The sequence below is a fragment of the Bufo gargarizans genome, chromosome 2 (assembly GCF_014858855.1).
Source record: "Bufo gargarizans isolate SCDJY-AF-19 chromosome 2, ASM1485885v1, whole genome shotgun sequence".
NCBI lineage: Eukaryota > Metazoa > Chordata > Amphibia > Anura > Bufonidae > Bufo > Bufo gargarizans.
The window spans coordinates 460888591-461032769 of record NC_058081.1 but is presented as its reverse complement, the minus strand read 5'-3'; the positions used below and the strand labels follow the sequence as shown (position 1 = coordinate 461032769).

The 144179-nt window shown below is 45.5% G+C and overlaps 3 protein-coding genes across 4 annotated transcripts; 1 reads left to right on the top strand and 2 right to left on the bottom strand.

The window, feature by feature from the left end:
• Positions 1-30071: 30071 nt before the first annotated feature.
• Positions 30072-59978, bottom strand: IK (IK cytokine). Of its 2 annotated transcripts, XM_044281040.1 has the most exons (20): positions 59875-59978; positions 57002-57065; positions 55986-56078; positions 55577-55636; positions 55282-55449; positions 54070-54184; positions 53908-53978; positions 49348-49394; positions 49078-49241; positions 48758-48866; positions 47847-47886; positions 47433-47670; positions 46023-46041; positions 44464-44539; positions 43012-43092; positions 42061-42118; positions 35325-35413; positions 34958-35066; positions 34106-34140; positions 30072-30471 (listed from the first exon to the last, which is right to left on the bottom strand). In XM_044281040.1, the coding sequence occupies exons 1-20, from the start codon at positions 59888-59890 to the stop codon at positions 30444-30446; spliced, it is 1680 nt and encodes a 559-aa protein (XP_044136975.1). In that variant the 5' UTR covers positions 59891-59978; the 3' UTR covers positions 30072-30443. The 2 variants fall into 2 exon arrangements, with proteins under 2 accessions (XP_044136975.1, XP_044136976.1); XM_044281041.1 differs by lacking the exon at positions 59875-59978 and having other exon boundaries at positions 55282-55451; positions 55578-55636; positions 57002-57051.
• A 93-nt stretch (positions 59979-60071) lies between these two features.
• NDUFA2 (NADH:ubiquinone oxidoreductase subunit A2) lies at positions 60072-75811 on the top strand. The gene is made up of 3 exons (XM_044281039.1): positions 60072-60229; positions 63318-63424; positions 75561-75811. Exons 1-3 carry the CDS (start codon positions 60126-60128, stop codon positions 75650-75652), a joined length of 303 nt encoding a protein of 100 aa, XP_044136974.1. The 5' UTR covers positions 60072-60125; the 3' UTR covers positions 75653-75811.
• On the bottom strand, positions 75733-135282 carry TMCO6 (transmembrane and coiled-coil domains 6). Its single transcript, XM_044281038.1, is given in 15 exon segments — positions 75733-75868; positions 88914-89021; positions 98951-99118; positions 104070-104164; positions 104436-104616; positions 106036-106068; positions 106070-106148; positions 107669-107785; positions 111793-111878; positions 111961-112065; positions 117065-117248; positions 119373-119482; positions 129384-129499; positions 131783-131924; positions 135187-135282. Coding segments are annotated over 14 exon segments (1500 nt in total). The 5' UTR covers positions 131865-131924; positions 135187-135282; the 3' UTR covers positions 75733-75832.
• Positions 135283-144179: the final 8897 nt, after the last annotated feature.

Here is a 144179-nt window from a genome sequence, read left to right as displayed (position 1 = left end):
CGTGATGTGATCGGGCGGGTGCAAGAGCTGCACCCGCCCGATCCACAGCACGGGTCCGGCTGTTACCCCTTGGTGCATCCGCTGACATCGCTGTATGCCTTTATGCTGACAGGGAGCCGATGGTTGCCATGGCAGCCCCGATGCCTGAGGGCTGGGTCTCCTAGGCAATTGTCAGCGTCTTACTATGTAACGCGCTGACAGTTCAATTCAGTACAAGACAGAATGTATTGTACTGAATTGAAACAGGGATCAAACCCTGAAAAGGTGAAGTCCCACAGTGGGACAAATATAAAAAGTAAAAAAAAAAAGTGAAAAAAATAAAGTTTCAAGTAAAAAAAAAAAAGGCCCCCTCACCATAAAATGTTTTTTTTTCTAAATAAATAAAAAAAATAGACATATTAGGCATCGCTACATCCGTAACGATGTGCTATATAAAATTATCAGATAATCTAACAACTCAGGTGAACGCTTTAAAAAAAAAAAAGAGCAAAAAATGCAATTTTTTTGTCACCATACATCATAAAAAGTGTAATTGCAAGCAACCAAAAAGACATACAGTACAGACCAAAAGTTTGGACACACCTTCTCATTTAAAGAGTTTTTTTTATTTTCATAACTATGAAAATTGTAGATTCACACTGAAGGCATCTAAACTATGAATTAACACATGTGGAATTATATACATAACAAAAAAGTGTGAAACAATTGAAAATATGTAATATTCTAGGTTCTTCAAAGAAGCCACTTTTTGCTTTAATTACTGCTTTGCACACTCTTGGCATTCTCTTGATGAGCTTCAAGAGGTAGTCACCTGAAATGGTCTTCCAACAGTCTTGAAGGAGTTCCTAGAGATGCTTAGCACTTGTTGGCCCTTTTGCCTTCACTCTGCGGTCCAGCTCACCGCAAACCATCTCGATTGGGTTCAGGTCCGGTGACTGTGGAGGCCAGGTCATCTGGCGCAGCACCCCATCACTCTCCTTCATGGTCAAATAGCCCTTACACAGCCTGGAGGTGTGTTTGGGGTCATTGTCCTGTTGAAAAATAAATGATGATCCAACTAAACGCAAACCAGATGGAATAGCATGCCGCTGCAAGATGCTGTGGTAGCCATGCTGGTTCGGTATGCCTTCAATTTTGAATAAATCCCCAACAGTGTCACCAGCAAAGCACCCCCACACCATCACACCTCCTCCTCCATGCTTCACGGTGGGAACCAGGCATGTAGAGTCCATCCGTTAACCTTTTCTGCGTCGCACAAAGACACAGTGGTTGGAACCAAAGATCTCAAATTTGGACTCATCAGACCAAGGCACAGATTTCCACTGGTCTAATGTCCATTCCTTGTGTTCTTTAGCCCAAACAAGTCTCTTCTGCTTGTTGCCTGTTCTTAGCAGTGGTTTCCTAGCAGATATTCTACCATGAAGGCCTGATTCACACAGTCTCCTCTTAACAGTTGTTCTAGAGATGTGTCTGCTGCTAGAACTCTGTGTGGCATTGACCTGGTCTCTAATCTGAGCTGCTGTTAACCTGCGATTTCTGAGGCTGGTGACTCGGATGAACTTATCCTCCGCAACAGAGGTGACTCTTGGTCTTCCTTTCCTGGGGAGGTCCACATGTGAGCCAGTTTCATTGTAGCGCTTGATGGTTTTTGTGACTGCACTTGGGGACACTTTCAAAGTTTTCCCAATTTTTCGGACTGACTGACCTTCAATTCTTAAAGTATTGATGGCCACTCGTTTTTCTTTACTTAGCTGCTTTTTTCTTGCAATAATACAAATTCTAACAGTCTATTCAGTAGAACTATCAGCTGTGTATCCACCTGACTTCTACACAACGCAACTGATGGTCCCAACCCTATTTATAAGGCAAGAAATCCCACTTATTAAACCCGACAGGGCACACCTGTGAAGTGAAAACCGTTTCAGGTGACTACCTCTTGAAGCTCATCAAGAGAATGCCAAGAGTGTGCAAAGCAGTAATCAAAGCAAAAGGTGGCTACTTTGAAGAACCTAGAATATGACACATTTTCAGTTGTTTCACACTTTTTTGTTATGTATATAATTCCACATGTGTTAATTCATAGTTTTGATGCCTTCAGTGTGAATCTACAATTTTCATAGTCATGAAAATAAAGAAAACTCTTTGAATGAGAAGGTGTGTCCAAACTTTTGGTCTGTACTGTATGTACCCCAAAATAGTACCAATCAAACCGTCATCTCTTCCCTCAAAAAATGAGGGATGAATATATCTGTGACATACAGTGTACTTTTTCAATAGATGGTGTCCACTTCTGACAGTGACATTACCAGTGCCACATCTGCAGTGTAACGTGTGCGCTTAAAGATGTATCTGTGACATACAGTGTACTTTTTCAATAGACGGTGTCTGTTGCAGACAGTGACATTAGCTGCGCCACATCTCCAGTGTAAAGTGTGCGCATCCCAAAAATGTCTGTGACATCCAGTGTACTTTTTCCGTAGACTGTGTCTGCTGCGGACAGTGACATTAGCTGTGCCACATCTGTGTAAAGTTTGCGCATCCAAATAATATCTGTGGCATCCAGTGTACTTTTTCAATAGACGGTGTCCGCTTCTGCCAGTGACATTACCAGTGCCACATCTGCAGTGTAACATATGCACTTAAAAAATGTATCTGTGACATACAGTGTACTTTTTTTAATAGATGGTGTCCGCTTCTGACAGTGTCATTACCAGTGCCACATCTCCAGTGTAACATGTGCGCATACATTTTTTATCTGTGACATACAGTGTACTTTTTCCGTAGTCGCTGCAGACAATGATATTACTGTTGGTACCTCTCCTGTATAATGTTTCCTTATCCCAAATACCCTACCTGTAATTCCCTGTAATTTTTTATTAGCCGCTAGTGACAGCATTGACATTATCTGCGGGATATCTCCTGTGTGACGTTTCCACATCCCAAATACCTTTTTAACTTTGTTTGCGCATACACTTCCAAATTCTACGCTACTGTACATGTGACATACTTTCAAGCATATATAACATTTAATATGAAGAAGGCGAGCAGTAAGGAACAGGGAAGTGGCCGTGATGCTGATGGTGCACGCAGAGGCCGTGGCCCTGGGCGAGTTAAAACTGTGCCTGCTGCCAGAGCACAAGAAAAACAATCATCCATGATCCCTAGCTTCATGTCCTAGTTTGCAGGGTGGCGCAGGACACCACTCTTGAAGTCAGACCAGTGGGACCAGGTGGTCGGTTGGATTGCAGCAGATAATGCTTCCAGTCGGTTAAGCACCACCCTGTATTCCACCAAGTCCAGTCTCAGTAGCCAAGAGTCTGCTCAACACAATCCTCCGCCTGATCCTTCTTCCTCCCACTATGGAGAGTCTGGGCAAACAAGTGATCCCACACTCGGATATTCAGAGGACCTCTTTCCATCGCCATTTTCTTGATTTTGCCCTCTCGCCAAGCACACTTGAAGAGGGACAAATCTTGTGCCCTGATTCCCAAACTCTTGAGCATCCACAGTCACAAGAAGATGACGGCGGGGAATGGTAATTACTGTTTAATGAGGTGGATAATGATGAGACACAATTGCCATTAAGTCACCGGCAATTACTGTCTCAAGAGGTTGATGAAGAGGATGAGACACAGTTGTCAATCACTGAGGTTGTGGTTAGGTCAACAAGTCAGGAGGATGAGCAGAGTGAGGAGGTGGTGGACGGAGTCACTGACCCAACCTGCGAGGGTGCCAAAATGAGCATGAACACTAGCAACCTCACCGACATAATCCGCAACATGGCATCCAAGCACCATAATAAGTGGGATAAACCCCTGGGTCCACAATCTGTGTCTGCGGGTCACACCACTGCCTCCTCTTCCCCTGTGTTATGTGCTGGCCAATCCCCTGTCGAAAGTGCAGGCCCGGATGCCTCCCGCCCTGCACTTGGACTTTTGCAAGCACCATCAGCGTCCACCTCCGTGTCACAGCGCAGCATCCAAATGTCCTTACCCCAGGCCTTTGAACACGAGTGCAAATACCCAGCCACCCACCCACCCACAGGCCATAGCACTAAATGTGCAGCTTTCCAAATTACTTGCCCTGGAAATGTTGCCATTTAGGCTTGTGGACACTGAGGCCTTCTACAGCCTGATGTCGGCAGCTGTCCCGCGTTACGCAGTCCTGGGAAGGTCCACTTAACCACGAACACATGGACAAGTCCATTTGGCCAGGGAACGCTACATTTCCCAGACGGCACACTGGGTGAACGTTGTGGATGCTTGGAGCGAGTCGTACCCTGGGATGGCACAGGTGCTACCAACAACAAGGATTGCGGGCCCTACGTCAATTAGGGTTTCTGCCAGCACCTACGTTAGTGGCTCCAAACCCCACTTCTCCTCCACTTACACCTCAGAATTTTCCGTGTGCAGCACCAGTCAGCCATCAGTCGGTAGCTGGAAGCAGTGTAGCACTGCAGTGGGGAAGCGGCAACAGGCTGTGCTGAAGCTGATATGCTTAGGGGACAAACAGCACACCACCGCAGAGCTGTGGCAAAGGATAAGAGACCAGACTGAGCTGTGGCTCTCGCCACTCAACCTAGAACCAGGCATGGTTGTGTCTGATAATGGCCGTAACTTGGTGGCGGCTTTGGAGCTCGGCAAGCTCACACACATCCCATGCTTAGCCCATGTCTTAAACGTAGTGGTTCAGCGGTTTCTCAAAACCTACCCCAATTTGCATGAGCTACTGGTGAAACTGGAGCTTCAGCCGGTATGTCAACGCCGCAGCAGCACTTGAAATTGCCAGCTCACCGGCTGTTGTGCGACGTGAGCACACGCTAGAACTCAACGTTCCACATGTTGGCCAGGCTTTGTGAGCAGCAGAGGGCAGTAGTGGAATTCCAGCTGCAACATGGTCGTCGCCTTTCTAGTCAGCTTCCGCTATTCACAAGCGAGGAGTGGGCATGGATGTCTGACCTCTGTGAGGTTTTAAGAAACTTTGAGGAATCAACACAGATGATGAGCGGCGATAACGCTATTATCACCGTAAACCATTCCACTTCTGTCTACTCAAACGCTCGCTGCTAAGGATGACGCTTTGCATGTGGTAATAGGGGAAGACATTACACAGGGTGATAGCCAGACCACCCTCAGTTTGTCTTCTCAGCACGAAGTAGACGATGAAGAGAAGGAGCGGGAGATGGTTGCCTCTCCTACAGAGGGTAGTACCCATTGAAGTTTAATTCCATCTGTTCTGTGTCCATCTGTTCTGCGTGGGTGGGCAGAAGAGGAGAAAGAGGATGAGGAGATTGAGAGTCATCCTTCTGATGACGACAGCGAAGTCTTGCCTGTTGGTACTCTGGCACACATGGCTGAAAGAAAACTTCTCATCTCTCATTCCTCTGGTGGAGAGGACGAGCAAAATGGTGCAATACCAGAAGGTCCTTGTTGAAAAATTGCTCCCCAAATTTTTATCTGACAACGCTGACAGCAGAGTCCGTAGTTCCTTGGGCAACCAAGGAGGGGAGACAAGGGAAACACACAGCAGTTCCAACAGAGGCAGGGCAACACTCTCCAAAGCCTGGGACAGCTTCATGACACCCCGCCGGCACCCTCACCCTGATGCGCGGCCTACTGTCACAAGGAGGGAAAATTTTTGGAAGATGGTGAAGGAGTACATAGCAGATCCCTCAGTGCCTTACAACTACTGGGTGTCCAAGCTGGACACGTGGCATGAACTGGCACTCTACACCTTGGAAGTGCTGGCCTACCCTGCTGCCAGCATTTTGTCTGAGTGGGTATTTAGTGCTGCTAGTGGCATTATAACAGATAAGCGTATGCCTGTCAACTGAAAATGCTGACAGGTTGACTCATATAAAAATGAACAAGGCCTGAATTGACCCTGACTTCTCGACTCCACCAGAGGAAAGCTGATGAACATAAAGGCACTTCAAATGTGTTTAAAATGTACCGAATACACTGTATTCCTATGCACCCCTTCCACCATAAAAAAGAGTATATGGTTGAATCTTCCTTTTCTCATCCTCCTCCTCTTCCATCATATCAACATGCTTATTTGTCGTATATGATGCCCTCGCATATATGCCCTCACATATAATGTTTTACAGGGTCAGCTCACCTGTAGGCCCTCACATATAATGTTTTATAGGGTCAGCTCACCTACAATCTTTTAGAGGGTCAGCTCACCTGCAGTCCATCGCATATAATTTTTTAGAGGGTCAGCTCACCAGCAGGCCCTCATCTACAATCTTTTAAAGGGTCAGCTCACCAGCAGGCCCTCACCTAGAAGCTTTTACAGGGCCAGCTCACCAACAAGCCCTCGCATATAATGTTTTACAGGTTCAGCTCACATGCATGCCCTCACCTACAACCTTTTAGAGGGTCAGCTCACCAGCAGGCCTTTACCTATAATCTTTTACAGGGTCAGCTCACCTGCAGGCCCTCGCATGTAATGTTTTACAGGGTTCGCTAAAATCTTTAAAAAAAGTTAATTTTTTTTTTTTACATAATATTCAAGTATACATACTGTGAAGAGATTCATAACTTCATGTGAATTCATAATATGTATTTAATTAATCAAAATTACATTAAAAAAAAAATGATGTCCAAAACCAATTGTGTCATTATAATATCAGGTGTACTGATTAAAAACATAATGGAGGGGGCCAAGAACTAACCAGCATGGATCCAATATAGAATCCCGTTTCTTTAACAACGCAAGTCGGCGCATTGCTTCCGCATTACATAAAGAAACATGTGATCGCATCGAAGTAGGAACACACACAGGCCACGAGTGTCCATAGATAGGGCGTTCACATGATAACAGATAACACGTTCGCACCTGAAATTGAACGCAAGCTGAGCCATAAACGCATCCTGTCTATGCGGTCACATGATAGCAACCATATAAATGAGAAGAATACCTCCTAAAATGGTGGCATGGCTTCAAGAATATTATATATACCCCAGTTTATATTGCAAAGTGAAAAGCTGTAATTATATAAAAATTGCATGTGCAAATTATCATTACATAGTTGTCAAGAAGTCATATAAAATATAAATGTATATATAGATATATACATGTGGCAATAATGCTCCATTCCCAAAACCAGATTACCACACGGATGAGTATAACGCCAGTCACACCCAACCATGTGGAGAGGCAGGGGCGTAGCGTGGGGGGGGGGGGCCAGGGGGGCCGTTGCCCCGGGCGCCAAACTGCAGGGCGGCGCTCCGGCGCCGGCTGCTAAAGTTTATATAGAGAATTTTTTCAGGACGCGGCTCTCTCTGCCGGAGTGCCGGGCCCTGCGCAACGGTCAGAGTCTGAGGCATAGAGCTGTTTAGTGCGCCCGCCCGGCCCTGATGATTTATTTGTGCGGTCGCGGTGGGCGCACTACTGGGTTAGTTAACAGTAACTAGTAACCACTTATTTACATACATGGTCGGCGTCGCCGTCGGGATAGGCAATCATTAGGCTGGCCTGGCTCACTCCGGCTCCGCCCACTTTCCAGGCGGGAAACACAGTGCAGAGCGCGGGAGCCAGAGCCAGCAGAAGATTGCCAGGAGCCGGCGCCGCGGCAGAAGACAAAGACTGAGTCCGGTAGACCTATATGTCTCTTACCAGTTATGTTATGCAAAGGTGATTTCATTTAAGGGGCTTCTCTACTTTGGAAATCATTATTTGTTAGAATGGTCCCCTGAAGATAAATGGATCACAAGTTTGGACTCCCCACAATCAGATGTAATCAGTAAAGAGAACCTAGAAGTGAGTGTTCAAATCCCTTGCAGTGTCATCACAGAAGAAATTAAATATTGCAGGATTGTCACTGAAATCAGTGGACTGTCTGTGTAAGGTACAAACCTGTTGAGTCCTCCAGAGCTAAGAGATGAGGGTCCTGAAAAGAGTACGCTTCTCTCCTAATGGATTTTCTAAATCAAACAAACCTTTTAACTGAGCCCTACTAAGGCAGTATGTGAAAAGTATCAGTAAATGGTGAATTGGTGATTTCAATAATATGGAATCACTAAGGAAATCTAATATTAATCTTATTTCTATAGAATATTATAGTAGTCATGTGTCTGATGTGGGCTGAGTAACAATGTCCTGATTTCCCCCTCCCACATATTACTGATATAATTGAGAAAAATATGCCAGATGGGGTGACAAGTCACGTTCTCTCAAGTTGATAAGTGAAAAGTAATAAGGGTTCATAAGTTCATGCTCGAAAAGCGTGAATGATTGGAAAGATAGATACGGGGGGAGGGGGACTGGGAACTTAAAGTGGCCCTGGAAAAAAACTAAAGGTGGCCCCATTTTGTAGTTGGGTCCAAATTGATGGAAGGCAGGGCCTAACAATACCATATATTGTAGCACATTATACCAACCCAACAGAGCCAAATTCCACCAGCCATCACAAAATACTGCCCAGCAGCACAAAATACATCCCCAACCACTTGCTGGCCGTGAAGAGGGCTTAGTTGGCACACTGGGCATCGGCCCACCGGGAAATTTCCCTGTAAGGTCTATAGCCAATGAACCCCTGGCTGGAAATCCACAGTAGCAAAATCTGCACTAAATTGTATTTTGTTGCAGAATTTATAGCATAAATGATATGGGTTCTCAGGGGCGTAGCTAAAGGCTCATGAGTTCAGCTTGGGCCCCCTTCCCTCAGTGCTTTTTGTCCAGGGGCTTGGAAGCACATAGCCTTTGTGCTGCCTGAGGCAAAAATTTAAATGCCACCCCCCATGCCAATTTCTTGGGGAACATGATTACTAGTATGGGCATTATTTGAGCATTATTACTTCTGAGGCACAGTGGGGACATGTTGGGGGCCCTGTAGGAGCACTATTACTACCATGTGTGCTCTAGCAGAGAATTATTCCTATTGGTGGGACTTTTGGAAGCACTATTATTGTGGGGGCACCTTGGCATCAGCTTACCACAATTATTTTTGGAGGACGTTATGTTTACACTATTAGTGTCAGGGCCACTATTTGCTGGGCGCAGTTATTTTTGGGCATTGTGTGCCAATAATTATTGAAGGGGGTATTATCTGTGTGGTACTAGTATTATCAGGGGACTTATCTGTTTCTGCAGTATAATATTGGGGAGCACAGCGGCACAGTATTGTGGGTGGTAGGATGATTTGTCCAGAAAATGGAAGGATGATGGAAAAGTAGCAAACTAAGATTTTTTTTTGTCAAACTGCAGAGACAAGAAATGGCTGAAAAATGATGGTCAGGTCTGAAGGTCTGAAAGGAGAAGATGAAGAAAGAGAACGTCTACATCAAAGAGATGTCATTGGGTGTAAGGGGTATGGGGTGCTGTATTACACTGGATGTAAGAGGTATGGGGCGCTGTATTACCCTGTATGCTCTGTAGTGATGGGAGGGTGGGTTTAGAATTTGGCCCACCCTGCTGCATTCTGCCCCAGGCTTCAGGTCACACTGTGCATGTTCTGAAATCTGGGGCCTCACACCCATCTACTACATTATCTGTACTCAGAGAGTTATCACCGTGTTATCTGTGGTGTTACATAGGGGGATATCTACTACATTATCTGTAAAAAGGGGCATGGCCACAGGTTGGGGGGGGCACAATACTTGGCTTGCCCCGGGTGCTGGCAACCCACGCTATGACACTGGGTAGATGCAGTGGCGGCTGGGCCTGAGCCCAGTTTGGCACATGTCCTTCCACCACCGAGGATTGCAGGGAGCTTCAGTTTGCCTCCTGTTGCTTCCTCCTCCTACTCCGCTTCCTCATCCTCTACCGGCTCCTCATCCGGTCAGCGTAACACCTTCACCACCAACTTCAGCACAGCCAGGGGTAAACGACAGCAGGCAGTTCAAAAACGTATCTGTTTGGGGGACAAACCCCACACCGCGCAGGAGCTGTGGATGGGCCTTGAACAACAGACCGATGAGTGGTTAGTGCCAGTGAGCCTCGAATCCCGGCCTGGTGGTGTGTGATAATGGGCGAAATCTCGTAGCAGCTCTGGGACTAGTCGGTTTGACGCACTTCCTTTGCCTGGCGCATGTGCTGAATTTGGTGGTGCAGAGATTCCTTAAAAATTCCCCCGATATGTCAGAGCTGCTGCACAAAGAGTGGTCCGTCTGTGCGCGCTTTCGGCGTTCTCACCCTGCTGCTGCTCGCCTGTCAGCGCTGCAGCAAAACTTCGGCCTTCCCTCTCACCGCCTCATATGCGACGTGCCCACAAGGTGGAACTCCACCTTGCACATGCTGGCCGGATTGTGCGAGCAGCAGCAGGCGATAGTGGAGTTTCAGCAGCAGCACGCACGGGTGATTCTCTCTGCGGAACAGCACCACTTCACCACCAATGACTGGGCCTCCGTGCGAGACCTGTGTTCCTTGTTGCGCTGTTTCGAGTACTCCACCAACATGGCCAGTGTCGATGATGCTGTTCTCAGCGTAACTGTCCCACTTCCATGCCTCCTTGAAAAAACGCTGCTGGCGATGATGCAAGAGGATGGCACAGGAGGAGGAAGAGGGATCATTTCATAGGGTTTCCGGCCAGTCATTCCCAAGTGGCTCAGAGGGTGGGTTCCTGCACCTACAAACGCCAGGTACACAATTGTCCAGCCAGGGCACAGTTCTGGAGGATGACGAGGAGAAGGAGGAGATGGAGGAGGAGGAACTATGTTCACAGCAGGGTGGCACCCAGACCAGCTCATGGCCATCACTGGTGCATGGCTGGGGGGATACAGAGGACACAGATGATACACCTCCCACAGAGGACAGCTTTTCATTGCCTCTGGGCAGCCTGGCAAACATGAGCGATTACATGCTGCAGTGTCTCCGCAATGACCGCCGCGTTGCCCACATTCTAATTTGTGCTGATTACTCGGTGGCCACGCTGCTGGATCCCCGTTACAAGGACAACGTACCGTCCTTAATTCTGTCACTGGAGCGTAATCGTAAGATGCGCGAGTACAAGCGCACGCTGGTAGACGTGCTGCTGGTGGCGTTCCCATCTGACAGTGGGGGCACAGCAAAGGCAGAGGAAGAGGTCGCCAACGCAGCTGGGGCACCACCAGCACCTCAGAAGGCAGGGTTAGCATGGCCAAAATGTGGGAAAAGCTTTGTCAGCACGCCACAACAACCAGCACCACCAGCTGATATGGAACGTCTTAGCAGGAGGCAGCATTTCACCAACATGGTGGAGCAGTATGTTTGCACATGCCTACACGTACTGAATGACGGGTATGCCCCCTTCAACTTCTGGGTCTCCAAATTGGGCACATGACCTGAGCTTGCCCTTTACGCCTTGGAGGTGCTGGCCTGCCCTGCAGCCAGTGTATTATCTGAACATGTGTTTAGCATGGCAGGGGGCGTTATCACAGAAAAGCGCAGCCGCCTGTCCACAGCCAATCTTGTCAAGCTCATGTTTATTAAAATGAACCAGGCATGGATCCCACAGGACTTGTCCATACCTTGTGCAGAATAGACATGTATGCCGGCCTTAACCAGCCATTGTTATACTGCATCTCAATTGCTCATTCTTGTATTTTGATTATTTCACACTCTTTTGGAGTGTACCCTAATTTAAAAAAATTAAAACCAAACATTAGTGTTGACTACCTCCTCCTCCACCGCCGCTTCCACCTACACCGCTACGTCCACCGCCTCCTCAAACTCCTACCCCATATAGAACTCCACCTCATAAATAATTTATTTTTATTTTTTTATTTATTTTATTTGGTCATTTCACTACTTGTCAGTTACATTTGCTGGTAAAATTCACCAATTTTTGGGTGTAATGTACCACTGCTATACCTTGTAGACAGGTTATAAAAAAAAAAAATTGGTCTGTTATATTTTCGGGTGAGATTCACCAATTTTTGGGTGTGATGTACCACTGCTATACCTATTAGACCAGTAAAAAAAAATAATAATAACTGTCAGTTACAGTTTCTGGTGAAATTCACCAATTTTTGGGTGTTATGTACCACTGCTATACCTATTAGACTGGTAAAAAAATATATATAATTTGTCAGTTACATTGTCGGTTGAAATTCAACAATTTTTGGGTGTGATGTACCACTGCTATACCTAGTAGACAGGTAAAAAAAAAATTGTCAGTTACATTTTCGGGTGAAATGTAATTTTTCTGTTTACATTCTTGGGTTGACATTTTACAATTTTGGAAGTGAATAAACTCCTGCTCTGCATAGGTGACAGGGAATAACATTTCAGAAATTCTTCATTAATTGATGCACGCCACCTCCTTTCATTCAATGCTTAAACTTTAACAAGTTGTACCACATTTGCGTTTCAATAACTTTTCCCACATTTGCGCTTCAGTAATTTTTCCCACATTTGTGCTTCAGTAATTTGTCACACATTTGTGCCTCAATAACTTTTCCCACATTTGCGCTTCAGTAATTTGTCCCACATTTGCACCTCAATAGCTTCTCCCACATTTCTGCTTCCCATTGCAGCCATTGAACTCACTTGGATGAGGTCTCCCTTTCTCAAGCTCCCTCTCCGGCGTGGAACCCTGATTCGCCGATAACCATGATCAAAATGGTAGGATCAGAAAAGAACATTGGAAGTTGATAGAGAAGATATCCAAATGGATGGTGGATGTCACTTGGCCACCTCTACATAGGTGACAGGAACATAAATTTAAAAAAAGAATTCAAATTTTGCCGGATAGAAACCCCCTGCTCTGCATAGTTGACAGGGAATACAATTTAAGAAATTATTCATTAATTTACTTCAATAGGGTTCGGGGTCAAGTTCGAGTCCTGAACTTTTTTGTGAAGTTCGGCTGAACCCGTCGAACCTGAACATCCAGGTGTCCACTCAACTCTAGTAATAACTTTAAAACGCTTTTACTTATCCAAGCCATTCTGAAATTGTTTTCTTGTCACGTATTGTACTTTATGAAAAGTGGTAAAATTAAGTCAAAAAAAGTATGTATATTTTAAAAAAAATCAAAATTTACCCAATTTTTTTTAAAAATTAGCTAATTTAAAGATTTCAATTTCTCTACTTTTATAATAGATAGTAATACCTCCCAAAATAGTTAATATTTTACAATTTTAAAATTTCACTTTTTGGGCAGATTTTCCATTTGAATCTATATTTTCCAGTTACAAAGCAATGGTTAACAGACAAACAAAACTCAATATTTATGGCCCTGATTCTGTAGTTTGCTGGACTGTTTTTTTTACACCATGTCCCATTTGAAGCCCCCCTGATGCACCCCTAGAGTAGAAACTCCAAAAAAGTTACACCATTTTGGAAACTACGGTATAGGGTGGCAGTTTTTTGGTAATATTTTATGGTACATATGATTTTTGGTTGCTCTATATTACACTTTTTGTGAGGCAAGGTAACAAGAAATAGCTGTTTTGGCACCTTTTTATTTTTTGTCATTTACAACATTCATCTGACAGGTTAGATCATGTGGTATTTTTATAGAGCAGGTTGTCACAGATGCGACAATACCAAATATGACAATTTTTTGGGTTGTTTGTTTCAGTTTTACATAACAAAGCATTTGAAAAAAAATGATTCTTTAGTGTCTCCACATTCTGAAAGCCATAGTTTTATTAAATTTTTGGGCGACTGTCTTGTTTAGGGGCTAATTTTGTTTCGGGATGAGATGACGGTTTGATTGGCACTATTTTGGGGTGCGTATGACTTTTTGACCGCTTGCTATTACACTTTTTGTGATGTAAGGTGACAAAAAATGGCTTTTTTTTACACCTTTTTTTTTTTACGGCATTCACCTGAGGGGTTAGGTCATGTGATATTTTTATAGAGCGCAGGTTATTACGGACGCGGCGATACCTAATATGTCTTTTTTTATGTAAGTTTTACACAAGGATTTCATTTTTGAAACAAAACAAATCATGTTTTAGTGTCTCCATAGTTTTTTCAGTTTTTGGGTGATTATCTTGGGTAGGGTATGATTTTTGCGGGATGAGATGATGGTTGATTGGCACTATTTTGGGGTGCGTATAACTTTTTGATCGCTTGCTATTACACTTTTTCTGATGTAAGGTGACGAAAAATTGCTTTTTTTTGCATTTTTTATTTAAATGTTTTTACAGTGTTCATCTGAGGGGTTAGGTCATCTGATATTTTTATAGAGCCGGTCGTTACGGACGTGGCAATACCTAATATGTATACTTTTTTTTATTTATGTTTTACACAATAATATCATTTTTTAAACAAAAAAAAATCATGTTATAGTTTCTCCATATTCTGACAGCCATAGTTTTTTCAGTTTTTGGGCGATTATCTTAGGTAGGGTACTATTTTTGCGGGATCAGATGATGGTTTGATTGGCACTATTTTGGGGTGCATATGACTTTTTAATCACTTGCTATTACACTCTTTGTGAATGGCTTTTTTTTACAGTTTTTCTTTTTCTTTTTTACGGTGTTCACCTGAGGTCATGTGATATTTTTATAGAGCAGGTGCTTGCGGACTCAGCGATACCTAATATGTATACTTTTTTAATTTACTTAAGTTTTACACAATAACAGATTATTTTTTTTTATGATGCTTTAGTGTCTCCATATTCTGAGCTATATTTTTTTTATTTTTTGGGCGATTGTCTCAGGTAGGGGCTCATTTTTTGTGGGATGAGGTAGCGGTTAGATTTGTACTATTTTGGCGGGCATACGCCTTTTTGATCGCTTGTAGTTGTACTTTTAGTGATGTAAGGTGAAAAAAAAATGGTTTATTTAGCACAGTTTTTATTTTTTACGGTGTTCATCTGAGCGGTTAGGTCATGTTATATGTTTATAGAGCCGGTCGATACAGACGTAGTGATACCTAATATGTTAAATTTTTCTTTTTTTCCCTATTTTTCACCAATTTTTTTAACTTTATTTGGGGAAAATGCCATTTTTTTTACTTGAAACTTTTAATTTTTTTTGGGGGGGAACTATTTTTTTAAAACTTTTTTTCACTTTATTTTTTGTCCCACTTTGGTAATTCAACTTTTGGGGGTCTGATCCCCTTTACAATGCATTCCAATACTTCTGTATTGGAATGCATTGGCTGTATGAGTAACACAGTGTGTATTGCTCATACAGCTTCCTGCCTGTGAGATCCAGGGGGCTGGATCTCACAGGCTCTTCACCGGAAGGCAGCCTCGATGCCTATAGAAGGCATCGCACTGCCTTCCATGCCATCGGGTCCCCGTCACAGCAGCACAGGGACCCGATGGCAGCGCCAGAATGACCCGTAAACGCTGCAAACCGCAGGTCTGAATTGACCTGAGGTTTGCAGTGATCGCCGATACGGGGGGCATTGTCACAGGGTGCCTGTTTTTAGCAGGCACTCTGTTCCTATCACGCGGCAGGGATCGGAATTAAACAGGACGTACAGGTACGCCCTGTGTCCTTAAGGACTCAGATATCAGGCCCTATGTCTGCAAGAGGTTAATCTTGTGCTGTCTTGTATCTCGATCACAAATCACCATGTCCGTGTTTAGGCCTAGTAATACGCTACCGCGGGTTGGTTTCTTACCCTATATAGTCATGTTAGCGGACCTGGCTTATATCAAACAATGAACTGGTGGCAGTCTTTCTGGGCTTTGAACGCATTGTTTTACTGGGGCAGTGAAAAGGCTCTCTCAGCTTGTTGCCTCTCTGTGCCCGTGTGGACAGGAGGAATCTGTGAAAACTGTACCAAGGTTGACCTTACCAGCTCCCCCAGGAGGGTGTAACGTTACACCTTGGTAACCAGCGACCATACCATATCTTGTGAGCTTGATGCAGTTGACGTCTGACATCAGTCGGGGTATGGTATTCCCATACTCCCAGACACTAAAGACTACCAGCAGAAGCTTTTGCCGCTGGAGTCTTAAGATCAGCTCAACACTAGACAGTCTGAGTGCAAATACAATAAGGTGTGTGTGTGCATCAGGTTGCAGTCTGTGTCAGTCATCAGCAGTTGCAATGACGGGCAGTATCACAAGGAGCAAAGCTAAGGAGATGGCTGATGCTATGAATGGTGGCGGGGAGGACGCAGTTCAGATGAGGAGCCCAGAGGAGGTGGAAGGCAACTTTATTCACGGCGAGGGGGAGCACAGCCAAAGCTCCCCAAGGAGCCAGTTGCCGGTGGTGAGGCCTGCGGTGGGCCGCACTCCACCTGCCCATCCCCCCAGCCAGGGAGGCTCGGCTGGTCTCCTAAAGGCTGCCCTAGACCGTCTCCAGGCTAGAGACCAGGCTTCCTACAAGATCCTGCAGAGCGTCGCGAGCAAAAAGAGGCTGCAAAGCGTTGCGAGCGAGCAGAGGCTGCAGAACATTGTGAGCAAGCTGCAGAACAACGCGAGCAGGCCGAGCGTGAGCATCAGCTGCGAGTGCTCCAGCTCGAACTCCAACTCCAGCAGCCCTCCTCAGCCCGATGTGAGTCTCCAGAGATCCGCATTCCAAAACTGCACTGGACACTTTCTTGTTGGCATTTGAGACGGCCTGCCATCAGTACCAGCTGCGAGAGGACCAGTGAGTCAGATTCCTAATGACATGTCTCAGGGGAAGAGCCCTTGAAATCTTAGGGTACCTGCCCAGTGAGACCATCCTGAGCTATGAGGACATCAAGCAGGCTCTGGTCCGGCAGTACAACTTGACCCCTGAGACATACCGTAAAAAGCTCAGGAGTTTGCAGCGGGGTTCTACCTGATCACATGTGGGCCCTGCTGAGAGCGGTCGACCAATGGACCACGGGATTGGAGCTCACCACCTTCGAGCAGCTGAAGGAGCTCAATGCCAGAGAGTAGTTCTTGTGGTATTTACCTCCAGCAGTACCTCCGTGACCGGAAGCCAAAGGGGCCTCTTCAACAGCAGCCCTGGCCGAGGAGTACACCAACAACCGGACTTCAGAGGCCCGAAAACCTGTCTGCTGGAGAGGGGGTAAGACACATTCTGCTCCTAGGACCAAGTGGCCCCGGCTTCACTTTCCACGTCGGTGGGGGAACACCGACTTTGCCACCTCTGTAAACAGCCAGGACTCTTCAAGGCCATGTGCCCCAGCGCCTGAGGGACCCGTCCCAAACATCGACCCAGAAACCGTCTACTGTGTTGTGTGTGGGTGGGGGTGGTGGGAGGTCCCTTGACAATTTTCAACCGGTCACCGTGGGTCAGGCCGTGGCCATGGGACATAAAGACTCCGGTGCTGAGATGACTCTGGTACGGCCTGAACTGGTGGCACCCTGTGATTTATTGCCCGGGAGATCCCTTACTGTCTCCGGGATTGGAGGTCGAAGAGCAAGGGAGGTGGGGGTATCCTCAAATGTCCCTGCCAGTGTTTTGCTGGGGATGGACCTGGGGTGGCTTGTGTCTAAGTACGTGGCCGCTGACACCCCGAGGTCCGATCCCCTAGAATGTGATGTCATGTCCACCCCTGTTGATACTGTTAATGTACCTAACATGCCTGTTGATGGGGATGTGGGGGATGTAATGTATGCCTCTCCCCTCAGTGGGGAGGGGGTCATTCACGCCAGCTGTGCTGAGGCCCCAGGGTGTGGCCAGCAAGCATGCTGGAACCTGTTGTCCTCAGATGTGGTGACTGAGGGAACAAGCAGGGGGGAGACAGCTGCGGAGGAGGAGGATTCAATGAGGTCAGGGCTGTCCCAGGAGAAGTAGGGCTCCCAGGTAAAGCCTCAGTGCAGGCTTCCTCCACAATTGGGATGTCCGAGGGCCAGGTTAGTCCGTCTGGACTGGCAACTTGGTTGGAAGCCGAGGGGAAGCAGGCACTACCAACGGTGGCCGCGGCCATAGCTGCTGTCACGCGCAGTGGGAGTGCTGGGGTCCTAGGGGCCCCTCAGGGGTCTGATGGCTTTCCCCCTTCTGACCAAGTGGCTGCTGAGTCAGATGGAGGCTAGGAGACAGGTCCCGGGGACTTGACAGAGGATGTGGCAGTCTCGTCTATTCTGGCCACGTCTAGTCAGGAGTTTCAGGCAGTGTTAGTGGCTGACCACTCTCAAGGAACAGGCCCCCCTCGGACTCAGACCTCTAGCGGATGGTCTTGGAGCAAGGACTGCTGTACCAGGTCACGGTCTAGCAGGGATCAACGAAGGCGTGGCCTAGGGACCGACAGCTAGTGGTACCCTATCAGTTCAGGACGGAGTTGTTGCGGGTCGCGCATGAGATTCCAATGGCTGGACACCTAGGGGTTCGCTAAAACAAAGGCCAGATTAGCCCAGCATTTCTACTGGCCAAAGATGGGGGCCAATGTGGTTGCCTATTGCTGTTCATGTGACACCTGCCAGCAGGTGGGGAGGCGCCCCACTGGTAATGCTGCCCATAATTGAAGAGCCTTTCAGGAGGGTGGCTGTGGATCTGATTGGACAACTGTCCATTCCCAGCAGCTCCGGGAAACACTTCATATTAACGGTAATAGACTACGCCACTCGGTACCCGGAGGCAGTAGCCTTGTCGTCCATACGGGCCGACAAGGTGGCCACCGCCTTGCTGGAGATTTTTTCCAGAGTGGGCTTTCTCCAGGAAATGCTCACCGACTGGGGAAGTCCCTCTGTAGGCAAACCCAGGTGCAACATCTGGTGACCAGCCTGTACTACCCACAGACCAATGGCCTGTGCGAACGGTTTAATGGCACCTTAAAGCAGATGCTTAAGATGTTGGTTGACTCCTCGGGCGTGACTGGGAGCAGTACCTCCCACATCTGCTGTTTGCCTACCGGGAGGTCCCACAGGCCTCCACTGGGTTCTCCCCCTTCGTGCTCCTGTACGGGCGATGTGTGCGGGGGCCCCTGGCTCTGGTGAAAGAGGCCTGGGAGGGAGATGTTGCCACCCCGGGAGTGTCGGTCATCGAGTATGTCATGCGCTTCCGAAACAAGGTGCAGGCCTTGTCGCGGTTGGTGCATGAAAGTATGGGGCAGGCCCAGACCGACCAGAAGTGGGGGTACGACCAGATGGCTTGTGAGTGAACCCACCAGGTGGGTCAGCAAGCGTGAATATTGGTTCTCGTACCTCAGTATAAGCTTCAGGCAGCCTGGGAGGGCCCGTACCTTGCGCACTAGCGGCTCAATGCCAGGATGTATCTGGTCACCCTGGACCTCGCCTGGAGAAGGCAGAAGGCCTTCCCCGTGAACCTGATGCAGGCACATCATAAGCAGGAGGCAGGTGCCCTCTCGGAATGCCGCCCCTTCCGGGAACTGTTTACCAAAACGCTCGGAAGGACGGCATCAACCGAGATGCCGTTGGGCATGGAGTATGCCCTGCCACTTCTAAGTGGATGGTCAAGCTGCTTGAGGGACTTGAAGGGTACGCGGCCACATACCTGGAGGTCATTGCCGTGTTCGTTCCTACAAGGGAGGTACCCCAAGAGTATCTGGCGCAGATGCCCGGGCAGATCTGCCAGGCAGGCTTGATCCTTAAGCCAGGAAAGTGCCAGTTGGGCATACTCGAGTGGCCCCGGGCAGGCGGGGAAGTTTTGTAACCGGAGCCCGGGAGAGTGGATGCCAGCGCATCCTGGCTCACCCCCCAGGACAAGCACCAGTGGATGTCCTTCCTGGGCACCGCTGGGTACTATAGTGGGTTCGCGCCCCACTATAGTAGCCTGGCGAGGCCCCTGACGGACCGCACCAGAAAAAAGCTGCCCTCCGCAGTCGATTGGACAAACGACTGCGAGGCGGCCTTCCAGGTGCTGAAGGATGCCCTTTCCAGCTTCCCGATACTACAAACAGCTGACTTCACGCGGCCATTTATAGTACTGACTGATGCCAGTAATTGGGCCTCAGTGTCATGCTCCGTCAGGGTGATTCCATTGGTCAGGAATGAATGGGAGGTGGGTACGCAGGAGCCTTGCGCTCCAGCCGTACCACTTTTCCATTCGCCACCAGAGAGGGTGTGGATGGGTGCACGGGGAAACACAGGAATGTGCTGCCCCTAGCGCCCTCTAAAAGGGGGAGGTGTGAGGAATATGGATTAATATTTACTGTCAGCCATGTCCCCACACCAGCCATCAGCTGAAAGGTAGCAGAGGTAGTGAGCTCCACAGGGGGGCCCTGCTTCAAAGCCAGCAGATGGCAGAGGACCTCTAGCAGTCCACCAGTGTTTACAACTTTTCGTGCCATGTGTTTAGAGGGACCTGCAACCAGCTGACATCACATTCTTCCCATGTGACCACAGCTAAAAACTCATCATAACCTAAAGGACTCCTATAACTGGTAAACTGACTTTTGTTCTACTTAACCCTGTTTGTACCACGCCATGTGTATTTGTAACCTCAGACCACTGTATATATTTATGTGTATATTGTGTTATATCTAATGAGCCCTTAAGGCAATCAAATATATAATTTAATCTTGTGCTCTCTTGTATCTCGATCACAAATCCCCACGTCCGTGTTTAGGCCTAATAATACGCTACCGCAGGTTGGTTTCTTACCCTATATAATAACATTAGCGGACCGGGCTTATATCAAACAAGGAACTGGTGGCAGTCTTTCTTGACTGAGAACACGCTGTTTCACTGGGGCAGTGAAAAGGCTCTCTCAGCTTGTTGCCTCTCTGTCCCCGTGTGGACAGGAGGAATCTGTGAAAACTGTTCCAAGACTGACCTTACCTGCTCCCCCAGTAGGGTGTAACGTCACGCCTTGGTAACCAGCGACCATACTGTATCTCGTGAGCTCGACGTAGTTGACGTCCGATGTCAGTCGGAGTACGGTATTTGTCACAAGGTACATAGGACCCAACACAACAATCATTGGCCTGAAGGGTGCTATTTATCTGACTTTAAATATGTGAAAGCTTTAAGGATTTGTCTTTAATACTTTTTGTTTTTTACCTTTTGGGTGTTGGGATAATAGAAGTATTAGTGGTGACGGCTGTGTAGCACTAATAGTAGTGGCAGTAGGGGTAAATGGAAGTGGCAGTAGGTAGATTAGCATCAGGGAATAGCAGCTATATGGTACAGAACATGATTCTAGGCTGGCAGACAGCAGCATGATGGCAGAAGAAGCAACCATTTGGTATGGAACATGATGGAAGGCAGGCAAACATCAGAAATTATCTATTTATCAGCTTCAGCTGATCCTTAGTGATTCATGCATTGTTCATTGATGTTTTGTAAATTGGTGGAGGACAACTTTGTCTGTTTTGGTGTAACAAAGCCATCTGCCATGCAAAAAAAAACTGAGATTACACTTAAGGCTGGACAAAACCATACAGCAAACGCATACTGGTTACAGTCTGGCTGCCTACGTACAGCACATTGAAAAATGTCTCCATCTTGTTGATGATACTAAACCAGATGCTGTGGCTTCTGGTAGTGGAGACAGTGGAAAGTGGGTGACTGCAGGGGACGGATAGGGTGCACAGACACATGGTAGTTAGATGCCTGCTCAATGAAAGCTGCATACAGCGAAACCTGGTAATGTAGCAATTTGGCCTACCTTCTGATTCCCTGTTTTTATTTCATAGCAATGTTATAAAAGCATGGCAATACAGTAATCACACACTGCTTCATATAAACAATACTGTTGTCAGTACGTAAGCAAGCATGTATACAGCTTGCCTTTCTCACCAGTGTGAACAAGGACCCAGTTTTTTCCAAGTTCACACCCCCACCCCACTGAGAAAACTGGTCATGATAATCAGCCTTGTGCTACTGTACAAGCAACTCCTCATCCACCATTCTTATCCTTCACTTCTTCCTCAGTGGGACTCTCTATGTGTGGGTCCCCAAAAGCTACAGGGTGACTAGCGTAATCTGTTCTTCCGCTATTCCTTGTTTCATCAGTGTGAGCATCTGCTATAAGATAACTATCAAAGGGATGACATTGAAGAAGCCACCAGATATGTCAGAAGGGACAACTGGGGCATAAACAAAGTCTCTGGAATATCACAGATCAAGATGTGTAATGGAAGATGATTCTGTTGCAGCAAGTGCAGGAGGGCATTCCTTGCCACATAAGAATGGCTGAAATGCAAAAACAGTGACCTGGACATGGCCAGCACACCCTGCAAGCCACTGTGCTTTTTCAAACAGCATTGCACTACATTAATCACATGCACCATGCAGGGAGCATGTGTTATTTCCCCCAAATGCAGCATGACTACAATGGTTCCTGCCTTTGTCACTGACCACCTTGCTCTGTTGGAGTTGGAATGGAGACCGCCAACAGGATGTTTGGTCCTTTATTCACTTTAGCAACTAATCGGCTGTGTGGATACTCTTGTCCAGGATGATCTGTTCTATCACGGCATGGCAACACTTCACTTTACAAATATAATAGGAAGGGGGAGGAGTAGTGGGAGCAATGCTCTGCCCTAAGCACCTGGTGTGCGAAGCAGACTAACACAATTGTGGAGGTGCCAATATGACCTGGCCTTGTGGCAGCGGTGCTGATAACGCAAAAGACATTAACCCAGCGGCCCATGAAAGACATATATCGTCCCTGCCCATAACAACTGCTCACTAATAGTTTTCTCATAGCCACACCTTCTGTTATAGACGTCTCGCAATGGAACAGGACAAGTAAGAGGAAGCGCTGCGGACAGTGGAGCAAGATGATAGGTATGGAAGGAAAAAATCGGATATAGTGGATAAATTTATTAGAGGAGGGGAAGGAGGAGGAATAACCGCAAGGAGATATGGGATTTTGATGGAGGGAAAGAAAAAAAAGGATTATAATGCCCGCCGTAAGAAAATGGGAGAAAGAACTAGAACCTTTTACGGAAGAGAAATGGAGAGATGCCCTTAGAAATTATGCGAGGGTCTCTGACAGGGGTTCACACAAGATCTCACAATTCTTCATACTGCATAGATTACATCGATCTCCATGGATGTTGAAAAGAATGGGTGTGAGGGAGTCAGAGAAGTGTTTAAAGGGAACCTGTCACCTGGATATTGGGTATAGAGCTTTGGACATGGGTTGCTAGATCGCCGCAAGCACATCGGCAATATCCAGCCCCCATAGCTCTGTGTGCTTTTATTGTGTAAAAAAAAACGACTTGATACATATGCAAATTAACCTGAGATGAGTCCTGTATGTTAGATGAGTCAGGGACAGGACTCATCTCAGGTAATTTGCATATGTATCAAATCGGTTTTTTTACACAATAAAAGCACACAGAGCTATGGGGACTGGGTATTGCGGATGTGCTAGCGGCCATCTAGCAACCCATGTCTTCAGCTCTATACCTAATATCCCGGTGACAGGTTCCCTTTAAAATGTTGGGAGGAGAAAGCCGATTTAATACATTGCTTTTGGAGATGCCCCAAACTTTTTAGATATTGGACAGAAATAGTAGAAATCATATTTTTGCGTCTGAAAGTTCAGCTGCCCAATGACCCGGTAATCTGTATTTTAGGGGCAACTGAACATTTGAAGTTAGATTTAAAAAAAATACGATTGGTTTTGAATAAAGTATTATTTCAAGCCAGACTTCTTATACTTAGGAAATGGATAACGGCAGATCCACCGACAGTGGGACAGTGGAAAAAAGCAATAGATAATTTAATTATAGAAGAACGTGCGATGGAGAGTTATACAAAAAAAAAAAAAAAAAATCACAAAATCTTGATGAAGTATGGAAAAATTGGCTATTCTAGGGCTGGATGTGTGGAGGAAGCGTTTGAGCAGAGAAGCTTGGAGATGCAACCTGGCTGTTACGAAAAAAGACAGAGGACAGACTTGTTTTGATTCAGAAAGCCGTCCAGTTCTGTCTTCCCACAGCATGTGGTCATGCCACCTCATGCGTTTCAATACAGCCCCAGAACCCATGTTTGGGTTTAAGGCTTCATTAACATGTCCGCAATTCTGTTCCACATTTTGCGGACCCATTCATTTCTATGGGGCCGCACGATGTGCGGCCCGGATTCGGAAATGCAGACCCGCACTTTCGGGTCTGCAATTCCAATCCCCCCAAAAATAGAACATGTCCTATTCTTGTCCGCAATTGAGGACAAGATTAGGCATTTTCTATTAAGTGCTGGCGATGTGCGGTCCGCAAAATGCAGAACGCATATTGCCGGTGTCTGTGTTTTGCGGATCCACAAAACACACAGGGATATTTGAACGCACCCTAAAAGACCACATCTTATTTTATTCCTGAAGATCTTGCACACTGTTGTGGTTTTGTGTGCCAACCTTGTGAAGGGAGGGGGAAATCCACTATACAAGTTGCCTGCATAGAGCCTGTGCCTGTTTTGAGTTTGCTCCCACTTTATCAGTGACATCACCAGTTCCCCAACTACAACGGGAGTACATCTGAGAAATTTTGGCTGTACGTTGCTTCTGTGGCCACCACCTTCCTCCTCAGTCCAGCGAATCCAGCTCCTGTCCAACACACAATCATTGCCATAATCCTCACCCTCCCACTCTCTTTTATCAGACTGTGTTATATCATTGTGGAGTTGTCAGCACCCCCCTCCTGATTCCCTGCTCTGTATTTGTCCCAAGTGCCACTGCAACTACCCACATTCCGACACTTAGATGAAAAGGCCCAGGTCTTCATTTTGCCTTTTTCCAGACATATTTTTATGAGACATTTCAATGAGAAGTCCTGGGTTTGCTACACAGATTATTAAATGGTACTAGCAAGTTTGCAAGTGTTTTTTTTTTTTTTTACTTAAAGACAGAGGCACAATGAAATGTCTCACTAATATTGACAATTTACAGTGGTAGTAATGAAAATTTTGCAGTAGATGTCTTTGAACTACATGGCCTGATGCAGTAGTTCAACATTTTAAATTTACTGCATAAAAGTGTGTTTAATAACAGGTATAACATAAATTGCATTATTGCAATATGGCTTTTGCTTAACTACCCATTATCTGGCAGCCATATGCAAAGTGTTCAATAACAAAGGAATAAAAATGCTGTTATTTAACAAAGCACCAATAAACCCAATTACAAAATTGAAACTGTTTTTTTAAGAAAAAAAAAAAAATGCTCAATTGGGCAGTGTTGTATGCGGTTGGGTGCTGGCAATAAGTTTATGAACAGCATTAAGGCCCCTTTCACACGGGCGAGTTTTCCGTGCGGGTGCGATCCGTGCGGTGAACGTATGGCACCCGCACTAAATCCTGACCCATTCATTTCTATGGGGCTGTACACATGAGCGTTGTTTTTAACGCATCACTTGTGCGTTCAGTTGAAATCGCAGCATGCTCTATATTGTCCGATTTCGACGTGACGCAGGCCCCATAGAAATGAATGGGGTGTGTGAAAATCGGATGGCATCCGCAAGCAAGTACGGATGCCATGCGATTTGCACGCACGGTTGCTAGGAGACGATCGGGATGGAGACCCAATCATTATTATTTTCCCTTATAACATGGTTATAAGGGAAAATAATAGCATTCTGAATACAGAATGCATAGCAAACCAGCGCTAGAGGGGTTAAAAAAATATTAAAAATAATTTAACTCACCTTAGTCCACTTGATCGCGAAGCTGGCATCTCCTTGTGTCTCCTCTGCGCTGAGCGGCTGAACAGGACCTGGGCTGAGCTGCTCCATTAAATATCGCTTAAGGACCTTCGATGACGTCACTCCAGTCATCACATGGTCTTTTACCATGGTGAATCACCATGGTAAAAGATCATGTGACGTACCATTTGATGACCAGAGTGACGTCATCGAAGGTCCTTAACCTGTATTTAATGGAGCAGCTCACCCCAGGTCCTGTTCAGCCGCTCAGCGCAGAGGAGACACAAGGAGATGCCATCTTAGCGATGAAGTGGACTAAGGTGAGTTAAAAATTTTATTATTTTTTTTAACCCCTCTAGCGCTGGTTTACTATGCATTCTGTATTCAGAATGCTATTATTTTCCCTTATAACCATGTTATAAGGGAAAATAATACAATCTTCAGAACATCAATCCCAAGCCCGAACTTCTATGAAGAAGTTCAGGTACCAAACATGCGCGATTTTTCTCACGCGAGTGCAACGCATGACAATGTTTTGCACTTGCGCGGGAAAATCACGCATTTTCCCGCAACGCACCCGGCTCTTATCCGGGCAAAAAAACTGACGCCCGTGTGAAAGAGGCCTAACTGTTTTTCAAATACAGAAATATTTCTGTTCATATACTGGAGAAAAAAATAAAATAAAAATCGAATAGTTTCTTCAAGGGTTTTGTAATGCAGAACTAGTTGCCAGCAGCTGTACGAAACGCACCCCTTCACACCTTCAAAGCTTTCCCTAATCAAATTCCCTAAATAATAATAAAAAAAAATACAAAATCTACCCAATTATTAGTGTCCTTAGTAAAGCTAGATCACAGGCTTGGGTCTGCAATGCTTTTTGTCAGACTGCCATAAAACAATCCTTTCAGATTACAGGCTGAATACAGAATGGTGTTCCTTTGACGTTCTCAGCAAAGGACCTTCCTGTTTAGCTGATTAGGCTGTCTGTCAGCCTCTGAGCCAATCAGGAGCAAGCACTCCCCCACTTCCTTCCAGCATCATGTGATCCTCCATCTTCCTCCTCCCTTCATTCGAAACAAATAACCAAACTTTAGATTCATTTGGCAAATTAATTTGCGAAATTCATAAGGAATTCAATTCACATAGAATTAATGTGCTCATCTCCAGTATGCACCCCAAAATAGTACATATGAAATAACTAGACCATCCTGAGAAGAAAAAAAAAACAAAACAAAAAAAAAAACACACAACTCACAACTACAGTGACATAATAATAATAAAAATGTTGGTATGTGCAGATACAAAATACAACCAGTTTTTAATAAAGCGATTTTATGATGCAAAATATAACCAATTTTAAATACAGCGATTTTATGATGCCTTCTGACCTGTAAAAATGGTGGCTGCCATTTTGAGCAACTTCTCTGAAACAAATTACAAAGTTTTTGATTCGCTGAAAGTTTTGGGGGACATTTGTAACAAATTTGATTTATTTAGAATAAATTTGCTTATCTCTACTCCTAAACTATTACTTCATTTCAATAAAACATAAGATTCTACATACTAACCAGATATGGATGTGTTGCAATTTTTGTGATGTAAGGTGACCAAAAAAATAGCTTTTTGGCACTTTTTATTTTATGGTGTTCACTTGAGGGGTTAGGTCATGTGGTATATATTTTTTTTTTTCAATATCTCTTTATTGAAATAAGAAATCACTTGTACAGCAATAAGTAACGAAACAGTGCATCATACAAGAAATGCATCAAAGCATAATGTACAGACAATATTGAAAGTGTGATTTCTCAATTGACAATTTTATGCCCCGATTCCCTCCCTCCCTCCCTCGACCCATAACCCCCCCCCCCCCCCCCCTCAACACCAATCCAGAACCTTCGGACTTGAAGTGGCTTCGGCCCATTAGACGCTCCCCCCTCCTCTAGTGGTACACCCACCCAAGCGCCAAATCATAAAGCCAGTCGCCCTAACCTGCCTGCTAGCTGAGCCTCCAGATACCAACCAGTGAGTTTGAATGGGGCTATGAGTTCCTGGATTTCAAGATCAGACAATTGTTTATCTATGAACCTCCTCCATTTTTTAATAAACCTCTCAAACAAACGTTCCTTATCTTGTTCTACTTCCAGCGTTTCCAAATAGAGAACATTTTTCATCGTCCCTTTGACCTCCTCCCACACTGGTGCTTCCTTTCCTAACCAATGCCGTAAGAGAGATTTTACACGGCTTAGCGACCAACGACCCCATTTCCTCATCCTGATTTTTAGGTATATAGTGGAATATACATTGCTGCGGTGAGAAACCCACCACATCACCCCAAATGGCTTCTATAGATTCAACGGCCTGCTTCCATAATGGTTGCACTTTTGGACATTCCCATATGGCATGCAATAAACCTGCTTTCGGGAGGCCACACTTGGGACATTCACGTAGGTAACGTGCAGGGGCATCATGATAGGATAGATTGAAGGTGTACTTCGCTCTATGCATGAGTCTTAGTTGGGTCTCTCTCCACTGTTCATTGTACGTCGCCCGTCTAACCAATTCCATTCCCCCCCTCAGCTTTTTTCTTATATTTGGGTCAGACAATTCTCTTTCCCAGGGTTTGTAAGCCCCTTATGTGGTATTTTTATAGAGCAGGTTGTTACGGATGCAGCAATACCTAAAATGCCTACTTTTTTTTCCACTTTAGCACAAAAAGGGCCGTTTCACACGAGCGAGTCCATTGCAGAATCACACTGTGTGTGAGTGTGGTCCTCTGCTCTGGACTTGCAGGAGCACACAGCATTATCATGATTTATAATGCTATGTGTCTCTCCATGGCCTTTTCCACAGAATCATAGTGACATAAAGCTGTCAGTATGAGTCTGTAGAAATAAGGTCAAGCAAAGGGACATAGCATTATAAATCATGATAATGCCGTGCGCTCCTGAAAGTCCAGAGCAGAGGATCACACTCACACACAGAGTGCGATTCCTGCAATGGACTCGCTCGTGTGAAACAGCCCTAATAGTTTTGAAGCAGTTTTGTCTCCATTGTCTGAGAGTGACAATCGATCATCTTAGGTAAAGTCTAATTTTTTGCGGGATGAGGTGACAGTTTGATTGGTACTATTTTGGGGGGCATGTGCCTTTTTGATCTCTTGGTGTTGCAATTTTTGTGATGTAAGGTGACAAAAATGGCTTTTTTTTTTATACAGTTTATTTTTTATGGTGTTCATCTGAGGGGTTAGGTCATGTGGTTGTTACAGACACGGAGATACCTAATATGTATACTTTAATTTATTTCACTTTAACAATAATACCATATTTGAAACTAATTCTGTTTTAGTGTCTCCATGTTCTGAGAGCTATAGTTTTTTTTTTTTTTTTTTTTTTTTTTTAGCGATTTTCTTATGTAGGGGCTAATTTTTTACGGGATGAGGTGACCATTTTATTGGTATCATTTTGTGGGACATAGACCTTTTTGATCGCTTGGCATTGCACTTTTTGTGATGCAAGGTGACAAAAATGGCTTTTTTTGACACCGTTTTTATTTTTTTTATGGTGTTTATCGGACGGGGTGGATCAGGTCATGTTTATAGTGCCGGATGCGGCGATACCCAATGTGTGCGTTTTTTTATTTTTTTTTCAATCAGGGGAAAAGAGGCTTTTTATTTATTTTTTTACTTGAAACTTTTTATTTTTTATTTTATTTTTTTACTTTATTTCTGACTTTAACTTTTGGGGGTGTGATGCCCTCTACAATGCATCTGTATTGTAATGCATTGCCTGTTTGTGTAATACACAGAGTAATACACTGACAGTTTGCCTAGGAGACCCAGCCTGAGGCTGGATCTCCTGGGCACCCGTAGAAGGCAGGTCTCGATGCATTGCAAGGCATTAGGCAGCCTCTGCACGGTATCGGGCTGCCTTCTCATCTATCGGGTCCCCGCCACAGCAGCGTGGGGACCAGATGGACTCCCTCACCCGCAGCAAACCCCCTTCTACGTCGCAAAGCCGATGCATACAGCAGGGGTCCGGTGAACAGGAACAGCCGGTCCCCTGCAGCTGATCAGCGGGCCATAATATTACAGCGCTGGGCAGCAAGTGACGTCCCGCTGCGCCATACTATTACGCCGCTGGTCGGGAAGGGGTTAATAGACTGTTCACATCTTGTTTTTACTGTGAGTTTAACATATACCTTAGATGTACATGGGGGGGGAATAAATAAATACAAACGTATGAAATTTTGTGTTTTTCCTTTTTAAATGTAAATGTTGGATGCATTATTTTTTGTTAAATCATTTTTGTGAAACTTTTTAAATAAAGATTTAAAAGCATGAACAAAAAAAAAAAAAAAAGATCTGTTTAATGTAATGTCTTACGTTTCCATATGCAGAGTCAAAGGTATGGACTTTTGAGCTACATTTGCTCGATTATAGTCTATAGGTACATTGCACAATACGTTTCAATACGTTCTTATTGTTCACAAACATACGCTTGGCGTATAGTAAAAACAAGATGTGAACAGCCCCTTAACTTTGAATAAGCCTAGAATGGGACTGCAGTAATCCACAACTTTGTTTAGTAAATTAGATTTATTTACAGTAGCTTTAAAGGGTTTGTCCTTTTTGAACATAAATATCCGATAGCTGGGACCCACTCCTATCTCAACAACGGGGTCCAGCCTGTGAATGCAGAGGACACCACTCCTCCAGTCACTGCAATGGGAGTTACGAAAATAGCTGAGCCAGACATGACTATTTTAGGCAGTCCTATAGCAGTGAAAAGCAAAAGCTGTACATGACCGGAGCGGGTCCTATTGATGTGGACTGCGGCTTTCATGCATTTATGGCATATCGTTTGCCATAAATGTCTGGTTTGGACACTTTAAACAGTGATATATCTATCTATATCTTGATACACAGTACATAAAATTCTTTGTCCCACAAGATACATCACATGTAAGTTTGTAGTCAAATTGTAAAGACATCAACTTTAATCTGTCTCAATAAAGAAAAATGCCACATCTGAAAACGAAGATCAGTTACATCCACATCATCTTTAATATTTAGGTCTTTTCACTTCAACCCTGAAAATTAAAGACATAACATTCAGTTAGTTTGAAAAGTTAAAATAAGACAGAAAGAAGTTTTCTTCAAACAAACTATATTAGAGAGTACATTGACAGAGAAATAAAAATATATTTACTGGACTAAGATGAACTGGACTGAAATAGAGATACTTCCTGGTGTCTACCGGTTCAGTATAGTCAGTATGTTAATATTAAGCTGTATGGTTGCAGGTCTGGCTCTACAGGGAACATGGCATGCACCCTACCCAGTGCAACTAGGCAGTATTTCCATTTGCCTTCCAAGGACAGTGATAGAAATGTAAGGCAAATTTATTAGGACCATGCACCAGAAATTTAAATCTACTTAGACTATAATTTCTGTAGTGGGGTGATGCATGGAGTCATGGGGATTGCTCAGCTTCTACCCTTCTCTATAGCTGTGTTGCTGCCACACAGAGAACATTCCCATGCTTGCCAGCGTCAGGACCCTGAGATCCATCATGTCCTGACACTGGCGTGTTAGTCGCTAGCAGGGAAGATATTTCACAGTATTTATGAATTAAAACTTTAACATATCTTACTGGCTGGCCATTGTGACCTGACACTACCGGCATTAATTAACGCTGGGTGTGTCAGGTCCCAATACACCTGGCCAATGGTTCAGGAGTGCTTGCTTTAGTATTGATAACAGGAAGAAACCGAGAAGGGTGCTGGCGGCCCAGTATGCATTGGCCCACTGAGAATATTCCCTGAAGGGTCTACTGCCAGTCTGCCCCCGATTATTACCTATCCTTTGTAGTAATACTCCTTTAGGATAGGACCAGTACAGGTAATTCGACCACATACCTCAAGATACAAAGTTTTTAAGGGTGAATTTGTCATATGTATATTATAATTTAGAGAAATTCTGTCAGCATAGAAATCTTTTTTAAACTACAGTGAATAGCATTAGGGAAGCTTTATAGAAAACTACATTTTATTTTATTCCTCACCATTGTCCCCCTACTGAGCACCCACATATAGGTATGAGCATACCTGAGTTTCACGTTCGGGTTCTGGCTGAATTTCAGTAATGAATTCCGTTATCACGGAATATAACAGAATTACCGTATTTTTCGCCCCATAAGACGCACTTTTTCCCCCCATAAATGAGGGGGAAATGCCCCTGCGTTTTATGGGGCGAATGCTTCCATTTTACATCGCAGTCTGCGACGCTGCAGCATCGCAGACTGCGATGTATGAGCCGGGAGAGAGGAGGGGCTGGAGTCCGGAACTGGGGGCAGTCACTGTACTCTTACATCGGGCCCCGTCAAGCGTCTGCTCCGCCCACTTTATGAATGGAGCAGGCACGCAACGTCAGTGAGTGACGTTACTGCTGCCATCCGCTCTGCCTGCTATGGAAGCTTGTTCGTAAGTGCTGAGGGGATACAGGGGAACATGGGAGAGCGCAGCGTTAGTTAAACTTAATAACAGGATAAGGAATCATGTTTATAAATAATTCGGTGAGCAGAGGGCCGATGCATCTTGTGGTACACTGTTATGAGGGGGATCTGTGTATGACATAGCAGTGCCATCCACGATCCTCCCGCCCCACAACAGTGCCATCCACGATCCCCCCCGCCCCACAACAGTGCCATCCACGATCCCCCCGCCCCACAACAGTGCCATGGAAAGACCACCATTAATTCAAAACCCACCAAAAGCACACCTTTAGGGTTAAATTTTTTTTTTTCTTATTTTCCTCCTCAAAAACCTTGCGTCTTATAGGGCGAAAAATACGGTATATGATAGAATGCAAATCGGAAGCCTTTAAGAGGCATTCTGTCATAATAGAAGTCTATCGGCAGCATAATGGAGCCGTCTGGTTTTGTTTAGGAGTCCTGTCCTGCATAACAGAAACAAGACTGATCCTTTATGCTAGCCATAGACTTCTATTATGATGGAATGCAAAACGAAAGGCCTCTTAAAGCCTTCTGTTTTGCATTCTGTCATAGAATAACGTGATAATGGAATTCAGCCAGAACCCAAACAACTCAGGTTCACTCACCCCTACCCACAAACCTACAGTAATATAATTGAGAGGACTGCACACACATAAAGGGGAAGACTTAGAGGAGTAATCTGAATGCATTACAGTGCATGGGGGCGAGTACTAAAGGGCATGCGTCAGCAGATTTGTAGCTATGAAACTGGTTGACCTGTAGCATGTGGGCTTGGCAACAGAAGACTAGGGATGAGCGAACTTGTGTTTTCAAGTCCGGTGTACAAGGTTCTGGTTATGTAAGAATTCAGTTATGGATTCCGCTACCACAGACCATAAGTTGCGGTCAGTGGTAGCGGAATCCTTAACGGAATTCCCAGATATCCCAAAACTTGCATGGCAAACTTGATAAACATAAGTTCACTCAACACTACTGAAGACGTGTGTGTGGGTCCCATGTTCATATGTGCCTGCATTGCTGAGAAAAATTATGTTTTCATATATGCAAATTAGTCTCTAGGAGCAATCAGGGCATTGCCGTTACACCTAAAGGCTTTGCTTTCTGCAACTGTCACTCCCTCTCCACTTTGATTGACAGGGCAAGAGGCATGATCACATTTACACCGCCTAAGCAAAACAATAGTTGATCTTAGGGAGACCAGCTACAAAAAACACTGGAGCCTCATTTAAGAGTCTCAACACAGCAATCGAAAGTGCAAAGCTCCCTGGGGAGCAGTAATATGCGAAAAACCATAAAGCCCCAATTAAGGGTCTACAACACAGTAAAAGCTAGATATCCCTCCAGGGAAGGAAAACCAAGCAAAGGGTAGTCCCCATCATAGAGATCACCTGATCCACTATACTAAGTGGCCCTTATGTTAAGATCCAGCTCTTTTACAAGCCTTAGGGATATGACAGGGGAAGACCTAAGCCAGTTATGCATACACAGTCAGCTGTTTCAGGGTGTTGCCCCTCAGTGTGAAATAGGATTCTGGCTAACCAGGAGCAATGCCTTGGAGACTACTCAAACAAAACAATAACTGATCTTAGGGAGACCAGCTACAAAAACCACTGTGAAGTCTCATTTAAAACTCTCAACACAGCAATCCAAAGTGCAAAGCTCCTTGGGAAACAATAATATGCAAAATAACCGTGGAGCCCCAGTTATGGGTCTTCAACACAGTGAAAACCAGATATCCCTCAAAAGGAAGCAAAAGGGGTGTCCCCATTATAGAGATCACCAGATCCACTAGCTAGATCTTGTCCCCTATGTCAAGATCCAGCTAAGGTGCGGCAGCTGCAGAGAGGTGAGCATATAGGTGTAATGGTAATGCCCCTTTGCTCCTGGAGGCTCATTTGCATATCTTAGAAGATATTTTTCTCAGCACTGCAGGCACATATGAAGATGGGACCATCACAGATGGCTTCAGCTGCCAAGCGCACATGTAACAGGTCAGACAGTTTCATAGGGACACATCTGCTGACAGATAAACGTTACAGATTCCGATTAAGCTTCCCCAATGCCATTCGCTGTACACTGTAGTTTAAAATGTATTTCTGTGCTGACAGATTCCCTTTAATACAAGCAAACAAGTAAAATGTACTGATAACCAGGGATATTTGATAATGTGGCCAGCTATATGACAATATCCCCCAGTTGCAGACACTTACCCATCAGCCTCCAGCTTTTTACGTTTTTCAATGATCTAGACAAAGTACAGAGTCATTAGAATTCAAAGACACATTAAATAGATGGCGTACCTAAAACTCAAAAACATGCAAATAAAACTTTTTCCAAGAAGAAACTAAATCTGACTCTCTGATGCCACCAGATGTAAGATGGCCATCCAATTAGAGAAACATTGCATGGCCTATAAGACTCCTTACACCTTTCTAGGTCAGTGGTGGCGAACCTATGGCACGGGTGCCAAAGATGGCATTCAGAGCCCTCTCTGTGGCCACCTGCACCCTGGAAAAAGTCTAAGAGGTACCAATATGCCTTAGACTTTTCCTGCCATTCATCAGCGCAGAGGGCACTATGAACAGCACAGGCAGCACACTGAATGCAGGCAGGCTATGATAGCTAAATGGTGAAGTACATGGAAGATATACTATATTGGTCTGTAGTAGTCAGGTTATCATAAATTGCAATGTTGGCACTTTGCGATAAATAAGTCTGTTTTGGGTTGCAGTTTGGGCACTCTGTCTCTAAAAGGTTCGCCATCACTGTTGTAGGTGAATCCTAAAACTCAGGGCATGAAGCTATAGTATTCTATGGAGGAGATGTACAGAAAATCTGCAAAGGAAAACCAAAGCGGTTTCCATTACCAGCTGATTGTATCTCTGGTTCCATTAAAATAATCTGCCTTAGATATATGAAAGCTATATCATCATGGTTTCCACCAGTTTTCCTTTGCAGTAGAATTTCTGTACAGCTGGAGTAGATGGATAAAGGTATAGATGTTAGGCACAGTACAGTGTGGTAGAGGTAGATAGTACCATAGAAATAAATCATATTCTTACCGCACTGATCTTTTTCCACTGTCTGTCCAATTCTGCTTTTTCATTTGTCTCCTTGAAGCGTCTTGTTTTACGTCCCTCTGACATTTTGATACCATATTGAAATGCAGCCCTAAATAAACAGAAAATTAAACATTCAGGATACTGAAAGCATTACCCCTTACCCCTCTAATGCAGAAGGAAACCTGTACACTGCCTCTACCCTGCCAGAAAAGACAAGGAAGACTCTTGAGGTATTTTAAACTGGAACAAAATTTAGCCAACAGAAGGTTACATCAGGGGGGTGCCCCTGCATAAGCTCAAAATATCCTAACTGGGCATAGAAGATATGGAGGTGTACAATAATACATTCCCTAAGAGAACTACTCACTTGGGTAGAGCCTCTTTATTGTTCATATAGTCACTGTATTCTTCTTGAGTATCAAAGTCCCACCGTCCCAAAGGTCCTTTTTTATTGCCCTGCAAAAGCAGAAAGAAAAAAAAAAAAGCGGAGTTAAAAAGGACCTTTAATGCGTTTGTAGTAAGCGAGATAAATACAGTCCTGATCAAAAGTTTAAGACCACTTGAAAAATGGAAAAAAATCATTTAGCATGGCTGGATCTTAACAAGATGAGCTTCAACATGCAAAAAGAAGAAATGGGAGTGAGAAAACTTTTGAGCACTCAATTTTATGAAAACAACGAATAAACTGAAACAGGTTGTTTTCAGCTGATCAAAAGTTTAGGACCACACCTGCAAAAAATAAATAAATACCCCCCACCCACAGAAATCCAACTTCCAAACACAAACTCAGTAATGAGTAGCTCCACCGTTATCGTTTATCACTTCAAAAATTTGTTTCGGCATGCTTGATGCAAGCGTTTCCATGAGGCGAGTGGGAACATTTCTCCAAGTGGTGAAGACGGCCGCACCAAGGCCATCTACTGTCTGGTACTGTTGTCCATTTTTGTAAACTTCCCTTCCCATCCATCCCCAAAGGTTCTCAATTGGATTTAGATCAGGGGAACATGCAGGATGGGCCAAAACAGTGATGTTATTCTCCTGGAAGAAGTCCCTTGTCCTGCGGGCATTGTGTACTGTAGCGTTGTCCTGTTGAAAAACCCAGTCGTTACCACACAGACGAGGGCCCTCAGTCATGAGGAATGTTCTCTGCAACATTTGGACATAGCCAGCGGCCGTTTGACGGCCCCTGCACTTTCTGAAGCTGCATTGTTCCACTGAAGGAAAAAGCACCCCAGACCATTATGGCGCCCCCTCCACTGTGGCGCGTAGAAAACATTTCTCAAGTAGGATCTGCTTGTCAAGCCAGTAACGTTGGAAACCATCAAGGTTAAATTTTTTCTCAGAGAATAAAACTTTCTTCCACCTTTGAATGTCCCATGTTTGGTGCTCTCTTGCAAAGTCCAAAAGAGCAGTTCTGTGGCGTTCAAGGAGACGAGGTCTTTGAAGACGTTTTTTGTTTTTGAAGCCCTTCAGTCTCAGATGCCGTCTGATGGTTATGGGGCTGCAGTCAGCACCAGTAAGGGCCTTAATTTGGGTCGAGGATCATCCAGTGTCTTGACGGACAGCCAATTGGATCCTCCGGCTCAGTGCCGATAAAAAAAATTTGGGGCCTTCCACTTGACTTTTTTGTTCCATAACCCTCAGGATCATTTAAGAAATTCCAAAATGACTGTCTTACTGCGTCCCACCTCAGCAGCGATGGCGCGCTGCGAGAGACCCTGCTTAGGCTGCTTTCACACTAGCGTTCGCTGGTCCGCTCGTGAGCTCCGTTTGAAGGAGCTCACGAGCGGACCCGAACGCAGCCGTCCAGCCCTGATGCAGTCTGAATGGAGGCGGATCCGCTCAGACTGCATCAGTCTGGCGGCGTTCAGCCTCCGCTCCGCACGGACAGGCGGACAGCTGAACGCTGCTTGCAGCGTTCGGGTGTCCGCCTGGCCGTGCGGATCCGTCCAGACTTTCAATGTAAGTCAATGGGGACGGATCCGTTTGAAGATGCCACAATGTGGCTCAATCTTCAAGCGGATCCGTCCCCCATTGACTTTACATTGAAAGTCTGGATGGATTCGTACTAGGCTATTTTCACACTTAGCTGTTCTATGCTAAAAATAATGCAGACGGATCCGTTCTGAACGGAGCCTCCGTCTGCATTATTATGAGCGGATCCGTTCAGAACGCTAGTGTGAAAGTAGCCTTATGCAGTTCAACAACCCGACCACGTTCAAAAAGGGAGAGTTTTTTTGCCTTTGCCATCACAATTTGTGACTACCTGACAGAAAATGACAATGAATCCACATCTTTGCACAGATTTGGCCTTTTAAAAGGCATGTGGTCCTAAACTTTCAGTTTGATCGTTGTTGTCATTAAATTGAATGCTCAAAAAATGTTTTGTCTCACTCCCATTTCTTCTTGTTGCATGTTGAAGCTCTACTTGGAACCTTGTTAAGATCCAGCCATGCTAAATATGATTTTTTGCCATTTTTCAAGTGATCTTAAACTTTTGATCAGGACTGTATCAGTACCTGCTGTGCTGCCACCCTGCCTGTTTTTTTTAAAATAGCACTCCTGCGCCCCATTATGACCCCCCGCAAATTTTGCGCTCTGTATGCCAATACTGAGCATCGGACCAATGGGGAGGAGACTGAGTCTCTCTGTGGGCGTCTCCTTCTCCCCTGGCTGTAGCTTTGTCCAATCGCAGCGCAGAGTCACAGTCGGGGAGTTTTTTTTCTCCCTGGCTGTGACGCTCTGCGCTGCGATTGGACAGTGCTACAGCCAGGGAAAAGGAGACGCCCACAGATAAAGACTGTCTCTTCCCCCATTGGTCCGATGCGCAGTATTAGCATACAGAGCGTGAAATTTTCTCAGATCATCAAGGATGTTTTCTTGTAAATTATAACATCCATGCATGCTGCGCCAGAATTATGGCATAAAATGCACAAATGCCGTTTTTATTTGCGGCAAACAAATCAACAGTTTTCTACAGAATTGTAACCATAAAGAATGCATCACACCAGAAAGGAGTTCTAAATGTCAAAGTGGGTGGGGCTATCAAATTGGCGCATATAACGCCTCATTCATCACCCTCTTATCGTTATAAATGGCTCAAATTGTTGCGGACAGTTAAGCCAGCTTATGTGGTGGTGTTTTGTGTAAAAAGTCGCATTTAAGTCAAAGATGCAACTTTTTGTCAAAAAGTCGCATTTATGAAAATGCGTTCGTGAGTAATAGGTATTAAAACAGGATGCATTTATTTTATTTAATATAAATGAGCTAAACAGGATTTAATCACAAAATTGACATTCAACAAAAACAAAAATCAATCACAAAAATGTCCCAAGTTAAAGACAAAAGTCGCAATTTACCCCCTGGAAATGTTGTAAATATGCTTCAAAAGTCACAAGTATGGTTGTGGGGAGGGGTGGCTAAAATGGCACATCAGTAAAAAAATAAATAAAAATAAGTCGCATTTTAGTGCCAATGGGTTAAAATGTCGCAAATCAAGAAAAATGGGCAGATAACTTTATATTTGAAAAAGTAATATTTTACAAGTGGCGTGCACCTTTTGATATACGAGGTGAAACAATTCAGCACTTTTGATTAGTAATGTATTTTTTTGGCGCAAATTACTCTATTATTGATAAACATTCCCCAGAGTGTTTCAATTCTTTGCCCTTTCCAGGTTTGTTCCTATGCTGACCTATTCCTTCACTCAAAAACAGGTACCAAGTCTAAGTAATGCCTAGATTGCAGAAAACTACAGATCAGTGCGGCTGCTGCTGGTGTACTTAGATCAGTGAGCATCGCCTAGCTTGACCACCACTGTATCCACTTGTCAGAGCAGGACTAGACATCTCAGTGTACATAAGTGCTCCTTTTCACCGACAGCAGTTTACAGTTGCCAGCCCGAATGGGAGGGTAACAAACTGGTAAGACTCCGCGCGATGGGGACGTGCATGTATGCGTCCTGGATATCTACGGCCGAAAGGAATTCCCCCTGCTCCAGAGAAGCAATTACGGAACAAAGGGATTCCATCCGAAACCGCTGGAGACGGAGGAACTTGTTCAGTAGTTTGAGGTCCAGGATTGGGCGCACAGAGCTTGGGCACTCGAGATTGTATCCTCGGGATACATGATAGAGTTCCTGTCTCTTCCCCCAGACAGGTTTTTTTTAATCCCGTCCTCCAAGGAACCCAAATTTTTTGTCACCTTACATCACAAAAAGTACAACAGCAAGCGATTAAAAAGGCGTTTGCCCACCAAAATAGTACCAATCTAACGGTCACCTCATCCCGCAAAAAATGAGCCCCTACCTGGAGACAATCGGACACAAAAAAAAAAAAAATGGCTCAGACTATGGACACTAAAACCTAATTGTTTTTGTTTTAAAAAAGCTGTTATTGTGTAAAACTTACATAAATAAAAAGTATACATATTAGCTTTCGCCGCGTCCGTATCGACTGGCTCTATAAAAATATCACATGACCTAGCCCCTCAGATGAAAACCGTAAAAAATAAAAACTGTTTATTTAGCACAATTTTTTGTCACCTTACGTCACAAAAAGTGCAATAGCAAGCGATCAAAAAGTCATATGCACCCCCAAATGTGCCAATCAAACCTTCAAATCATCATGCAAAAAATGAGACCCTACCTAATATAATCGCCCAAAAACTGAAAAAAATATGGCTCTCAGAATATGGAGACACTAAAACATGATTTTTTTTTGTTTCAAAAATGAAATCAGTGTAAAACTTACATAAATAAATAAAAAAAAATATACATATTAAGTATCGCCCGCATCCGTGACAACCTGGTCTATAAAGTTACCACATGATCTAACCTGTCAGATGAATGCTGTAAATAACAAAAAATAAAAAAACTGTGCCAAAACAGCTATTTCTTGTTACCTTGCCTCACAAAAAGTGTAATATAGAGCAACCAAAAAAATCATATGTACACTAAAGTAGTACCAACAAAACTGCCACCCTATCCCGTAGTTTCTAAAACGGTTGGAGTTTCTACTCTAGGGGTGCATCAGGGGGTGTTCAAATGGGACATGGTGTCAAAAAAACAGTTCAGAAAAATCCGACTTCCAAAAACCGTATGGCATTCCTTTCCTTCTGCGCCCTGCCGTGTGCCCGTATAGCAGTTTACGACCACATATGGGGTGTTTCTGTAAACTACAGAATCAGAGCCATAAATATTGAGTTTTGTTTGGCCGTTAACCCTTGCTTTGTAACTGGGGGAAAAAAAGTTATTAAAATGGAAAATCTGCCCAAAAAGTTAAATTTTGAAATTGTATCCCAATTTTCCATTAATTCCTGTGGAACACCTAAAGGGTTAACAGTTTGTAAAATCAGTTTTGAATACCTAGAGGGGTGTAGTTTCTAGAATGGGGTCATTTTAGGGTGGTTTCTATTATGTAAGCCTCACAAAGTGACTTCAGTTCTAAACCGGTCCTTGAAAATTTTCGAAATATTTCAAGATTTGCTTCTAAGGGCTCTTTCACACCTGCATTCTTTTCTTCCGGCATAGAGTTCCGTCGTCGGGGCTCTATGCCGGAAGAATCCTGATCAGGATTATCCCCATGCATTCTGAATGGAGTGAAATCCATTCAGGATGCATCAGGATGTCTTCAGTTCCGGAACGGAACGTTTTTTGGCCGGAGAAAATACCGCAGCATGCTGCGCTTTTTGCTCCGGCCAAAAATCCTGAAGACTTGCCGCAAGGCCGGATCCGGAATGAATACCCATTGAAAGGCATTAATCCGGATCCGGCCTTAAGCTAAACGTCGTTTCGGCGCATTGCCGGATGCGACGTTTAGCTTTTTTAGAGTGGTTACCATGGCTGCCGGGACACTAAAGTCCTGGCAGCCATGGTAAAGTGTAGCGGGGAGCGGTATACTTACCGTCCGTGCGGCTCCCGGGGCGCTCCAGGGTGACGCCAGGGCGCCCCAAGCGCATGGATCACGTGATCGCATGGCACGTCATCCATGCGCATGGGGCGCTCTGACGTCACTCTGGAGCGCCCCGGGAGCTGCGCGGACTGCAAGTATACCGCTCCCCCGCTCCTACTATGGCAACCAGGACTTTAATAGCGTCATGGGTGCCATAGTAACACTGAAAGCATTTTGAAGACGGATCCGTCTTCAAAATGCTTTTTCAGTACACTTGCGTTTTTTCCAGATCCGGTGTGTAATTCCGGCAAGTGGAGTACACGCCGGATCCGGACAACGCAAGTGTGAAAGAGGCCTAAACTTCAAAAGCCTTGTAACAACCCCAAAAATGAAAATGTCATTTCCAAAATGATCCAAACATGAAGTAGACATATGGGGAATGTAAAGTAATAACTATTTTTGTAGGCATTACTATGTATTATAGAAGTAGAGAAATTGAAACATGGAAATTTGCGATTTTTTCCAAAAGTTTGGTAAATTTGGTTTTAGTTTTTTTAATAAATAAAAAAGATTTTTTGGGACTTCATTTTACCAGTGTCATGAAGTACAATATGTGACGAAAAAGCAATCTCAGAATGGCCTGGATAAGTCAAAGCGTTTTAAAGTTATCACCACAAAGTGACCCCGGTCAGATTTGCAAAAAAAAGGGGCCTGGTCCTTAACCCTTTCATGACCAAGGGTCACTGATGCCCCAGTGTCCAGGTCGCATCGGAGGCAGGGCTCACAGGAGGGGGTGGGGGGAGTTTGAGGCGCACAGATCGGGTGGCAAAGATCGGGGGCACAGATCGGGGGGCTTCATTACACATTACCCGATTTCAGGCTCTGATCTGCAGAGTACAGATCAGAGCCTGAAACCGGCATTTTAACACTGCCGTGATCCGATTGGTTAGTCTGCACAGACTAACCAATCGGATCGATTGCCGGCAAGGCACCACTCATATTGGTCCCTTGCCGGCATTACTAGACTGTATGCTGTCCCTGACAGCAGCAGGGCAGGGGAAGAAGCTTTAAAGAACTGCCTGATGTCTAAACACGTGGTAGCTGCAAGGGGTATGTGCAGCTATCACGTATATAGACTGATTGCAGTCGGGAAGGGGTTAAGGTGAAAATGAGCCCGGTCCTTAAGGAGTTAAGAAGCGGACCGAGACTTACCTGGTCCATTTTACTGTAATCCACTTCTTCATCACTGTCAACTGCCATATCATCCATACTTTAAATAAAGGAATGGAGGAACAGATTGTCGTTAAATGCAATTCATAGGTAGCCTGAAAATTTTAACATGTAATGCAAGAAAATGCCAAATTTTTATAGGAAATTAAGAACAGATATTCCAGGGTTGATCAGTCATATATAAAATATAGAATCACATCTAGCAACATGACGACAGTCTAATACATCAAGGAATGTACATGCACATTGTTAAATAAGAAAATGCGGTCACTGGTCAGGATGACACCTTTTGTTACCCTGGCTCTGCAGGGTCCCTGAACAGGAGCAAATACTAGGTTTAATCTTGCCACTGTTTGCAAATTAGCCTCAGTTTTATATGCCATATTTCCAGACAACCCTGTTAAAAGAGCCTATATGCCCAGTAAAGATTACAACATAGAAAATTATCTTACAGACGGAGAAGTAAACTTCCCCAGATCATCATTACCCAAAAATAAGACCAAATCATATCTTGGATACTTGACAATGCGATTATTCAACAAGATCTGAGTAGGCCTCCAGCTTTACATGGAATTAGAACATACTAGAGGGAAGAGTTATCAAAACTGGTGCAAAGCAAAACTAGCTTCATTCCCATAGCAAACAGAGTCCACCTTTCCTTTTCCAAAAGGAGCTCTGAAAAATTATAATTTCCCTTTAAACCAGTTTTGATAAGTCTCCCTCATTGCATAAATTTGCAGCAACAGATATTATTTTGCTTAGAAGACATCTATAGCTATAAAATACAAAATCCAGCTCCTTGGCTTATGCTGGCTGAATATAAAAATGTACTAATTAGTTGAATATAAAATTTAGCGTTTCATGCACAATAGTTAGTAGTCTACAATAAGTAAATACTGTGCAATCAGATGCACAGCACCAGGTACAACTTACGTTCCAGGGTAACATTCAGCATAACTGTTCCACATCCCAAAAAAATCTCCCAACTGCTTCTTGTCTTCATGTTTCTTCATTGTTTGCAGTGGTTAAGAAACGTAAAGTAAGACAAGGACAACTGCACTTAAAAACAGTAAGGCCCCTTTCACACAAGCAAGTTTTCTGCGCGGATGCAATGCGTGACGTGAACGCATAGCACCCGCACTGAATCCTGACCCATTCATTTCAATGGGTCTGTGTAATGAGCGTTTTCTTTCACCCATCAGTTCTGCGTTGCGTGAAAAACGCAGCATGTTCTATATTCAGCGTTTTTCACGCAGCCCTGGCCTCATAGAAGTGAAAGGGGCTTCAGTGAAAAATGCATCGCATCCGGAAGTGCGGGTGCGATGCATTTTTCACTGATGGTTTCTAGAAGATGTTGTTTGTAAACCTTCAGGTTTTTTTATCACGCGCGTGAAAAACGCATCAAAACGAATTGCACTCACGTGGAAAACACGGAACAACTGAACGCAATAACAGACAAAACTGACTGAACTTGCTTGCAAAATGGTGCGAGTTTTACTGAACGCACCCCGAGCCAATCCGTATCGTTCGTGTGAAAGTAACTAAAAAGGCACTTAACCACAAGCTGACTGCCCGTTGACTATAAACGTCTGGGTGACTGGCACACATCTCTGCAGATGTTTCTAAACGTCCTTGCAGAGATTACAGCAGCACACTAATCGTCAGTGACAGCATAGGTCCCCATAGAGAAGCCAGAGATGGATTTTCACTGTCCTAGAATTTCCCATCGCACAAAGAGCAGTGTATACACATCAGGCAGCAGCAATGCTTCCTGCTCTGGTCCCAGCGTTCATGCCTGCCATATAAGGAGTTTCAAATGAAGCCACTGCATGTAACAGCCACGAGTGGGAGGACTACAACGTTGTTCCTCTTCATAACTAATAAAACAAAACCTGTAAAACCCACTTTAAGAAGAGTAACTAAACCTTTGTTATTTTTAATATGACGTCCCTAATAAAACTATTTGTAATACACTATTAATCAATTTTCTATTTTTATGACACATACTTCCCAAAAGCGCACCATTTCCTGGTGCGCTTAAAACTCAGTTCTTTGTACACTGACAACAGCTCAGTGGTGTACGGGGTACACATTTTATCAATGGGGCCGCAGCAGTGCTGTGAGTACAGGCAGAAGTGCCATATTGCTGCTCCTGCCCGTGTTTCTCTCTCCCCCCCCCCCCCCCCCCCTTCCCCGGAGGATTACTAACTCTTGGCATAGCACATGGCTACCCTGTACCTATGTACTATGCCCGGATTAGCTAAGCGGAGCGGGCTCCTGCCTGCTCCGCTAATCCTGGCATAGTACGTGCAAGAACTACTAGTTTTGATAGATATTCATAATGCGTTTGCATAGAAAAAGCTAAATACAGACAAAAAAGGATATTCTATTCCCTCCCAACCAGGAGCTCCAGCGAAGTTATCATTGATGGACTTAAGAAGATCCTTGGTTGATCCAGGTCCTAGTAAAGATAGATAAAAGTTTCCATTATTATGATTTCACAGAAAAAAAAAAAAAAAAGAATTAGAAAGGTTCACTTTTATATATCTCCTCACACGACACTAAAGACTAGCAGCTTGGCAGGAGCTTTGTACAATTGTCCAAGTCAGACCCCTGCTTATTACAGTCTTAGGATAGGCCAGCAAAGCATTTCTCCAGAAAACCCCTGTGAAAGGGGTTCTAAACATAGAAAACAAAATCCTCCTTAAAGGGAGTCTTTCACCTAAAATGACCATTATACACCACAAACATGATGATATCCATTACATTCCCCATATTATAATCTTACCTTTGATATTGCTGTCCGTCGCCTATTCGCTCTTAAAAACACTTTTATTCCATATGCTAATCAGGTTCTGAAGGTGCCCAGGGGCGGCGTTTATGCGGCCGGTGCCCAGGCTCCACGGCGCTGTTCAAATCAAACCCCTCCCCTTTCACCCCTCTGGCCCGCCCTCGGTTCTTCAGATACCATCCTCCAAGTCAATGACAAATCCGGCGCCTGCGTACTCCATTACTCACTAGGGCAGAGGCAGCAGAGCTTTTAATGCGCATGCGCCAGCCCGTACATCCCGATCTAGCCGGCGGAAGTAAACTGCCAAAATATCGGGATGTACGGGCCGGCGCATGCGCATTAAACGCTCTGCTGCCTCTGCCCTAGTGAGTAATGGAGTGCGCAGGCGCAGGATTTGTCATTGACTTGGAGGATGGTATCTGAAGAACCGAGGGCGGGCCAGAGGGGTGAAAGGGGAGGGGTTTGATTTGAACAGCGCCGTGGAGCCTGGGCACCGGCCGCATAAACGCCGCCCCTGGGCACCTTCAGAACCTGATTAGCATATGGAATAAAAGTGTTTTTAAGAGCGAATAGGTGACGGACAGCAATATCAAAGGTAAGATTATAATATGGGGAATGTAATGGATATCATCATGTTTGTGGTGTATAATGGTCATTTTAGGTGAAAGACTCCCTTTAAAATGTCATTTTATCCTTTTTTTTGCTGCCTTCATTGCAGTAAAAACTGAGAAATAAAACTAAAAAAGAAAATGCAGAAGACCCGCCAAACAGGTCATGTCAGTCTCCTACAGACAAAAGGATAACTAACTAGCCTAGTGTCTTTGGTAGAGATATAGTAGGAATTATAACCACAGAGCTGTGATGAAAACAGGAAGTAATCCATGTACACATCCTGCCAGGACGGAAAGATGCCTAGAATAGGGGAAGGCAAGTGCTGACAAACAGGCATATGGGGTACTCTGGGCAGATAAACTGTTTCATTATGAAATTGGAGAACTCCTTTAAAAAGAACGTGTTGCTCCCTGCAGTGAAAAGCATAGGCATTTCCAACCTCATTTTATCCTTACCATAGCTGGAGTGGTTTCCTGCACAGCAATCTTTAAATTCTGCTCTTTACCACTTACTTACAAATAGTGCATTATATAAAACTCACCCTTTTCAGTTTCTTGAGGCTGAAAGAAAAAGCAAAACACTCATGTTAAAAGATGTAACTATATTTTTCCCCCAAATATACCACTGGAAAGTGTACTAGCCTTAAAAGGGGTTTTCCAGGCTCCTGATATTTATGACCTATCCTCAGGATAGAACATCTATATCTAATCAGGGGGATCTTACATCCCCACAGATCAACTGCTCCCTACAACCTCTGGCGCTGGAACTAGCATTTTGAATGAAACCTGAAGCACAGGCCCGTTCAAGGTGTAGTGACAGTGAATGAGTTACAGTCACTTCAATAGGAAGAGCTGCAGTAACAGAATGGTTACTACATTTTCAATGAAGCTATGCTTCCTGCTCCTTTATTGTGCTCATTGGTGGGGGTCCCAAGAATATGCTGTCAGTGTTCAAAGAATCCCTTTAACGGCATTTTAATACTTCTATCATTGACACACCCATATACTCAACAGTGCAAAAGCAGGCAGATTGTCATGCCATTCTGCCTTGTGCTACATCCCAAGAACTCATAGTTTAGCTGTAATGTCTAACCCTATAGGCTAGGGGTGGCCAACCCATGGTTCTTGAGCCGCATGCGGCCCTTTGCTTCTTCAAGTGCGGCTCTAGCTGTGGAGCAGGGAAGCAGTTAGGCCGGCTCACTCTCCACCCCATGCTCAGATGTCTTCTCCTGATCGGGCACAGTTGTTACTTTGCAGCTCCAGCTCACTCTCCACTACGTCCTGATACACACCGTGTGAGAACGTAGTACATGAAGACACGCACTATGACCCGATGTTGTGCTCATCAGGTCACAGTGGAGAGCGTGTCAGACCTGCAGGTGCTCGAGCAGGACCCCAGTGCCTGATCAGGAGAAGGAAGAGATATTTTTTCAATTATAGAACTGAGCGGGGGGATCAGATCTGAGCGGGGGGGGGGGGTCTTGTTTGAGAATGTGTTGGTCAGCTCAGAGTTGGGGGGGAGGGGGGGGATCTGAGCATCTGACACTGGGAGTCCGATTTGTGTTGTCTGAGCAGAGCATTGGGGGGTCTTATGAGGTTTGGGGATCTTATTTTAGGTCAGATGAGGATTGGGGATATGCTTTAGGAGTCTGATCTGAGGTCTGATGAAAAATATTTTTTTTTCTTTTCTCCGCTAATGAAAAATATGAAAAAAATATTTTTTATCATACCTCAGATCAGATGAAAAATATTCTTTTTTCTCTGTTAAAACCTAGGTGCATCTTGTAGGGTGAAAAATACGGTGACTGTAAATGTATAGCTTGTGGCTACATTTTTTTGTCTCTTTGTGTCTAAGGTTGGCAACCCCTGCTATAGGCAGTCCTGTATCCAGTTATTTAATAATCCATCAAAAGGGAGGTGGGCATAGACAAGTATAACGCATGTTTTTTTACCTCATCGTCAGCCTTTGGCTTCTCAAAGTAGCTGTGCCTCCTCTTCTCTTCTTCCTTGTCTCTTTCTCTATCCCGAACCCTCTCTCTCTCCTTCTCTCGTTCTCGTTCATGATCCCGGTCTCTGTCTCTTAGACGGTCTCGGTCCCTATCCCGCTCCTTCTCCCTGTGCTTCTCTCTCTCTTTCTCACGAGGAGGTTTAGTTGCAGTTGGAACGTAGTCTCCAATATCATCGAAAATGCTTTAATAAATAAAGATAAACGTATTCATATGTGCGCAATGTCGTTCATTTCCGGAGATAAATCATCTCAGAAAACAGATCCTCATGTCCAACATTTGAATATGTATTTATATGACAGGAGCAAATCAGAGCACAGAAAAAATAAAATAAAAAAATGATAATATAAAAGGTTTTACTTCATATCCGCCTCTGGAGGCTTCTTTTCATCCAACTTTCCTATAAAGAAATGAAAGCATTCAATAGTCATGGTTGAATGTGCAGACTGAAAGACCAAGATAATCTTAGGCTTCTTTCACCCATCTAGTTTCCCTAGTGGATGTGATGCGTGTTGTGAATGCATAGCACCCAGACTGAACCCCGACCTATTCATTTCAATGGGTCTGCATTTTTCACACATCATCTCTGATGGAAGATATCTGGATTCAATGCATGTTTTTTCACCGATGGTTACTAGGAGATGTAGATTGTTATTCTCCAGTTAATATTCACGTGCGTGAGAAAACACCTGAAAGCTGATTGAATCCATGTAGAAAAAAAAAAAAAAACCTGAACGCAGTTACAGGCAAAACTAATTGAACTTGCGTGTAAAACCATCCTTTTTTCCCCCCTAAACAGATCCTTACATAAGCCATATCGCTTGAGTGAAGGAGGCCTTACATACCATGGATTTGATCACAGGTAAGATCGTGCACGTGTTATTTTCCAGTGTTGTGAACACGCACAAAGGGGGTTATTTACCACAAGCTGTGACTTTTCCCCGCTCACGCCAGATTTTAAAAAGGGGCCGTGGCGTGTAAATGCTGACAGGCCCGTCTCATTCAGCATTTTCTAAGCCTGTTTTTGGTGTAGAAAAAAAAAAAAAAAAAAGCAGGGTCTGCCCAAGTTATGTGTGTTCCCCTATCTGAATAATCTGTTACGGATAGGGGATAATTTGTTCTAACTGGAACAGCCCTTTTAAGGGCCTTTAACTCTTTCAAGAAACTAAATCAAACCTGCTAATGCATTATGTTTTTATGACTACCAGCCAGGTAGATTATCAGGACAGATGTCAAGTTATGCAGCACATAAGAAGTACGCCAATAACTACCTTTGTCTTTTTTCTTCAGCTTCTTGTTACGAGTTCCTTGCCTCAGGTAGGACAAGATTTGAGTCAACTTGCTAATTACGATGTCATTTGTTGTAAGTGTTGTTTGAGCCTGAAAAGTAAAGGATTATGTAAACCTGAAGCAAAGTGGATCAATTCCAACAAGATGATTGAGGTTATATGGCATTAAGGTATGGCATCCATGATAGTAATCTACCATTCAGGATTAAAATTGTGCCCAAGAGGATTCCTCTCTTTCTACAGAACAGAAGGTGTGGGATAGATTTAGAAATACAGGTGTGATGAATTTTACTACCATTTACCTCCATGGTTGGACAGTCGGCTTTGCTTCGAATAAGTGTGGTTGGAATGTCTGTATCTGCATACTCGTCATCTAAGTCTACCACATAGGCCATCCGTCCAGGCAGAAAGAGTTCATTGCGCTCATATGCTTTGCTCTTAAAAAGCATACGGTACACATTCCGACCTAATAAAAAGGAAACCACTTTGCATGAGATTCAGAAATTTATATTTTTTTATTTTTAAATAAATTCTCTTGCAGAACAAGCACAAAATGTGAAGTATGGACTTACCAAGTCTAGTCTTGAATTCAATCTTATTTTCTGGATCTTCGTCTTTTCTGTAGATAAATAAAACATACGTAAAATGTCACATACACAACAGTGCATCCGATTCTATGGATTACAAATACTGGTCATGGTGACCAGAACTTCTTTCAAATCCTATGTTCTTTTAGTATTTGGGTGCCAACAATAATTAGGGATGAGCGAATTCGAAACATCCAAAGTCGATTTGCATAAAACTTAATTTCAATACTGTACGGAGCAAGCGCTCCGCACAGTATTAGAAGGTATTGGCTCCTATGAGCCGAAGTTATTACTTCGGGTAATTACTTCATAAATTGATTTCTACTGTAAAAAAACTAGATTTTTGTACTTACCGTAAAATCTGTTTCTCTTCAATTCATTGGGGGACACAGGCTTTGACCATGGGTATAGCTGTTGCCGCCAGGAGGCGGACACTAAGCACACAGAGTGTAAGCTCCTCCCTCTCCAGCTATACCGTTTCTACAGGGACTAAGCCAAATCAGTTTAGTTTTGACCATGGGACGTTACAGAGCAGTCCATGAGCGTGGGCTTAACTTCAACCCCCCTGCCAATCAGAGAACCGCTGTCTGCAAAACTGTACGCCCCAAAGAAGCGTCAGAAGATGCAAAGGTGTGCACCCTGTAAAACTTGAAAAAAGTATGCAAAGACGACTTGCACACCTGAAGGGCCGAAGCCCCGTGATGCACCGCCCAAGAGGCCCCCACTGCCCGAGCCGAATGAGCAGTTAACCGGAAGGGCGGAACCCGGTTCTTAACACGGTATGCATCCACAATAGCCAAATGAATCCATCAGGAAATGGAAGTCTTTGACGCAGCCAGCCCTCGTCTCGGCCCCTCTGGAATCACGAACAGGGAACCCGTCCGACTGAAAGATGCTGTCTGGGACAGATAAACCTGCACGGCTCATAATAAATCCAGGGTATGGAGCAACTGCTGGGGCCACAAGAATGACGGGCAGTCCCTCGGACCTAATCATCCCTCGGAATGAGGGGAAGAGGCGGGAACACGTAAGGAAACATGAACCGAATCCACAGGATAACCAGCACGTCACATGCCAGGGCCATGGACCGCGCAACAAAGTCCTCGACCTTGTTGAAGCGTGAGGCCATGAGATCCACATCCGGCTGACCCCACCTCTCGCAGATGGCCCGAAAGACCTGCCGGTGAAGAGCCCACTCGCCAGGATCGAGACGCTACCCGGCTGAGGAACTCTGCGATCCAGTTGTCAACGCCGGGTATGTGAACTGAGAATCGGCGCAGTCTCCACCATGACTGCCGGGCTCTAGGTGCCGTCCTGGTAATTGATGTACGCCATCACCGTGGAGTTGTCAGACTGCATCCGCACCAGACAACCCCTGAGATGGTCGGCCCAATGTCGCAGAGAGTAGAATCGCCCTCAACTCCAGAACATTGATTGGAAGGGAGCGCTCCTCACGTGACCATACCCCTTGAACAGAGATTAACCAACACCCCCCTCCTTGAGGCTTGCATCCGTTGTTAACACCTTCCAATGGAAAGGGAAGAACGAGCGACCCGACGTCAACATCGGAGAGACCATCCACCATCTGAGGGCCCGGTGCACTGGGGCAAGGAGACGCATTCACCAGGATGTCGTCTAAGTAAGGGATCGCCACAATCTCCCTAGCATGGAGCAGGGCCATGACTGCCGCCAGAACCTTTGTAAAGACCCTGGGAGCTGTGGCCAGGTTGAACAGGAGGGCTACAAACTGGTAGTGAAATGGACCCACTGTGAACCGGAGAAACCTCTGATGACCGACGCACATGGGCATGTGAAGACAAGCGTCCTTGATGTCTATCGAGAACAGGTACTCCCCCGGTTCCATGGACACCGTGACTGACCTCAGTGACTCAATCCGGAATCTGTAGACGCGAAGGAAAAACGGTTGAGCGCCTTGAGGTCCAGAACGGGACGGACTTTCCCCCTTTTTTTTGGGCACCACTAAGAGATTGGGGTAAAACCCCTGAAAACGGTCTTGCGCAGGAAGCAGAACAATCACACCTTACTGCAGCAGCGTGCGAATTGACAGGAAAAAAAAAGAATCTGCAGCTGCAGGAGTGGCCGGAGGAGATGACCGAGAAGAGAAAAAAAAAAAAAAAAAAAAAAAAAAAACACGGGACGGAGGGGAGGACTTCAAATTCTGCTTGCAGATCTCTACAATGACCTCCCTCACCCATGCATCTGAGGCGTGAGCCAGCCAAACATGTCGAAGCCGGCCGCCCACCCGAACGGAGGGCATCGGAAGCCGCCTGTCATGCAGCAGAGTTCTTAGGGTTAAAGGACTTAGAGCCCTGTTGACGGCAACGCCAGGAAGGGCGCGGCTTGAAGGAAGGTTTGCGCTTACGATCCATGGCAGACTTGTCAGACGCCCTCTTGGTGCTGAAAAAACACCGAAAGGGACGGAAAAAAACCCTAGATTTTTGTGAACTCATCTGTAAAATCTCTCTCTCGCTTGATTCATTGGGGGACACAGGACCGTGGGTATAGCTTGCTGCTGCCACTAGGAGGCGACACTAGGCTGAAAACTGTTATGCTCTCTCCAGGCTGGAGGGGGTATAGCCTGCAATGGAGGAGCTATCAGTTTGTGCTCCCAGCAGTAGGAGAGACAAGAATAAACTGAAATCCAACAGAAACTGCACACTGCCATAGGACTGAACCAAACACAAGGTCCAAACTGGCAAAACATAGACCCCACTTGCCGTACAATTTTTTTTGGGTTGGTGCTGTGTCCCCTAATGAATCAAGCGAAAGATTTTACAGGAGAGTTTCTCACTCATATCATTGGGGGACACAGGACCGTTGGACGTCCTAAAGCAGTCCCCAGGGATGGAACCAAAATTCTCCCAAACAATCTCCTTTATGGAAGTCACTGTACTGCGGCCTGCAGGACTCTGCGGCCGAGAGAAGCATCCACCGAGGTCAAAGAATGCACTCTGTAAAATTTTGTGAAGGTGTGTAGATGGGCACGCGCCCCATGATCCCTAGAGTCGGACCGGTCATAGGACTGCCTTGACGACAAACGCCCCAATATATCCACAATAGCTTTGTTGGTATTGGAGACATCCTACACCACCCTAGACAGGGAACACGTCCATTCCGGTTCTTCCATAGCTTGGGCAGCGGAAAGCAAAGGGTCCGGGGCAGAGTCACTTGATGGTGGCGCAGCACACGCAAAGCAGAGGAAGTCTGACTGAGGGGATGGAAATTGTGCGCGACACGACGCACAAGCAAAATGACACACCAAAGGGACCGCCTGTTTTGACTGGGCTCAGACATAGTGACAATCCTGGTGCAGAGGAAGGTTAGGCCTTGTAAGAAGGGACTAACAGCACTTACCCAGCCTGTGTCCCTCCAAGCAGGAAACCAGTCCGTCAGCGTCCCGCCAGGTGCTTTAAATCCCAGAAGTTGGCGGAGCCTACTCTCCCTCTGCTCAGCAGCCGGCGGGGCGAACAAGCCACACCGCCAAAATTACGCCAGCTCTGAGCGCCCCCTCCCCCCACCCCTCTCCTCAGAAGCCGGGGCCTCAATTAACAATGGCCCCGGCTGCCCCAGACGCGACGACCATGAAGTCGCGCTCAGGAGGAAACTCAGCCCCACTCCTCTCCCAGGTGCTTTCAGTAGGACGCCTCCATGAAAACGGACGACCCCAATAGTAGGCCCCAAATGAAACCGGGGCCTCAATTACCAATGGCCCCGATGGCCCTGTGGAAGTGGCGATATCCTCAACACAGAGGCAGGTCGGCCACACAACAAAAGCAGCCCCGAGCCTTGCACCAGGTGCCATTTAACATTTGAAGGGCTCTTCTTACTGCCCATGGTACAGGGCGACCACATGGGGACCATAACACATGGGGAGGAGCGGGAACTGGAAGGGAAGGCACTGTGGGCAGTCTGCTACTCACCTGTCCGAAGTCTTCTACCCCCCTGGCTCCAGCCGGATCACCATCTTCGGTGTGCGGCCCCTTGGTGAGGGACGCTACACCGGAAACAGAGGGGACTTTTGCAGAAAAAAAAAAAAGACAAAAATTAGTAAAGCTAGCAGACCTGCAACGCAGGCAGGTCTGCCTCCTACAGACCCCAAGCTAAAACTGATTTAACTTAGTCCCTGTAGGAAAGGTATAGCTGAAGAGGCAGGAGCTTACACTTTGAGTGCTTAGTGTATGCCTCCTAGCTGCAACAGCTATATCCATGGTCAAAAGTCTGTGTCCCCCAGTAATACGGATGAGAAAAAAAACCATTTCCTAGACTCAGGTTCAGTTCCAAGGCCAATACATTCTAATACTGTACAGAATGCTCGATATTTCATCCGAAGTCGATTCGCTCATCCCTAATATATGCGGTCAGTGTGAATACGGGGCTCTGCGCAGCCGGATGCATTGAAAACAGCTGGCTTCCTTTTGAGAAGCTGTGTCAATTTTGTACTGTAGTTTAAAAATTAGGTATAACTTCTCTACTCATCTATCAGAAAGGAAACATTATTTTATACAAAAAGTTAATCATACTCACTTGGTTTCCTTCTGGGGCTTTTCAATGATATCCTCCTCTTCCTTCTCTTTGTTGGCAATTTCAGCACGGACCTAACAATACAGAATAGCAATACCCATAAGCTTTTCTACTACCTAAACAATCTCCAGTAAAGAGACTGGTTTATAAACCAGATTTGTATACCTTTTGCAACAGAGCAAAATCCAGACCTTTCACCAAGTGAGTGTGCTCCATGTCACCACCCAAGAACTTGGATTCCTGGATCAACTGACGCCTTTTCTCTGCTGCGGACTTGTCACTGCAAAATAAATAATGTGCAAAGAACCTGTTAACCTCATATCATTTTTTAGGGCATGTCTGCGTGGGGGAGAAGTTTTTGTTAATCCATACAACAGTCGTAGCTTGACCTGTCCATCTAAACACTGTCATATGAAAACAGAATCTTAAGGGTATGTATTTTCTTAGGCATGTACTATTGACTTCAGTAGGAATCCACACTGTAGTTCATGCTGCAGATTTTTGTTTGGCATAGCCAACTACCCTTTCCCTCAAGGACCTCCCTTTGGAGAAAGCAGAGGGGGGGGGGCTAGTTGCACCAAACTGCCATAATTGTGCCAATTTCCACAAAATTTTAGACATATCCTAGATGCAGACACATTAGAAGATCTGAACCAGTATTTTTTGGGAACCCACCACTACATGCTTTTACATTGCTCATCAACGTACGATCTGTGGGGTACTGACCAGCAAAACAAACAAGCAGTGTGTCATTGGGTGCTGCAGTTCAGCCATTCAAGTCTAGTTTCACACTAGAACTTAATATCCGGCAGGCTTTCTGCATTGCTGGAAACTTTAATGTCCCTGCCAGAACAAGCTGCCGGATGCCAAGTACTAGCGGGAAACTAGCCTTACTCCTGTGGCCGTGTTTGGTACTGAAGTTAAGACCCACCATCAATCGTGCATTGAAAATGCTTCAAAACGCCATTTAGGAAAATTGCAACTCATTTTAAAGGGGTTTTCCTGGGAGCTCAATATTGATGATCTATTCTCAGGATATCAAATCAGAGGAGACTCCCAGCACCCCCACTGATCAGCTGTTTGAAGAGACAATGGGCCTGGTGAGGACCGCAACCAAATTAAAGTGAGTGGGCCTGGGCTGGAATACCAAGCACAGCCGCTATACAACGATGCTATGCTTGATAAGCTGTGAGGACGTAGCCTAGTCAAACAACTGATCAGCAGGAGTGCCGGGAGTTGGACACCCGCTGATCTAATGAGGAAAGGTCATCAATATCAAACTCCCTGAGTTTAGACCATAAGTATGACAGAAACAAACAAAAAAATAATAATTATCCTTCTATATATATTTTTTAATTCTAAAAGATTAAAACTTACGCCTCTGCTGTAGGTCCGACTGCTCGGTAATTTGCTGTCGTGCTAATGAGTTCAGTTTCTTCGTAGTCCTTGTTGACCCCATCTCGTCGCTCTTTGGCTCTGTCTCTATATTTCTCTGCAAGTTCTCTCTCGCGTTCAATTTCTTGCTGTCGTAATTTTGCATAGTAGCTGTATTAAGAAAAGAAAGGGTAACATTTTCAGACAGAATAAAAAGTGTATAAGGAAAACATCTGCTTTGATTGTGAAACGTTCTCTGTTATCACTCGGGTTTTTAACAATGTAGCCATCTGTTTACCTTTTTTTCTTCCTTCGTCTGGCAGCTGGATCTTCATCCTCATTATACTCGCGTGGCATCCTAGAAGGTACAAAGTTCAATTGGGACAGTGTTTGAAAATAGTATTTCACTCCCATTTATAACAAGCCTTGATTCACATCTGCATTCCGGTACTCTGTTCAGGCAGAGGAACAGACAGCTGGAGTTTCCATATGAGGCATCGCCAGACATCGCCATGGCCTTCAGGATTCTCAGTCACTATAATGGGATCCGTTGTGTTTCTGTCATGAATGTCTGTTTTCTGCTGGAAAAACACCACCCCTCCGACAGATCTCATTACAGTGAGCAGGGATCCGGCAGGCCATAGCGGTTTACGGCTTGCTAAAATGTAGAAGTGGACATAGCCCTAGGAACTCCTTTATGTACTTACTCATGATGACGGGATTTTGTAGGTGGTGCGGAAGAAGGCGTTGAACGAGGGGTCATAAGAAGTTTACGGAAGTCTTCATTTGTCAGCTTTGACCTATAAATAATGATAGATCAGATGCATATAGTTACCACATCATTTCATTAGAGCTGCTTATACATAGGTGCCCATTTACAAGGGCCAAGGTTTGAGTCAATTATTGGGAACAAATGCCTGGACAAACAGTAACCGGCCTGTGTAAAGCTGTCGCTGATCACACAACCGTTGATGGTCAGCAGCATATCGTCGCATATAAACACATGATTGCTGCTGACAAAATGCAAAGCGAATGGGGCGAGTGGTGGAAGCGCTTGCTACCAAATCTGCCTGTGCAAAGATGCCACAAGAACGCTCGTTCATCAGGTGAAAGGATTATGCATGCAGTGCATTAAATCATTTCTGAGCAGTTGATTGTGCTGTGCAAACAGGGATCTGCTGCTCAGAAACAATTATTCTCTAGGTGGACAAGCAATCGCAGGAGCTGTCGCTTATCCTCATACCTGCACTGATAAGCAGGACATCATCAAGAAGGAACGACCCCTTCTCGATAATTGCCTGCTCAGTCGGAACAGTCTAAACGTACTCTTAGACCACACAGTCATAAAACTGGCGCAGACTGTAAAAGAAAAAGACTGACAATAAGTGATTAAACAGAGCCTGTGATTCTGCGCATACAGCTCTTGGGCAGACTCCATGATCACAGAGACTACAACCAACATTTATAACCTATGCATAGGACAGGCGGTAAATGAATGACTGCTGGGGGTAGCAGTGGACAGACCCCTATCAATCATGAGAACGGGCTCCCTCGATTTCCCCATGTGAACAGAGAGGCAGAGCACCAGTTTCCAGGACTGTTGCTCAGAGAGGCTCAAACATGTGCGCTGCTGTTCCATTCGCATAGGGTTGTACAACTTTTGCATACAATGAAATTCCAGCGACATTTAATCAAAGTGCAGCATTGAAATGTTACTACTTACTGGAATGAATGCAGATCTTCCACCTCATGGCCATCTGGGGCCAGGGGATTGGAAAACAACTCACCTGAGAGAAAGAAACAACAGTATTATTATGACGTAAACTCTTTTAGGGCGACGTGTCCTGCCCTATACAACTTAGGGTGCATGCTCGTCTTGCTATGCGGACAAGTAAAGATATGAGGAACTTTGCCACTGAGCTAAGAGCTGGCATACAGTTCTCTCAGCTGAGCAGGAGCCCGCTCTGCTCAGCTAATCCTGGCATAGTACATGGGTACAGGGTACCCATATGCTATACCAAGAGTTAGTAATAGCCCAGGGGGCACGGGCAGCAATATGCACTCCTGCCCGTACTCACAGCGCTGCTGCGGCCCCATTGATAAAATGTCTACTTCGTACACGGCTGAGCTGTCAGTGGTGTACGGAGAACTGAGTTTTAAGCGCACAGTGAATGGTGCGATTTAGGGAGGTAAAAGTGTAGTAAAAAATTTATTAATAAAGTATATTAGAAACAGTTTTATTATGGCATTAGGGACAACATATTAAAAGTTTATATAAAGGTTTAGTTCCTCTAACAGTTTTTCTAGCTGTGTGGATCAGTACCTTTCACTTTGTGCTGTGGTCTAATAACCCTCCTCTAGTTTACTGAGAGGTCATAAACAGTTATTTGAGCCACATTATCTGTAAGATACAAACTGAGCTATAATGAGGGTTTATGTCATAGAGCGGAGATAAGGAGTCCATCGGGGAGCTGGCTGATGGGGCAAAGAAATCATTCAGATCCTGCTATTAGAGCATCTCAGCTCTGTACAGAAAAAAGGACTCCATATTTTTAATAAAGACCAATAGAAAAAATGATTTTTCTTAAATCTCAAAATGAGCATAATGCAATAATAGAAAAAAAAAACTGTCCCCAAAGGTGTCCATAGCCTTTATGTATCAAAGAACAGAGATTAAGAGACACACACTGTAGACTTTATTTCCTAAGAACTACACCATAGTGGTAGCCAGTAGCAGTGTTTCAGTCCAATGGTCCTTCCTCAGGCCTGGCTATGATGAAAGAAGTATAGGAACGCACCGCCACGCAAAGGGAGCCGCAAAATCCAAGCCACAGCCGCCACGCAAAGGGAGCCGCAAAATCCAAGCCACAGCCGCCACGCAAAGGGAGCCGCAAAATCCAAGCCACAGCCGCCACGCAAAGGGAGCCGCAAAATCCAAGCCACAGCCGCCACGCAAAGGGAGCCGCAAAATCCAAGCCACAGCCGCCACGCAAAGGGAGCCGCAAAATCCAAGCCACAGCCGCCACGCAAAGGGAGCCGCAAAATCCAAGCCACAGCCGCCACGCAAAGGGAGCCGCAAAATCCAAGCCACAGCCGCCACGCAAAGGGAGCCGCAAAATCCAAGCCACAGCCGCCACGCAAAGGGAGCCGCAAAATCCAAGCCACAGCCGCCACGCAAAGGGAGCCGCAAAATCCAAGCCACAGCCGCCACGCAAAGGGAGCCGCAAAATCCAAGCCACAGCCGCCACGCAAAGGGAGCCGCAAAATCCAAGCCACAGCCGCCACGCAAAGGGAGCCGCAAAATCCAAGCCACAGCCGCCACGCAAAGGGAGCCGCAAAATCCAAGCCACAGCCGCCACGCAAAGGGAGCCGCAAAATCCAAGCCACAGCCGCCACGCAAAGGGAGCCGCAAAATCCAAGCCACAGCCGCCACGCAAAGGGAGCCGCAAAATCCAAGCCACAGCCGCCACGCAAAGGGAGCCGCAAAATCCAAGCCACAGCCGCCACGCAAAGGGAGCCGCAAAATCCAAGCCACAGCCGCCACGCAAAGGGAGCCGCAAAATCCAAGCCACAGCCGCCACGCAAAGGGAGCCGCAAAATCCAAGCCACAGCCGCCACGCAAAGGGAGCCGCAAAATCCAAGCCACAGCCGCCACGCAAAGGGAGCCGCAAAATCCAAGCCACAGCCGCCACGCAAAGGGAGCCGCAAAATCCAAGCCACAGCCGCCACGCAAAGGGAGCCGCAAAATCCAAGCCACAGCCGCCACGCAAAGGGAGCCGCAAAATCCAAGCCACAGCCGCCACGCAAAGGGAGCCGCAAAATCCAAGCCACAGCCGCCACGCAAAGGGAGCCGCAAAATCCAAGCCACAGCCGCCACGCAAAGGGAGCCGCAAAATCCAAGCCACAGCCGCCACGCAAGGGAGCCGCAAAATCCAAGCCACAGCCGCCACGCAAGGGAGCCGCAAAATCCAAGCCACAGCCGCCACGCAAGGGAGCCGCAAAATCCAAGCCACAGCCGCCACGCAAGGGAGCCGCAAAATCCAAGCCACAGCCGCCACGCAAGGGAGCCGCAAAATCCAAGCCACAGCCGCCACGCAAGGGAGCCGCAAATCCAAGCCACAGCCGCCACGCAAGGGAGCCGCAAAATCCAAGCCACAGCCGCCACGCAAGGGAGCCGCAAAATCCAAGCCACAGCCGCCACGCAAGGGAGCCGCAAAATCCAAGCCACAGCCGCCACGCAAGGGAGCCGCAAAACAAGCCACAGTCACCATGCAAGGGAGCCGCAATCCAAGCCACAGCCGCCACACACAGGAGCTGCAATCAAAGCCAGAGGCGCCATACAAGGAACCACAGCCGCCATGTTTGGATTCACAGTAGTCAGTGAACAGCAGTGTGAGGACGCTACTACTAACTACTGTATGTAGATGGGCCTGTGGTGCTGCTGCACACGACTAGTAATATTGCACGGACCGGGGTCCTGCCGTGACTACACACATAAGGCCGTGTAATGTGTGGAGGAGCGCTCTCTGCCGGTGCACCTGCGGTAACTACACACCAGTCCCGTACATAGAAGACATGATAATATTTACGACTTACTGTCTCTTTCGGGCATCTTCACGGCTAAGATACACCAACCATAAACAGGAAGCACCTCGGATGACCCAGAAGTCCCAGTGCACTAGCTAGATCCGGTCGCCAGCACGTGATCTAATAGTGTAATTTTATTGGATGAGACGTTGTCAGATGACGCTAGAGGCCGGTGGACGCTGATTGGCTAGGAGAGCTGTCACTTATTAGCCTTGGATATCTGTGATTGGCTGCAGGGGTTTGCGTAAATTTAGGCAAATATGGCGGCCACCATAGTGAGAAACATCGGGTCTAAGCTAAGCAGGAATGTGCGAGAGATCAGGATTCACCTGTGTCCGAGGTCGGCGGGCAGCCAGGGGGTCAGGTGAGGTGAAGACTGAGGGGAGACATGACTGCGGGTCGGAACCTGAAAAGTCTGACCACAGGGGTCACCTTCCTGGCAATGTCACTAGCTGGGACTTGTAGTTTTTACATGCTTGCTGCTTTCCAGGGGAATTACCACTCCTCAAGACTGTACATTGTCTACAGACTACCAGGGAGTCTATATTAACCCATTCACCTCCTCAGCAAGGTCACCCAGTAGAGATGAGCGAATTTCAGATTTTGAAATTCGTTCACACTTTGGCTACTTTCCCACTAGCGTTTTTGATCCGGTAGGGTTCAGCAAAAACGCTTCCGTTACTGATAATACAACCGTCTGCATCCGTTATGAACAGATCCGGTTGTATTATCTGTAACATACCCAAGACGGATCTATCATGAACTCCATTGAAAGTCAGTGGGGGACAGATCCGTTTTCTATTGTGTCAGAGAAAACGGATCCATCCCTATTGAGGGTCCATTCACACGTCCGTTTTGGTGTTCCACATCCGTTCCGATTAAAAACGGAACGTTATGCGGATCCATTCATTTTCAATGGAATCCGCAAATAATCGGACAGCACTCATGGTGCTCTCCGATTCCGTGATTCCGTTCCGTGGGTTCCGTTTATTCGGATCCAGGAAAAAAATATACACTGTCCTACTATTTGTCCGATTTTGCGTTCTGTCATGCTATTCTAGTCAATGGATCCGTCAAAAATGCGGAAGACATGCTAAAAGAACCCTCATGTCATCCAGATTTTCGGATCCGCAAAAAACAGGAACGTTTATCTGGAAAGGTAAAAATACTGACGTGTGAATGGACCCTGACTTGCATTGTGCATCATGACTGATCCGTCTTGCTCCACATGTCAGGACGGAAAGCAAACCGCAGCACGCTGCGGTTTGCTCTCCGGTATGAGAACGAAATGCATTTTGGAGCATTCCGTTCGGTTCAGTTACGCTTTGTCCCCATTGACAATGAATAGTGACAAAACGGAAGCGTTTTTTTTTCTCCGGGTATTAAGACCCTATGACTGATCTCAATACCGGAAAATAATAACGCTAGTGTGAAAGTAGCCTTATTTGGCAGCTGTTGGAATAAAATTGAACATTTGATGCATTTCTGGTGCAAAATGTTGCATTAGGTTTAAAGAGGTATTCCGAAATTTTGATATTGATGACCTGTAATCAGGATTGGTCATCCGTATCTGATCTGCAGGGGTGCAACACCTGGGACCCCTGCCAATCAGCTATTTGAGGAGAGCACAGCTCTGCGGTGAAGTCTGTGGCCTCTTCCTAGGCCAGTGTAGCATGTTCATTGGTCACATGGCCTAGGTGCCGCTCAGTCCCATTGAAGTGAATGGGGCTGAGCTGCAAGAAAGATGCTGTGCTCATGGAAGCGCCACAGCCGCCTCAAACTGATGATCAGAGGGGGTGCTGGGTGTCAGAACCCCAAGTGATCTGATATTAATGATCTGTCCTGAGGATAGGCCATCAATATCTAATTCTTGGGAAAACAATTTTAAAGCCTATTTATGAAGCAAATATGTCAAAAAGAATAATCTACTGCGCCCTGATCACCAGTTTTAACAACTCAACCAGGTGGTGTTCGGCTGGAAAGAGGTGTGGCTTAAAATGCAATAACGTGCACCAATATTTTGCCACAAAGTAAGCCATGGTGGATCCTACATGGGTGATACCTGTTGTTGTAATCCTGTATGTGATGATAAGGGGATGCTGAAAAGTGATTTGAACAGAACAAGAAGTGACAGCTAAAATTAGGCTTAAAGAGGACCTTTCACTAGTATACAAACTAACAACTAACTCTATCTGTGGGCAGAGCGGCGCCCAGGGGTCCCCCTGCACTTACTAGTATGCCTGGGTGCCGCTCCGTTCGCCCGGTATAGGCTCCGGTGTCTCAGCTCCGTCTGTTGTATTGGACTGATTTTTTGTAGGAGGCGTGTCCCTTGCTGCAGTGCTGGCCAATCGCAGCACACAGCTCATAGACTGGCTATGAGCTGTGCGCTGCTGATTGGCCAGTGCTGCAGCAAGGGACACGCCTCCTACAAAAAAATCAGTCCAGTACAACAGACGGAGCTGAGACACCGGAGCCTATACTGGGCGAACGGAGCGGCACCCAGGCATACTACTAAGTGCAGGGGGACCCCTGGGCGCCGCTCTGCCCACAGAGAGTTAGATTTTAGTTTGTATACGAATGAAAGGTCCTCTTTAAAGGGGTTGTCCGGGTTCAGAGCTGAACCCGGACATACCCTTATTTTCACCCCGGCAGCCCCCCTGAGCCTAGCATCGGAGCATCTCATGCTCCGATGCGCTTCCGTGCCCTGCGCTAAACTGCGCAGGGCACGGGCTCTTTTGTTTTCAATAACACACTGCCGGGCGGTAACTTCCGCCCGGCAGTGTGTGTTCGGTGATGTCACCGGCTCCGAGGGGCGGGCTTTAGCTCTGCCCTAGCAGTTTTACTGGCTAGGGCAGAACTAAATCCCGCCCATCAGTGATGGTGACGTCACCGGGGTTCCTGTCAGCCCCATGGAGAGCCCCGGTACGTCACCGGAACTCCTAAAAATGCTTTTGCCCTGTGCAATTTAGCGCAGGGCAAAGGAGAGTACTTTGTTTTTAGGGTGTGCCATCTGAATTGTCTTTTTTTTTTTTTTTCCGGACCCGTTGACTTTGCGCATCCGTATGTTCGTTCTGCAAAGAGTTAGAATATGTCCTATGCTTGACAGAAAAATGCAGACCATGGACCACTTGACATCAAAATGAGTCCACAAAAAATGTGGATGCAACAAGGATGGTATCTGTATTTCGCAAATCTATAAAATACATGTGGTCATGTGCATGAGGCCTAATAGATGCATATGCGTAAATGTTAACATGGTACATGGGGCCTATTAACATTTTTGCCCAGGGAGCCCCATTTTGGTGAAATTCTTCCTGCCCCTGTAATTGGTGAGATTCTGAGTTGCTGTGGAGCTTTGTTTGTTCTGTTCTGTTTCCAAGAACTAGTATCTCTTGTATATAACAGTAGTAAACATTTAGGTGTGATGAGCTGGAATTGTTATCTTTCCTTAGAGATTTCATTGAGCAGAACTACGTCGCACTCAAAAAGGCAAATCCAGAATTTCCTATACTGATCAGAGAATGTTCTGAAGTTCAACCCAAACTGTGGGCAAGATATGGTGAGTATATGTAAAGTAAAATGTGTCCAACATGGAGATTATGGTGGAAACGCTGGTAAAACACTGACCATGTGCCCCACCTGTACTTGAAAACATGGAGATGCTACATGGGCCTTTCTGGCCAAGGTCTGTTGCTTAAGGCTGAGTTCACATGGGTGAGATTTCCGCGCAGGTGCAATGCGGGAGGTGAACGCATTGCACCCGCACTGAATCTGGACCCAGGGCTGCCATCAGAAATTTTGGGGCCCCTTACACAGCTCAAGGCCTGGGCCCCCCCTCCTACCCCGCCCCTTTAGAATCTGTCCTGACTCCACCTCCCCTCCACCCCCAATTTCATAATTTTTTTACAACTACAAAGACAGTAAAAAGTGATAATCAGTGATTTCAGTAAGGAATTCATTTTTGACCAAATAATATGAAGCCTGCTACCACGACAAGGTAGACTCTTTTAAGCAGGACCCTACACTAACTACACTACCTGTTCTAATCTGCCCTAGCAATCTTCCCCTAGCACATTTAAGAAAAAAACACCTTTAAAAGCACAAGGTTTACTGTTAGTGTTATGGGGGGATCTGTGGATGACTTACTGTTATGGGGGGAATCTGTGGATGACTTACTGTTATGGGGGGAATCTGTGGATGACACACTGTTATGGGGGGAATCTGTGGATGACACACTGTTATGGGGGGAATCTGTGGATGACACACTGTTATGGGGGGAATCTGTGGATGACACACTGTTATGGGGGGAATCTGTGGATGACACTCAGCCACTCTCAAACCCAACTGGTCAAACTTGTTAAATGGATCCCAAACATAATATGCACAATAACACCCCCACCCCCTCTAACACTTAATTAACCCCTTCATGGCCTAAACATTTTTTTCAAAGCTGAACACAAAGCTAAATAGGGCTGGGTGGGCTGGCAAGGGAGGGGTTAATAACAATGATGGAGTATCCTGGCCCTGTGGGATAATCCAGAAAACTGCTTTGCATTTTACCCCTGAGCAAAGACCACACAACAAGTTGGACATGCAGTACTTTTAGTCCGGCGGCCTTTCGCCATGCACTGCCGTGCTGGGCCGGAGCTCCACCCCTGTCCCCATTATAGTCAATGGGGACGGAGCGGTGGTCCGGTGAAATAACGGCAGGACGGATCCGACAGGGTGAACAGCCTGTCGGATCCGTCCTGCCGCTAGTTTGAAAGTAGCCTTACAATCTCATGGCTTCTGAGCAACAGTCATCTGTCACTTCTCTTATCTCTCTGCTCCTGTCCCTTCTCTTATCGCTGCTGCAGCCTGGTCATCAGCCTCAGTGTAAACTGTTCTAGTGACTCACGGCTCTTTTAACTCAAAGAATCGAATGAGTCTCTAACTAAGTCCGATCTTTAGATTATTTTAAAGGGTTTCTACCACATCGTTTTGACAAATTTAGCTGTCAGACACTAGTGATCCGCTAGTATCTGCTCTACCAAACAATGCTATTATAATAGCTTTTTGTGCAGCCGTTTCCATAAAAAACGAACTTTTATTGATATGCTAACGAGCCTCTAGGTCTTTTCAGCACCTAGAGGCTCGGTCTACCTTCACAAAATGCCGTCCAGCGCGTCCCTCCAGCACGCCCATCTCCTCTTGAATGCGATCCTACCTCTGAGTCAGCGGACGAATTCTCGCGCCTGCGCCGTGCGCGTCTGTCTTCGGCGCAGTGAATGTCTGACCGCTGCCTGCACAGACATCTCGGTCATCGGCGCAGGCGCAGTGAATGTCTGACCGCTCCCTGCACAGACATCTCCACTGCGCCTGCGCCGATGACCGAGAGGTCTGTGCAGGCAGCGGTCAGACATTCACTGCGCCTGCGCCGAAGACAGATGCACCGAAGACAGAGGTAGGATCACATTCCAGAGGAGATGGGCAGGCTGGAGGGATGCGCTGGGCGGCATTTTGTGAAGGTAGACTGAGCCTCTAGGTGCTGAAAAGACGCCCCCATAGCACCTAGAGGCTCATTAGCATATCAATAAATGTTTGTTTTTTATGGAAACGGCTGCACAAAAAGCTATTATAATTGCATTGTTTGGTAGAGCAGACACTAGCGGATCGCTAGTGTCTGACAGCTAAGGCTACTTTCACACTTGCGGCAGTGTGATCTGGCGGGCAGTTCCGTCGTCGGAACTGGCCGCCGGATCCGCCGATCTGCGCATGCCGGAACAACGGATCCGGCATTCCGGTATTCTGAATGCCGGATCCGGCGCTAATACATTCCTATGGGAAAAAATGCTGGATCCGGCGTTCAGGCATGTCTTCAGTTTTTTTTCGCCGGAGAGAAAACCGTAGCATGCTGCGGTTTTATCTTTTGCCTGATCAGTCAAAACGACTGAACTGAAGACATCCTGATGCAAACTGAACGGATTGCTCTCCATTCAGAATGCATGGGGATAAAACTGATCAGTTCTTTTCCGGTATAGAGCCCCTGTGACGGAACTCTATGCCGGAAAAGAAAAACGCTAGTGTGAAAGTAGCCTAATTTTGTCAAAACGATGTGGTAGAAACCCTTTAACCTGTGACTCATCCGATTCTTTCTTAGACTCCCTGTACAGTGTGTGACTCAGACTCAGAGCTGCTAGTGCTTGCCTTGCCTCAGCTCTGATTGGTTGGTGGGCGGGGAGGGGAGGGGCGGGGCTGGCAGAAGCAGCTTCCACTCTAGGATCAGATTACACTCCTCCCGAGCCCCTCCCCTCCCTGCTGCCAGCGGCTCTGCTATTGTGTGCTGTGTGACTCATTGACTCAGACTGAGCGGCTTCACACGGATCGGTTCAGTGAACTGAATCAATTCAAATGAATGATTTGTTCATGAACTGGACATCACTAGCAAGGAATGATCAATTGCCCCCCTCTAGCGATGCAATAAAGTAATAAAGTTCAACTCAAGTCACTGACAAATGAGAGGGGAACTGGCCGGGCCCCCCCCCCCCCAGGGTCTGGGCCCCTTACTGGGGTATCGGCTGTACCCCCCTGATGGCGGCCCTGTCTGGACCCATTCATTTCTATGGGGCTGTGCACATGAGCTGTGATTTTCACGCATCTCTATATTGTGGGTTTATAACGCAACACAGTCCCCATAGAAGTGAATGGGGCTGAGTGAAAATCGCAAGCAAGTGCGGATGCGGTGCGATTTTCACGCATGGTTGCTAGGTGACAGTATATTCACTGTATTATTTTCCCTTATAACATGGTTATAAGGGAAAATAATAGCATTCTGAATACAGAATGCTTAGTAGGTGATCAATTGAGGGTTAAAAAAAAACTCACCTTCTCCTCTTGATCGCATAGTTCCCGGTCTCTTCTGATGAGCTGTCGGTTAAAGGACCTTTTGGTGACGTCAGATCACATGGTCCATCACCATGGATCTGCACAGACGGCTCTGTTCAGATAATACAATCGTCTGCATCCGTTCAGAATGGATCAGTTTGTATTATCTTTAACATAGCCAAGACGGATCCGTCTTGACCACCATTGAAAGTCAATGGAGGACGGATTCGTTTTCTATTGTGCTAGATTGTGTCATAGAAAACTGATCCGTTCTGACACACAATGATGTAAGTCAATTGGGACGGATCCGTTTCATCAGACGGACACCAAAACGCTGCAAGCAGCGTTTTGATGTCCGCCTTCAAAGTGGAATATTGACGGAACGGGAGCGGATCCTTTTCCATTCAAAATGCATTAGGGCAAAACTGAGCCATTTTGGACTGCTTGTGAGAGCCCTGAACGGATCTCACAAACGGAAAGCCAAAACAAAGTGTGAAAGTAGCCTTAAACAGATTACCTCCAGGGGTCCTGGTTGTCGGACCCCTACTGGTTAGATATTGATTAGGTCATCAGTAGAAAGAATCCTGGAAAACCCTTTTAACTCTTTTGGACGCTGCCTAGTAAGCAACGTAACTGGCTCCCTGATTTATTGAATGACACAAAGACAAACCACTGGCCTGCCCTGGAGACTCCCTTAGGCTTCCTGCACACATTGCGGATCATATGCGGATTTTTTGTGCATAAAAACTGCAGCATAATACACTACCAAATCTCATGTACAACTGCATATTTGTTACATGCAGAAATTGACATGCCTTGTGAATTTTGAAATCAGCAGCATGTCAATTGTGCAGATTTCATCCTTTTCAATGTAAATGGTAGATTGCAGCAAATCTGCAAGTGACATTGAGAAATCAACACAAAAATCTGCAAAGAAATTCTGTTTGGGAACCCGCACCTGTGTGTAGGTAGCCTTAGGGCTCATGAACATTCCATGTCCATTCCGGGTTGTTGTTGTTGTTGTGTTTTTTTTTTTTTTTTTTTGGCCCATACACTTCAATGGTTCCGCAAAAAGAATAGAAATGAGTCTGTGTCCACATGGCCATTCTGCAAAAAAATAGAACATGTTCTATGATTGTCCACATTACAGACAAGGATAGGGCTGGTCAAGCATACATGCTGCCACTTAATTAATCTATCTGGGGCTACTGGAGATGGGCGAATACCACGCTCGGCTATAACTGAAATAAAGGGCAGGTGTCGCGTCGATAAGTGCTATATAAATGCTATGGACAGCAGTCTTGTAATTTCCACTACTGGTTTTGGCTTCCAGATACTGATGTAAAATACTGACTGTATGAAAGTAGCCTAAGAGGTAGCTTGCTAAAGATAAAGGCTAAGTTCACATCAGTAGAAATGGTTTCTTGTTGTTCTGTTCCATTAACCCATTAAATACCGGACCCACTTTCATTTTTTTACCCTCAACCATGACAGCACCATGAGAGAGAGGCTCCGCCCCCACAGACAGGAAACCTGAAGCATAAAAAGGTGGAAACTTTCTTCCCACCTCAGTATGGTTTCCTGTCTCTGGAGGGAAGCCTAAAGTTCTATAGGTGGCTTTTTCCCCGGGTATCGCTGGGTTACCTGCGGTCTTCTATAATATATGGTGGCATATTCTTGCACCGAGGGACCTGCAGAAGCGTGTTGGCCGTTACAGAGGGCTTTCAAGCGCTGTGGGATATGGCTTCTTGGTGGCGTAGTGGCGCACCTTAGGCAACGAGGAGTAAGGCCTAGGGGAGTAGCAGACTCTTCCGCTTTCTGTTAAACCATTCAGGCACCCGGAAGACGTCGGTGGAACGCGAAGGTGCTGGAAGTCTGGAGCACGCGGGGATGACGTCATGGGAGGCGCTTAAAAGGCGCGTAATCCAAAGTGTAGTTCATGCGAATAGCATGTGTATAGTCTCCTGGCGGTTGTTCTCTTTATAACTCTGATTAGGAGTACTATATCCCGCAGCTAACTACCATGGAAGAAGACAAAAATAATAAGGAAGATCCTGCTTTCACACCAGCTTTGGTACCTGAAGGGGGGTGAGCAGCCCCTGGCCATTATTTTATATAATTCTTATGTTAATGGCACATATGTATATGTATATTACAGGGGAAACCTAAAAAAGCTGTGTCTAAGAGAAAAAAATAAGGAATGTGCCAGATGCAGATGCCCTCTGCCTTCTGAATACTTGAAAAAATTATGTCAGGTCTGCATTGACAAAACGATAGCAGAGGAATCGCCTTCTTTTTAGGCCCCCTGCACACAAACGTGTGCACCCCATGGTCGTGCTGCAGGCCGCAATGCATGAACACAGTCCGTGGGGCAGACGCAGAGGATCGCAGACCCATTCACTTTAATGGGTCCGCGATCCAGCCGTTCCGCAAAAAGATAGAACATTTCCTATCTTTTTGTGGAACGGAAGTACTCCATAGTGCTTCTGTAGTAGGGTTCCGTTCCATGCTTCCATTCTGCATCTCTGGATTTGCAGACCGATTCAAGTGAATGGGTCCGCATCAGTGATGCGGAATGCCCTCAGAACGGCACCCGTGTATTGCGGATCTGCAATACAGCAACGGGAAGCAGACTCTCGTGTGCAGGGGGCCTTATAAGAACCTCCAGTCATTGGTCAGATCTGAGGTCAGCTCTGCTAGGTCCACTAGTAAATCGGGGATTCAAAAAGAGCAGAAATCTAGAAGAATTCAGCATCTAAATTTGGTGAGTTCCTCTGAGAGGTCGATCTTAAGAATAGGATTTTCATTCTTTTGAGGATCCATGTTCTGACATATCGTCTGGAGAAGAGGGGGAAGATACAAGAAGGCCCTTTTCTCCAGTGGAAGATATTAATCCTTCATTAAAAGCAGTAAGATCGACCATGGGCATTGAAGATTCTAAAGAACCAAAGTCCATGCAAGATTTGATGTTTGGGGGACTTAACCCTATACATAAAAACGTTTAGTTTTTAATTAAAGGAGAGTGGGATAAGCCTAGTAGAAGAGTTTATATTGCTAATAATTTTAAGAGAAAGTATCCATTCTTAGAAGCAGATTGTGCTCCCTGGAACAAGGCGCATAAGGTAGATGTCACGATTTCTAAAGTTACCAAAAGATCTTGTCTCCCCTTTGAGGATGCAGGTTCCCTTAAATATCCATTAGACAGGAAAGCAGATGGATTTCTAAAAGGTGCATGGGAGGCATCTACATCCTCGTTTAGACCCTCTATTGCGTCCACTTGTACTGCCCGTTCATTAATTGTTTGGCTCTCCGAGTTAGAGGATCAGTTAAAGAACAAATGTCCTAGGGAGGAAATATTGGCAGGTCTTCCCACCATTAAGAAAGCAGCAGATTTTATTAGCAGATTCTATTAGGCTTGCGGCTAGATCTTCTGGCCTCGCTAATTCCGCCAGAAGGGCTTTGTGGCTGAAGGGTTGGAGCGGAGACTTGCTTTCCAAGAAAAAATTGTGTGCAGTCCCTTGTGAGGGAGAGTATTTGTTTTGTGCTGCTCTAGACCAGCTGTTAGATGAGGCAGCTGATAAGAAATTTCCTGTCCAAACCTTTTCCGGTAGGTGTTACAGCTTTATAGGTAGAATTGACTGTTCCTTTCAGGGTAACAAGGAAGGAGATAGAGGTGACAAGGAGTTTAGATACTGATCACAAAGGAGAAGCGGAAGAGGGTTTTTCTGTGGCAGATCCTTCAGTGATGAGAAAAAAATCAGGTGATTAACAATGATGCCAGGTTGCCTGTGGGAGGAAGACTAGCAAAGTTTCTTCCTGCATGGCAGCGAATTTACAACAGTTCCTGGATTTTAGACACCATTGGTCTAGGTTTAAAGCTGGAGTTTTATTCAAACTCCTCCAAACAGGTTTGTAGTCACAAAGACTACTGGAAAGACAAACTGACGGTACCTTCAGAACTATTATAAATTTTAAAAAAAGCTAAATGGGTTCTTTGTCTTAAAGTTCAAGATGGAGACCGTAAGAGCCGCAATAAATTTGCTCTACCCCAATTGCTTCATGGTGGTTCTGGATTTAAAAGATGCCTACTTTCATGTCCCTATACATCAAGATTATCAGAGGTTCCTCCGGGTCGCTGTAGAGCTTGGAGGGGGTCAGACTCCTACAGTTCCAAGCCCTTCCCTTTTGGTCTGTCCATGGCACCAAGAGTGTTCACGAAGATCATCTAAGATGGCAGCTTATATCAGGGAAAAGGACATTGTTTTCATCCCCTATCTGGACGACTTTTTGATAGTCGGAGGAGTCCTGCAGGAAGGCAGTACAGGATGTATCTCGGACTCTGGAAAATATGGGATGGCTCCTGAACAAAGATAAATCAAGACCAGAACCTTCTCAGAGTCAACTTTTTCTAGGATTGCTACTGGATTCAAAGGTACAGAGGTGTTTCTTAACGGAATAAAAGATCACGAAATTAAGAGAAAAAAATATAAGATCTAGCCAGGAACCCAAGAATATCCTTGAAAAAGGTATGCCTATTCTGGGAAGTTTGACATCTATGTATTCAAGCTGTTGTATGGGCCCAGTTCCACTCAAGAGGCCTACAATGGGTTCTATTGTCAGCTTGGGAGTCTTGCCTAGTTATACCACACCAGACCTTAGAGGAATTAAGGTGGTGGTTGCTAAGGGACAATCTAACCCAAGGGGGGCTGCCTGGGTAAGGAAGAATCTTTTATGCTTGACTACAGATGCATGTCCTTGGGGTTGGGGAGCTCATATCCTAGGACACTCAATCCAAGGCTAATAGCAAGATGGGCAGAGGTCAGCCTCTTCAAATATAAAGGAACTTATGGCCGTAAAATTAGCTATGTTAGAAGTTCTTCCATTAATATCAGACATCTCAGAATCATGTCTGACAACAGCACTGTAGTTTACTATTTAAACAAACAAGGGGGTACAAGGAGCAAGGCCTTAAAGTTGATGACAAGTGAGCTTCTTCAGTGGGCAGAAAGTAATTGTAGTTCCATCTCAGCAGTTCACATCAGGGGCACAGAGAATATTCAGGAGGATTTTTTGAGTAGTCATGTTATGTCTGACAATTGGGGGGTTCCTTCAGTAGATCTGTTTGCTACCAGTCAGAACAGGAAAGGTAAGGAATTATTTTCTTTATCTCGAGAGGGATTCCCCCTGTGGTCTGGATGCTTTCCTTCACAGTTGGAATTGTCCCCTGGGGTATGCCTTCCCTCCTTTTCCTTTGATTCCCAGGGTGTTACAGAAGATCAGGGAAGATCATGCTCGGGTGATTTTAATAGCTCCCTTCTGGCCCAGGAGAACACTTGGTTTACCTGCCTGAGAAAGATGTCGGTGTCAGACCCTTGGGTCCTTCCAGAGAACCTAGACCTTCTGGCTTGGGGACCAATTTTTCATCCACAGATAAAGGGCCTACATTTGACGGCATGGAATTTGACAGGTTCCTGCTAGCCAAGAGGGTTTTTTCATCAAAGAAAGTAACAATTTCCATTTATGCCAGAGTCTGGAAGAAATTTCTGACTTCTGCTGATATTGATTTTAGGGAAATCCCTTCCAAAGTCCTGATTTTCCAGGTGTTAGAATTCTTAACACCTTAAAGGTCCAGGTTTCGTCTCTCTCTGCTTTGTTTAATGATAATGTGGCGTCAGATCGATGGATTTTTAGGTTCTTTAGATCAGTCTCCCATTCTTCTCTTAATCTTTCGCCCAGGGCTGTGCCTTGGGATTTGAATTTGGTTCTAAACGCCTTAATAAAGCATCCCTTTGAGACTATATGGAGGAGGTTTCCATAAAATATGTATCATTCAAACTTGTCCTTTTAGTAGCTCTAACTTCGGCCCACAGGATTGGTGAACTCCAGAGTATTTCCAACAATCCTCCCTATACTACTATACTGGAAGACGGGGTAGTCATTCAACCTGATCCAGCATTCCTTCCCAAGGTGGCCTCCAAGTTTCACAGATCTCAGGTAACAGTCACAATCTACAGAAGAGGAAATGGCTTATCATTCTCGTGATGTTAGAAGGTCTTTAATACATTATTTGTCCAATACTAAATACTGGAGGTTTTCCTCGTTGTTCTTTAGGGCAAAAGAAAAGGACATGCAGCATCTAAGGGCTCTTTCACACTTGCGTTGTCCGGATCTGTTGTGTACTCCATTTGCCGGAATTACACGCCGGATCCGGAAAAACGCAAGTGAACTGAAAGCATTTGAAGACGGATCCGTCTTCAAAATGCGTTCAGTGTTACTATGGCAGCCAGGACGCTATTAAAGACCTGGTTGCCATAGTAGTAGTGGGGAGCGGGGGAGCAGTATACTTACCGTCCTACGGCTCCCGGGGCGCTCCAGAATGACGTCAGAGCGCCCCATGTGCATGGATGACGTGCCATGTGATCACGTCATCCATGCGCGTGGTGCGCCCTGACGTCACTCTGGAGCGCCCCGGGAGCCGCACGGACGGTAAGTATACTGCTCCCCCGCTCCCCACTACACTGTACCATGGCTGCCAGGACTTTAGCGTCCCGGCAGCCATGGTAACCATTCAGAATAAGCTAAACGTCGGATCCGGCAATGCGCCGAAACGACGTTTAGCTTAAGGCCGGATTAATGCCTTTCAATGGGCATTAATTCCGGATCCGGCCTTGCGGCAAGTGTTCAGGATTTTTGGCCGGAGCAAAAAGCGCAGCATGCTGCGGTATTTTCTCCGGCCAAAAAACGTTCCGGTCCGGAACTGAAGACATCCTGATGCATCCTGAACGGATTTCTCTCCATTCAGAATGCATTAGGATAAAACTGATCAGGATTCTTCCGGCATAGAGCCCCGGCGACGGAACTCTATGCCGGAAGAAAAGAACGCAAGTGTGAAAGAGCTCTTAGAATACCTTGGCCAGATGGATTACTTCAGCAATATCATTGGCTTACTCTCTCAGGAAAGTCTCCTCCAGAGGGCCTTAGAACTCATTCTACTAGAGCCATCTCTACTTCTTCGGCTGAGAGGACTGCTGTATCTATAGAGGATATCTGTAAGGCGGCTGTTTGGCCTTCAACTACCTTCTTCAGACACTACCGCTTACAGTTAGACTCTTCTTCAGGTCTTTCCTTGGCTTCTAAGGTGCTTTCAGCTGTCAACCCACCCTGATTGTTTGCTTGGTTCTCGCTCTCGTGGTGCTGTCGTGGGTGAGGGGGAAAAAAAAATTAAGATTACTCTTACCGATAATTTTATTTTCCTGAACCTATGACAGCTCCCTTATTTCCCTTCCCTACTAGATTGGTGGTTGGTGCACGTATGTGGTGTTGCAAAATAAAAAATTAAATGATAATAATTACGGGCAGAGTTTCCGCTCATCTTTGGAAAAAAACATACTGAGGTGGGAGAGCCTCCGCCTCTTTATGCTTAGTTTCCTGTCTGTGGGAGTGGAGCCTCTCTCCCCTGGTGCTGTCGTAGGTTCAGGCAAATCCAATTACCGGTAAAAGTAATCTTCATTTTTCCTCCCAACATTCCAATAGCCATATTTTTTTTGTTTGTTTGTTTTCTGTTCATATAGCCATATGAGGGGTTATTTTTTGCAGGATAAGTTGTATTATTTAATGGCACTATTTAATTTACCATGTCATGTATTGAAAAATTAATTTCCGACAAGATTTCCTGGGTTTTAAGTATGGCTTCACTGTGTGCAAAAAATGACATGACATCCTTATTCAACGGCTCAATCGGATTACAGCAATACCAAGTTGGTATTGTTTTTTTTGTTTTACTACTTTAATTTTACTAATTTACTACTGTAATTTTTATTTTTTTTATTGGTACCATTTTTGGGGTGCATACAACTTTGTGATCACTGTGGCACAAGGGGAGCAGAGACTGACACAAGGGGGAGTGAAGCTGATGGCACTGGGGTAGTGGAGAGCTGAAGGCACTGGGGTAGTGGAGAGCTGAAGGCACTGGGGTAGTGGAGAGCTGAAGGCACTGGGGTAGTGGAGAGCTGAAGGCACTGGGGTAGTGGAGAGCTGAAGGCACTGGGGTAGTGGAGAGCTGAAGGCACTGGGGTTGGGGGGGAGTGAAGCTGATGGCACATGGGGGGAGCTGATGCAATTGGGCTGATTGCACAGGGGCGGGCAAAGGGTGTTGGGGACTGATGGCAGGGGGTCTGAGTTTTTGTTTTAAATTAAAACAGTAGTCTTATTTTTCTTCTTATTAGAGTACTCGATTAATCATAAAAATAATCGGTAGAATACTCGATTGCTAAAATAATAGTTTGCTGCAGCCCTAGTGTTGATACCGGTTATGTTTATTTTATATGTAAAATTGGAAAGTGGGGGTGATTTGAAATGTAAATTTTTTTATTTTACATAATAAACCTTAGGGGGCTAGAACCTTGGATCTTTAGATCCCTTGCCCCATACACCATAATGGAGAGCCATTATGGTGAATGGGATTCTGGGAAGATTACCATGACAGGCCTGGGAACCTTCAGCAGACCCCAGGCTATCATGGTAACTGATCGGAGCCCCGCAATGTCACTGTTTGGGTTCAGATTGGAAGGTCTGCTCTTCCATGGCACATATTTTTCATATGTGCCTTCATTTGTCCAGGAGACCACCATATTTGGCCCTTGAACACATATCTGAGTCTATTATGCAAATGCTGTGGTTTGTTTTGTGAAGACCAATTTTGTCCTTTGCGTTTTTTTCTGTTCAAAAATGGACCTAAATGAGAGTAAATGAAAAGCAAATAATCAGGTCAATTCAATTAATGTTGATAAGGTTTGAGTTCTGATTCTTTATCCTATACTATCTCCTTTTAGACTTTGGGAAAGAAGTGAGCATCCCACTACAGAATCAGTCTGCTGACCAAGTGGCCAAAGCCTTGGAGTCTGTTGTGAACAGCAAGCTGTGACACAACCAGTCTGTAGTGAAGCAGAAGATGAAATCCTCACCTATGGGACTGTGCTCAATCTAAGAACAGAAATCCATCCATGCATGTGAAAATCACTTTATTACAAAAATATGAACAATTATTCTTTATGTGGGCTGAATAAAAACTACTGTACAGAGATTCTTCTTCTCCACCTGCTCCTTATTTCATGGATGAAGTCCCCGGTCCATCCTCTATCTAGAAGTAGATTAAAAAAAAAGTTATATTTACTATACATTGTAAAATGAAATATTACAATATTTCTGTTACGGAGGAGAGCAAGGCAAGATGGCAGATCCCTGACCTTAAAGTGGAATAGCTGTTTGATCTGTAGGGTCTGAAAGTTGGGAGTCCTGTACTCAGCTGTTCAAATGAATGGGTGACCGGCTATATCAGACTATAACTATGCAGGACTTTTCTTAAAAAATAAAAATGTCAGTATACAACCTTATAACAAATTGTCACACACTCACCTTTCTAATCCCCTGACTAGGCCTCCTATAACATGCGACTATGGCAGCCACGTACAGGCCGCCGCAGTGGTGATATTAATATGGACAGTACTTTATTGCTGCGACCTAGTAAATAAAGACTAGCAGTGGATTTGAAAGCGGAGGGTTTAACTGTTGTCTAGTCATATGCAGCTTGGCCCTCATACACACTGAGGTCCACAGAGCCATAATCAGTTTTTATCTATCAGTAACTGAGACGCATCCATATTTGTTTTCAATTACCCCCCATGAAAGCACCTGTGAGAGGGTTTCCGGACAGGAAATTGGAACTTCCCAGATCTTTAAAAGGGTACTCCATTCCTCAATTTATTCCTGTTTCCTGTTCATAGGACAGAGGGATGGGTCTGTTAGGGGGCTGCAGGGCCTCTAGGGTTTTTTTGAAACCTACCTAGTGGAGGTCCCTGACCGCATAAGACTCCACTAGGAGCTGCTGTGGAAGTCCGTTTTTCCCTTACATCCAGGACAGGAAACGGAAACTTTCGTGGAGAGCTCTTAAGGAGGGGCTCTTCCCCTATACCACCAGTTCCTGTTTCCTGTCCTATCGATAGGACTTTTTTCTTTTGTGGAAAGCTAGATTTAGGCTGCAGGAGCCCCTGAGACAGATCATGATAGGGGTTACCTGGTGCGGAGTAAGTCTCCATTAGGAGCCGCCTGCAAAGTCTGAGGCCTTTTCCTTCTCGGTCCTGGATGCTTTAGCGGACTGATGTTCCTGGGCAGTCCCAGCATAACAGCAAGGTGATGCTGACATGGCGGATCCTCCTGGTGGTGTTCAGGAGGTCTGGGGCCTTTCTCTGCCTGCCCCCCTGACTGGGCAGCTTACAGAGGCGGGGGGTGGGGGAATTAGTTTGTCCTGTTTGCTCTGCTCGCAAACCAGAAGTTGCGCGGCACAACTTCTGGTATTTGGAACGCACGTCGAAAGAGGGCCCTAGGAAAGCTACCACAAAAACCAGAGGGAAAGAGTGTGCTGTATGCAAGAAAAAACTCCCCCCTTCCTGGTCTCTAGTTATTATGTCAGCATTGTGTGAACAAGGTGGTAGAAGAGGAATCTCCATCTCTACTTCAGAGCATTAAAGGGATTCTGTCACCATTTTACCCCCTACAGTAAAACAGCTACTTGTAGGTCTCCCTGAGCTGTATTAAATGATGCCCTTATTAACTAATAGTCTTGATTTTAGTGATATGCTAATGACTTACATAAGGTGCCCAAGGGGATGTCCTTTCCTAACTTTGTGCCCAGCCGCACCCCTCGGTCCGGTGCCCAGCGCCGCCTATAATATAATATATTCAAGAGCCGGCAAGCTGACGTAAAGAAGTATTGGAGATTTTGACAAAACTAGGATGCCAGAAACTGGGGAAAGTCAAAACTGACCCCTTCCCAAAGTTGTGTATTTTCTTGTTGTATCCTTCCTCAGCACAAGATATCCCAATTAAGAGAAGATGGGCTGTCCCTGGTAGCCTCAAAAGATCGAACCATCAGACAGGGAATGTCAGTATTAGGCAAAATTACCTCCATGTTACCCATTGTCAGTTGGGCCCTGTTTCACTCCAGAATACTTCAATGGCAGATTCTAAAAGAGTGGCAGGGATCACTATCCCCATTGGATGCCCCACTTCCTCCCAACCCTTAAGGTGATGCATCATTAACCTGGTGTCTGGAACCTTCAAATCTGTCTCGGGGCCTCTCTTGGGATCTACAGGAGCAGATAACCATAACCACAGATGCCAGTCTGACCAGGTGGGGGGGCCTATTGTCTGTGGGGAGTTCGACAGGGAATATGGAGCTCAATGGAGAATATGAGAGAGCTCAGAGCAGTTCTATTTGCCTTAAAAGATTTCCTACCCATAATACAAGGAAAGGGAATAAAGATCTTCTCAGACAGCGCCACGGTGGTATCCTACCTAAACGGGCAAGGAGGGACCAGATCAAAAATATTATGTCCTTAGCCGCAGACATTTTTTACCTGATTATTGCTTATGTTTCTTTCATCAAAGCAGTAGACTTAAGGGGAACAGAAAACAAGGCGGCAGACTATCTAATCAGAAACCTTCTAGATCAGGGAGAATGGTGTTCAAACCAAGAAGTCTTCAGCCAGATAATTCAGCTATGGGGCCATCCTCAAGTAGACCCCTTTGCAAACAGGCAGAACACAAAATGCAACCTATTTCCCCTTAATCCGGAAGATTCTCCGGCAGGGATAGATGCCTTCTCCCTTCCGTGGCCAAATCAACTTCTGTATGCCTTTCCTCCTTTAAGACGTCTTCCGAGAGTATTGCAGGAACAGAGAAGATGGTTCACCTGGTTGAGAAAGCTTTCTCTAACAGATCCCTGGATTCTTCCAGACATGCAGGATCTGTTGTTTCAGGGTCCTATCTTCCATCTGGAAGCAAGAAACCTTCATCTAACAGCCTGGTATTTGGAGGGGAAATCCTAGAATGCAGGTATCTATCTAAGGAAGTTGTATCTACCCTATTATCCTGTAGGAAAAAAGTAACCTCTACTATTTACCTCAGAATATGGAAGACATTCTTAAACTTTTCTAAAATCCCGGTAGATCCCTTGAGTTCTCCTCCTATGTCTGAAATTCTAGATTACAAAAGGGTCTCTGTAAGAACCTAAGACCTAGCACTCTTAAGGTACAAGTTTCTTCCCTTAGTGCTTTTATTGATTTCCCTATTGCTATCCATCCATGGATTAGGAGATTCTTTAAAGCCATTAGTAGGATTAAACCTGTGATCAGATCATCAGTTCCCCCATGGGATCTTAATCTAGTTTTGTCTAGAATGATGGAGCCGCCTTTCGAACCACTACAGGATTTATCTATTAAAACTTTGTCTTTTAAAACCGTGTTTCTGGTGGCGATTACCTCTGCCAGGCACGTGGGTAAGATTTCTGCCTTTTCAGCCTCTCCTCCTTAGGCCTCGTGCACACGACCGTTGTGTGTTTTGCAGTCTGCAAAACATGGATGGCGTCAGTGTGCGTTCCGCAATTTGCAGAACGGTACAGACCGCCTTTAATATAACTGCCTATTCTTGTCCGTAAAGCGCAGACAAGAATAGGACATGTTGTTATATTTTTTTTGTGAACCACTGGACAGAGTGCGCATTAAACCAGATCCTTCTTTTCTACCTAAAGTGGTCTTCCATCCTTGTGTCAGACGTTAAAAGCTGCCTGTCTGAATACTTGAAAGTCACTAGGTCAATGGAGAAAATCCTCTAGACTTTTTATACAATTTGGAGGAAGAAACAGAGGTTATAAAATGTCTTCTAGAACACTATCTAGATGGATAGTGGGGGCTATCACCTTAGCCTATTCCTCAGCGGAGGAAACTCCCCCTTTTGGGATTTGGTGCTATACATAACAAAAAAGTGTGAAACAGAAAATATGTCATACTAGTTTCTTCAAAGTAGCCACCTTTTGCTTTGATTACTGCTTTGCACACTCTTGGCATTCTCTTGATGAGCTTCAAGAGGTAGTCACCTGAAATGGTCTTCCAACAGTCTTAAAGGAGTTCCCAGAGATGCTTAGCACTTGTTGGCCCCTTTGCCTTCACTCTGCGGTCCAGCTCACCCCAAACCATCTCGATTGGGTTCAGGCCCGGTGACTGTGGAGGCCAGGTCATCTGGCGCAGGCTGCAGCACCCCATCACTCTCCATGGTCAAATAGCCCTTACACATCCTGGAGGTGTGTTTGGGGTCATTGTCCTGTTGAAAAATAAATGGTCCAACTAAACGCAAACCGGATGGAATAGCATGCCGCTGCAAGATGCTGTGGTAGCCATGCTGGTTCAGTATGCCTTCAATTTTTAATAAATCCCCAACGGTGCAAAGCACCATCATACCTCCTCCTCCATGCTTCACGGTGGGAACCAGGGATGTAGAATCCATCCGTTTACCTTTTCTGCATCGCACAAAGACACAGTGGTTGGACCCAGAGATCTCAAATTTGGACTCCTCAGACCAAAGCACAGATTTCCACTGGTCTAATGTCCATTCCTTGTGTTCTTTAGCCCAAACAAGTCTCTTCTGTTTGTTGCCTGTCCTTAGCAGTGGTTTCCTAATAGATATTCTACCATGAAGGCCTGATTCACACAGTCTCCTCTTAACAGTTGTTCTAGAGATGTGTCTGCTACTAGAATTCTGCGTGGCATTGACCTGGTCTCTAATCTGAGCTGCTGTTAACCTGCGAATCTACAATTTTCATAGTCCTGAAAATAAAGAAAACTCTTTGAATGAGAAGGTGTGTCCAAACTTTTGGTCTGTACTGTAGCTGTGTACAAAATTAAGCAATCACATTCAAAATCATGTTAAATAGGAGTCGGCATACACCTGCCATCATTTAAAGTGCCTCTGATTAACCCCAAATAAAGTAGCTCTAGTTGGTCTTTCCTAAAAATAAAATCTTAGTCGCATCCCATAGCAAAAGCCATGGTCCACAGAGAGCTTCCAAAACATCAGAGGGATCTCATTGTTAAAAGGTATCAGTCAGGAAAAGGGTACAAAAAGAATTTCCAAGGCATTAGATATACCATGGAACACAGTCATCATCAAGTGGAGAAAATATGGCACAACCATGACATTACCAAGAACTGGACATCCCTCCAAAATTGATAAAAAGACGAGAAAAAAACTGGTCTGGGAGGCTACTAAGAGGCCAGGCCTACAGCAACACTGAAGAAGCTGCAGGAATATCTGGCAAGTACTGGCTGTGTGGTACATGTGACAACAATCTCCTGTATTCTTCATATGTCTGGGCTATGGGGTACAGTGGCAAGACGAAAGCCTTTTCTTAGGAAGAAAAACATCCAAGCCAGGCTACATTTTGCAAAAACACATCTGAAGTCTCCCAAAAGCATGTGGGAAAAGGTGTTCTGGTCTGATGAAACTAAGGTTGAACCTTTTGGCCATAATTCCAAAAGATATGTTTGGCGCAAAAACAACACTGCACTTAACTAAAAGAACACCATACCCACAGTGAAGCATGGTGGTGGCAGCATCATGCCAAGGGGCTGTTTTTCTTCAGCTGGAACTGGGGCCTTAGTTAAGCTAGAGGGAATTATGAACAGTTCCAAATACCAGTCAATATTGGCACAAAACCTTCAGGTTTCTGCTAGGAAGCTGAACATGAAGAGGAACCTCATCTTTCAGCATGACGTCAGCCCAAAGAATCCATCCAAATCAACAAAGGAATGGCTTCACCAGAAGAAGATTTAAAGTTTTGGAATGGCCCAGCTAGAGCCCAGACCTGAATCAGATTGAAAATCTGTGGGGTGATCAGGAGATGCCCTAGCAATCTGACAGATTTGGAGTGTTTTTGCAAAGAAGAGTGGGCAAATCTTGCCAAGTCAAAATGTGCCCTGCTGATAGACCCAAAAAGACTGAGTGCTATAATAAAATCAAAATGTGCTTCAACAAAGTATTAGTTTGAGGGTGTGCACACTTCTGCAACCATATTATTTTATTTTTATATTTTTCTTCCCTCTAACTAAAAGATTTCAGTTTGTTTTTCAATTGAGTTGTACAGTTTACAGGTCACATTAAAGGTGGAAAAAGTTCTGAAATGATTTATCTTTGTCTCATTTTTTACATCACAGAAACCTGACATTTTAACAGGGGTGTGTAGACTTTGTATATCCCGTGTGTGTGTGTGTGTGTGTGTGTGTGTATATGTGTGTATATATATATATATATATAGCAAAGAAAATCCGCAGCACTCCTTGAAGTATAATATAATTTATAATTTTATTCACACATGTCAAAATTAGACAAAGTTTCGGTTCTCTCACAGAACCTTTCTCAAGTCAGGTGAACATAAAGTGCATATGTGCAAGTATAAGTACATCATCACATTGTTACCAATTAATTCATCAACCAATACAAAACCAGTACACTCCCATATTTAAGGCATGTTACAATTCATTCATTAACTCCATGTGTACAGATAAAGACGGATCACAGTGCTTCCTCATCATTACAATATCGATCATGATTATTCATCACCATACTGAGTGAATAAAAGTGCATAAGATAAAGTGCGGTGTAAATCCTACATACTAAAATACCTTGATGTGGCTTCATGCGGTGGAACAGAAGGAGATGGCGTCTAAACTTCTATGGAGGCACGCCACTACTCCGCGTCTCTTCCTCCTCAATGCGCATGTGTCAATTCCTTCCCCACTAACGACACAGTACATAACTCCTATGCGTCATCCGTAGGCGGAGACCCAGCGTCATGACGTCAGATCCACTCCGTCAGTGGCTACCACGCGCCAGTATGCTGCGGCAGTAATCCAAACCCTGTCACAGGTCTATTCTGCCATTTTTCATTAGGGCACTCATTTGGGCAATATCTTGCGCCTTTTTCTCCTATTCCCTCTTCCCACTTGCCAACCAGCAAAGGTAAACGCCTGAACCATACTTTCAAAGAGTACAATTGTACAAAATACATCGCATTATGACATGAATCAATCCATGTAACATCCATTGGGTCCACCCCATACAGCATGCTAGATACAATGCTAGAGTGCACCACCTTATCCCTAATGTTGCCTTCTCTTTTGTATGCCATCATAGGCGGATTTTTAAAAGCAGCTATACTGGGATGCCCACTTGTCTAATTTTGACATGTGTGAATAAAATTACACATTTTTTATACTTCAAGGAGTGCTGCAGATTTTCTTTGCTGTTTCCATCCTAAATCGAGGGACCACCGCGGGCACCTTACAGCTACAGCTGCATGTCAAGAGAGTGCTGCCTGACTTTTTTCTATGGATCTATCTATATATATATATATATTTGTGGGAGGAGCTAAGCGAGGAACAGAATAGGCATGCCTACGGACTGTCCTAACCTAACTGGCTGGAGTGTGCCCGGCGCCAGTGACGAGGTAAGGCCTGAATAAGTGGGCCACCTAGGAGGAGAGTAAAAGAAAAGGGGACGGGAGGGAGGGGCAACAAACGGGCGCCCTCCTGCTTGTAGGAGGGGGTCTAAATAGGGTGAGTATGCTCCTCCCACAATTACAGGCTGCAAGCAGCCTTCAACATTTGTGGGAGGAGCTAAGCGAGGAACAGAATAGGCATGCCTACGGACTGTCCTAACCTAACTGGCTGGAGTGTGCCCGGCGCCAATGACGAGGTAAGGCCTGAATAAGTGGGCAAAAGAGAACTGGCACGTTGCAGGGAGTGAAGCATTGATTGAAGCCTTGTGTGAACTAATGCCAAAGAACAAAAGGCTCTGGAGATCTCAGCCCGTGGATTCGGAATGTACCTTGTGAAGCAGGACGACCGCCAACGACCCATCTTGCGGATGACGTGCGCCAGTACCTGGTGACTAGATGCTGCAGACGAGGCCCCTATGCGAAAGGAGTGCCCAGATATCGTGCTAGGGTTGAAACCCAACCCTGCGGCCAGGGTGCGGATGTTGGAGATGAACAGGGTCGAAGACAGGGGCTTACCGTTGATCGGGAGCAACGGGTCGTCTAGAGCGGGAGATTGGAGGGAGGCCAGGAGCACCTTGATAGGACACCAACAGGTGGCCGTAGGGAAATTCCACCTCTGTGGGAGGACCGGTCTGATTGGTCTTGGAGGATGGGATGGACAGGATGAAGTGGTCGGAGTGCCAGGCGAGATGTCGCCTGAGCAGGGTTGTTCGGGAGATGGCGCTGCAGGTGAACTCATGAACCCGAGGTACGTGGCCGCTTTGGTAATGATGCTTGCTGGTTGCCCAAAAGGAAGACCGTCTAGGGCTATGGATAACTTGTGGAAAAGCTCACCTGACACCGGCTGCCTGCGCACCTGGACCGCCACGCTAACTTACTGAATGCCCCTGAGAGTGGCTTTGATGGCCTGATTTGAAAAGATGGATCTGGCAGAAGGGTCGCTGAGCATCCGGTGGTGTTGGATACCGGCCAAATACAGCTAGATGGTATTGAAAGAGAGGTGGCGGTGGGTGTAGCAATGGGCTATGAAGGCCATGATAAAAGTGACCTCGTCCACCTCCCCTTGTGGATGGGTGTCAGCGAACCGATTGAACATGCTGAACCCGGCGTCCTAGTTCCTGGCGGTGTTGGCGGCTAGCGACCGCTGGACTAATGACCATGCGGTTGCTATCAGGGGCACTAGTTCAGCAGGAGGGCGCTGTAAGGTGGAGCTGGAATGCCGACGGGATCAGCCTCCGGGAGTTCCTGGAAGAAAACATTGAGGTTAAAACGAGACAGGGCGTTGGCCGCCACGTTCTGTGTTCCCTGGATATGGAAAGTGAAGACATGGAAGTTAAATTTCAAGGACAGCCAGACAAGTTTACGTAGCAGGGCCATGATCCTGAGAGATTTGGCCCTCCCCTTTGAAATAACCTCTACCAGGACCTGACGGTCCGTCCTGAAGTTGACTGACCTGTTCGCCCAGAGCGGACCCCAAATGTGGGCAGCTGCCACTATGGGGTATAACTCCAACAGCGGCGAGGACCTCATGGCCTCAGCCTCGGACAGGAGCTCCACCGGCCAACTGCTGACCAACCACTGCAGATAGAAGATGGCCGCGGACCCGCGGGAGGCCGTGGCGTCCGTGAAACTGTGGGGATGCTGCGTCCGGGGATGGCACAAACACCGAGATGCCATTCCACCCGGTCAGGAAGCTTGCCACAACTGAAGATCCGCCATGGCGTGACCGTCCAGCCGGACGGTGGAGTCCTGATCCGGAGCGGTCGGGAGGAGATTGAGAAGCCGGGAAATGAAGGACCTGCCCTGTGGCATGATTTTGAAAGCACAGGTAAGGAACCCTAAGAGGGACTAGAGCTCCTGCTTGGACAAGACTCCGGAAGAGGCCGCGGAGGGAAATGTGTACCACCAGTGGGAAAAACCTGAGCGATTTAGGCAAATGCGAACAACCTGTGGGAAAAAGACCTGAGCGATTCGGGCAAATGCGAACAACCTGTGGGAACTGAGCGAATCGGGGAATACGTAACCTGAGTGAATCAAGAAAATACACACAACCTGGAAATACCGCCAACCTGAAAGAGACAGGAAAATACAAAACCTGAGTGATTCAGGGAAATACGTAACCTGGGTTCATCAGGAAAACATACCACCTGGAAATACCGGCAACCTGAAAGAGAATGTAAAATACAAAACCTGAGCGATTCAGGGAAATACCTGACCTGAGTGAATCAGGGAAAACGTAAACCTGAGTGACTTGGGCACCTACATAAACCTGAGCGATCCAGAAAACATGAACCCGGGATTTTTTGGGAAACATAAACCCGAGTGATTCAGGTAAATACATGAACCTGAGCGATTCAGGGAAACGCATGAACCCGAGCGATCCAGGAAACACGTAAACCTCCGCGACTCCGGGGAATTAGACCTGGGTGAATGGGTAAATACGTGAATTTTTGAGCTAATCCGGGAAATACATGAAACCTGAGAATCAGAAGGAAACAGGAATGAACATGGTATAGAAAGGATCACAACCTAACCAAATCAACGGACAGCGCTTCCAACTCTCCGGCGGTACTGAAGACCTGGGAATGGCGGCTCGTGATGAACGAAGGAGGGCTCTGAGCTGCGGAGAAGCATCACGCCGCTACTCGGCTGGAACTTACCTGAAACCCGGCCCCGTGGAGTGACCGGGCATGGAGGAGCCCTGCGACACAATTGAGGATGGATCGAAATTCCGGTGGCCTGAGGCCCTGCTCACATGAAAAATAAGCTTGCGTTAGTACGAGACCCGGAGAGAGGTGTGATCTGGTGGCACTGGAAAGAGGCGACGGAGAACCCGGGATACAGCCTGGGCGCCATGGCCAACTGCTGGGTGACCCTGGACAGCCAGAATAAGAGCCCGAAGTCGCGCCGCATGCAACAAACCTGCGGAAACAGGAATCCAGGGAACACACAAGACCCTAGCGATCCAGGGAACCTTACCCCTAAGTGACTAAGGGGAGGCATAACACCAGAGCAATCCAGGGGACCTGGCCCCTGAGTCACTTAGAGAAGTCATGACACATGCAATTTTGGGAACATGACACCTGTGAATTGGAAAAAACATAACCCTGAGCGAATTCAGGGAAGACATGACACATGCGATTCTTGGGTAAATGACCCCTGCAATTTGGAGAAAACATAACCCTGAGCGATTCAGGGAAGACATGACACATGCGATTCTTGGGAACATGACACCTGCGATTTGGAGAAAACATGACGCCTGAGCGAATCAGGGAAGAGAACCACGCTACTGACTTCTGCAGTGAGATGAAGACCTATGAACGGGAGCTCGTGAAGACGAATACTTAACGCAGTGACAGGGTGTAACAACAGCCTCGTGGCTGGATCTTACCTGGACAAGGAGGAAACTTTGGCGCAACGATAGTGGCTTGCTTGCAGCTCTGGTGGCCGAGGCCCTGTTTATGTGAAGAAAGCTGTGCTTGGACCGAAACCCGGCGAGGGATGCGAACAGCTAGTCCCTCATGCAGCGAAAGGGTGCGTGACCCTGACCCAAGCGAACCTGGACCGGAACCGTGCCCGTGTGACCCAGGGAACACATGACGCCCGGGTTTATACTGCCCATGACACCTGACCAAACACAGGGAATACATGACCCCCGAATGAAACAGGGAACACATGACCCCTGAACGCACAGGAACACCAGAAGCCCGGCCAACCACGGGGATCCATGATACCCGAGCGAACAGGGAACACATGACCCTGAACGAACAAGGAACACATGACCCTGAACGAACAAGGAACACCTGGCCCCTGAGTGACCCAGTGAACACGTGGCACCAACATGAAGCCAGGCAGACACCATTCCTGAATGACTTGGGGAAAATCATGACACCTGAGCGATTCAGGGAGACATTACACCTGAGCGATTCAGGGAGACATTACACCTGAGCGATTCAGGGAGACATTACACCTGAGCGATTCAGGGAGACATTACACCTGAGCGATTCAGGGAGACATTACACCTGAGCGAATCAGGGAGACATTACACCTGAGCGAATCAGGGAGACATTGTACCAGAGCGATACAGGGAGACATTGTACCAGAGCTGAAACCGGGAGACATTGTACCAGAGCGAAACCGGGAGACATTGTACCAGAGCGAAACCGGGAGACATTGTACCAGAGCGAAACCGGGAGACATTGTACCAGAGCGAAACCGGGAGACATTACAACCAGAGCGAATCAGGGAGACATTACAACCAGAGCGAATCAGGGAGACATTGCACCTGAGCGATTCAGGGAGACATTGCACCTGAGCGATACAGGGAGACATTACAACAGAGCGAACATTTTTATATACACACACTTTTCACATATATAGTGGTGGATCCTATTCACGGTTTATTTTCATGATTATTCTTTTGTTATAATTTATCTTCGTATCTCTGTTATTAACTGGATTAGACACATAGGGCCAGATTTATCATGACTCTGACAGCTCACTCCACTTTCACATGTGGCTAAAGTCAGTTTTAGCCAAGTCAGATTTATGATCGGCCCTTTAAGACTGTAATAAATGTGGTTTGACGGTAGCAGTTTATCCGTCAGTAAGCAGCTTTACAAAAGTCGCACATCTTTACGAAACAGTAGCATGTTCTATTAAAAAGTCGCATAAGATAAGCATGGTCCTCACTGGAGTGAAATTGCGAATTTTTTTGCGACTTTTTAAATAGTCACAATAGTAAATATGTCTAGAGATTAATTTACATAAGAAAACACGCCTACTTTCAGAAAACTGGCGAGCATAGTGCAGAGCCAATAAAAGGCGCAAATTTTTGCGCAGTTTAAGCAATTGCGCAAAAATGTGTGACTTTTTCACTCCATTATTCTGACTTGAGCTAATGATTAATCTGGCCCATAATTCGTATCTCCGTGTCCCTAACAGCCTGATCTGTAAAAGTAAAGTACGACTGAATAAAGATGCCAACATAAGGTGGACATATGGTATTTTGTAAGCTATAACTGTCTTAAAAGCAGAAAAATTCAAATGTGTAAAATTGCAAATGTTACATTTTCATTAAATTTGGGATTTTCTTATAAATACAAAATATATTGACCACAATTTATCACTAAGAAAGTACTCCATGTGCATTCCATAAGTCCGTTTTGCGGACAAGGACAGGCATTGTTACAATGCATCCAGAAAAAAAAAACTAAATGTCACACAGATGTCATCAGTTTTTTTTATTTGCGGATCTGTGTGTTGAAGACTGCATAATACATACGGTCGTGTATATGAGCCCTTAGGCAGATCTTCTGTGCTGTCCACATAGAGGCCCTGTCCATAAGATGTACAGTGCTGGTGGCGAAAGGGTTAAACACTGGTGTTTTCTGTGTCATAGAAATCATCAGATTTAATTAATTTCAGCAGCTTACAATCACTGCCTTGTGAATGTATGTTTGTCGATGCAGTAACTGGATTACAACTGTGTACTCACTGCGCTGTGTGCCAGCATCCTGAAGCCGCCGCCGATGAATGAGAGAAACACTCGTTCATCGGGTAATAGCATTGTTGGTGGAGTCGCCTAAATCATTGTTTCTTCAGCAGCAGATTGTGGTGTCTAAACAGCACTCTGCTGACCGCAAACAATGATTCAGTATGGGGACAAGTGATGGCATTAGCGATCGCTCTTCCCCATACTGTGGAGGGGATCACTGCATGTAAATGGTTACCTCCACTGATGAGCAGTGTAAAGGGGCCTCCCGGGACTGTTTAGAAAGGTTATTAAAGTTCTCACCATTGGCCTGCAGTAATTCTGGATTGCTTCCATACGCTGTTGTATCTCAGGGTGATCCTTATGAATTTCTGGAATTTGTACTAAAGAATGCACAATGATGTCATCAGCCTAAGGAAAAAAATATGTATTTTAGCGTTTTAAAAAAGGGACTTTTCAGTTAAAAATAGGGAATATGCCATCAAAAAATTACCTATTGTTTAAATCACATTTTTTAGATTTTTTTGTGGTTTTCGTTTACATTTTCCACTAGGCCTTATAAAGGTCATGGTTTCCTGTTCTGTACAGGTAACTTTTCAGTAGCCATTATCACTACAGGCACCTCTCTAGGATCCATCATTCACAATAGGTGATATCACAGAAGTCACAGAGCATGCCTAGAAAACTCTCCCTAGTCTATTGCATCTATGACCAATGACCTTTGCTCAAAGAACAGGAAGTTTTGACATACTCTCAGCCTAGCAGCCTGTGTGATTACCGTATTTAAAAAAAATTACACAGTCATTGAAAGTACAAAAGTTTTTGTGCTTACTTGTAAAATCCTTTTTTTCAATGAGTTCATTCGGGGACACAGAAGATCATGGGTATAGCTGCTTCTAGGAGGCAACACTAAGCTGAAAACAAAGGGTTAGCGCCTCTTCTCAGCTATACACTTTCTGCAAGCACTGAGCTAATCAGTTTGTACAAAAGCAGTAGGAGCAACCAACATAAACCAATAGTAAGAAAGAATGCTGGAGATGGGTCAAAACTAGGGATGAGCGAACCTGAACTTTACAGGCTTGGGTTTAAGCAGTGGAGGAATCCCGTTATGAAGGAATATAATGGAATTTTATGATGGAATCAATGGATGTCGTATATCTGGACTTCTCCAAAGCATTTGACACTGTACCACATAAAAGGTTAGTATATAAAATGAGAATGCTCGGACTGGGAGAAAATGTCTGTATGTGGGTAAGTAACTGGCTCAGTGATAGAAAACAGAGGGTGGTTATTAACGGTACACACTCAGATTGGGTCACTGTCACTAGTGGAGTACCTCAGGGGTCAGTATTGGGCCCTATTCTCTTCAATATATTTATTAATGATCTTGTAGAAGGCTTGCATAGTAAAGTATCAATTTTCGCAGATGACACTAAACTGTGTAAAGTAATTTACACTGATGAGGACAGTATACTACTACAGAGGGATCTGGATAGATTGGAGGCTTGGGCAGATAAGTGGCAGATGGGGTTTAACACTGATAAATGTAAAGTTATGCACATGGGAAGGAAAAATGCAAGTCAACCGTACATACTAAATGGTAAAACACTCGGTAACACTGACATGGAAAAGAATCTAGGAATTTTAATAAACAGCAAACTAAGCTGCAAAAACCAGTGTCAGGCAGCTGCTGCCAAGGCCAACAAGATAATGGGTTGCATCAGAAGGGGCATAGATTCCCGTGATAAGAACATAGTCCTACCACTTTACAAATCGCTAGTCAAACCACACATGGAGTACTGTGTACAGTTCTGGGCTCCTGTAAACAAGGCAGACATAGCAGAGCTGGAGAAGGTCCAGAGGAGGGCAACTAAAGTAATAACTGGAATGGGGCAACTACAGTACCCTGAAAGATTATCAAAATTAGGGTTATTCACTTTAGAAAAAAGACGACTGAGGGGAGATCTAATTAATATGTATAAATATATCAGGGGACAGTACAGAGATCTATCCCATCAGCTATTTATCCCCAGGACTGTGACTGTGACGAGGGGACATCCTCTGTGTCTGGAGGAAAGAAGGTTTGTACACAAACATAGAAAAGGATTCTTTACGGTAAGAGCAGTGAGACTATGGAACTCTCTGCCTGAGGAGGTGGTGATGGTGAGTACAATAAAGGAATTCAAGAGGGCCCTGGACGTTTTTCTGGAGCTTAATAATATTACAGGCTATAGCTACTAGAGAGGGGTCTTCCTCTGGATCAACTTGCGGGATAACAGGCCGAACTGGATGGACAAATGTATTTTTTCGGCCTTATGTACTATGTTACTATGAATGCAAAGAGGAAGCCTTTAACCCTTTCGCTACCATGTACGGCGCTGGAGTGATGTGTAAACATGGCTCCTGCTTGCACGTGCAGCTGGCGCTATGGCTGGCAGATCTCTGCCGTTTACCGTGACTGAAAATAATGCTGATCGCGGTAATTAAATGCTTTAGATGCCTTGACCAAGTGAGGTCACGGCCTCTAAATGTTAAAAATTAAAGAATATTAAAGTTTAAATCACCCCCCCCCCTTTCCGTATAAAAAATACCTAAATAACAATAAATATAAACATCATGGGTATCACCCTGACCGAAAAAAAACACCTATACTATTAAAATTGAAAAAAAAAAATCCAATACGGCGAATGGTGTAACGGAAAAAAGGGTCAAAATGGCCAATTTGCCATTTTTTCATTGCTTCTCTTACCCCAAAAAATGTCATAAAATGTGATCAAAAAGTCACGCACACTCCAAAATTGTATCAATAAAATCTACAGATTGTTCCACAAAAAATGAGCCCCTAAACAGCTCAGTAGACATAAGTATTAAAAAAAAAGTTATGGGGGTCAGAATTTTATGCCATAATTAATGGTGGCATTAGAAAGTACAACTTGTCCTGCAAAATGAAACTCTCATACCAGCTATGTGACCGGAAATATAAAAAGATATGGCTCAAGGAAAATAGGGGAGGAAAATTAAAACGCAAAAAGGAAAAAAACCTCTGGTATCCTAAGGGTTAAGAGGCATTACGTTTTAATCCATCAGAATATAATTCTATGGCCAAGCATAACGGATCCATCTGGTTTCCGTTACGCAGGACTTTGTTTTTCGTCCTGCATAATGGAAACCAGACGGATCCGTTATGCTTGGCCATAGACTTCTATTATGACGGATCAAAACTAAATGCCGCTTAAAGTCTTCCGTTTTGCATTTCGTCATAGAATACCATTATAACGGGATTCCTCCACTGCCTGAACCCAAACCTGTAAAGTTCAGTTCGCTCATCCCTAGTCAGAACGAAGAACAGGTGGGATCCATCAGGAAGAACCAGCACTGGCTGGGAGCTGTGTTCCTCAATGAATTTTAAAAAATCCTATTTTCTGGCACATATCATTGGGGGACACAGGGCAGTGCACATAAGCACTCTCAAGTAAAACGAACTTTGGGAGGATGGAAACAACTTGCAGGGTCTTAAACAGGAAAGAATGGTGAGAGGTCAGGTGCTAGCAAATGAAAAATATGAAAGGAAGGTGATTAGTATGGGAAAACCAGAGCATCATGTGGGGCACATGGAAGCAAAAAAACATGTAGAAACAGGATAAAGTTTCTGCGCACGAACTCCAGGGAATAATGTCCGCTGTTGGTCTATGCTGGACAAGAAGAAAAGATACAGAATCTACTGAGAGCTAGTAGTCCCCATGCTGAAGTTGGAAATGCGATAGGTTGTCTTGTCTCTGAAAAAATTAAGACATCAGTGATGTCATCAAGAGAGAGAGGGAACAACTGCTCCACCTGGTGGGGGCACAAAGCGTTGACACGCGTCATCTGAAATGCACAGGTTGGGCAGCCAGAACATGAGTAATGCTGGAGCAGCCATGGTATGAAATGACAGCACTGATCCCCCATCCGTGAAGCAAATAATGCAGTCGGCAAGTCCAGTAGACACAGGGTAGGAGTTACCAGCTACATCATCAGTACTAGACTGCATCCAGTGCTATCACAAATACTTAGTCTGTGGAAGGTAGGGATGTGAGTGACCATAGCCATCAGACATGAATCACTTGTGAACTAAAGCAACAAGTGCCAGCACAGAGAAGTAAAAGTAGCTCCCGCACCTATTGCTAGAATAAACTGCTCCGCTGTTGAACGAAAATAAAGTGCAGTTAGGAACAGCATCTGATGTTAGAGCAAATACTCCATCCGATGAAGGAGCAAAGCGAAGTAAATACTCCCCCTCGAGAAGGAAGTTATGTGGTAGTGGTTATGGCATCCAGTGTCAGTACAAATACTTCCCCTCGAGAAGGTGGTTATGTGGTAGTTGTTATGGCATGCAGTGCCAGTGCAAATACTCCCCCTCAACAAGAAGGTTACGTGGTAGTGGTTATGGCATCCAGTGCAAATGCTCCCCCTCGAGAAGGAGGTTACGTGGTAGTGGTTATGGCATCCAGTGCCAGTGCAAATGCTCCCCCTCGAGAAGGAGGTTACGCGGTAGTGATTATGGCATCCAGTGCCAGTGCAAATGCTCCCCTTCGAGAAGGAGGTTATGTGGTAGTGGTTATGGTATCCAGTGCAAATGTTCTCTCTGTGGAAAAAAGAAACACAGTTGCGGCCCCAGTTTCAGTGTTAACACGAATACCACATCTGAGACAGAGCAAAACCGTAGGAGCCACAGTCTGCAGTGCTAGGCCAAATATTCCACTTGAAAGCACTCAGGCAATTCCATAGAGGCCTCCATTACAAATGGTTGCACAAATACTTTGCCCGATAAGGGAGCAATCCCCTGGAGAGATCTGGGGAGGGGGACATGAGAAGCCTTCACACGGCAGCTTCCCTGCTAGGCTGCAGGCTCAATTAGTATGTGTGGCCCGAAAGGGGTAGGGCCCAGCACGAAAGATTCAGAGGAGAAGAAAGTGTAAAAGGATTTGTGCCAGAAACGGACAATGCGCCCACTCCGCCCCCCAATAGATCCTGCCTCTAAATTGAGGCCTAGGCCTAAGAGAAGCCAGGGACTCAATTAGGCTGTTATAACCAGCTTTGCCTCCTGCCACAATGTCGGGTGCCGGAGAACATGAGGAGCGGAGTGTGCAGAGAAAGGTCACAAGGCGAATCAGGGGGCTCCATCAGTCATTTTTCATGTTCACTGCCCCCGGTGGATCTAACCGCAGGAGTCCCCCACCCAATGTGGTGGGGGAAAGGATCTGTAGAATGAGGCCCAGGGTCCCACAGAAAATTAGGTATGAGGAAAAAAGGGGGTGGTGGGGAGCATGATTCCCGTAGGACCTTGTGGAGGAGGGGGGGGGGGGGGTGGCTATGGTGTTGCACACCCATTAGGATTACAGGGGGGTAACCCCAACAAAAACTTGTGCTTGTACGCGACCATATTTGGGGGGAAGGAGGGGGTTAGAGGATATACTTACCCCAGTGTTCTATACTAACCCCGTCTTCATCCTCTTCATAGAAGAAGTACCAGCAGAGTCACATCCTCAGCTGCTGGCACCTAGGTGGTAGCAGGCTGGAATGAAGGGGGGACTGCAGAGAAATAGGTGACCACATGGCTGGCGGAAAGCAGGGGTAATGGGCGAGTTGACCCTGTTACCCATAACTAGAGAGGAAAAAGGTAAAATAACAAACTAAAATAATAAATGAAAATGGCACATAGTGTCTGTAGGAGGCAGACCTTCCTGCTTTGCAGGGCACTCAAGCTAAAACTGATGAGCTCAGTGCCTGAAGGAGGGGTATAGCTAGGGGAAAAACCAACTCTTTCTTTTCAGCTTAGTGTCGCCTTCTAGTGGTGCAGCTATACTCATGGTCTTCTGTGTAACCCAATGATACGAGTGAAAAAAATATTTAAAGAGGACATTTCATCAGAAAATAGTGTGTTAAATTTTTATACGACCTTATGGGGCTGCTCTCACTGATGTCCGGACACTTATTTTTTTCAAATGGACCCTCCGTTCGGCCGCTACGCTCTCTGTCAGTTTCGTTGCCTCATATGCAAATGAGGCAATGAAGTTATAGTAGGCATTGTTCTCTAAGTTCTGCTGGGCGCGGTTATGCTCTCCCTGGCAGCGAGCGCATCCAATCGCGATGCTCTGCGCTGGGGACTCCAAGATGGACCTCGGTCCGGATGTCTAGAAGCTCAAGTTCTCACGAATCTCGCGAGAACTATGGTTTCCTTCTCCCTGGCTAAGAGCGGGGCGCTGCGATTGGATGCGCTCACTGCCAGGGAGAGCATAACCGCGCCCAGCAGAACTTAGAGAACAACGCCTACTATAACTTCGTCACCTCATTTGCATATGAGGCGACGAAACTAACGGAGAGCGTAGCGGCCGAACGGGGGGTTCATTTGAAAAAAAATAAGTGTCTGAACATCAGTGAGAGCAGCCCCATAAGGTCGTATAAGAATTTAACACACTATTTTCTGATGAAAGGTCCTCTTTAACATAAAGCCTGATTCAAACAATTCATTCCCTTTAATTCTCAAAATTCATGCAGTAATGTGGCAGTGTATGGATTCCATGTACCACCATATTCCCCTGTACAAAATGGCCTGCAACACAGCATTCCAGATATAGAAAATGATCATATATATATATATATATATATATATATATGAATAAACACCTGTATGCCTCAACATAAATTTGTCTGCCCACAGCAGACTACAATGGTCAACCATTTATGTTTCAGGTTTATTGTACCTTCAGTTCAGCTGACAAGAATAGCACCATATTCACACTGGCTCACACACACTACAAATTGTTAACTAAAGCATAGGTTTGCTCCAGATCCTGAAACCAATGATTAATCCCTTAGAGACCAGCCTGTTTTGGGCCTTATTGACCAAGTGTTTTTCTTCCTTTTTTCATTGTTGTATTCCAAGAGCTTTTTTATTTTTCCATCTATGTAGCTATATGAGGGCTTCTTTTGTGCGGGACAAGTTGTAGTTTGTAATGGTGTCATTTTGGGGTACACAAAACTTTCTGATAAACTTTTATAAACTTTTTTGTGGGAGGGAGATGGAAAAAAACAGCAATACTGCCACTGAGTATTTACATTATAAATAGGGATGAGCGAATCAACTTCGGATAAAACATCCAAAGTCGATTCGCATAAAACTTCATTAGAATACTGTACGGAGCAAGCGATCCATACAGTTTCAGAATGTATTGGCTCCTATGAGCCGAAGTTATTATTGCTCATCCCTAGTTATAAATTTTACGGCGTAAATTTTTCGGTATAAATAATGAAATATAATTTTTTTTCTCTGGGCCAGTACGATTACAGCAATACCAAATACATGTAATTTTTTTTAGGTTTTACTACTTTTGTGCAATAAACCCCCTTTTTTAAAAGAAAATCTTTTTGCATCGCGGCAACCCAAGACCCATAACTTTTTTATTTTTATAGAGTTGGGTGAGAGCTTGATTTTTGCTGGACGACTAGTTTCCATTGGTATCATTTTGGGGTAAATTACGCTTTTTGATCCCTTCGGCGGAGATTAAGAGTAAATGAGCAATTCCGTTTTTTTATTAAAAAGAGTATTTTCAATGGAAAAAAACTTTTTTTTTTTTACTGGAATTTTTATTTATTTAATAAATGAGAGGTGCAGCCTGCTGGAAAACACTCAAGGCAGGCTTGGGGCCTATACCAGGTCCTGGCTAGCCTTTACACACATCAGCACCCGGCGATTGCATTTGCTGGATGCCGATAGGAGACAGAAGGAGTCTGCTTCCTCTGTCACCGCTTATGTGTGGCAAGCGCCATTGTCCATGTCATGTAAGGAGTTAAACACCCCGGATTGGCACTCCTGTCGGTCTGGGCTGCTAGAGCCTTAGAGCCGGAGCGCAGTTCTCATGTGAGAGCCGAGCCCCTGCCCTCCGCTGCAAGGGGGTCCCGTGCAGCGCTTAGACTGAGCCATCGTGAAAAGGGCGGTCCACCCTAAGTCCCATTAGTGAACGCTGTAAAAATGCATATTGGTGATCACTAACGGTTAAAAAAAAAAAAAAAAAAACAACCTCTCTTGCACTAGTGATGGATATCTTGGCTCACCAATTGGAAATGTCAGCTAGTTTACCCTTTATCTGAGCAAGAGGGAGAAGCAGCACAGAGGACAGTACAGCAGTAATGAGCATTGTAGTTGTAAATCCAGCACCGGGGCGAGACAGAACACTTATCAGAACTAACAGCCTTTCCGGTGTGTCTCGCTGCCTCTCTGCACTGCACCCCCCTCCTCTTTACATACATTCCTAATGGCAGAAACTGCAACCCTGATCTCGCAGTGAGTCTCTAACCCATCTTCACTGAGGCATTGAGAGTGGATATTGAAGTCAGGGGGCAAGGAGAATAGTGGCTGATAAGTGGAGCAAAAGGCATCTTTAAACAGATTAATATAGGTTTATAGTGGCTCACCCTTCTGCTTACCAGGTTCGGTGCTCTAACTATGATGTGGTTCACCCCAACCACATAAGAGGTTAACAATAAAGAAATATGTAAATTATAGTGAGCACTCAATATCTGTGGTCATATATCAGGTCTGTTAATATGACTACTTTATTAGAACATGAAATTGTGCATACAATAGATATAGTAATATAAAATATAGTACCTTAAAATTAAATAATAAAATAAAATATGGAAAAACACAATTAGTTATACCGATGGAAAATTGGTCACTTAAGATTGGTATTGTCTCCTTATAGAGGCTGCAATTTTGTTTTTATAGGTGTTGCAACATTGTTCCCAACGTTAAATGTCTCAGTTATCACTGGTGTATCCGTGAGTGTAGTTAACCAGAAGTACTCACTGTTTGGGGTCCGGCTCGTGTGTAACTGTCCGTGGTGGCGTCCCACCGTGGGTCAGTGCACTCACCCAATGTGACGTTTTTGGAGTATCTTCCGATGTTCACGGTCCGCGGTGTTGTTGCGGTAGTCCTGCTCCCCAAGAAACCGCTGTGCGTCCCACGTGTAGCTGGCGTCCTGCTTTTTTGCTGACACTACACGTGATCAGGGCGCCGGGGAGGTCTTTACCCGATGCAAAGTTGTGGGATATCTCCCGATGATCAAAGTCTGCGGTTACGGTAATCCTGCTTCCAGGTAGCCGCTGTGTGTCCCACGTGTGGCTGGCGTCCTGTGCTTTTTGCCGGCACTCCACGTGATCAGGGCGCCGATGAGGTCTCTACCTGTGATTGGTTCAAGACTCCTGTGATGAATTAGGAATATTTTCGATCACCGTCTATGCGGTCGTGTCCGTGATTACGTGTGCTGATCAGCTCCGATGGGTTGGGATCCTTATAGACAACTGGACACTTTAACCCATCGGAGCTGATCAGCACACGTAATCACGGACACGACCGCATAGACGGTGATCGAAAATATTCCTAATTCATCACAGGAGTCTTGAACCAATCACAGGTAGAGACCTCATCGGCGCCCTGATCACGTGGAGTGCCGGCAAAAAGCACAGGACGCCAGCCACACGTGGGACACACAGCGGCTACCTGGAAGCAGGATTACCGTAACCGCAGACTTTGATCATCGGGAGATATCCCACAACTTTGCATCGGGTAAAGACCTCCCCGGCGCCCTGATCACGTGTAGTGTCAGCAAAAAAGCAGGACGCCAGCTACACGTGGGACGCACAGCGGTTTCTTGGGGAGCAGGACTACCGCAACAACACCGCGGACCGTGAACATCGGAAGATACTCCAAAAACGTCACATTGGGTGAGTGCACTGACCCACGGTGGGACGCCACCACGGACAGTTACACACGAGCCGGACCCCAAACAGTGAGTACTTCTGGTTAACTACACTCACGGATACACCAGTGATAACTGAGACATTTAACGTTGGGAACAATGTTGCAACACCTATAAAAACAAAATTGCAGCCTCTATAAGGAGACAATACCAATCTTAAGTGACCAATTTTCCATCGGTATAACTAATTGTGTTTTTCCATATTTTATTTTATTATTTAATTTTAAGGTACTATATTTTATATTACTATATCTATTGTATGCACAATTTCATGTTCTAATAAAGTAGTCATATTAACAGACCTGATATATGACCACAGATATTGAGTGCTCACTATAATTTACATATATCTTTAAACAGATGACACCATTAAGCACAGCTGCCATGTACATCCTATGTTCCTAAGCCAAATGCATATTTTGGTTAAAAAAATTACAAAAATGCATTAAATATAATCACATATTTAATAGAGGAAATAACAGTAACATCACACTACAACATACATGAAAGCACAAATCATTTGTAAAGTGACCCGTGTACCTCTGGGCAGTAACGCAGTAACATGTTCATCAAATCCAAGCAGCGTATTGTCACCATCACATCTTCACTGCCAAGCAGGTGAGTCAGGCTGGAAAGAACGCCTTTTTCTTGGAGACGCTGACAGTAAGCATGCCCAAACTCCGCTATGTTACATAACACAGAGAGAGCCTGCAGAATGAATTCAAGTGAAGAGAAATCATCAGAACTTGTTCTTCCTCAGAGATAACAGATTCCATTGCCCCTCAATCGAGTAGTCGATTTACAAAGACCCAAAGCGGTCAAGGAATCAGAGCTGTCATGCAGAATTCCTCTTTTCTACTGTATTGACTATGTGTCAAGAGTCACTGTACTTCAGACTTTCTATTGATGAACCAAGGTGCAGGACGATCAGAGCTGATACCGACCAGTATGGCAACATGAATAATAAATGTAAAAATAGTTTTTAATAAAATGTGATTTTTATTAGTAAATTATGCTGTATCTATGGATATGCAAATAAAGGGGTTTCATTTAATACTATGTGTCCTGAAATATCAGTATATGATACATGAAATGCTAATTTGTAGATACAGTAAATGGCCAAAAGCATGTGGACACCTGACCGTCACTTTTCCAGACAACTAGCGTGCAAAGGCAGACGAATGCCTCCACTGCCAATTCACAATTCAAACCAAATAGCTCCTTGATAATCCAGTGAAACACGTAGGAGGAGCACCAGCAGATTCATTAGTGGACAAATTAGACAGAATAGGGAAAGGTTCCTGGGTTCTTCCTTATGATAGTGTGAAAATGCACTATAGTCAGACAGGGCTCATGAGGAACTATTGCCCTGTATTCTGGATAGACGTTATCCCCAGAAAATAGTGAACACACACTACTTAGTCCAGATGCATGGAAAGACAGGACTGTTACCATACCTGGATCATAAAAAAAAACACTGCTATACAGTAGTCCCTCAAGATACAATGGCCACAGGATACAATATTCTCGACACACAATGGTCTTTACTGGGCCATCAATAAGGTGAAACTACAAGAACAAAAGAGGTAGAAAGGGCGGCACTCACCACTGCGATTTCATAAAAGTAATCCTTTATTCATCCGGGATAAAGTGTACAGGGCTAGCGGGGGCGGAATCAAAGTTTCCACACAAAATAGAGGCGACGGCCGTTTCGTGCAAGTTTGCACGTATTACTGCGCTGCCTTTTAAAGATCCGGAGTGTGGTTGTCATAGAAACCCATGGCAAACACAACACACTTGACATACATAAAAACACAAATTGCGGAAATAAAACATAGTAATAGACACACCAATTAGAGAAATACACTCTAAGGCCCCATGCACACGGCCGTGTTTCACGGCCGTGTGCGGGCCGTGGAACCGCGGCCTGGATCCCTCCTGAGAGCAGGAGCGCACGGCGTCACTGGTTGCTATGATGCCGTGCTCTCCCTGCTGCCGGCACAGTACAGTAATACACTGGTATAGATCATACCAGTGTATTACTGTATTGCGGCGGCAGCAGGGAGCGCACGGCGTCATAGCAACCAGTGACGCCGTGCGCTCCTGCTCTCAGGAGGGATCCAGGCTGCGGTTCCACGGCCCGCACACGGCCGGGAAACACGGCCGTGTGCATGGGGCCTAAGAGTAGCTGTCGGGTTGTAGGCGACGAGTTGGTCACCAGTGGGTGCCATAAGCCCACGGCGACCAACCCCTTGCTGCACCACGACAGCTTTCATCCGGATAGTGTTAAAAGATCTGTCCCCTATGGGCAACTCATTAGACTGAGGCGCATTAACAGTACGAGAGAAGGTTTTTACACTCAGGCCTCAGAATTAAAAGAGCGCCTTATGGGTGTCTCCCAAGGAAAAGTACTAGATTTTTGAGGTATATGTCACAAGGTTACTGATTTCATGACTTGTAGAAGTACATTCGTAGTGTATTTACTTACATGCGGATGTGGCCATTTCTACATAGGGAAGACGATCAGGTGGGGGAACACATTAACTTCATACAATCAGGAAAGGGCTGCCCCAGGTTTATAAAACACAAGAGAGAAGTGCATGATGGCAGTCATAAAACTCTCAATTTTGCTGGTATTGAATTGACCCCCAATCCACCATAAGGTGGAGATAGACACCAATCGTTACTGCAGAGAGAGGCTACATGGATTATGCGAACAGAAGCATTTGGACAACTAGGTCTTAATGACAGAAACGATCTAAGTATTTCTGTAATTGGTGTGTTACTATATTTTATTTCCACAATTTGTGTATTGTGTTTGTATGTATGTCAGGTATGTTGTGTTTGCCATGGGTTTCTATGACAACCAAACTCCGGATCTTTAAAAGGCAGCGCGGTAATACCTGCTTACATCAGTGGCCTGAGGAAGCACAAACTTGCGCGAAACGGCCGTCGCTGCTATTTTGTGTGGGAAACTTTGATTCTGCCCCCGCTAGTCCTGTACACTTTATCCCGGATGAATAAAGGATTACTTTTATGAAATCGCAGTGGTGAGTGCTGCCCTTTCTACCTCTTTTGTTCTTGAAGCTTGTACATTCTATGTGGGCTTGAGCACCGCTACGCTGTGTTGGAGACGAAGACGTGCGGTGGACACCGATTGCTGGGAGTGTGTTTTTATAAGGGTCTAGCAGCTGTGCAGCCTTTTCTTCCTTTATGATTAATATTAAGTTAAAACTAGACTCAACATACAATGCCTCAGATCCAACCAATCAAGGCCACTTCTCTGATAACTAGCTGTATTAGTTGTTAGTTATCAGCTATTTCTGACTGTTATATGTAAGGACTTGTTTAATATGTCTTAGTTATCTGCTTATTTTTCTTAAATATTCATTTTCTCTTATCTTGGATGACATTTTGGGGATTTGAAAACTTACCGTAAAATCTGTTTCTCTTCCGTTCATTGGGGGACACAGTCTTGACCTTTGGTATAGCTATTCCCACTAGGAGGCGACACTAAGCAAAAAAAGTGTTAGCTCCAGCTATATCCCTCCTGCAGACACTGAACTAATCAGTTTGTACAAAAGCAGTAGGAGAAGCCAACAGCAAATAATAAAAAGGAAGAAAACCAGAGATGGGTCATCCTGAAGAACCAGAAGGACCCATCTAAGAGAACCAGTAATGTACATACAGGATGGGAGCTGTGTCCCCCAATGAATGGAAAAGAAACAGATTTAACAAAAGTACAATAATCTAGTTTTCTCATCCTTATCATTGGGGGACACAGTCTTGACCATGGGAGCAGTCCCCGCGGTGGGTCAGAAACAAGGAAGTCATCCTGCCTATCCAAGGACCCCTTTCTGCAAAACTCTACGCCCCAGAGAAGTGTCAGAAGATGCAAAGGTGTGCACTCTATAAAACTTGGAAAAGTGTGCCCAGACAACCAGGCAGCCACCCTGCACCCCCGAAAGGCCGAAGCCCATGATGTACTGCCCAACCATTGCCCGAGCAAAATGAGCAGTAATCCAGAAGGGTTGAGCCCGGCCACTGATGCGGTACGCTTCCACCATGGCCAAACGAATCTATCGGAAAATGGAAACTTTGGAGCCAGCCAGCCCTCGTCTCGGTCCCTCCAGAATGACAAATAATGAATCCGTCCGTCGGAAAGTGGACGTATGAAACAGATGGATGCGAATCCCCAAAGGATTACACGGAAGCCGGTAAAGGGGGCGCAATGTGCGCCACCCCCTGCAGAAAGGTCCGAACCACAGAAAGGGAAGCCAAATTCCACTTAAAAAGAATGGTAGCTGGATATCAAGGGCGAAAGAACAGCAGATGTGACAAAACTTGCCCCCCCCCCCCTCCCCCCCCCCCCACTGATGGAGACTGCCATCAGCCCAGCTAAAGGAAAGAAAAAAATGTTAAAGAATAAAAAGAAAAAATTCAGCAGACCTGCAAAGGGAGGACTGCTTCCTACGGACACTATGATAAAACGGATTAGCTCAGTGTCTGCAGGAGGGATATAGCTGAGAGGAGGAGCTAACACTTTTTTTGCTTAGTGTCGCCTCCTAGTGGCAAAAGCTATACCCAAGGTCAAGACTGTGTCCCCCAATGATACAGATAAGAAACGGATTACTCAAGTTACAATGGTTTCAACAATAGTCGTCCTGGAACCAATTAATATTGTAACTTGAGGGACCACTGTATAGAGATCAATAGAGTTATAAGCAATACAAAACTTTAAAGAGGTTCTCTAGAGTGTAACAATCGATAACCTATTCCTAGGTCATCAATATGAAATTAACATGGGTAAGAGGAAAGAGCAGTGTAACGCAGGCACAGAGCTACTCCTGAACAGCTGACTGGCGGTGATGCAGTGTGTCAGTCCCCACTGATCTGATGTAGCCTTGGAATAGGTCATCCATTCTCATATCCAAGATAGCCCCTTTAAGTTTGAACAGGCTGCTCCCTTCAATGTGACAATGTGCTTTACACCATTCAGGCCGACAACTGGCATTGCCCATGCAGTTCTCAGGCTTGTGTGCTGCCGTTTGACCATGGAAACCCATGTCATGAAGCTTCTGAAGCACAGATGTTGTACTGATGTCATATCCAGAGGCAGTTCAGAATGCTGTAGTGAATGATGGAACAGAGGATAGGCAATTTCTACATGCCATGAGCAGCAGCACTCCTCATTCCCGCTCAGTTAACTTGGGCAGATTTAGTAGATGAGAAATTTCTCAAACTGATTTGTGGCAAGATAGCATCCTATGATACTGCCATGTTCATGACCCATACTACCGCAGGAGCTACTATAGCGTGCAGGCTTCCAAATGCTATGCTCTACCACTGGGGCTCTGCAGATTTAAACGGTCATTTCAAGGTTTCTGTGATATATAATATGTAATATATATTCTGCCCTCTCCCCCTGCCATTTGTCTCCTGTCAGTGGTGAGCGCTGACAGTGTATGATCGTTCTGCTTGAGAATTTTTTTATAGCTGAAGTTGATATCTGGCTTAAATCAACTCAAAAGGCAAAAGTTTTTGCACAAATAAGCTCAAAAGGTCGCAAAAGCCCCGTTTTGCTACTTTTTGAAGCCAGTACTCTGCAGTGCAGGCCTTTACAAGTCCCCTCACCCCCCCCATCGTGTTTTTTTCTTACCAGCACAATAATATCTTTAGAATGACCCAGAAACTGCAACAGAAGAGGCGCCAAGTTTAAGTGCAGCACTGCATTACATACAACAGGATCATCCGCTATATATAGATGAGGAGAAAATGCAAAACATTAAATTCATATTTAATTACATATTCAAAAATGTTACTTAAGTGACTCCAACCGGGTTACTGCCCGACTACAGGTTGGGTCACTCCTTTATCGGGTAATCAGCAGCATTTTTACACCGCCAGATAATTGCTAAGGAGCATTCCTATGAATGATCCTATGATTCTGTTAGAGTCTCGGCCCATATAAGTAACTGCAGTCTATGGGAGTCCTAAGATGAACTGTTCAATCTCTTTCTCTTACCTGTGAGGTTATTAAGGGTCCAAAGACACTCTTTCACCATGAATGCATATTTATTCTGAAACTCTTGCATCAGAACAAACAAAGCCACAAGGACTCTGCCATCTTGAATATGAACCTTGTTGCCTGAAGAATCAACTTCTACCAAGAGGTTTCCTAAGCAACGCACAATTGGGCAAATCAGCTGTATTGTGGGAAAAAAGGAAATTTATATACCACCGTACTTCATCATGAAAAAGAACATATTAATATTACAGGTAGTGATTTATTAGATTAGCTCCACCTGACAATTAAGATATACCAGCTTATCCTCCGTTCACATTTTAGCCTTCTGTTGGAGGTATAGGTCAGGTAGCTTTCAGGCATATGCCGCTGTATAGGTATATAATATCATAAACCTCCAAAATGAACCCGAATGATAAAAATAATGTATATCAAGCAGTATGTCTGTTACTGCATGGAATAGTTAGTCTACTGCTATATTATGCCAAAGCAGAGCGGTGTCAATGGTACATTCGGCAAACATTGGCCCTGATTTACCATGCCGTCACTTCAGAATTCTAGTGACTTTTTGCATTTTTACACCACTTACTCCAGTTTTGTAATGTGGATGGAAAAGTGGGCATGCTCATCTATGTTAATACGTTTCACTCCAGATTTGTCACGGAGACTTACAGTATTTAAAAAGTCACAATCTCACTCCAGGAGGAGGGTGGAATAGGAAAAATGGAGTAGCTTTTCTAGTCAAAAACATTAGGTCTAAGGATAAGAGAAATTTATCAAACAACATGTGACATTTGATAAATGCAGTATAAAGCACTCTAACGCAGACCCAAGCAAAACTGACTTCAGATTTTATCCTCATGATAAATTCCTCCCATAGGGTTCAAATGCAATGTGAACACATCCTTACTTATTGGTTCTAACATTGGCAGCAATTTTTAAGACAGTATCAGACGGTATAGCAACACATGATATGGACAACTGTCCTGCCTAATTGTCGATGTATTCATACATAATTTACAGGAGGAACAAAAGAGGATCCGCACAGCAAAGTGTTCTAAGGAAAGATGCTCTTGAATACAAGTATATACTGAAACAGACATATCAGGGAAGCTCATAGTTTAGAACCCTTTAAAAGAATTGCCCTCTAGATAGGTCATTAATATCAGATTGGTAAGGGTCCTACACCCAGGACCACTGCTGATCAATCACCATGGATATAGCTACAGCAGAATGTTTGGGTGAACTGCAATGTGTCGGCATGGCCACTACACAGTAGACAGACGGAGGGTTCTCCTTCCAGCTCAGTCCACGGTTATGTTTTCTCCATGACTCATTGACACAATTGTACATACCATTATATAGATGTAATAATCAGTGAAATTACAATTATTTTCATCATTAATTAAAATTTGTTGTCCATACCTAAAAACACAGATCCAGTAGTATCTGGATAAAAAGAAGAGGGTGGAATTCTTGTACCCCTAACCCCCCACCACCACCTCCGTCTCCAATCTCTTTTTCATTTTCAGGATTCAGAAATCTTTCATATTTATCTCATACTATAAAACACCAGTTCAATGCCTCCTACTACACTCACCAGTTCAATGCCTGGAATTGAGGTTTTCGTCACAGAGGTCAGCTAGCTTAATAAGCAAATCCATCACTCTGGATAAAACACCTTGAGCGATCAGCAGAATATTATTCACCTGACTGAAAAATGTGAAATTAGAATTTTGATGCAAAGAAATCTTTTCTGTCACATTATGTCAGTGTACTACACTGTGTGGAGAGAGAGCCTTGTCCTCATACCATGTTGTCTTATAGAGCAGCATAGTCTGATGAAACAGGACACTACTGATAAACATACACCACTGTATACAAGACAAGATAGCATTGCATCACAAAAAGCAAAAGTCAAATCATATAAATACTTAACCGAGTGGATACTAAAGAGGTTTTCTGGGATTTATATATTGATGTCCTATCCTCAGGATAGGACATCAATATAAGAATGGCAGGCTCTTACTCCCGGCACCCCCACCGATCAGCTGTATGAAGAGGCAGCGGCGCTCCGTGAGCACTTAGGCCATGTGATCACATTGCCTGGGCACAACTCAGTCCTAATCAAGTGAATGGGACTGAGCTGCAATACCAAGCACAGCTGCTACGAAATGTAAGGCACTGTGCTTGGTAAGATGTGAGAAGGCCACGTGCTCACCGGAGATGCCCGGCTTCCTCAAACAGCTGAGCAGTGGAGTTGCTGGGAGGCTGACCCCTGCCAATCTAACATTGATGACCTACTCTGAGGACAGGTCATCAATATGTAAATCCCCAGAACCCTGTATTTTTTGTTAGTGGGCTATCCTTTATAAAATGCATAGCACACTGACCTATTACAACTTAATGGGGCCATGCACACATCCGTTTTTTTTTTTTTTTTTTTAACGGACCCTTGTGCCCAATCCAAGAAACTCAAAGCCTACTCTTCTCTATTTTTGCTAGTGAGAATAGCGCCTCCTACTGATTTGAGGTACATAATAAATGGAAGCTATATATTTATTTTTTTACAGATCCGTTTTTCCTGAGATGGCTGTAAATGAGTTGTATGTGGTATAAGAATGGAGAACAATTAGACACATTTAAATTAAAGATACAAGGGCAATAAACGGCACTGTGAATGGAACAAGGGTATATATACCATAGAGGCAGACCATGTGGCTGCGTTAGGACCCTTGAGAGAGGGCACCCAGTCCTGGTTGGTCCTATTTCTGAAGCTTTTTAGGACTCCCTTTTCTAGAGGAGCTGCCTTGTTGGCAAACTATAGGGTGTGGAATTGGTCCAAGGATCAGAGGGGGAAAGAAGCAGAAGACTACGTAGCCTCATGTCTGTTATCTATGTTATTCGTTGAGAAGCATTGCCTAATGCTTGATTCACAATCAGAGACATTTTCTGGGAAGCATGCAAATATACACCCTTTTTTGGGGTCATTTAGCTCTACCTCTTAATTTACATGTATAAGCTAAAATATTATGTTCTAAAACTTCTAAACTTTTAATCTATGATGGATACATGAACCTGGGAAAATACAGCAGTGGCTAGACACTTCTCTTCAGTTCAGAAGGGGAACTTCATTCAAAAGAAGTGGAGAATGTTATCATTGCCGGCACACTGTACAAATGACGTTGTGTATCAACACTTTTCTAGTCATAAATCATTCATCTTGCAAGTACCTGCTCACAATGTAATGGAGACACCAGGCAAATTCAATCATCATCCCAATGCCATCTTCTGAATTACAATTTAACAGCCTGAGAATATCCTGTATGAGCCCAGATTGGAGGACGACCCTGTAGAAAAACAGAGAAGGACACAACTGTGACTCTTCATGGAAGCAGTCTAATGACATTTTCCGAGGGCTGCTTCTTTTCTAGATTGCTCAAAAAGGCTAAGAAATAGAGAAATGGAAAGCCCTCATAGGGTAAATATGCACTGTCTGGGTGACTTAAGGAGAGACGGCAATACTCACCTTTTTGTCTTTTGCTACATTAGGCACAACGCTAATAAACAATGACGATGACATTGGTGTCTAGGTCCTCACTGCATGGGGTGTCAGTCCTCAGGAGGAGAAGGCCATTAAAAATTGGTTGGTGGATGAAAAGGATTTTAGGAACATCAAGTGCCAAGTAAAGTCCCTATGCCAGTGAATCTAAAGTCCTTTTCATCCACCAACCAATGTCTTTTTCTAGATTAGAACAGCACCCAAGCAAGGTGTTTATGTCGATTTTGTGTGGTAATGGTGGATCTTTCTGCCGCCCTATTACTGCCCTGTAAAGTACAAGGGCAGCACATGTTTATGGCACCCTAGTGAGTCCATTCAGAGATGTGCCCATTCCTCCAGCATCGATAGGTCACCATATAGTGAAAGATCCTAGGACCAGGTCATTCCTATTGTGAATGCCACATTTATACAGGTCCCATACAGTATTGCCTTCCTTCTCGTCAGCATGCATGTCAGAATGGTGCTTTAGAATGAATAGCATTTAAAAGCAATAACCAATCTGGCAGAATGCCAGTCTCTCTACTTGCATAGCACATGCTATAAACTGGCTAATAAGCTGCGTGGCCTGAGCTCGTCACTAAGCCTCCTGTAAAATCTTTATAATCCTGCTGTGTTGGTGAGCAACCTACTACTTACTTGAGAGGTATTGTTCTCCCTGTGAATCGCCATCCATCAGCAGCTGAATGACGCGCCAGGGGACCAAGGAGAAGGAGGGGAAGGAGTGCGGTCTCGCCACGCCAGTGAAAAAAAATGGCGCCGCACAAGATGCGAAGCTATCAGATGTGGCTGCGCGGCTGGAGAAATTTGCCCACTCTTCGACTTCCCCAGTAACAGCTCTGGACCCAGAGGATGTCAAAGCAGTAGAATCTCAGGGAGCCCCTGGGAATGACGGCCCCTGCCCGGTACCAGTAGCGGAGAAGGAGGTTAGTGCACTAATGGATAGAGGGGATACTCCAGAGGCAGAACCCACCATTAAAGATGTGTATGCAGCAGTGGCACAGTGCAACATGGCCCTCACCTCATTAAACACTCACATGTGGGCCTCAAAAGAGGACATTTTACTTATAAGGCAAGATATGAGGCAAGTGAAGGAGCGTGTTGGTGAAATGGATGGCCGAATTAGTGCTATGGAGGATCAAATACCCCCAGTAAAAAGGGATCTGAAGCGGCCAAAGCTTTCGATAGCGTCAAGTGGGATTACCTTTGGGCAGTTATGTCAAAAATGGGTTTTGGCCCGGTATTCATAAAATGGATGCAGCTGCTTTATAACAAGCCTAGGGCTGGGATTAGGGTAAATGGGGGGGGGGGGGGATCTCCCCGGCGTTGGCACTGAAGAGGGGAACATGGCAAGGCTGCCCCTTGTCCCCTCTCTTGTTTGCTTTTGCCATAGAACCGTTGGCTTGTCTACTTAGAACCACAACGGTACTACAGTGCCTTAGAAGAGGCGATATGGAAGAGCATGTCGCTATACGCAGATGATATGCTGCTGTATGTAGATGGCCTCATCCATAGACCCTATTATATTACTCATCTCTGAATTTGGCAGACAGTCTGGACTGCTTATAAACTGGAATAAGTCTGTTATACTTCCACTGTCCCCGCTTCCGCAAGTGCTTTCAGTTTTCAGCGCGTTCAAATGCCGTGGTCAGGATTGACCACGGCATCTGAGGGGTTAAATGTCCGCGATCGGCATTACTGCTGGCTGCGGACATGAGCCACGGGTGTCTGCTATAAGAAGCAGGCGGCCACCCGCGGCTATGGCGCCCGCAGCACACGCGATCGGGCGCCATGTTTAAAGACCGGGCCGATGACGTACATGTACGTCATCAGGCGTGAAGGGGTTAAAGGATGGAGCATGTTTGGGGGTGTGGGGAGGGAAGGTAGCCTTGTTGAATGGGCATCGGGATGTTCTTAGCCATTTGCGGTCCTGGAGGGAGAGGCGGATCCCGGACTAAAATCTGCCCCAATTTTGGGGCTTATGAGGAAGGTGTGGGCAAAAGCTAGAGAGGTTATGGGTGTTTCAGGATTGTTAAATCTCTCTCCCATATGGAATAATCCTGCCTTACCAGAATTATCCCAACTGATGGGGTTCTCCCAATGGGAAAATAAAGGAATTTGGAATATTGGCCAGTTATATTCCCAAGGACTCCTAAAACCGTTCCAGCAGCTGTGCTCTGAGTTTGGCCTCCCCTTCACTCACTTCTACAAATATTTGCAGCTGAGACACGCACTGGATGTGCAATCCAATTTATCATCATTACAATACACAACTAATCAGACGCTTGATGCTGTGGTGGCAATAGGATCAGTAAGGGGGGCTATCTCCAAAATCTATCTATCATTACATGGGGAATTCTTGAAGACATTCCCGATTAAGGTTAAAATGAAATGGGAAAAGGATGTTGGGGTAATAACTGATACCCAATGGGAAGAAACACTAGCATTAACTCCAAACTTATCTCTGAGTGAAGCAGCTAGGTTATCACAGTTGTTCATGATACATAGGGTATAGAGGCCTCCAATATTTCTCTTTAAAACCAGGTATAGAAGAGACTCCTATTGTCTGAAATGTGGGGAGGCAGGGGCTGACCTATTTCACATGCTATGGAGCTGCAGTGCCTTGAAAGTATGACATAACACAATTAATAAATAAAGTATATAGTGCAAATTTCTCTCCTGATCCCAAAATGTGCCTGCTTGGCATTTTCGATTCCAGTCACCTGTTATTACTGGAATAAATTGAATGTTATACCAGGCACACAAAACATTGGCAGCGAAGTGGATACAGCCGCTCCCTCCGGTCGCAGCAGAGTTTATTGCAAGATTGAATGTAGTGATTCGGTTGGAAAGGGGGGGACTATTTTAAAATAAATTACCTTTCGAATTTTAGGCTATTTGGGGTCTCTGGATGGATATATCTGGAGTGTGTAGCCCTTGGCTGGCTCTTAATAGAAGTTTGGGAAGCATAATAGGGTGATATAGTTCGGAATACTAGGTGGGTGGGTGGCGTTGATGGAGTGCTGCCGCTGCCCCTGGGGCGCACCGTTGCCCTTTTTTTTAAAGGGGTTTTCCGGGTTCAGAGCTGAACCCGGACATACCCTTATTTTCACCCAGGCATTCCCCCTGAGGCTAGCATCGGAGCACCTCATGCTCCGATGTGCTCCCGTGCCCCGCGCTAAATCGCGCAGGGCACAGGCTTTTTTTGTTTTCAATAACACACTGCTGGGCGGTAACTTCCGCCCGGCAGTCTGTTTGGTGACTTCACCAGCTCTGAGGGGCGGGCTTTAGCTCTTCCCTAGCCGTTTTACTGGCTAGGGCAGAGCTAAATCCCGCCCATCAGTGCCGGTGACGTCACCGGAGTTCCACGTCAGCCCCGGTACGTGACCAGAACTCCTAAAAATGCCTTTGCCCTGCGCGATTTAGCGCAGGGCAAAGGAGAGCATCGGAGCATGAACTGCTCCGATGCTCATGTCAGGGGGGCTGTAGGGGTGAAAATGGAGGGATGTCCGGGTTCAGCTCTGAACCCGACAACCCCTTTAATTGACAAAGAGTTGAATGGCAATCTGTACTGCTGCTCCTTATGTATGGATTTATATTAGTGAAGGATGATACGTTATATGTCTCAGGGGGAGGTATAATAGTTGAGGGATTACACTTACGAATTACTTTCTAACTATGATTGGTTTGTCTATAAGATGTCCTTTTGGGTCCAGAACTGGAACTCATGATTTTATGTGCAATTTGTTTTATAATGGACACATTCGGACAATAAGTCCAGCTCAGCGTTATACTTACGGCACTATTTTTTCAGAAGCTTCGTTTGCTTGCAGCAGCTGAGAAAGTGTAAAGCCGGTGGCTTCTAATACTGTCATGTGAGGAGACTGTGAGGTGAGGGAGAATTTCATTATGCTGCATTTATAGTATATTATACAACATGAAAATATGTAGTCGTATGCTGTTTACCTGTACGCACAATGCCAAGGAAGGAATGAATCCTTGCAAAAGTACCTGGTTTCTCGCTGCCTCACTTTCCACAATCAGGTTGCCCAGGGTATACAGACAGAGTTCCTACAGAGACATAATTGTACATACCATAATCTGGACCTAAAAACCGCTGCTGCTGTCCATCCAAACATTTCTGAGGCTTAGACACATGCTATGGGGTGGTGGAATACATTTTTACCATCATATTACTCTTGGTTAGGAGCTATATTATAGGGAAGAATCACATGTTGCCAATGGGATTGCGTGAGATGGACCTAAACATGTTGTTGGTTTGTCATCCTTATTGCTCACATCTATCAATGTCAACTAATTGATGCCACAACACGCCTCCACTAACCCTTCAAGAAATAAATGCTCCTTACTAGGGCTGCAGCTAACGATTATTTGAATAATCGATTAGTTGTCAATAATTTCATCGATTAATCAGGAAAAACACCAAAATGACAAAAAAAAAAAGGGGTTTATATGATTTTACTTGAAAAATTATGTTCAAAGGCCATATTAAAACAAACTGTGAATGGCACTGTTATGGGGGATCTGTGGATGGCACTGTTATGGGAGATCCGTGGATGGCACTGTTATGGGGGATCCGTGGATGGCACTGTTATGGGAGATCTGTGAATGGCACTGTTATGGGGGATCTGTGAATGGCACTGTTATGGGGGATCTGTGAATGGCACTGTTATGGGGGATCTGTGGATGGCACTGTTATGGGAGATCCGTGAATGGCACTGTTATGGGGGATCTGTGAATGGCACTGTTATGGCCTTGGGGATCTGTGAATGGCACTGTTATGGGGGATCTGTGAATGGCACTGTTATGGGGGATCTGTGAATGGCACTGTTATGGGGGATCTGTGAATGGCACTGTTATGGGGGATCTGTGAATGGCACTGTTATGGGGGATCTGTGAATGGCACTGTTATGGGGGATCTGTGAATGGCACTGTTATGGGGGATCTGTGAATGGCACTGTTATGGGGGATCTGTGAATGGCACTGTTATGGGGGATCTGTGAATGGCACTGTTATGGGGGATCTGTGAATGGCACTGTTATGGGGGATCTGTGAATGGCACTGTTATGGGGGATTTATGGGGGATCTGTGAATGGCACTGTTATGGGGGATCTGTGAATGGCACTGTTATGGGGGATCTGTGAATGGCACTGTTATGGGGGATCTGTGAATGGCACTGTTATGGGGGATCTGTGAATGGCACTGTTATGGGGGATCTGTGAATGGCACTGTTATGGGGGGGGATCTGTGGATGGCACTGTTATGGGGGGGGATCTGTGGATGACACTGTTATGGGGGGATCTGTGGATGACACTGTTATGGGGGAGATCTGTGGATGGCACTGTTATGGGGGGAGATCTGTGGATGGCACTGTTATGGGGGGGGATCTGTGGATGGCACTGTTATGGGGGGGATCTGTGGATGGCACTGTTATGGGGGATCTGTGGATGGCACTGTTATGGGGAGGGGGGTCTGTGGATGGCACTGTTATGGGGGATCTGTGGATGGCACTGTTATGGGGGATCTGTGGATGGCACTGTTATGGGGGATCTGTGGATGGCACTGTTATGGGGGATCTGTGGATGGCACTGTTATGGGGGATCTGTGGATGGCACTGTTATGGGGGATCTGTGGATGGCACTGTTATGGGGGATCTGTGGATGGCACTGTTATGGGGAGGGGGATCTGTGGATGGCACTGTTATGGGGAGGGGGATCTGGATGGCACTGTTATGGGGAGGGGGATCTGTGGATGGCACTGTTATGGGGAGGGGGATCTGTGCACGTTATTGGGAGGGGGATCTGTGCACTGTCATGGGGAGGGGGATCTGTGCACTGTCATGGGGAGGGGGATCTGTGCACTGTTATGGGGAGGGGGATCTGTGCACTGTTATGGGGAGGGGGATCTGTGCACTGTTATGGGGAGGGGGATCTGTGCACTGTTATGGGGAGGGGGATCTGTGCACTGTTATGGGGAGGGGGATCTGTGGATGGCACTGTTATGGGGAGGGGGATCTGTGGCTGGCACTGTTATGGGAAGGGGGATCTTTGGATGACAATGTTATGGGGAGGGGAACCTGTGAATGACTATGCTATAGGGGGGGGGGATCTATGGATGACACTATATAGCATCCTATGCTATATGTGTCATCCACATATCTCCCCCATAGCAGTATCATCCACAGATCCCCCTCCCCATAACAGTATCATCCAAAGATCCCCCTCACCATAACAGTGCCATCCACAGATCCCCCTCCCCATAACAGTGCCATACACAGATCCCCTCCATAACAGTACCATTCACAGATCCCCCTCCCCATAACAGCCCTGGCCCCGCCGCTCACAGCAGTATTCCTTAACTGGCAGAAACTTTTACTTTAAATCACCGTATCTTTATTACCTTACAATGAAGCTCAAGTAACAGGCAGAGCGGGCGGCGGCGTAACGTCACTTACTCACGTGACGACGACTCCCGCTCTGCCTGTTACTGGAGCTTCATTGTAAGGTAATAAAGATGCAGTGATTTAAAGTTCAAGGACCCGCAGGCATAGCGCCTGACCGCCCACTCCCGCCCGCATAGCAACAAATCGGCTGATTATTCGATAACGGGATTCGTTGACAACGAATCCCGTTAACGAATATTATCGATAATGCCGATTAATCGTTGCAGCCCTACTCCTTACATAGCATAACTGTGCAGTACAAGAAGAATTCAAGTTAAAAAAGTCTCCAGTGAACAAGACAACACAAAGTCTGAATACAAACTAAGGGGCACATTTATTAAGACTGGAGTTTTAGACATCGGTCTTAATAAAGGCCCTGCTTTGGCAGTGGATCCGCCAAAGTTATGAAGAGGCAGAGGCCTCTCCATAACTTCGGCACATCCAGAGCCAGTTCTAAATGTAAGACAGCTTCCGAGCTGCCTTACATTTAGACTATTTTCTATGCCTAAACCAGGCGTAAAAAATGGTGAATGAGATGGACCCGTCCCCTCCCATGCCATGCCCACTTTTTTAGACCTGGCATGAGCGGGGAAAAGTCACAGATAGCGGCACAACAAACCACCTAAGGGCTCATGTACATGACCATGTGCAGACTGGGAAACAGTCTGTGTGTCATTGTCAGAACTTTTGAATATAAAATAATTCATCATATATATAGACTTTGATATCCTGATATCTGTGCTGAATGTCAGACATCTTTCCTTGTCTTATTTGAAATGGCAAGGGGAGTTCAGTATTCTTTGGACTTAGAATCCCTTAACTTCAGATTAACTATCTGTACAGAAGTGTTGACACAGTCTGGTCTTGTAAGAAGATTTAGACAGATTCAATTTGAGGCATTTACTCAGATAAAGGAATATGCTATGTTTTGATTTATTCCCAGTGAGTAAAAAGAATATAATTTTACCACATATTGTAAGGTTTATTTGAATAATCACGTAAAGGGATTTTTCGTTTTTATATTATTGGTTTAATTATATGTTTTATATAACTAAGAGTATGGTAATTACAGAGATATTCATTTAATGTTAGAATTGAGGTGGAAATTCCTAGGTAGTTTAAGAGTACTATGTCAGCGAATGGTGTAAGTTAATGAGCTAAGATTTCTTGAATGAGAAGTGTGGAATTGTGGATACAGGTGATCATAAACAAACCTTATATCTTTACCAAACAATGACCAAGAGTGTCGTAGTGTGTGTATGGAATTTAAAAAGAGACTAGATGTTTGACAAAAGATAAACTTCATTGTCTCTTTCAGATCTCTTCAAGGTTCTGTCTGGAATCTTAGTTAAAGTTTATCCCTTCTTTAAATTAATAGGGAAATATACAGAAAATAGCTATAATTGCTAAGACTTTTTACATAGAGCCTTAGTGCCATCTAGTGTTAGAGTAAAATTAAGACCTAGATTGCAAAATCACTGGGGGGGGCTTTAAGTGATAAGTTGTTATCACTAGTTAATTATAAAACTAGACCAATCCCATTTTTGAATAAGATAAAAAGGGGGCATCAGCTCTTTGAGGGGAGTTCTCTTAGAATAATCTTCCTAATCTCCATTGATCCACTCACCTAAGGGAATTATTCATCCAAATGACTACCTATAGCTATAAGTGGCAGCCATCTTGAAACCACACCATGATAGAAGATAGGAATTGTGGAATTATAATCCTGAACCTTGAAACTGATTTCTACTAGTCGATGCACTGGTATAGTATTAATTTGCCTACAGTTTGTAAGAGATTTAATATACTATATATCTATATATATTTAATTAACCATACTTTGTGTATAGTATCTGTTTTGGAATAAGGCTGGGGTGTAACTGCAGTATCATTCCAATCCAGTGAGATTGTAAATATACTGGTGAGAACACGGTATCATCTCCAAGGAACTGAGTATGGTTGATTATGTATATATATCTGTATAGATAAAAGATTAAATATGGTATAAACCAGATTTGGGTTTAGTATGATATCTGTCGGCTGAGAGAAATAAGGTATCAAATTGCTTTAAATATAATTGCAAGTATTGTCATAATAAGGCATTCTAGTGTGTGTGTGTATATATATATATATATATATATTTATACTCTAGATTACATGGGCTTTCTTAAAAATTTGCATATCATCGATTGAATTTCATTTGTCACCAATTTTCTTATATAATAGTTTGCACTGTAGTATTGTTATTTAATATATATTTTGATTTACCACCACCTTCTTTTTGTCGTCTAACTTAGCGCAGATCACGAGCTCTCTTTGGTATTTATAATAGGTTCGAATCTCCTCCTTTACAGATTCTAATTTATTCACATAAATAATACAGACTGTTAATCAGAGACAGCATAAATATTCCGACATCATCTGCATCTCACAGACTGATGGTGGCTCATCTGACCCAAGCTAACTGCATCATAGTTCCACTCTGACTGTGGGTCTATTGTAATGTCCTCACATGATCATGCCCGTAGAGATGGTTAGACAGGACCAGACAGTATGAAGCTTGCTTATATATTGGAAAAGAGATCAATGTCAAAAATTGTCCCTTACCAAGAACACTGGGCTGCTCCCTGACAAATACGTCACCAGGTATACTGTAGCTGGTAGGCATGCTTCACAGATAGCTGGATCATCTGAGTTGGAGAGTTCATGCAGACACCTGGCTGCTTCCATCTGAATATTGCTAAACTGACAAGTGAATAACCTGATCAAAGCCTGCATGCTGCCCTCTGCCCTAGGGAGAGAAATATAGAAGATTTATTATTAGAAGAACAATGACATGCACAGTAATGTTATAGGAGAGCTGTCAATCATCCTGTGTGGGGGCAGGATCAGGACTCTCACACTCTCTCTTAGGAGTCCTGTCATCATTTACTCTGCTTCATACTTAAAAGTCCTGCTCCAACTCTCCAAATCTCTTACCACTTATAAAGATACATTAAAAAATAAGTCAGCACAGAATTTTGGACCTCACACAAGGCCTTGTTCATCTTTGGGCTAATAATTTCTGATCTATTATAGAAGCAGAACAAATATAATAGAAGACAAATGCAGCAGATGGACCGCATTTACTATAATGGGCTCCGTTGGGTTTCCGTTCACAAGTTCAGCATTTTACCAAACAGAATAATGCAGCATACCACACTATTTTGTCACGTATATTTGAACGAATCTGTGATGGAAGCCTCCAAAGGCGCATATGATGCAGATGTGAAATCAGCCTTAGAAGCTTTCTACTGCTTTTGCTTTTAGGATTTCCTTCTCTAAATGTTTAAAGGGAATGTCAGGGTTGTTTTAGAGTTTCTGATGCCCTAGGCATCAGTTTGGTTAAAGCTCCCTATTGACTTGTATACAGTAGCTACATAAAAATAATTTTGATCAGGCAGTAAAAAAACTCTCCTGATTTCACCACGATTGTTGTGGTTCTGTGATGTGGTTATCGGCCATGCAGTTTATAGTGTGAAATACATTTATGTTACAACAGGTTCGACGAACACTCTACAAACTATATTAGAGTAGAAGGTTCAGGCGAGGTGAATATTTTCATCTGATCTTTTTGTTTTCTGTCCGACAGGGGCTTTCTCCTCTCTCCCCATAGGATACACACACATGTTCAGCCGATTGTGTATGAGGAAGCCAGAAGGGACTCGTGTGAGCTTTTATCTGAACTATAGTTTGGGCGACAGCTACTGAATTTGTTAGGGGGCCTTTACTGTGTGGCTGCTGCTTTTTTTTTTTGTAGTTATAGTGAGGAGCTTTACTAATTTGCTGTCAGTGTGTGGATTATGGAATGGACTGCTCTGTGACAGGTAGAGAAATCTTCTCTGATAGTTGGCAATGTACATATGGGTCATATACTGGGTCCACCTTTCTCCTCATTTGACTGATCTGATGTCTCCTTATCATTTACTTTTGTTAACTGCAGCACCAAGTCAGGGGATGCAACCCCATGAGAAGAAGCACTAAAGGAAAAAAATCAACATAAAGCATTAGTTTTCTCTGTGAAGTGCCACTGCCCTACCCTCCTTCTTGGCGCTATAGGCACGTGCCCTCATGCGCCTTGTAAATATGGCCATGGGAAATCTATCATCTATATTTTTTTTACCATTTATAAAATATATTTTTATTTTCTAATCTGTTTTTATTTTCTGATTGTATAATTTTTACTGTATTTCCTTTATAATATTATGTGGACCCAATACACAGGTAACATTTATTGATTTCTATGGAGGAGATTTCTAGACATGTTCTGTGACTTGTGCAGCTGTCACAGTGCAGGGGAAGGAGAGTATATAATCTGTGACATCACTTATTGTGAATGGCAGTTTATGTGTTATCTATACAAAGGTATAAAAATTGAAAACACCCAAAATTCTAAAAAAAAAAAAAGAAAAAAAAAAAAAGAATGTTTAAACAACAGGTTACTTCCTGAAGACACATTCCCTTTAACATTACAGTCAGGTGATTTGGTCAATCTTTGCCGAGTCACACTTTTAGGGTCCATTCACACATCCGTGTGTGTTTTGCAGATCCACAAAACACGGACAGCGGCAATGTGCGTTCCGTATTTTGCGGACCGCACATTGCCGGCACTAAGAGAATATGCCTATTCTTGTCCGCTATTGCGGACAAGAATCGGACATGTTCTATTTTTTTCAGGATCGGAATTGCGGGTCAGCAATTCCAGATCAGGGCCGCACATCGTGTGGGCCCCATAGAAATGGATGGGCCGGCAATTCCATTCAGCAAAATTCGGAATGGAATTGCAGATGTGTGAATAGAGCCTAAACCATTGCAAAAATTACACTTTTAAGTTTTGTTTTGGAAATATATAGGCAAAAAAAAAGTGATGCAATACCTGATGAACATAAACTGCACATCTTTGTTCCGGAGATTCTGACGAAGAGCAATAAGTGATTGTAACTTGTCAGGTGACCCATCATGTATGTCTTTCACAAGTTGTACAAGCTTAGAAAATAAAAGATAGAGATGAAATAAAGGCAAATGTACTGCAAATATATTAGGCCATATCTGACTAATACCATGCATGAACACGAGTAATGTAGAGAGGTTTTAGTGATGGCACATTGCTAAGATATGTCACTACTTACTAAACTGTTGGATCCTGACTGCAGGAACCCCCACCGATCCTCAGTATGAAGCACTATGGCTCATTCAATTTCTTCCTGCACTTTGATGCTCTTGGTGACATGCTATGCAGGGTACTACACCTTAGCTTTCATTTTTAGGAGCATGGCCAAAATCACTGCTGTGAAGGAGAACTGTTGATGGGACATATGTCCCTTAACTTGGGGATCCTAGAGGACATTCAGTTACTTTCTTTGTTCAAAGAATACAGGTCCCATGAACAGGTGCTTGTATTCTTTTGGGATTGTCAGGGGGAGCTTGGTTTCTCAACTACCACAGGATACTAGGTGGCCGGCAAAAAAAGGAGATTTTTGTATAACTTACCAGTTAAATCTCTTTCTCGCTCTTCCTTGGGGGACACAGACCTTGGGTATAGCTCAGCTCCCTAGGAGGCGTGACACTAAGTAAAACTGTTAAGCCCCTCCTCCATCAGCTATACCCTCAGCCTGGAGATAGAGGCTACCAGTTGCGTGTCCAAGTAGTGAAAGGATAACAACCAATAACGGAAACAACCAGCCAGCAACCCAACGGGGCGCCAGACCATAACCCTGTAACCAAACATAGAAGGGTGGGTGCTGTGTCCCCCAAGGAAGAGTGAGAAAGAGATTTAACTGGTAAGTTATACAAAAATCTCCTTTTCTCGCCCATTTTCCTTGGGGGACACAGACCTTGGGACGTTCAAGAGCAGTCCAAGAAGGGAGGGACCACAAACCCAAGGCGGAACACCACCAGAGCATCAGGAAACCGCTGCCTGCAAAACCAGGCGGCCCAAAGCAGCATCCGCTGATGCATGCGTATGCACCCTATAGAACTTTGTGAAAGTGTGCAGAGAGGACCAAGTGGCTGCTTTGCACAACTGTTCAGCCGAGGCCCGATGCCTCTGCGCCCAGGAAGCTCCGACTGCTCTGGTGGAATGAGCAGTGACGCCGAAAGGCGGAGGTCTGCCCTTGGCTCGATAAGCCTCAGACACCGCCAGTTTAATGAAACGGGCAATAGCCACCTTGGAGACCGCCAACCCTTTGCGCGAACCCTCCGGAACCACAAACAGGGAGTCCGTGCGCCGAAAGGACCCGGTGACCTCCAAGTAAATCCTCAACGCCCTGACCACATCCAGACGGTGCAGTTCCCGTTCTCTGGGGTGGGAAGGAGAGGGACAGAGCGACGGAAGGACGATGTCCTCATTGATGTGAAAGGCGGAGACCACCTTTGGCAGGAAAGTCGGGACAGGCCGAAGCACAACCTTATCCTAGTGGAAGATCAGGAAAGGTTCGGAGCAAGAAAGAGCCGCTAACTCCGACACCCGTCGGAGAGACGTGACGGCCACAAGAAAGATGACCTTGCAGGACAGAAGGCGAAGGGAGACCTCCCGTAAAGGCTCGAAGGGGGCTGATTGGAGCGACGAGAGCACCACATTCAGGTCCCAGGAAGGAACTGGAGGGCGGTACGGCGGAACAGAGTGAGCCACCCCTTGTAAAAAGGTCTTAATTGGCCCTAGAGGGGCCAGGGGACGCTGGAGAAGAATAGACAGCGCCGAAATCTGACCCTTCAGAGAACTGAGGCACAGCCCCAGGTCCAGACCCGACTGGAGGAAGGACAGGATTGTGGGAAGAGAAAACCGGAGAGGTGGGATGCTCCGGGACTCACAGAACCCCAGATAGGACCTCCAAACCCGATAGTAGATCCTAGAGGATACGGGCTTACGAGCCCGGATCATGGTGCGGACTACGTCCGCGGAGAAACCCCGTCGCGTTAAGACGGCGGTCTCAATAGCCACGCCGTCAAACGTAGCGAGCCTAAATGCTCGTGGAAGATCGGTCCCTGAGAGAGAAGGTCTTCCCTGGAGGGCAGTGGCCACGGTGCGTCTGCCAACAGCAACATTAGGTCGGCGTACCAAGACCGGCGGGGCCAATCCGGGGCGATTAGAATCGCGGGGACGCCCTCTGCCGCGATCCTCCGAAGAACCCGTGGCAGGAGGGGAAAAGGAGGAAAGACGTACAGAAGGGAGAATTCGCGCCACGGAAGGACGAGCGCGTCGGCGCCGTATGCCTTCGGGTCCCGTGCCCTGGCCAGGTATAGGGGGACCTTGTGGTTGAATTTGGAGGCCATGAGGTCCACGTCGGGGCGACCCCAGCGAAGACAAAGGGCTTCGAACACCTCTGGGTGCAGGGACCATTCTCCCGGGTCGATGGTGGACCGGCTGAGGAAATCCGCCGCCCAGTTGTCCACCCCCGGGATGTAAATCGCAGATAAGGCCGGCACGTGCGTCTCCGCCCAGAGGAGAATGAGGGTCACCTCTTGCATCGCTGCGAGTGCCTCCCTGATGGTTTATGTATGCCACAGCCGTGGCATTGTCCGATTGGATCCGAACAGGGTGGCCCCTCAGCAGATGGGTCCAGTGTCTGAGGGACAGAAGAATCGCCCTCAGTTCCAGAATATTGATTGGAAGTCTGGACTCCGATAGAGACCAAACGCCCTGGACGGACCGGGGAGGGAAACCCCCCCCCCACCCCCGTAAGCTGGCATCTGTGGTAATCACCAGCCAGTTCAGTGGAAGGAAGGACTTCCCCCTTAGAGGGATATGCAACCACCAGCCGAGGGAAGCCCGAGCCAGGGGAGGCAGAAGAAAGGTCCTGTCCAGACTCCTCGGTGATTTGTCCCAGGCCGACAGAATTGCCCTCTGAAAGGTGCGGGATCGGAATTGTGCGAACGGCACCGCTTCGAAACAGGCAACCATCTTTCCCAACAACCGCATGCTGGATCTGAGGGAAGGGCGGTGATGACGGAGGAGACTGCGAACCGACCCGCGAAGGGCCAGACGCTTGTCCGACGGAAGGCGGACCTCCGCCAACTCTGTATCCAGGAGCATCCCCAGGAAGATCAGCCGTCTGGAGGGGGTAAGGGAAGATTTGGGGTGGTTGATAATCCAACCGAACCGCGTCAGGGTCTCCAGAGTGAGTTCCACACTGCGGGATGTCTGAGAGAAGGAGGGTGCCTTGACCAGGATGTCGTCCAAGTATGGGAGAAGAAAAACACTTCTTGAACGTAGAAGGGCCAAGACAGGGGCCAGGACCTTGGTGAACACTCGAGGAGCCGTCGCCAGACCAAAGGGAAGGGCGACGAATTGGAAGTGATCGTCCCCCACCGCGAAGCGCAGGAAGCGGTGATGACATGGAGCAACCGGAACGTGGAGGTATGCATCCTGAATGTCGATTGAGGCCATGAAATCCCCTCTTTCCAGGGAGGCCACTGCGGACCTGAGAGACTCCATCCGGAATCTCTGCAGTCGGAGAAAACGGTTCAGGCGTTTTAGGTCCAAGATCGGACGCACTGAGCCTTCCTTCTTGGGAACCACAAAGAGGTTCGAGTAGAACCCCCTGAACCTTTCCGTCGGAGGCACGGGGGCGACGACACCCTTGTCCATTAGAGAGTGAATGGCCGCGAAGAAGGCGGCCACTCGTACGGGATCTCGCGGAGGACGGGATCGGAAGAAACGGTCTGGCGGAATGGACGCAAATTCGATTTTGTATCCGCAAGATACAATCTCGAGCGCCCATGCGTCTGAGATGTGGGCCCGCCATACGTTCCTGAATAGGAGAAGGCGGCCCCCCACCCGGGTGGGTGGGGGCGCACCTTCAGGCAGAGGGCTGCTGGCCTGTGGGAGCCCGTGCAGGCTGGGACTTGCGCCAGGTAGGTTGCGTCCGAAAAAACGGCTTCTTGCGTCTATCCTGGGCTGGGCCAGAGGAAGAAGAACTGGCCGCGGGTCTAGACCCGGTGGGCTTGCGAAAGGACCGAAAACGGGACGAACCAGCGCGACCACGGGGGGCGCCCATTGGCCTGGACTGGGGGAGGTGAGTACTCTTCCCACCCGTGGCCTCTGATATAAGTTCGTCCAGACGGGTTCCGAACAGGCGGGAACCCGTGAATGGTAGGCCGGCCAAAGAGCGTTTGGAAGCGGCGTCCGCCGCCCAAACCTTCAGCCAGAGTTCCCTCCTGACAGAAACTGCCAGGGCAGAGGAACGGGCAATGAGGGCACCCGCATCAAGGGAGGCCTCACAGACGAATTTTCCGGCCTGAACAATTAGTTGGGCTAAGGAACGGAGGTCCTGAACAGGGACGTCCGACCCTAACTCCCGTTCCAGTTGCAAACCCCATTCAGAGACCGCTTTGCCAACCCAGGCGGAGGCAAAGACCGGTCTAAGGGCCGAACCAGAGGCAGTAAATATGGCCTTGGAGAGGGATTCCGTACGACGGTCCTCAACAGACTGGAGGGAAGATCCGTCCTGTACAGGAATAGTAGTGCTTTTGGACAGGCGAGCCACGGGAGGATCAACCTTAGGCGGGGATGTCCACGTGGTCACAGAATCCGCTGGAAAGGGATAACAAATGTCCAGCTTTTTGGGTGTAATAAAGCGGACGTTAGGCCGAGTCCAAGCCTTGGATACCACAGAAGAAAAATCAGCGTGTATGGGAAAAACCTTGGAGGCCTGTTTGGGGCGGAGAAAGGACACGCCGGCCTGTTCAGAGCTGGGGGGGTCATCGTGTAGCTGAAAGGTATCACGGATGCTAGTGACAAGATGCCCCACCGCGGACGCCAATTTGGACGGAAGCTCTGAGTCCATGTCCACGTCCGAATCCGCCAGTTCTCCCTCAGAAAGCGTATCCCTTTGAGAGGATAGACTTGACTGAGCTCGCACGCATGGCGGAGAGAGCGAAGCATCTGGAGAAGATGTGCGCTCAACCCTTGAACGTTTCTGAGTATGCCGGGCCCTGGAAGATTCGCTGGGAGGCAGGGAACCAGTGGGGGCGGCAGAAACGGTAGTCCCAGCGGGTGCGACAGGGATTGTGGCAGCCTGCGGGAGAGGCGGTCTATCCACGAGACGGCCCACTACGTGTGTAAGGCTTTCCACCGCCTGAGACAGAGACCTAGCCCAGTCAGGGGGTTCAGAGGCACCGGGGGGCGCAGCGGGAAGCGGGCCCTGCACCGGGGCCTGACATGCAAGGCAATGCGGCTCAGATTGCCCACGCGGAAAAAGTTCCTTACAGGCGGTACAGGCATGGTACCAGGGTTTGGGGGCACCTGTGGGATCTGACATGCTGAAGTGTGGTTGTACTCTAATATAGAGACCACAAAGGGTTATAGCAGCTATGACCAGGAGGGTTAGGAGAGGGTTAACTGTCCTACCAGTGCCTCAGAAGAACGTCAGGAGATGGCCCAGATCAGCAGCAGCAGAGAAGCAGTGAACAGCAGTGAGCAGCAGAGAGCGCCCACAGAAGCCGAGCGATGTACACAGGAGGTTAGAGTCCCCCACCGTGTCCCAGCTTCCTGTCAGGAGTGAGGAAGCGCGGGAAACCTCAGCAGAAAGCGCGGGGAACAAGCTCCGCCCCCTCCAGCGCTTGAAATGTCTCCTGTGAAGGAGAACGTAGCTCCGCCCCCAAAATGACGCGCGCGTAAGCCCCGCCCCCTGCCGGGACCGCTAAGCCCCGCCCCCCGTTCTCGGCGGGAAGGGGGAGAGAGAGAAGAGAAAAATGGAGTCAGCCCCGAATGAGGGGGAGGGGGGGGGGAGAAAGATAGCAGCGTGGGGGGGAACGGCGTGGGGGTGCTGAGGATGCTGCTGTGCTGCATTGTCCTGCAGATGAGCGCTCAGAATGAGCGACCACGGGTGCCCCCCTTACCCAGAGGGGTAGATGCTGCAGATAGGGACGGGGTATGGGCTGGAATAGCCATCTCACCGTCCGACGTCTTCACCCTCAGTCCTTTCCAGCAGGGTCGCCCCTTCAGCCACTGGCACCGCAGTGGCAGGAAGCTGGAAGAGGGGCTTGGCGTGCGGGCGACCCCCTAGCTGGCGGGATGTAGGGGAGCCATTGCTGCCCAGATCCTCCTATTGCTTCTGTGGGGGAGGCAGCAGTGCAGATAAGTTGGCACTGGCGCAGCTCAACCCCGGGAGAGCAGAGAGGTCTAATGCGTCTCTGGTATCCCTAGGAAAAAATAAAATAACAAAATTAGAAGAAAAAGTAAAAATAACAAGGAGAAAACAGCCCTGCAGTAGCAGGGAGTGTCTTGCCTCCTTGGACACTAAGCTAAAACTGGTAGCCTCTATCTCCAGGCTGAGGGTATAGCTGATGGAGGAGGGGCTTAACAGTTTTACTTAGTGTCACGCCTCCTAGGGAGCTGCGCTATACCCAAGGTCTGTGTCCCCCAAGGAAAATGGGCGAGAAATAGGATTTTTTGTGCTTACCTGTAAAATCCTTTTCTCGCTGAGTTCATTGGGGGAGACAGGACCATTGGTATAGCTGCTGCTGCTGCCACTAGGAGGCGACACTAGGCAGAAAAGTGCTATCTCCTCCTCCCAGCTATATCCCTCCTGCATACACTGAGCTAATGAGTTTGTAAAAAAGCAGTAGGAGCAGTCAGGAGAAGTCAATTGTATGAAAGAGAACTGGAGATGGGTCAGAACCAAGAGCAGATGGGACCCTCTAAAAAGAACCAGCAATGTACTTACTGGGTGGGTGCTGTCCCCCCCCCCCCCCCGAACTCAGCGAGAAAAGGATTTTTACAGGTAAGCACAAAAAAAATCCTATTTTCTCGCTCGTATCATTGGGGGACACAGGAGACCATGGGACATTCCAAAGCAGTACCATGGGGAGGAAATAAAAGACTAGAACAAATATAAGGCTGGCTATGGGACCCTGCACAGAAATGTGGGGAAAGGATGCACAGGTACCCTGAATAGGACAGGAATAGCATGGACCAAGAAGGCCAGCCAGAGAGCGTAGAACGTACAGCGTCTTAGACTGGGCAAAAAGAGGAGCCCAGTTAAATGAAGCCCAAAGGCTCGAAAGGCATCAAAAAGATATGGAAAGCAGCACATAATATCCCTAAGAAGGATAAGCATGTCTGACGGTACTTCCGGATGACGAGGACCACAGAATTGCTGTTGGGACCTGGACTGGAAACCCAGGATGTCTTGCATGGCAATAGGCCCAATGGAAAACCAAGGGGGTGTTTCCTAAACAGAAATTAACCTGTAGAATCTGGGTATGCACGAGACCTGGCGAACGAGCAACAGGAAAACCCAGACACGACCTTACCAAATGTATCAGGATGGGATACTTCAACCCAGGAAAAAACTGGGAAAACTGGAAGGAATTACTGGGCAAGAAGAGTGCAGCCAAAGCAACCTCCGCCACTGGACAAACGGAAGTGATGCTGAATCCAGGACCATATCATGACTGGCATTAGACAGCCTGAGGAAATTGAGCAACCACACTCTTGAAAGAGAGCATGCTACAATACATGAGAGAGAGAGAACATACACTCGCCGGAATACACTCTTGGAAGCCGATCCAAAAGGTAAAGATCGCAGCATACATCTCTGCTTAGAAAAGGAAACGCCTCCTAAGGAGCAGGTACTGTGGAAGACAGATGCCCCTAGAGCCGTAGAGGCTTGTCATGAGACTTCTAACAAAAGAAGCTGTTTGATACTCTAGTGTCACTTGATTATATAAGTCCGCATAATTCTGTTCGATCTCCCACTGCTCTGGTGGTACTTGCAGGGTATAGGGTGACTGACTGGAGCTGAACAGGTGCTGGTAATCCTGCTCCAGTTCCCATTCCTGGACAGCTAGTTCAATCAGGTCTGGCCTTAGATCTTCGGCCATAGGGAGATCCAGCACAGCCTCTCTGTAGTCAAATATGTCCCAAAGCCGTGACTCTGCCGCACTCCCAAATTCCGGTTCTGCAAAGGTCCCCCATAATAAGCCAGGGCCATTATAATCCTTGCCCTCGGGTTTGTCAAATTTGGCCATTCCGGGAACCCGCTGAACCGCGTACCAACGTAGCGCTTGGTATGCCTCATCGAGACCCAGTCCCTTCCATGCCAGTGAATGGAAACCATGATGCATTGTGGGGATGTGTGGTGTCTGTATCCTGAATTGCTACATATCTGTCCTGTGTCCGATTGGTTGCTGTACTTACATTGTATGTGTTGTAATATATTGATTGGTTGTATTTCAAAACCCTGTGGGCAGTACTATGTTTGTGGATTGTGAATAAAAGAGGCTGTACGTGCAGGTACAGTCAGAGGCTGCTTTTATACCTTCATGAAGTTTTTGGCTCATGTTTGGGGAATGCGATAACTACACGCTTGGGGATTGCTATATCACAATACTCCCCTGAGTATAAGCTCTTGTAAGAGCTTGTTCCTGGTTCCGGTCTCTGCATTTAGGATAGGTTAACCCACTGGAGCGTGGAGCCTTGTCGTAGGTCCAGGGTGGGTAGGAGACGGCGAGACCTCCACCAAGCTTCGGCAGTGCGTGGGCGCTGACGGTGTCAAGTGAAGTGCTTGGAGTCCTCTGGAAGCACTAGGAGCATCTATCGACGGAGATACCCGGTCGGGGTGCTAGGAATGGGGACTCTCGTAGGAGCAGGCCGACCGGAAGGACTTCCCGCCGGAACAGAAGGCTGTAAGATTCTCGAACCCTGGACCGAGAAGACCAAGGATGGGCGTCCTGGATGCCCGGCAGCTGGATGAAGTGGTCGCCCCTGGAGGGGATGTGACCGCTGGGAACTGGTAAACCCCGGAGGTATGGGGCAGAGAGAGGGGGGTGCAAGGAGAGAACACGGGCCAGGAAGAAACAGTATTTGGCCAGGGAATGGAGGGGTGGAGAGGGGAGGAATGGAGAGGGGAGTAAGAGATTGGGGGAGGTGGTGGATGGAAGGGGTTATACTCATCCTGTGTTCACAATACTCACTGCATCTTCATCCTCTTCTCTTCACCCCCCGGGGTACCAGCAGGGTCACCTCTTCAGCCACTAGCACTGAGGTGGTAGTGAGGCTGGAGTGGAGGGGGACTGCAGAAATGTAGGCGACCCCATGGCTGGCGGGATGCAGGGGAGCAGGGCCGTCCTGGTCCACTTTTGCCTTCTTGGGGGAGGTCGGGCAGTGAGGGGAACCGACACCGGCCTTCCTCCCCGGGTAAACAGAGAGGCCAGGAAACTCTGCTTCCCATACCTAAAGGGGGGGGAAGGAAAAATAACAAAAGAAGACGCCCTGCAAAGCAGGGAGGTCTGCCTCCTACAGACACTAAGCTAAAACTGATTAGCTCACAGTATGCAGGATGGATATAGCTGAGAAAAGGAGCTAGCACTTTTTTGCCTAGTGTCGCCTCCTAGTGGCAGCAGCAGCTATACCCATGGTCTCCTGTGTCCCCCAATGATACGAGCGAGAAATATAACCACATTATACTGGCCGTAATAGCTGAGGTGCCAAATTTTTTGATAGATCATCAAAACATGTACTCAAATATAGATGTTGCTGTGTCTTACTTAAATTAAATTGTATTTAAGATTTGACATCTTTACTTGCAATCCAGCAACATCTCTGACTGATCTCAATTTTCTCCTGAGACAACTTCCTTTGTGTGCAGCCCTTGCTGTCTCTATGGTCACCCTTAGAGTTTAGAAGCAGGAGCAGTGTTTTCTGTTCATTTCCCTTGTGGCCCTCTCTGGTACAGCCCAGATTGCCCTACACCTTCTATTATTTTCCTCTGGAGTGATAACTCCATGAGCTGAAATAATAAATGACGGCAGGTCTGTTTTGTCTCAGGTTCCATTTTCAGATAGACATGAATTATCTGCTTTCCTGTTTTCACATCAGACATTTACTGCTGGTTCTGCTTTTTACTTATAACATAAATTTGTAACCAGTAATGCGCTTACGAACCTGCTGTTCAGAGATTGGAGACTGCACATTTTCTTCCAGGATCTCATCATCATGAGTGAGATTTTGCAGAAGCCTCTTGCTGATAAGCTGTTCTTCTCTTCTTGCTTTTCTTAGCGCTAAAGAGGAATATTTATCATATAATACTTATTACCATGACCAAGCCCACATTTTATGAAAGTATTTATTCCACTGCCTGCCATTGGAGTTTTAATTATGTCAGACGACCCCTTTAAAAGGTAGAGCGTTGGTTGGAATCAAGTCCAAACATTAGTCCAAACATACAAGTTATGACACTTGTATACAGTCAGTATATGATTTATATGTTTGGATCCTGTGGGTGCAGACAGACTGATGGCTGAAGACCCCATACAAATAAGAGAAAAGTCTACTAAACCCAATGATTTCAGTAAGACCAGCCAACTGTCTAAGGCTACCTCCACATATGCGGCAGGCATTCTGGTATTCTGTCCAGGCAGAGAAACAGTGTAAGGTGGTCCCTCAAGTTACAATATTAATTGGTTCTGGGATGATCATTGTAAGTTGAAACCATTTTAACTTGAGTCCATAACTCTATGGAAAACCAGTAACTGGTGCCAAGGCCTGAAAATGTAATCTGAAGAAGATAATAAAAAGTGAAGTTTTAATAAAAATAAGATAACCAAGAATAGATGCTGGAAGCTGTAAATTACTTTCTATGGTAAGAGCAGGAGCTTCTTCAGGGTCTTGCATAGTACATACATGTACCAGAAAAGTAAAATGAAGCTGCAGCTCATCCTGCCACACACAGGGGGCAGTACAGAACGCCCAGAAAAGACCATTGTGTGTTGAGCATATTATATCCTGAGGCCATTGTATCTTGAGGGATCACTGTACCAGAGTTGCTGTATGCGGTGCAGCCGGACACCATTGGGGCCCGCTGGATCCCATTCACTATAATAGGGTCTGTTGGGTTTCCAGCATGAATGCCGGCATTCCACTAGACATTTCTGGCTTGCCACAGACAAAGAAAGCAGAGTCTCATCACACTGCATTATCCCTTTTCTGAGTCCTATTTAAGGGCAACAAGTGATATATCAGTGACAAAAAATCTGTCTCCTCACATCGCAGTATCAGTGTATCCCGATGCAGCTTTAGCCTGTCTTTCCTACCACTTGCTTTGAGGTTTCTCCATATTAGCTCTTGCAAGCCAGAGCAGTGTGAAGCTGCAGTTCATAGAAATACACTGAATATACTGCACACAGCATTCACAGACAGGCAGTGTGAGTCAGGGGAATTTTATAATGGAACTAACGTATTTTTTGCTTTATAAGACACACTTTTTTCCCCAAACGTGGGGGAAAAATGGCTGTGCGTCTTATAAAGCGAATACTAGTGACCACTTCCATATAAAAACGCTCACTAGTATCCATTAGGTGCGGGGAGCGAAGCGCCGGAATGCTTGTAATACTCACCCTCCCGGTCTTCTTTCCTGGGGCAGACGCTTTACTGTCCTGACCACGTACAGAGTCAGGACGAAGTGCGCGCACTATGACCTGACGCTGCACGCAGTCAGGTGACAGAGAAGTGCAGGCCGGGAAGACGGGGAGCTCGACTTCTGCCGGAGGTGGAGAGGAGCCGGATAGGTAAGAGGAGTTTTTTTATTTTAATTGATTTGAAGTTTGATGGGGGTCTGACAAGGTGGGCTGATCTGAGGTCTGATGGGGGTCAGATGCCCATAATAAAAGTGTATGTATGCATCTGGGATAAAACAAATGAGACTAGTAGAATATAACGGTGATTTAACATTATATGTAAAAAAATTCTGGAGTGCTTTAAATAGGCCGGCAGGTTCGCTCATAAAATGACATGACCCAGCAAGAAGTACGGTGATCCCTCAAGATACAATTGCCTCAGGATACAATATTCAAACTACACTTTACCATGGCTGCCAGGACTTTAGCGTCCCGGCAGCCATGGTAACCACTCTAAAAAAGCTAAACGTCGGATCCGGCAATGCGCCAAAACGACGTTTAGCTTAAGGCCGGATCCGGATCAATGCCTTTCAATGGGCATTCATTCCGGATCCGGCCTTGCGGCAAGTCTTCAGGATTTTTGGCCGGAGCAAAAAGCGCAGCATGCTGCGGTATTTTCTCCGGCCAAAAAACGTTCCGTTCCGGAACTGAAGACATCCTGATGCATCCTGAACGGATTTCACTCCATTCAGAATGCATTAGGATAAAACTGATCAGGATTCTTCCGGCATAGAGCCCCGACAACAGAACTCTATGCCGGAAGAAAAGAATGCAAGTGTGAAAGAGCCCTTACAATGGTTTCAACATACAATAGTCCTCCTGGAACCATTTAATATTGTAACTTGAGGGACCACTGTATACCGAAAATAGGACAAAAATAAAAATCACCTGTCTCTCGTTCTCTGCGCTGTGTCCTCAAATCTTCCAATTCTGGCTGTGATGTCTTGCCAAATTTCTTTCTATGCCACATTCTTTATGATAGGTGTCACTGGGTGATTCCCATAAGGCATAATTCAATCAATCTTCAGACCTAAAAGATTAACAGCAAATCTAACTAATAGAGTAATTCAATCAAATCACTAAAATGCTATTATACAATCCAGTGTGAGGTTACGGGACCTACAGGAAAACAGGCCAAACACAAATTTTAGAAAACTTCAGGGTATTTACTAAGGCCGCATTCACACAATAAGGCCTCGTCCACATTTCCGTATCAGTTTGATGTCAGTGAAAAAAAAGCATCCGTGTTTCGTCCATGTATTTCTTATTACCCTCCGTGTGTCATCCTATCAGTCTACAGTGAAAAATCGACACAACATTCGCGTTGTGTCCATGATTTTCACAGACTCAGACTTCAATGGGTGGGTTTGGTCTGCATCACGAACCAAAGTAGTGCATGTCTCCGTGATCTTTTTTTACTGACCCATGGTCAGTAAAAAAAAACTACTGATGTGTAAATAAACAGACACATTCAAATCAATGGGCGCATGTGCTTGTCCACAGAAAATGCGGACAGCACACATCAGTGAAAAACGGACAAGGCCTCACTGTTTGGCCAGCGATTGTGAGCCAAAACCAGGAGTGGAGGCCACACAGAGATAAGGTAGAAGGGAAACATCTGCTTCTGTTCTAGGTCTTTGACCAGCACCTGGTTTTTGCTCACAATCACTGATGGAAATCACTGACCAAACACCGACTGTGTGAAAGCCGCCATAGACTACCTGCACAGGATGCGGACTACGTGCCAGATTGATGTACCGAAAAACTGAAGGGTACTCCAGTGCCAGCAGAGTATATGAGATTAATGACATTTTTCCATTGCAGAAATTGACCTGCTGTGAGGATTTCCAAATCCGTATGTCAATTATGTTTGCGTTTTTAGCATTTAGAAATTGCGGATTTTTGTGCAGATATGGTGCTGAAATGCGCATACATCCGCACAGAAATTCGTGTGCATCTTATGTGTGTTCACCCGCATCACACAAGTGCAGGTCAATATGCAGAAAATCCACATAAATTTCCATTCGTATTTCTGTGAGTTTCTGCACCCAAAAAAGCTATTTCTAATAGCAGTTTTTGGTGCAGATTTGATGCGGTTTTGCCACAGATCTCACACTTCATTAGAAAAGTGTGAGATCCACAACTAGAACCACAAACATAACTGACATGCTGAGGATTTCTAAATCCACAAAGTGTACAGGAGCTACATTTTTATGGTACTGTACTAAGTCTATGCTATTTGTCCTCAGGAATCCACGCAAAAAAAGTGCATATTCCACAACTTTGGCAGGTACCCTAAGATGGGCATTTCATGCATTAAAAGTATCCAGTGGAGTCAATTGCACCAAATTGCAATACATTTGCCCCATCTTTGGGCTTCCTGTGCGCCATAAACGTGAATCAAAGCCAGCTATATGCTAGCGTAGATTTCAGATATAAATTACACCAGTTTCTGACAAAAAATGTATTGTGCAAAAATGTGTAACTTTTTAATGCCCATGATTAGCCGTAGCGCCAAGAGGACTGGACCAGCTGTGCAGACAACGGCACTGGAAAAAGAGGCGTGTATAACATCCTTTCTTATTTTTGCCACTTGGGAGGCTTGTCCGATATTTTTAATTATCATGGACAACCCCATTAGCCCCTTCCTCAGATGTGTTGTACATGTACGGCAGATGTTGGGTCTTTACACAGCAGACACCTGGGGCTATGGTCAAATGTGACCGTGGCATCTGAAAGGCCAAATACCCGGAAGGCTAGAACACCTCCCCCTGGCTGAGATTGGGGAAGGCGTTCCATTGAAGTAATAAGCCAGAGCCTGTACAAAGCTTCTAGGCTTATTACTGGTATATTCCAATTCAGGCCTGCAGGTGGCAGCACTGAATAGGAAAATACTAATCTATCTACATGGTAATAGATAAAATGTCATTACTTTATACAAATTGCAATCTAATGATTATATGTCGGGGTAAAAAAATAATAATATAATAATCTCTCTGGTGGGCAGGACAGCAGGAGTGTGATTAGATTTAGCGCTTTTTCCTATTGGATTACAGGGTGGTCGTAACTAGGGATAAGCAAATCGACTTCGGATGAAACATCCTAAGTCGATTCGAATAATACTTTGTTTGAATACTGTACGAAGCGAGCGCTCCGTACAGTATTAGAAGGTATTCGCTCCTATAAGCCGAAGTTATTACTTCGCGAGGTCTCGCGAGACTTCATATAATAACTTCATAAATCTATTTCTACTGTTTAAAAATATTTCCCGATCTCGGGTTCAGTTCCAAGTGGTACCTTGGAACCGAACCTGAGTTTGGGAAATGGCTTTTTACAGTAGAAATTGATTTATGAAGTTATTATGCGAAGTAATAACTTCGGCTCATAGGAGCTAATACCTTCTAATACTGTACGGAGCTCCGTACAGTATTCAAACAAAGTATTATGTGAAACGACTTAGGATGTTTCATCTGAAGTCGATTCGCTCATCCCTAGTTGTAACCATGGAAATGAGCCGTGTATAATGTGATGGAAAATTAATCAAGCCAGCAAACGAGGCAATATGGACAATCACAATACATTAGTAAGTGCCTTGTAGTAACTTTCTCTACATGATAAATGCCACTTGCTGAAGTGACACAACCCCTTTAAGGATATGTCCACACAGAGTGTTTTTTGTGCTGATTCCAGGGTGGAAACTGTGTCAAAATAAGTGTGACCGTGATGGAGGCCACACAGTGATTAGCCCAGTTGAACAGGGGTTAATTTACATGTGGACCCGCAGCAGTAACCATGGCAGAAACCCGAAGCTCTGCCAGCGAAGAGATTTATCAAAGTAGTGAAAAGGAAAACTGGCTTAGTTGCCCACATCAACCAATCAGATTCCACCTTTCATTTTCCAATGGTGCTCCGAAAAAATGACAGGTGGAATATGATTGGTTGCTAGGGGCTACTATTCTAAGCCAGTTTTCCTAACACCAGTTTTGCTCAATCTACCCCAATGAGTATTGTGCCAGTGTGAACATATACTAACAGTATACAATAACATAGTATACAAAAAAATAGTAGCTGTCTCGACTTTTTCTCCTGCACGCTGTTAATATAAGTGATGTATACACTGATACACACTACATAACACTAGTGCTACACATTGCGAATATTATTGGCTGCTACAGTACAAGGGGGGAAAGAGCACACTGTCAGCGAAGAAAACATTCAGCTTCAAGTTACCATACAAACAATATCTAATACGAGTGCATGCATGGTACAGACCTTCCTTCTATACTACTCACTTCTTCTAAGAGAGGCACGGAGACACCATTCACAAGAGCCTCATTTACTTTACAGTGAAAATCTGTCTCCAGAGCAGTACGCAGGATTCAAGGCACGCGGCCATTTTGCTGAAGACCAGCTTCACATTGGAGAACCTCATTAAGTGTTAACTAGTGCCACCTACAGGAAGAGACAGTATATCGAACTCACAGGGCGTTCTCTAGTTGTCAGAAGGATGGAGGGTGTCCCTTATAAATAACATCATCATAAGAGCTGCCATTTTAGTTACTGGAAAACAGTGGTGTTTGCTTGTAGTGGTCCTGGTATCTAGGTTGCATACTGCTATGACTATAGGTGTAGTGTTTAGCTAATAACAATCTATGTGGCTATCTCAGAAAATGTTACTTTCCTGTCATTTTTAAAATAAAATCCATTTTATACAGTATTTGTATGCATTTTTCATTATACCCCCACAGATATAGTGCCCCTGTAGCATTATACTACCCTACCTCGTGAGATTTCCCTACCTCCTGACTTCCCGTCGCAGGGCTAATGACGTGAGGAGGCGTTCCTGAGTTTTCACTATCTGCGCATGCACAAACCGGAAAATCTCAGCGGAGTTCAGCTTTACACCGGGACACTGCGCATGCGCAGGAGAGCTTCAGTAGGTAAATATGACGGCCCAGTGCGCAAGCGCGGCTAACTCCGGCCGGCGCATGAGCAGTGTCCATAAACTGTCGGTTTGCGCATATCGTCAAAACTCAGGAACGCCTCCTCACGTCATTAGCCGTGCGACGGGAAGTCAGGAGGTAGGGAAATCTCACGAAGTAGGGTAATGTAACGCTACACCCCCTTATGTGCCGTCCGCTTCTGCTCCAATGCAACCAATGGTTTAGCGCACGAAGGAGGAATGCAATGATGTCATCGTGCCTGCTGTGCCTACCTGCTGAACTGACAGCTGCACATTTCTAAATACAGATCTGCTCCAGTCAGTCTGTAAAGCGGTTAAGTGCAGGAGGCGCAATAATGTCACTGAATCACGCCTGTTTAACCACTTTAACCCTGCTAGCTAAAACCCCCTTAATGACCAGGCCACTTTTTACACTTCTGCACTACACTACTTTCACCGTTTATCGCTCGGTCATGCAACTTACCACCCAAATGAATTTTACCTCCTTTTCTTCTCACTAATAGAGCTTTCATTTGGTGGTATTTTATTGCTGCTGACATTTTAACTTTTTTTGTTATTAATCGAAATTTAACGATTTTTTTGCAAAAAAATGACTTTTTTCACTTTCAGCTGCAAAATTTTGCAAAAAAAAAAAACGACATCCATATATAAATTTTTCGCTAAATTGATTGTTCTACATGTCTTTGATAAAAAAAAATGTTTGGGCAAAAAAAAAAAATGGTTTGAGTAAAAGTTATAGCGTATACAAACTATGGTACAAAAATGTGAATTTCCGCTTTTTGAAGCAGCTCTGACTTTCTGAGCACCTGTCATGTTTCCTGAGGTTCTACAATGCCCAGACAGTAGAAAAACCCCACAATTTACCCGATTTCGGAAAGTAGACACCCTAAGGTATTCGCTGATGGGTATAGTGATTTCATAGAACTTTTTATTTTTTGTCACAAATTAGCGGAAAATGATGATTTTTTTTATTTTATTTTTTTTCTTACAAAGTCTCATATTCCACTAACTTGCGACAAAAAATAAAAAATTCTAGGAACTCGCCATGCCCCTCACGGAATACCTTGGGGTGTCTTCTTTCCAAAATGGGGTCACTTGTGGCGTAGTTATACTGCCCTGGCAATTTAGGGGCCCATATGTGTGAGAAGTACCTTGCAATCAAAATGTGTAAAAAATGGCCTGCGAAATCCGAAAGGTGCACTTTGGAATGTGTGCCCCTTTGCCCACCTAGGCTGCAATAAAGTGTCACACATCTGGTATCGCCGTACTCAGGAGAAGTTGGGGAATGTGTTTTGGGGTGTCATTTTACATATACCCATGCTGGGTGAGAGAAATATCTTGGCAAAAGACAACTTTTCCCATTTTTTTATACAAAGTTGGCATTTGACCAAGATATTTATCTCACCCAGCATGGGTATATATAAAATGACACCCCAAAACACATTGCCCAACTTCTCCTGAGTACGGCGATACCAGATGTGTGACACTTTTTTGCAGCCTAGATGCGCAAAGCGGCCCAAATTCCTTTTAGGAGGGCATTTTTAGACATTTGGATCCCAGACTTCTTCTCACGTTTTCGGGCCCCTAACATGCCAGGGCAGTATAAATACCCCACATGTGACCCCATTTTGGAAAGAAGACACCCCAAGGTATTCCGTGAGGGGCATGGCGAGTTCCTAGAATTTTTTATTTTTTTTGGCACAAGTTAGCGGAAATTGATTTTTTTTGTATTTTCTCACGAAGTCTCCCTTTCCGCTAACTTGGGACAAAAATTTCAATCTTTCATGGACTCAATATGCCCCTCACGGAATACCTTGTGGTGTCTTCTTTCCGAAATGGGGTCACATGTGGGGTATTTATACTGCCCTGGCATTTTAGGGCCCTATCCTCTGGATAGCTCATCAGTATCTGATTGTTGGGGTCCGACATACGGTACCCCCAAGATCAGCTATTTGAGAAGGCAACGGCACTCCTCTGAGAGCCGCAGCCTTCTCCGTGCTCACCAAGCACAACGCTGTACATTGTAGAATGACTGTGCTTGGTATCACAGCTCAGCCCCATTCACTTCCATAGGTCGTCACATGGCCTAGGAAAAGCTGCAAGAAGTGCTACTGTGGGCACCGCTGCCTTCTCGAACACCTGACTGCCACCGATCAGATACTGATGACCTATCTATAGGATAGGTCATCAGCATTTAAGTTTTAGAAAACCCCTTTAACCCTTAGGATACTGGAGGTTTTTTCGTTTTTGCATTTTCATTTTTCTTCCCTAGCTTCCTTGAGCAATACATTTTTTATTTTTCCGTTCATACACTGCTCAAAAAAATAAAGGGAACACTTAAACAACACAATGTGACTCCAAGTCAATCACACTTCTGTGAAATCAAACTGTCCACTTAGGAAGCAACACTGAACTGAGTGACAATCAATTTCACATGCTGTTGTACAAATGGGATAGACAACAGGTGGAAATTATAGGCAATTAACAAGACACCCCCAATAAAGGAATGGTTCTGCAGGTGGTGACCACAGACCACTTCTCAGTTCCTATGCTTCCTGGCTGATGTTTTGGTCACTTTTGAATGCTGGCAGTGCTTTCACTCTAGTGGTAGCATGAGACGGAGTCTAGAACCCACACAAGTGGCTCAGGTAGTGCAGCTTATCCAGGATGGCACATCAATGCAAGCTGTGGCAAGAAGGTTTGCTGTGTCTGTCAGCGTAGTGTCCAGAGCATGGAGACGCTACCAGGAGATAGGCCAGTACATCAGGAGACGTGGAGGAGGCCGTAGGAGGGCAACAACCCAGCATCAGGACCGCTACCTCCGCCTTTGTGCAAGGAGGAACAGGAGGAGCACTGCCAGAGCCCTGCAAAATGACCTCCAGCAGGCCACAAATGTGCATGTGTCTGCTCAAACGGTCAGAAACAGACTCCATGAGGGTGATATGAGGGCCCGACGTCCACAGGTGGTGGTTGTGCTTACAGCCCAACACCGTGCAGGACGTTTGGCATTTGCCAGAGAACACCAAGATTGGCAAATTCGCCACTGGTGCCCTGTGCTCTTCACAGATGAAAGCAGGTTCACACTGAGCACATGACAAACGTGACAGAGTCTGGAGACGCCGTGGAGAACGTTCTGCTGCCTGCAACATCCTCCAGCATGACCGGTTTGGCATTGGGTCAGTAATGGTGTGGGGTGGCATTTCTTTTGAGGGCCGCACAGTCCTCCATGTGCTCGCCAGAGGTAGCCTGACTGCCATTAGGTACCGAGATGAGATCCTCAGACCCCTTGTGAGACCATATGCTGGTGCGGTTGGCCCTGGGTTCCTCCTAATGCAAGACAATGCTAGACCTCATGTGGCTAGAGTGTGTCAGCAGTTCCTGCAAGACAAAGGCATTGATGCTATGGACTGGCCCGCCCGTTCCCCAGACCTGAATCCAATTGAGCACATCTGGGACATCATGTCTCACTCTAGCCACCAACGTCATGTTGCACCACAGACTGTCCAGGAGTTGGCAGATGCTTTAGTCCAAGACTGGGAGGAGATCCCTCAGGAGACCGTCCGCCACCTCATCAGGAGCATGCACAGGCGTTGTAGGGAGGTCATACAGGCACGTGGAGGCCACACACACTACTGAGCCTCATTTTGACTTGTTTTAAGGACATTACATCAAAGTTGGATCAGCCTGTAGTGTGTTTTTCCACTTTAATTTTGAGTGTGACTCCAAATCCAGACCTCCATGGGTTGAAAAATTTAATTTCCATTTTTTTTATTTTTGTGTGATTTTGTTGTCAGCACATTCAACTATGTAAAGAACAAAGTATTTCAGAAGAATATTTAATTAATTCAGATCTAGGATGTGTTATTTTTGTGTTCCCTTTATTTTTTTTAACAGTGTATATCCATAAGAAGGCTTATTTTTGTGGGATAAGTTGTACTTTCTAATGCCGCAATTTAATATGGCATACAATGTAGTGAGAAGCGGGGGAAAATTCCAAATAGTATGGAATTCCTCCACCTTTTTACGGGTTTTGTTCCTACGGTGCTCCCTTTGCAGCAAGACTGACCTGTGCCCTTCATTCTCTGGGTCAGTACGATATACATATGTATAGGATACAACGATACCACATATGTATAGGTTTTTTATGACAAATACTGTAAAAATAAATTATATTTTTTTTTTATAGTTATATCTACTGAGCTGTGTGGGGGCTTATTTTTTGCAGGACAATCTGTAGTATTTATTGATACCATTTTGGAGTGTGTGTGACTTGATCACATTTAATAACATTTTTTGGGGTAAGAGAAGCGATGAAAAAATGGCGAATCACCCATTTTGACTATTTTTCCGTTACACCATTTGCCGTATTGAAAAAATATTTTTAGATTTTAATAGTACAGGTGTTTTCGGACACGGTGATGCCCGTGATTTCATATTTTTTGTTATTTATGTATTTATATTTTTATTCTATGGAAACAATACTCTGTCCTCCTTCTCCTTGACCTGTCCTCTGCCTTCGACACTGTTGACCACTCCCTTCTGTTGCAAACTCTCTCATCTCTTGGCATCACTGACCTGGCCCTCTCCTGGATCACATCATACCTCACAGACCGGACGTTTAGCGTCTCCCACTCCCGCACCACCTCCTCGTCTCATTCCCTCTCTGTTGGTGTCCCGCAAGGCTCTGTCCTAGGACCCCTGCTCTTCTCTATCTACACTTTTGGCCTGGGACAGCTCATAGAGTCCCATGGCTTTGAGTATAACTTTTATGCTGACGACACACAAATCTACCTCTCTGGTCCAGACATCACCACCTTACTATCAAGAATCCCACAATGTCTATCTTCTATATCATCCTTCTTTGCCTTTCGCTTTCTAAAACTTAACATGGATAAAACAGAATTCATCATCTTTCCCCCATCTTGCTCAACCCCCCCAACAGACCTATCTATCACAATCAATGGCTGCACACTCTCCCCGGTCAACCAAGTCCTCTGCCTTGGAGTGACCTTGGATTCTGCCCTCTCCTTCAGACCGCACATCAAAGCCCTTTCCACCACCTGCCGCCTCCAACTCAAAAACATCTCCCGCATCCGTGCTTTCCTTAACTTTGAATCTGCGAAAATGCTTGTACATGTCCTCATCATCTCCCGCCTAGACTACTGCAACACTCTCCTCTGTGGCCTTCCATCTAGCACTCTCGCACCCCTCCAATCTATCGTCAACTCTGCTGCCTGACTAATCCACCTCTCACCCTATTACTCCTCTGCCTCTCCCCTCTGCCAATCCCTTCACTGGCTCCCCATTGCCCAGCGAATTCACTTCAAAGTACTAACAAATACATACAACGCCGTCCATAACCTGTCCCCTCCCTACATCTCTGAGCTACTTTCCCGATACACCCCCACACACTCTCTCAGATCCTCACAAGACCTCCTTCTTTCCTCTCCTCTTATCGCCTCTTCCCACAATCGAGTCCAAGATTTCTCCCGTTCATCCCCCATACTCTGGAACTCGCTACCCCAACTTATCAGACTCTCACCCACAGTGGAATCCTTCAAAAGAAACCTGAAAACCCACCTCTTCAGAGAAGCCTACAACCAGTGACCCTGCTGCTTCTATACCGCCATGACCAACTTCACCCGCACCTACTGTGTCCTTCTCCCATACCATGTAGATTGTAAGCCCTCACGGGCAGGGCCCTCTCTCCTTCTGTACCAGTTTGTAACTTGTCTTGTTTATGATTAGTGCAATTGTCTGTATTATGTATGTACACCTCTTCTCATATGTACAGCGCTATGGAATGAATGGCGCTTTAATAATAAATAATAATAATAAAAGTGGGTGTTTTAAACATTTATATTTTTTTTATTTTTTTTATTTACCTTTTTAATGGTTTTGTAGCTCGTGTTTGAGGCTACAAAACTCTATTTTAATTCTGTACCATTATATTTATTATATATCCATATTGGTACAGAATTGCAAATTTCTTATGTTGGTCTGCCACCTACTGGACAAAACAATAATTGCAGCTTCAATACCCTGGGTCTCTTCAGAGAGACCCAGCATATTGAAATCAATTACCAGCATCCTCATTGGCCACAGAGGATGCCAGCAAGAAGCCCGGAAGCGCGAACTTCAGGGGTTTTCATCCTTTAGCTACCATGATCACAGCATCAACAAGGCTTTAATAACCGCAATCGGCATTATTGCAGGTTGCAGTCATTAGCCCCGGGTCTCTGCTGTTTGAAACAGAGGAGACCTGCCGGCCATGGCGCCCGCTGCATGCGCAAGCAGACGCCATGTTTGCCCATGGCTCTAGTGCCGTACATGTACTGTGCAGGTAGCAAAGGGGTTAAACCATCGGTTGCAGGATGAATTGTATTTTACTGTATCTGCTTCCTGAGATGCAGTTGAAAATACTGTCAGTTCAAAAAGTTTTTTGGGCACCGGCCCATGGATGTAAATACTGACCAGGATGGTTGTTTTCCCAGATGAGCATCAAACGTACTTTATGCTGACACTTGCAGTGTCTTAAAAAAGTATTCATACTTCTTGAACTTTTTCAAATTTTTCCATGTTATACCCACAAACTTAAATGTATTTTATTGGGATTTTATGTGCTAGACCAACACAAGTAGCAAGTATGTGTGAAGTAAAAAGAAAATGATACATGATTTTCACAAGTTTTAAGAAATAAAAATCTGAAAAGTGTGGCGTGCATTTGTATTCAGCCCCCTGTACCCTGATACCCCTAAATAAAATCCAGTGTGACGAATTGCCATTTAGAAGTTACCTAATTAGTAAATAGAGTCCACCTGTGTGTAATTTCTTCTCAGTATAACTACAGCTGTTCTGTGAAGGCCTCAGAGGTTTGTTAGAGAACATTAGTGATCAAACAGCATCATGAAAACCAAAGAACACACCAGACAGGTCAGGGATAAAGTTGTAAAGAAGTGTAAAGCATGGTTAGATTATTAAAAATATCCCAAGATCTGAACATCTCATGGAGCACTGTTCAATCGATCTTCCAAAAAAGGAAGGAGTATGGTACAACTGAAAACCTACCAAGACATGGACGCCCACCTAAACTGACAGCCCAGGCAATGCAAGCACTAATTAGAGAAGCAGCCAAGATGTCCATTGTCACTCTGGAGGAGCTGCAGAGATCCACACTTCAGGCGGGAGAACCTGTCCACAGGACAACTATTAGGGCTTGTTCACACAACCGTTGCCCCTCCGTGCCCGTGCTGTGGACTGCAAATTGCGGTCCGCAATGCACGGGCATCGCCCGTGGGGCTGCTGCATGCGCATCCAGACCCCATTTATTTGATTGGGGCCCGCGATCTGTCCGTTACGCAAAAAGATAGAGCAAGTTCTATCTTTTTGCAGTGGGGAGGCATGGAACATAACCCACGGAAGCACTCAGTAGTGCTTCCGTAGGGTTCCGTTCCGCACCACATCTCGGCCAGTGCCCCATGTATTGCGGATCCGCCGTGCCGGGCTCCCAATGTAGCAACAGAGGGGCAACAGACGTGTGGATGAGCCATTAGTCATGTACTCCACAACTCTGGTCTTTATGGAGGAGTGGCAAGAAGAAAGCCATTTTTAAAGCAAGCCATAAGAAGTCCCATTTGCAGTTTGCCATGAGCCGTGTAGGGGACACAGCAAATATATGAAAGAAAGTGCTCTGGTCAGATGAAACCAAATTTGAACTTTCTCGTATAAATGCAAAAAGCTATGTGTGGCAGAAAACTAACATTACACATCACCCTGAACACACCATTAGTGATGGACGAACATCGGCCGGGATGATTCACAAACACGATCAAATGTTCACAGCGGGCCCCGTTCACTTTAATGGCAGGCGAACCTGAAAAACCTTCAGTTCATCTTTGCAGCCACCAAATACTTACTAGAAGTGCACAAATAGTCCCACAACATGGACAGTGACATACTAGAGGTGGATCAATGACAAAAATTCCCACAAGAAAATCAGTATTTTAATCATGGGGCTATTTTTAAAGGGAAATTCTCAAGATTTTATTTTAAGCCACGGGAGTACAGGCCCTAAAAATTAGGCATTTACCTGAAATTGTGATTATGTGGCTCGAGCTACATTATGCGGTCACTGAATAACAATTTTACTGTAGCCCACTGGAGTACAGGCCCCAAACAATATCGCCATATGTTCGCATGTTCGGCGAATCGCGAACTAGCAAAGCTCGCCGCGAAACGACCGCCGGGTGAACCGCAAGGCCATCTCTACACACCATCCCCGTGAAACATGGTGAGGATGCTTTTCTTCAGCAGTGACAGGGA

Excerpts from the sequence above, each read along its gene's own strand:
- IK (XM_044281040.1), bottom strand. Across the intron at positions 55,637-55,985 it reads ACAAAATCCCGTCATCATGA|GATGCCACGCGAGTATAATG; the intron begins GTAAGTACATAA and ends TGTACCTTCTAG. Across the intron at positions 43,093-44,463 it reads CCTGGTTGGGAGGGAATAGA|AATGAAGAAACATGAAGACA; the intron begins ATATCCTTTTTT and ends ACCACTGCAAAC.
- NDUFA2 (XM_044281039.1), top strand. The coding sequence starts at position 60,126 with ATGGCGGCCACCATAGTGAGAAACATCGGGTCTAAGCTAAGCAGGAAT. Across the intron at positions 60,230-63,317 it reads GCGGGCAGCCAGGGGGTCAG|AGATTTCATTGAGCAGAACT; the intron begins GTGAGGTGAAGA and ends ATCTTTCCTTAG. Across the intron at positions 63,425-75,560 it reads CAAACTGTGGGCAAGATATG|ACTTTGGGAAAGAAGTGAGC; the intron begins GTGAGTATATGT and ends ATCTCCTTTTAG.